Below are 144,179 nucleotides of genomic sequence, written 5' to 3'. Positions count from 1 at the left end.
ATTGCTCCCACAGTTGATTTCTTCAAACCAAGCTGCTTACCTATTGCAGATTCAGTCTTCCCAGCCTGGTGCAGGTCTACAATTTTGTTTCTGGTGTCCTTTGACAGCTCTTTGGTCTTGGCCATAGTGGAGTTTGGAGTGTGACTGTTTGAAGTTGTGGACAGGTGTCTTTTATACTGATAACAAGTTCAAACAGGTGCCATTAATACAGGTAACGAGTGGAGGACAGAGGAGCCTCTTAAAGAAGAAGTTACAGGTCTGTGAGAGCCAGAAATCTTGCTTGTTTGTAGGTGACCAAATACTTATTTTCCACCATAATTTGCAAATAAATTCATTAAAAATCCTACAATGTGATTTTCTGGATTTCTTTTCTCAATTTGTCTGTCATAGTTGACGTGTACCTATGATGAAAATTACAGGCCTCTCTCATCTTTTTAAGTGGGAGAACTTAAACAATTGGTGGCTGACTAAATAATTTTTTTCCCCACTGTAACATAACACCATCCATCATTATAACATATGCAACGTGAACAGAACACTGGCTTGAGCAGCTGGTAACAGGAATCACAGTGCATTTCCGGAATTGTCTTGTGTGTGTTTGTTGTAGTAGTACAATGCTTGTACAATTCAATTATATATACAGTGAGGGAAAAAGGTATTTGATCCCCTGCTGATTTTGTACGTTTGCCCACTGACAAAGACATGATCAGTCTATAATTTTAATGGTAGGTTTATTTGAACAGTGAGAGACAGAATAACAACAACAAGAAATCCAGAAAAAAGCATGTTATGAATTGATTTGCATTTTAATGAGGGAAATAAGTATTTGACCCCTCTGCAAAACATGACTTAGTACTTGGTGGCAAAACCCTTGTTGGCAATCACAGAGGTCAGACGTTTCTTGTAGTTGGCCATCAGGTTTGCACACATCTCAGGAGGGATTTTGTCCCACTCCTCTTTGCAGATCTTCTCCAAGTCATTAAGGTTTCGAGCCTGATGTTTAGCAACTCGAACCTTCAACTCCCTCCACAGATTTTCTATGGGATTAAGGTCTGGAGACTGGCTAGGCCACTCCAGGACCTTAATGTGCCTCTTCTTGAGCCACTCCTTTGTTGCCTTGGCCGTGTGTTTTGGGTCATTGTCATGCTGGAGTACCCATCCACGACCCATTTTCAATGCCCTGGCTGAGGGAAGGAGGTTCTCACCCAAGATTTGACGGTACATGGCGCCGTCCATCGTCCCTTTGATGCGGTGAAGTTGTCCTGTCCCCTTAGCAGAAAAACACCCCCAAAGCATAATGTTTCCACCTCCATGTTTGATGGTGGGGATGGTGTTCTTGGGGTCATAGGCAGCATTCCTCCTCCTCCAAATACGGCGAGTTGAGTTGATGGCAAAGAGCTCGATTTTGGTCTCATCTGACCACAACACTTTCACCCAGTTCTCCTCTGAATCATTCAGATGTTCATTGGCAAACTTCAGACGGGCCTGTATATGTGCTTTCTTGAGCAGGGGGACCTTGCGGGCGCTGCAGGATTTCAGTCCTTCACGGCGTAGTGTGTTACCAATTGTTTTCTTGGTGACTATGGTCGCAGCTGCCTTGAGATCATTGACAAGATCCTCCCGTGTAGTTCTGGGCTGATTCCTCACCGTTCTCATGATCATTGCAACTCCACGAGGTGAGATCTTGCATGGAGCCCCAGGCCGAGGGAGATTGACAGTTCTTTTGTGTTTCTTCCATTTGTGAATAATCGCACCAACTGTTGTCACCTTCTCACCAAGCTGCTTGGCAATGGTCTTGTAGCCCATTCCAGCCTTGTGTAGGTCTACAATCTTGTCCCTGACATCCTTGGAGAGCTCTTTGGTCTTGGCAATAGTGGAGAGTTTGGAATTTGATTGATTGATTGCTTCTGTGGACAGGTGTCTTTTATACAGGTAACAAGCTGAGATTAGGAGCACTCCCTTTAAGAGTGTGCTCCTAATCTCAGCTCGTTACCTGTATAAAAGACACCTGAGAGCCAGAAATCTTTCTGATTGAGAGGGGGGTCAAATACTTATTTCCCTAATTAAAATGCAAATCAATTTATAACGTGCTTTTTTCTGGATTTTTTTGTTGTTATTCTGTCTCTCACTGTTCAAATAAACCTACCATTAAAATTATAGACTGATCATGTCTTTGTCAGTGGGCAAACTTACAAAATCAGCAGGGGATCAAAACTTTTTTCCCCTCACTGCACAGTACCAGTCACACCTACTCATTCAAGGGTTTTTCTTTATTTGTACTATTTTCTACATTGTAGAATAATAGTGAAGACATCAAAACTATGAAATAACACATATGGAATCATGTAGTAACCAATATATTTTATAATTTAGATTCTTCAAAGTAGCCACCCTTTGCCTTGATGACAGCTTTGCACACTCTTGGCATTCTCTCAACCAGCTTCACCTGGAATGCTTTTCCAACAGTCTTAAAGGAGTTCCCACATATGCTGAGTACTTGTTGGCTAATTTTCCTTCACTCTGCGGTCCAACTCATCCCAAACCATCTCAATTGGGTTGAGGTCGGGTGATTGTGGAGACCAGGTCATCTGATGCAGCACTCCATCACTCTCCTTCTTGGTCAAATAGCCCTTACACAGCCTGGAGGTATGTTGGGTCATTGTCCTGTTGAAAAACAAATGATAGTCCCACTAAGGGCAAACAAAATGGGGTGGCGTATCACTAAAGAATGCTGTGGTAGCCATGCTGGTTAAGTGTGCCTTGAATTCTAAATAAATCACTGACAGTGTCACCATCACACCGCCTCCTCCATGCTTCACAGTGGGAATCACACATGCAAAGATCATCCGTTCACATACTCTGCGTCTCATAAAGACACGACGGTTGGAACCCAAAATCTCACATAATGTCCATTGCTCGTGTTTCTTGTCCCAAGCAAGTCTCTTTTTTTATTGGTGTCCTTTAGTAGTGGTTTCTTTGCAGCAATTTGACCATTAAGGCCTGATTCAAGCAGTCTCCTCTGAACAGTTGATGTTGAGATGTGTCTGTTACTTGAACTCTGTGAAGCATTTATTTGGGCTGCAATTTCTGAGGCTGGTAACTCTAATGAACTTATCCTCTGCAGCAGAGGTAACTCTGGGTCTTCCTTTCCTGTGGCGGTCCTCATGAGAGCCAGTTTCATCATAGTGCTTGATGGTTTTTGCGATTGCACTTGAATAAACTTTCAAAGTTCTTGACATTTTCTGGATTGACTGACCTTCATGTCTTAGAGTAATGATGGACTGTTGTTTCTCTTTGCTTATTTGAGCTGTTCTTGACATAATATGGACTTGGTCTTTTACCAAATAGGGCTATCTTCTGTATACCCCCCTACCTTGTCACAACACAACTGATTGGCTCAAACGCATTAAGGAGGAAAGAAATTCCACAAATTAACTTTTAACAAGGCACACCTGTTAACTGAAATGCATTCCAGGTGACTACCTCATGAAGCTGGTTGAGAGAATGCCAAGAGTGTGCAAAGCTGTCATCAAGGCAAAGGGTGACTACTTTGAAGAATCTCAAATATAAAAATCTATTTAGATTTGTTTAACACTTCTTTGGTTAAAACATGATTCCATATGTGTTATCTCATAGTTTTGATGTCTTCACTATTATTCTACAATGTAGAAAATAGTAAAAATAAAGAAAAACCCTGGTATGAGTAGGTGTGTCCAAACTTTTGACTGGTACTGTACGTTTTTACATTTTATTCTATCTGACAAAACCCCTGAAAGTTATTATTTGACTAAGAACCGTGGCACAACATAACCACATGGTTTAACAACAGTAACGTTTATATAACTTTAACACTAAAGGACAGTACTTGTAGGACCTAGGCTGAGAAACCCTGATGATGACTGCATGAGGTTGTGTTTCTGGGAGAGTGAGACACATTGAGGCTAGCATCCGGTGATTTCACTTGAGCTAAAAATTGCGGTTTTATAAGAGAGTAAGTGTCATCAAGCAGCCATCAAAATGGAGGGAAAAAAACAAGATGAGAAGAACTACTGTGCATCAACTTCCATAGTTATAATAGATGCTTTTCTCAAGCAATATGAAGAGATTAGCTGTCCAAACTTTATGATTTATCGGCCATCTTGCAGGTATCAAAAGCCCAGTTAAGTGGCAGATATATGGTTTAGTGGTAACACTCCCCACTCTTAACACACATGCGAATCCCCGCCGGAGACCGGGGTTCAACCTCCGAGTTGTCCCTTCCAACTTCCTCCCTTCTCCACATCCGTATACCCTTGTCATTGCTAAATGCTTGAAATAAAGCTTGAAAATAAGATACATTAAAAAGCCTGTTAACTGAGGGGTACTGAATCTATAACCTGACACCCTATGGTCGCATTCAGTATCAACATTTTGTTTTAAGTAAAAAAAAAAAAGAGAACTCTTATTTGAAAAGTCATTCTAGTAGGCTACCTTGATTTCGAAACAGTTTCTCCCATTTTGTGCCTTCATTAGGAACATGACCATAGCCGCGGGAAGCACGGGTGCTAAAGGTGCTGCAGCACTAGAGTGTCTAGTTTGAGAAACAGACGCCTCACATGTCCTCAACTGGCTGCTTCATTAGATAGTACCCGCAAAACACCAGTCTCAACGTCAACAGTGAAGAGGCGACTCCGGGATGCTGACCTTCTAGGCAGAGTTGCAAAGAAAAAGTCCAGTGTCTGTGTTCTTTTGCCCATCTTAATATTATATTTTTATTGGCCAGTCTGAGATATGGCTTTTTCTTTGCAACTCTGCCTAGGTCAGCATCCCGGTGTCGCCTCTTCACTGTTGACGTTGAGACTGGTGTTTTGCGGGTACAATTGAATGAAGCTGCCAGTTGAGGACCTGTGAGGCACCTGTTTCTCCAACTAGACACTCTAATGTATTTGTCCTCTTGCCCAGTTGTGTACTGGGACCTCCCACTCCTCTTTCTATTTTGGTTAGAGCCAGTTTGCGCTGTTCTGTGAAGGGAGCAGTACACAGCGTTGTACGCGATCTTCAGTTTCTTGGCAATTTCTCGTATGGAATACCCTTAATTTCTCAGAACAAGAACAGACAGACGAGTTTCAGAAGAAAGTTATTTGTTTCTGGCCATTTTGATCCTGTAATCAAACCCACAATTGCTGATGCTCCAGATACTCAACTAGTCTCAAGAAGGCCAGTTTTATTGCTTCTTTAAATCAGCACAACAGTTTTCAGCTGTGCTAACATAATTGCAAAAGGGTTTTCTAATGATCAATTAGCCTTTTAAAATGATAAACTTGGATTAGCAAACACAACGTGCCATTGGAACACAGGACTGATGGTTGCTGATAATGGGCCTCTGTATGCCTATGTAGATATTCCATAAAAGAAAAAAGCAGTTTCCAGCTACAATAGCCATTTACAACATTAACAATGTCTACACTGTATTTCTGATCAATTGTATGTTATTTTAATGGACAAAAAAATTGTTTTTCTTTCGAATACAAGGACATTTCTAAGTGACCCCAAACTTTTGAACGGTAGTGTATACAGTTGAAGTCGGAAGTTTACATACACCTTAGCCAACTACATTTAAACTCAGTTTTTCACAATTCCTGACATTTAATCCTAGTAAAAATTCCCTGTCTTAGGTCAGTTAGGATCACCACTTTATTTTAAGAATGTGAAATGTCAGAATAATAGTAGAGAGAATGATTTATTTCAGCTTTTATTTCTTTCATCACATTCCCAGTGGATCAGAAGTTTACATACACTCAATTAGTATTTGGTAGCATTGCCTTTAAATTGTTTAACTTGGGTCTGTCACGGTTTCGGCCGAGGCTGCCTCTCTTCCTTGCTCGGGCAGGCTTCGGCGTTCGTCGTCTCCGGAATACTAGCTGCCACCGTTGCATGTGTCTATGTTTGTTTGCTTTTGTCTGATTGTTGTTACACCTGTTATCGTTTAGTGTAATTAGTGTCCTATAAGTTCTCGTTGTGTTTGTCTAGTGTTGTGTGTTATTGTTTTCACTGTCGTGCGTATAGCTTGTGTCTATACAGTTTGCTCGGTTGAGCTGCTCTCCATTTGTATTTTTGGAGTATTTTGTCGCCAGTGGCGGCTCCTGAAAAAATTCTCAGGAGGGGCAATTTTTCTGATGATTTAGGTGACCTACACACATTTAAAAAAAGATATGTCCAGCAACAACATGAAGACAGGGGCAGCATATAAGTCAATACCAGAAGCATTTATTGACTGATCTCAAAAGTGTTGGCTTACCAGGGTTGGTGGAGCCCTCAGTTTCATCTTTGCCTCGCAAAGCTAACTCAAACACTCCGCAAAACTTCACACACTGGATTAGCCGGCTGAGGATGTGGCGGTTCTTGCTAATGTCGTAGTAAATATATTTGTTATAGTGAATATGGAATATGATATGTTGAGTAAAATGTTGTGCTAATATCTATTTAGGTCAGGAGCTGGTTATAAGTTATGTTCCTATCCAATAACAATGGACAAAAGGGTCCTATCTTGTCAGCCTTGTCAGCAGGTGGCCAAGGACAACACCCACGCCATAGGCCTCTCAGTTCTTCCAACTCACGAGTTCTTGCTCTGAGGACACACACACACACAAACACACACACACACACACATCATCACTGTTAAACACACACACACACACACATCATCACTGTTAAACACACACACACACACACACACACACACAAATCCCCTCTCTTAGGCTGAACATTTGAAGACAGAGAACCCGACTCAGAGCCAATGCAACAGTGACAGTAGCCTGGAGGGGACCTCGCCTAACTCATCAGGACCAATCAGAAGATCAGAACTACTAGATTGAACCTACTTCATTTATTGCATAAAATGTCTGCACACAATGTTTCGGGGCTCTCTTCAGATAATAATAATAATAATAATATGCCATTTAGCAGACGCTTTTATCCAAAGCGACTTACAGTCATGCGTGCATACATTTTTGTGTATGGGTGGTCCCGGGGATCGAACCCACTACCTTGGCGTTACAAGCACCATGCTCTACCAGCTGAGCTACAGAAAGTGGATACTCATGGATGCGCATTGCAATTGTAAAATGTCAACACAATTGGAGACACCACGTCATTTTTGGAGACATGTTATTGACAGTAAACTATTGTAGATGCGACTGCTAACTAAATAAAACATTTTAGCTGGCTAGCTAATCATCTTAGCTAAATGTGGGGCAAACAATTCAGTTATTTACCGTTAATTTGAGGGATTGGGGTGAAAGAAATCGAGTTACATAGTGATACTTTACGATATACTGTATTGACAATATCGCAATATTTTAGCGCTAGTTGGCTGTACCTGCACCAAAACACCATTATTGTTCCTTCATAGCTTGTTCTCAATCTTTTCACATTGGGAGCCAATTTGTTTTCAGCACTTTTATTTCCATGACTGATCAAAACTCGTTCTCATGGCTTTCTGATCCCTCTGCAACAGACATATGGTGCGCAATAAAATCACAGTATCGAATCGCAATACGTATAGAATCATGAGACTCGCAATGCTGATGCATATATCTTATCGTGAGGTTCCTGGCAATTCCCAGCCCAAGTTCATTTGCCACAACAAATCTCTTCGCTAGCAAACGCAATGTGTCTCCAGCAATGTTTACTTTTTTGACGTTCTATGGCATCTCCACTTTCCAAGCATATATGACCACATGTAATATTTTGGTAAGTGATGCAAATAGTGAACTATGTAGGGCCAGGATGTAAAATATATGTAGCTGCAGCAATTTCTCTTATCTGATATGGTAAGTAATGGGGCTTGATTTATAGCTCCCTAAGAGTTTGACGAACGGGTCCGTGAACGCGATTGCAGATATCTTTACCTCTGAATAAACTGCCTTATATTATACAATTATCCACCTTGTCCAAAAGTCTCTACTTTTTCTCCGTTCTCCAGTAAACTTGTTTTATCAACAATAGTAAGGTTCAATGACACAGAAAGCAGTTCAATGTCGGGTACAGTCGCTCTCTTACCAGGATCGCGGTCCGCTCTGACCAGGGTGAAGGTGGCCGGCTCCACCTCTCTGCCAGCAGCGTTTTCATTATTTAGTCCGTTCGTAGCGGGTATGTACACGATCAACAAGATCAGTCCAAAACCGAAGATCAGTCCAAAGCAGAATGTTTGCAGAATGTTTGTAAACTAAGTCTACAAATTAAAAACATAAAATAACGCCACACTGCAGGTCGCAACATAGACGCTGATAGCCGCCATTGTCTTAGTTACGTTCAACGTTACGTCACGTATGACGAAAGCGCGTAAGTGCATGCACACAGACACCCATAGAGAATGTATTGAAAGCTTTGAAATGTGAAAAAAATAGATTTTACATGACAGGCTATGAGAGACTTCTGGGCGATTTTCAACCTGACTGAAATCGCCCAAAAAACGGGCGGGGCCATTTGAAGCACTACTTTAGCCTGATTTGACATTTAGTGGCTGGCAGATCAGACGTGAACACTGATAACTGCTGTTGCCGTGATATAATTTTTTATAAATTTATAAAAAAAAAATATAATTTTTTTTTTATTTTTTATTTTTTATAATTGATTAGAAAAAAAATCCCTTCCTTTTCCCGTTTGGCAGTGCGTCGCCCATATCGCCCTATTGAACAAGCCGTCCCTGTTTGTCGCACGTGTTTAGTGCGCCCGTTTGATTTCGCCTGCGTGCGGAGTTTCTCGCCTCAGGGCATTTATTTTCGTGCTGTGTTTATTTGCTAAACCACTAAAGTCTTTTGACTTACTTTGTGCGTCCTGCGCCTGATTCCACCACCACACCCACCTACAGCTACACTGACAGAATAACACACCACAAGAATGGAATCAGCAGGAGCCGCAGCAGCACAGGCGACGCTGGAGGACAGGGTCCGCGAGCAGAATGACCAGATCCTGCGGATGGGGTCCGCACTGCAGGAGGTGATCACCACCATCCGAGGCTGGGAGACCCGAGGGACACCTCCACCACCATCCTCCCTGCCCGCACCATCGGCAAGTCAGCCCATTCCCGCTCCGGAACCCAGAGGAGTTCGACTCTCGCTCCCGAGGGCCTACGATGGGACCGCTGCCGGGTGTCAGGGATTCCTTCTCCAGGTGGAGCTTTACCTGGCCACCGTGCACCCGGCGCCCTCGGGACACGAGAGCGTGTCCGCCCTGATCTCCTGCCTTTCCGGTAAGGCGTTGGAATGGGCCAACGCAGAGTGGAGGAGAATAGACGCTACCACCATCACCTACGACGAGTTCTCCCGCCGCTTCAGGGCGGTGTTTGACCATCCCCCGGAGGGGAAAGCGGCGGGGGAGCATCTGTTCTGCCTCCGGCAGGGGAAGAGGAGTGCCCAGGAGTTCGCCTTAGAATTCCGTACTCTAGCGGCGGATGCAGGGTGGAATGAGCGGGCCCTCATCGATCACTACCGATGTAGTCTACGTGCGGACGTCCGTAGGGAGCTGGCCTGTAGGGACACCAGCCTCTCGTTCGACCAGTTGGTCGACATGTCCATCAGGCTGGATACCCTGCTAGCTACCCGCGGACGTCCCGAGGGGGGTCCGTCCATTTCACCCTCCAGCGCCTCCGAGCCGTGCCCCATGGAGCTCGGGGCGCTGGCGCTAGAGAGAGGAGGGGTCGGATGACGAGGGGGTCCATCTCCTGCACCAACTGTGGTCGGGAGGACACACCGCGGCTAGGTGCTGGGGATGGCCTCCTAGGGGAGAAGACGACAGGTCCCGCACTGGGAGTCCTTCCAGGTGAGTAGGCGCCCCACTCACCCAGAGCTCTCTGTTGCACACTTCTGTATACCTGTGCGTTTTCCATAGGTAGCACCTCATTCCCAGCATAAGGCGCTGGTAGATTCAGGCGCGGCTGGGAATTTTGTTGATAAGAAATTTTGTTTAGCCTTAGGGGATTCCCCTTCTCCCTGTTGACGTTCCCTTCCCCGTTCATGCCCTAGATAGCCGTCCGTTGGGTGCGGGCTTGATCAGGAGGTCACGGCGCCACTTAGGATGTGTGCGCAGGGGGTCATCAGGAGATGATCCAGCTATTTCTGATCGACTCGCCTGCGTATCCGGTGGTGCTGGGCATGCCCTGGTTGAGTACCCATAACCCATCTATTTCGTGGCAGGAGAGGGCTCTGATGGAGTGGTCTGCCCAGTGTGTGGGTCGATGTTTAGGCGTTTCCGTAGGGGCTACCTCGGTGGAGAGTCCAAACCAGGTGCCCGCATTGCACGTTCCCCCTGAGTATGGGGATTTGGCTATTGTGTTCAGTAAGTTGAGGGCGACGCAGTTGCCTCCCCATAGGCAGGGAGATTGTGCGATAGACCTCCAGGCAGGAGTTGCGCTCCCACGGAGCCATGTGTATCCTCTGTCTCAGGAGGAGAAGAGAGCTATGGAGACTTACATAGACAAATCTCTGAGACAAGGATACATATGGCCCTCCACTTCCCCTGCGTCCTCGAGTTTCTTTTTTGTGAAGAAAAAGAATGGGGGGTTACGCCCGTGCATTGACTACCGTGGTCTCAATCAGATCACGGTGAAGTACAGTTATCCACTCCCGCTGATTGCGACCATGACGGAGTCATTGCACGGGGCGCGTTTCTTCACTAAATTAGATCTCAGGAGCGCGTACAACTTGGTGCGCATTAGGGGGAACGATGAATGGAAGACAGCCTTTAGTACCACCTCGGGCCATTACGAGTATCTCGTCATGCCATACGGGTTGATGAACGCTCCTTCAGTTTTCCAATCATTCGTGGATGAGATCTTCAGGGACATGCAGGGGCAGGGGGTGGTCGTGTACATAGATGACATTCTCGTGTACTCGCCTACCCGAGTCGAGCATGTGGCCCTGGTGCGCCGAAAGTGTTGCGGAGGCTGTTGGAGCACGACCTGTATGTCAAGGCAGAGAAGTGTCTGTTCTTCCAGGAGTCGGTCTCCTTTTTGGGTTATCAGTTGTCTGCGTCAGGGGTGAAGATGGAGGTAGACCGGGTGTCAGCCGTGCGTAATTGGCAAACGCCAACCACTGAAGGAGGTGCAGCAGTTTTTGGGGTTTGCGAATTACTACCGGAGGTTTATCCGGGGTTTTGGACAGGTGGCAGCTCCCATAACGTCTCTTTTGAAGGGGGGTCCGGTGCGTCTGCAGTGGTCAGCCGAGGCGGACAGGGCGTTTGGGAGGCTGAAGGACCTGTTTACCTCGGCCCCGGTGCTGGCGCATCCGGATCCCTCTTTGCCATTTCAGGTAGAGGTGGACGCGTCAGAGGCCGGTGTAGGAGCCGTGCTTTCGCAGCGGTCCGGCGCGCCACCTAAACTCCGCCCCTGTGCTTTTATTCCAAGAAGCTCAGTCCGGCGGAGCGAAACTATGACGTAGGGGACAGGGAGCTGTTAGCCGTGGTACAGGCCCTAAAGGTGTGGAGGCACTGGCTTGAGGGGGCTCAACACCCTTTCCTCATTTTGACGGACCACCGTAACCTGGAGTACATCCGGGCAGCGAGGAGGCTGAACCCTCGCCAGGCGAGGTGGAATATGTTTTTGACCCGGTTCACATTTAAGATCACGTACATCCCTGGGTCACAGAACGGTAAGGCAGACGCGCTGTCTCGGCGGTATGACACGGAGGAGAGGTCCGTGGAGCCCACTCCCATACTGCCGGAGTCTTGTCTGGTGGCACCGGTAGTGTGGGAGGTCGATGCTGAACTCGAGCGGGCGTTACGCACCGATCCTAGTCCACCTCAATGGCCGGAGGGTCGGAAGTACGTTCCGCTCGAGGTTCGGGATCGATTGATCTATTGGGCTCACACGTCACCTTCCTCTGGACACCCTAGTATCGGCCGGACAGTGCACTGTCTTAGTGCCAAGTACTGGTGGCCCACGTTGGCGAGGGATGTGAGGGTTTATGTTTCCTCCTGCTCGGTGTGCGCCCAGTGTAAGGCGCCTAGACATCTGCCTAGGGGTAAGTTACTACCCCTGCCCGTTCCACAACGACCATGGTCTCACCTCTCGGTGGATTTCCTCACTGACCTTCCTCCTTCACAGGGGAATACCACTATACTGGTCGTTGTGGACCGGTTTTCTAAGGCCTGTCGTTTGCTCCCTATGCCGGGCCTTCCTACTGCCCTGCAAACCGCCGAAGCACTATTCACCCATGTGTTCCGGCACTACGGGTACTCGAGGATATTGTGTCTGATCGAGGTCCCCAATTTACCTCCAGAGTCTGGAGAGCTTTTATGGAGTGGTTGGGGGTCTCGGTGAGCCTCACCTCGGGTTACCACCCGGAGAGTAATGGGCAGGTGGAACGTGTGAACCAGGATGTGGGTAGGTTTCTTAGAACATACTGCCAGGACCGGCCGGAGGAGTGGGCAAGGTACGTTCCCTGGGCCGAAATGGCCCAGAATTCCCTACGCCATTCCTCCACTAACCTAACCCCTTTCCAATGTGTGTTAGGTTACCAGCCGGTTCTGGCACCTTGGCAGCAGAGCCAGATCGAGGCTCCTGCGGTGGATGAGTGGGTGCGGCGCTCGGAGGGGACATGGAACGCTGCACACGTCCATCTGCAGCGGGCCCTCCGTCGTCATAAGGCGAGCGCCGATCTCCACCGCAGTGAGGGACCGGTGTACGCACCTGGTGATCGAGTCTGGCTCTCTACCAGAAACCTGCCCCTCCGCCTGCCCTGTCGGAAACTGGGTCGGCGGTTTGTAGGGCCATTTAAAGTCCTGAGAAGGTTGAACGAGGTGTGTTCCAAATTACAACTACCTGTTGAGTATAAAAGTATTAACCCCTCGTTCCATGTGCTCTTCTCAGGCCGGTGGTAGCTGGCCCACTCCAAGAAAGTGAGATCAGGGAGACTCCTCCGCCCCCCATTGGACATCGAGGGGGCACCGGCGTACTCCGTGCGGTCCATCTTGGATTCGAGACGTCGGATGGGGGTCTCCAATATCTAGTGGAGTGGGAGGGGTACGGCCCGGAGGAACGGTGCTGGGTGCCGAGGAGAGACATTTTGGACCCGTCTCTCCTGACGGAATTCCATCGTGGGCACCCGACGCACCCTGCTCCGCGTCCTCCTGGTCGTCCCCGAGGCCGGAGTCGGCGCACGTCTGGAGCCGCGCGTCAAGGGGGGGTACTGTCACGGTTTCGGCCGAGGCTGCCTCTCTTCCTTGCTCGGGCAGGCTTCGGCGTTCGTCGTCTCCGGAATACTAGCTGCCACCGTTGCATGTGTCTATGTTCGTTTGCTTTTGTCTGATTGTTGTTACACCTGTTATCGTTTAGTGTAATTAGTGTCCTATAAGTTCTCGTTGTGTTTGTCTAGTGTTGTGTGTTATTGTTTTCACTGTCGTGCGTATAGCTTGTGTCTATACAGTTTGCTCGGTTGAGCTGCTCTCCATTTGTATTTTTGGAGTATTTTGTCGCACGTGTTTAGTGCGCCCGTTTGATTTCGCCTGCGTGTGGAGTTTCTCGCCTCAGGGCATTTATTTTCGTGCTGTGTTTATTTGCTAAACCACTAAAGTCTTTTGACTTACTTTGTGCGTCCTGCGCCTGATTCCACCACCACACCCACCTACAGCTACACTGACAGGGTCAAACGTTTCGGGTAGCCTTCCACAAGCTTCCCACAATAAGTTGGGTGAATTTTGGCCCATTACTCCCGACAGAGCTGGTGTAACTGAGTCAGGTTTGTAGGCCTCCTTGCTCGCACACGCCTTTTCAGTTCTGCCAACAAATTTTCTATAGGATTGAGGTCTGGGCATTGTGATGGCCACTCCAATACCTTTACTTTGTTTTCCTTAAGCCATTTTTCCACAACTTTGGAAGTATGCTTGGGGTCATTGTCCATTTGGAAGACCCATTTGTGACAAAGCTTTAACTTCCTGACTGATGTCTTGAGATGTTATATATATATTAGGGCTGTCAAATGATTAAAAATTTTAATCAAATTAATCAGAATTTTCAGTGGATTAATCATGATTAATCACTATTTGCAATTACACCTGAATCCTAACCATTTTTTTTCTGAAATGCATACCAAAAGATAAATAACAGGACACAGATACATAATTTTCATATTATGTCTGTTTATTAACACAGCCAAATAATGGTGTTTTAAATCAAGCTGAAACATACTACACACCATAATATTTGTCTTTGGCTGTGGCTCTTGACGGTGGCTTATAGAATGAGTCTTGAGACGCCACTTGCAAAACATCAAGGAAACCTGAGTCTTCTACAATGCTAATGGGTCTACAATCCTTTGCAATCCATTTTGCTATTGTGTTGGTCAAATTATCTGAGGTTGATTTTGTTAATTGCCTGCAAACATTCAGCGTGGTCTGGCGCAAACCACTTGCTGAATCTGACGGCCCAGCAAACGCATGTTTGGCGTTGACATGGTACTTCAAGCTTGAACAGCTCCGGTGAAATTGAAACTCCTTCTTACAAATCTTGCAAATAACCTTGTACTTGTTAACTGTACCATCATCATTCTTTTTATATTTGAATCCGTCAATAGGCCCACTTTGCTCACCTTGCTCCATCTCGCCTCTAGCTCCCAACCACTTTCCTGACCTGAATAATTTGTCACACTGCGCATGCGTGAAATGCGTTAAAAAAATTGACGTAATTAACAGCAAACAACTAATTAACGTCGTTAACGCGCTATTTTTGACAGCCCTAATATATATATATCCACATCATTTTCCTTCCTCATGATGCCATCTATTTTGTGAAGTGCACCAGTCCCTCCTGCAGCAAAGCACCCCCACAGCATGATGCTGCCATCCCCGTGCTTCACGGTTGGGATGGTTTTCTTCGGCTTGCAAGCTACCCCCCTTTTTCCTCCAAACATAGCGATGGTCATTATGGCCAAACAGTTCTAATTTTGTTTCATCAGACCAGAGGACATTTCTCCAAAAAGTACGATCTTTGTCCCCATGTGCAGTTGCAAACCGTAGTCTGGCTTTTTTATGGTGGTTTTGGAGTAGTGGCTTCTTCCTTGCTGAGCGGCCTTTCAGATTATGTCGATATAGGACTCCTTTTACTGTGGATATAGATACTTTTGTACCTGTTTCCTCCAGCATCTTCACAAGGTCCTTTGCTGTTGTTCTGGGATTGATTTGCACTTTTCACACCAAAGTATGTTCATCTCTAGGAGACAGAACGCGTCTCCTTCCTGAGCGGTATGACGGCTGCGTGGTCCCATGGTGTTTATACTTGCGTACTATTGTTTGTACAGATGAACGTGGTACCTTCAGGCGTTTGGAAATTGCTCCCAAGGATGAACCAGACTTGTGGAGGTCTACCATTTTTTTTCTGGGGTCTTGGCTGATTTCTTTTGATTTTCCCATGATGTCAAGCAAAGAGGCACTGAGTTTGAAGGTAGGCCTTGAAATACATCCACAGGTACACCTCCAATTGACTCAAATTATGTCAATTAGCCTATCAGAAGCTTCTAAAGCCATGACATCATTTTCTGGAATTATCCAAGCTGTTTAAAGGCACAGTCAACTTAGTGTATGTAAACTTCTGACCCACTGGAATTGTGATACAGTGAATTATAAGTGAAATAATATGTCTGTAAACAATTGTTTGAAGAATTACTTGTGTCATGCACAAAGTAGATGTCCTAACCGACTTGGCAAAACCATAGTTTGTTAACAAGAAATGTGTGGAGTGTTGAAAAATGAGTTTTAATGACTCCAACCTAAGTGTATGTAAACTTCCAACTTCAACTGTATATACATACATACATACATACATACATACATACATACATACATACATACATACATACATACATACATACATACATACATACATACATACATACATACATACATACATACATACATACATACATACACATAAATACACTACCGTTCAAAAGTTTGTGGTCACTTACAAATGTCATTTTTTCACGAAAGAAAAGCATTTTTTTTGTCCATTAAAATAACATGAAATTGATCAGAGATACAGTGTAGACATTGTTAATGTTGTAAATGGCTATTGTAGCTGGAAACAACTGATTTTTTATGGAATATCTACATAGGCGTACAGAGGCCCATTATCAGCAACCATCAGTCCTGTGTTCCAATGGCACGTTGTGTTTGCTAATCCAAGTTTATCATTTTAAAAGGCTAATTGATCATTAGAAAACCCTTTTGCAATTATGTTAGCACAGCTGAAAACTGTTGTGGTGATTAAAGAAGCAATAAAACTGGCCTTCTTGAGACTAGTTGAGTATCTGGCGCATCAGCAATTGTGGGTTCGATTACAGGCTCAAAATGGCCAGAAACAAATAACTTTCTTCTGAAATTCGTCTGTCTATTCTTGTTTTGAGAAATGAAGGCTATTCCATGGGAGAAATTGCCAAGAAACTGAAGATCTCGTACAACGATGTGTACTACTCCCTTCACAGAACAGCACAAACTGGCTCGAACCAGAATAGAAAGAGGAGCGAGAGGTCCCGGTGCACAACTGAGCAAGAGGACAAATACATTAGAGTGTCTAGTTTGAGAAACAGGCGTCTCACTGGTCCTCAACTGGCAGCTTCATTAAATAGTACCCGCAAAACACCAGTATCAATGTCAACAGTGAAGAGGCGACTCAGGGATGCTGACTTTCTAGGCAGAGTTGCAAAGAAAAAGCCATATCTCAGACAGCCCATCTTAATCTTTTATTTTTATTGGCCAGTCTGACATATGGCTATTTATTGAAGCTGCCAGTTGAGGACCTGTGAGGCGTCTGTTTCTCAAACTAGACACTAATGTATTAATCTTTTCTTTTTATTGGCCAGTCTGAGATATGGCTTACTTTGCAACTCTCCCTAGGTCAGCTTCCCGGAATTGCCTCTTCACAGTTACAGTGAGGGGAAAAAGTATTTGATCCCCTGCTGATTTTGTACGTTTGCCCACTGACAAAGACATGATCAGTCTATAATTTTTATGGTAGGTTTATTTGAACAGTGCGAGACAGAATAACAACAACAAAATCCAGAAAAACACATGACAAAAATGTTATAAATTGATTTGCATTTTAATGAGGGAAATAAGTATTTGACCCCTCTGCAAAACATGACTTAGTACTTGGTGGCAAAACCCTTGTTGGCAATCACAGAGGTCAGACGTTTCTTGTAGTTGGCCACCAGGTTTGCACACATCTCAGGAGGGATTTTGTCCCACTCCTCTTTGCAGATCTTCTCCAAGTCATTAAGGTTTCGAGCCTGACGTTTGGCAACTCGAACCTTCAGATCCCTCCACATATTTTCTATGGGATTAAGGTCTGGAGACTGGCTAGGCCACTCCAGGACCTTAATGTGCTTCTTCTTGAGCCACTCCTTTGTTGCCTTGGCCGTGTGTTTTGGGTCATTGTCATGCTGGAATACCCATCCACACCCATTTTCAATGCCCTGGCTGAGGGAAGGAGGTTCTCACCCAAGATTTGACGGTACATGGCCCCGTCCATCGTCCCTTAGATGAAGTTGTCCTGTCCCCTTAGCAGAAAAATACCCCCAAAGCATAATGTTTCTACCTCCATGTTTGACGGTGGGGATGGTGTTCTTGGGGTCATAAGCAGCATTCCTCCTCCTCCAAACACGGTGAGTTGAGTTGATGCCAAAGAGCTCGATTTTGGTCTCATCTGACCACAACACTTTCATCCAGTTCTCCTCTGAATCATTCAGAAGTTCATTGGCAAACATCAGATGGGCCTGTATATGTGCTTTCTTGAGCAGGGGGACCTTGCAGGTGCTGCAGGATTTCAGTCCTTCACGGCGTAGTGTGTTACCAATTGTTTTCTTGGTGACTATGGTCCCAGCTGCCTTGAGATCATTGACAAGATCCTCCCGTGTAGTTCTGGGCTGATTCCTCACCGTTCTCATGATCATTGCAACTCCACGAGGTGAGATCTTGCATGGAGCCCCAGGCCGAGGGAGATTGACAGTTCTTTTGTGTTTCTTCCATTTGCGAATAATCGCACCAACTATTGTCACCATCTCACCAAGCTGTTTGGCGATGGTCTTGTAGCCCATTCCAGCCTTGTGTAGGTCTACAATCTTGTCCCTGACATCCTTGGAGAGCTCTATGTTCTTGGCCTTGGTGGAGAGTTTGGAATCTGATTGATTGATTGCTTCTGTGGACAGGTGTCTTTTATACAGGTAACAAGCTGAGATTAGGAGCACTCCCTTTAAGAGTGTGCTCCTAATCTCAGCTCGTTACCTGTATAAAAGACACCTGGGAGCCAGAAATCTTTCTGATTGAGAGGGGGGTGAAATACTTATTTCCCTCATTAAAATGCAAATCAATTTATAACATTTTTGACATGCTTTTTTCTGGATTTTTTTGTTATTCTGTCTCTCACTGTTCAAATAAACCTACCATTAAAATTATAGACTGATCATTTCTTTGTCAGTGGGAAAACGTACAAAATCAGCAGGGAATCAAATACTTTTTTCCCCTCACTGTATTTGTTTCTGGCCATTTTGATCCTGTAATCGAACCCACAATTGCTGATGCTCCAGATAGTCAACTAGTCTCAAGAAGGCCAGTTTTATTGCTTCTTTAAATCAGCACAACAGTTTTCAGCTGTGCTAACATAATTGCAAAAGGGTTTTCTAATGATCAATTAGCCTTTTAAAATGATAAACTTGGATTAGCAAACACAACGTGCCATTGGAACACAGGACTGATGGTTGCTGATAATGGGCCTCTGTACGCCTATGTAGATATTCCATAAAAAATCAGCCGTTTCCAGCTACAATAGCCATTTACAACATTAACAATGTCTACACTGTATTTCTGATCAATTTGATGTTATTTTAATGGACAAAAATATTGCTTTTCTTTCGAATACAATGACATTTCTAAGTGACCCCAAACTTTTGAACGGCAGTGTATATAGAACGCCACCCCTTGTCTTACCAGAGGCTGCTGTCTATCCTTCCAATACAGTGTATAACCTGCCAGCTGTATGTTATTCATGTCGTCATTCCTCCACGACTCAGTGAAACATAAGATATTACATGCTTGTAGTTCGTCCACTTCATTATCAAGCGATTGTACGTTGGCCAAAGGCAGATTAGCCACTCGTCGCGGCTCATTACCAGGCAGCCCAATCTCCTTCCGCGATATCTCTGTCTCTTTCTATAATAATATAATATGCCATTTAGCAGACGCTTTTATCCAAAGCGACTTACAGTCATGCGTGCATACATTTTTTGTGTATGGGTGGTCCCGGGGATCGAACCCACTACCTTGGCGTTACTAGCGCCGTGCTCTACCAGTTTGTCTACTGCGAATGACGGGGATGAGGGCCCTGTCGGGTGTCTGGAGCAAATCCCTGTCGTCCGACTCATTACAGAAAAATTATTTGTCCAGTTCAAGGTGAGTAATCGCTGTTCTGATGTCCAGAATCTCTTTTCGGTCATAAGAGACGGTAGCAGCAACATTGTGTACAAAATAAGTTACAAACAATGCGAAAAAACTAACAAAATACCACGGTTGGTTAAGAGCCCATAAAACGATGACGGCGCCAACTCCGGCACCATTGTCAACATTCAGTTATGGGTGCTTCGCGTGATGTATTGTTGTCTCTACCTTCTTGCTTTTGTCTGTGCCCAATAATGTTTGTACCATGTTTTGTGCTGCTACCATGTTGTGCTGCTGCCATGTTGCTTCCATGTTGTTGTCATATGGTGTTGCTACCATGCTGTGTTGACATGTGTTGCTGCCATGCTATGTTGTTGTCTTAGGTCTCTCTTTATGTAGTGTTGTGGTGTCTCTCTTGTTGTGATGTGTGTTTTGTTCTATATTTAATATTTTTAATCCCAGCCCCCGTCCCCGCAGGAAGCCTTTTGCCTTTTGGTAGGCCGTCATTGTAAAAAAGAATTTGTTCTTAACTGACTTGCCTAGCTAAATAAAGGTTAAATAAATAAAATTAAATAAAAACCTTAACTTAAAAATTCAGAATGAATTAGCCTATTTAACCATACAAAAATTGACATTTATGGACAAGGGTTTGGACGTCTTATACCACAGTGAGACAGAGCTTATTGCATCAATATGACAAAATAGTATTACATGTTTTGTTTACCCCAGCTTGAGCCAATCACAACACTAGATTGATCCGCATGCAACACGGTCACAGCCACACCCACTTCTCACATCTGCCCAAGACAAGGCACAAACACAGACAGAGTCAATTAAGCATGAACAAACAATGGTTGAAGTCTAAACAATAATAATTTATTAAAGTAAAAAGGTCATTGTTTTCTTATATACCTGAGTTCAACCACCTCCTCTTCCTGCTTTACACTCCGCAATGATTCCATGTGAAAGTATGCACCTGTGCATGTGTCTGTGTGCAGGCTCCAATTGTCTTATTTTACTTGGCTCTTATTAGGTTAACTTCTCTGAAAATAGATTTGCCTATACTTTAGATAGCTGGTGTGTTTATACGTGATAACATTGCTGATGGGGCCTTCCAAATGCCCATGTCACCATATTTCGGTCATGCCTTCTACGGTTTCCAAAGTGACATTCAGAATGGACTTCAGATGCGCCATTTTGGCTCTAGCTGGGGAATTTAATTCATTATTGCATCATCGCTAATATTTAGACTATGGCATGTTTGAATACAATGTGCTGGGGGGGAGGGGATCAAAAACCAATGAAATCACATTTATGTCTAGGAGCAATGTCATGTCACAAGTGGTCACAACCACCTCCCACAAACACAGCATTCTGTAGCCTCCGTTCACCACTCTACATAACATTGAGTCAGACCTGAGATAATTTGTTAACACCTCTACACAGTTTGTCTCATTGGAAATTTCAGACGTTTTTATTTTTTACCAGAACCAATATGGTGCATAAAAGTGTTTCCCCAATCCCGGTCCTTGAGTTGAGTATCGAAACTTTACCATCCCATCCATCTCCAATCAGACATGCTCTACACCATTCAACTGGTGGGAAGTACAGATAACTGTTAAACTGAAACATCAATAGAGGGTTATTTGCTTGTGAGCAATATTGGGTCAATACCCTTGGCTTGTCAAGTCAAAGACCAGGATTGAGAAACACAGAAGTAGTTAATGGACTTTTCCCTCTGCCTATACTGTGTTCGCTTCCAGCTAACCCACAATCTCCCATTCTATATATTGTACTTGACTAATGATCACCACTGGAAATTGACGAGTTTCCACCATACTGCTTTCTGGTTCTTTCAGATCAGTGTTCATGAAGGTAAGCTGGAAGAAGGGAAAGCACACCGTTTAAGATTGTTTGGAAAAAGTTCAATGGCTAATTTCATAAAAATGATTGGCTCAAGAGCAGCTTGAGAAAGGAAACGTCCCCCAAGTAAGAAACTGGACATTAACAACATTTGTAAGTTTAACTTTTTTAACAATACAAATACAAAGAGCTCTGGGATGCCATCATCTCTCATGTATGTTTTTTTGTCATAACCTATGAAACATCTAACAAAAATAATCGATTGGGGAGTGACTGAGCACAAGAACCACAATCGCATTCTGCAGAGCAGCAATGTCCGGATGATTTGCCAATACATACTATGTGGAGGGAACCTCACCTAAACATCTCCTGATCCTGTGAGTCTATCTGAGCCTATTGGAGGAAGTGGTTGTGAGAAACTGCATGATGTCAGAGCGAATGTGAAAAGCCTCAAATACCGTGCTTGAATTGAAGATGGTGTCGTTTTATATACAATTCCTGTCAAGAAGCTTCCATAAACAATGTTAGCGTACGATACGGAGGCTGGCTATCCATGCATGTGAACCACAGCTCCTTTTCATTCTGTTTCAACTTCATTGTCTGAGGTATTTTTTTGGTTTCTGTTTTGTCATTTTCCTAGTGATACTTCTTATTAAAAAACCTATATAATATTCCTGTTTACATTAAGACAGACAAACGGCAAATTCATGGGGTGACGTTTCCACCAAGCTCTCATCTGGTCAGTTTTACTTGAACCCATTTATAGATCAAGGTTAAGATTGGGTAGAGTATAAACAGAACCCAGATCAGTGAGTTAGGGGCATCTTCCACCTGGAGCGAATAATACAAACCAGCTGAGATCAAAGTGAAGTTTCATGAAGACTGCGTCAGAAATAGGGGGCCATTTGGGACGCAACCTTACACTGCACATATGTTCAGAAAGTGTCTACCGCGGTTTGTTTTACACAGTAAAGCATCATAACAGTCAAGCTCCGACAACACAGACATTAACTTAGCAATTAAATCAAACGCTAAACAACAAACAAACAAGAATAATCATAACAACAACAAAAAACCTCAACATAATTATCTAAGTCGTGAACTAAGTTTCAAGTCGTCTTTTCTTTCCCTCCGTTTCTGGGCTTTCAGTCCTAACAGTCTCTTTTTCGAAACAAACAAAAAAACTTTATTCAGACCAATCTGTCAGACAACAGCATTTCAACCCGAATGTGTGACATCATCCAACATCCATCCATCCAGTTCACAAATATGCAGAACAACACTTATTAGTGCACAACATTTTCAGTCTTTGACTTCTCAATTTCGCCAGTTCATTTAGTCTTTTTTACATTCCTCATGACGACATATACATATTCATGTACCTGGGATTTCCTTTCCTCTATAAGTTCTCTTAAGTGCTACTTTTGGTTGGGGTTCGATTGGATGTTCAGAGGGGAGCGAGACAGCCATGTTGTGGGGAGGAAGGGGTTATGGGGAGGTTAAAGTGAGTGAGGGCAAAGCATGAGATTGTCATAACTGGGAGGGGGGAGATTGGGGCTAGTTTCCTGGACCCAGATTAAGACTAGTACTGGACTAAGAAGCATGTTCGATAGAGATTCTCCATTTAAAGAAGTGAATTTGTGTCCGGGAAGAAATGTGTTGAGTTCTAGAATGTAGACGATATTCCTGGCTTAGTAGTGTGGTTAGTTAAGGTGGTACAATAGGAACAGTGTGGAGAATGGGAGGTGGGGGTAGCGTGGAAGGACATACCTAAACTAACATTTGTCGGTTGATTGTATCCACACTGTCGTGACACGAGGATGGCAAGCGAAAGCCAGAGGATCTATCTGCTGTGCAGGTGCGATTGATCGTGTCTGAAGGAAGTGTGCTCTAACGGTGCTGGTGAGTCTGATTCTGTCTGAGATTGTCAGTAGTCTAGGGACCACTGGCTGTGTGAAAAAGCTCCCTTCTTCTACATGTTGTTAATCACGACCCCTCTGGGGAACATTTCGATGTTGTTCACAGCTAAAGCCAACCCTATTCTATACCTTTTCCAAACCAACCGTCTGGTCAAAGCCTGGCTCGTTCACAGTGATAAAGAGTTGATTATCATTATGCTGCATATCTTTTATGTATCCTTTATTTAAGCAGGAAAGTCACATTGAGATCGGCATCTCTTTTTCAAGTGAGCCATATCACATCTCTGCGCATGTGTTTAAATGACATCCTATTTTCCATACAGTTAAGAGCTTCTAGGTTCCTTTAAATCCCCTTGTGGTAATACTGAGAGTGTGTGTGTGTAGTGACAGAATGTTAGGCACCGGGCAGAAGCTAGGCATTTGGGTAACACTGCAGGAAAGGGGAGGTATTGTATTAGGAGTGGTGGTGATCTTGCTTGTATAGCAACAGAGGGCATATATATGGAAAATACAGGGGGAGACATCACTTTAGTGCAAAACAAAAACCTGTCAATGGCTTTGAAGGAGAGGGGAGGGGGACGTGTAGAGAAAGCTCAGAGCTGGCTGTGTGTAGGTTTGAATGTGCAGGGAGAACAGTCAGAGAGTCATCTCAAAGGCTTTGTGGCTGTCTGGGGCAACCATTTTTCACACTTTAGGAGAAAGGGTGTTGCTACTGTGAATGGTGCTGTAAAAAGTACATTATGTGGCATGTTGCATCGGCTAGGCCTCTCAGTCTTGTCTTGTCTCTGGACCTGCCACATTGAGAACCAGGGTATCCATCCACAGGTGAATACTGCTGAACTGAGATAGAGATTAGAGTATTTTCGTGTTTGTTTACCACAACAATGTCTACAATAACAACGCTTTGGCCTGGCCCCTGCATCGAGCTCAGTTGGCTTCCAAGGTGTACTGTCTGTCTTTTCCTCTGAAAGAAAGTTTCCTTTGAGTGTGTCATCATCAGACACAGCATCTTTATACCACCAGTGGGTTTGTTGTTTGTCCTGTCTTGAACATAGCTAGATAGGGGAATCCAGTATGAGACTTGGTCCTGTGTGATAAAAGAAAAGTGTCAAAGAAAAATAATACTATGCATGTTGATCTGCGGCCTCTCACATTTCAGGGGTTATAGAACCATACTGAACGGTGGAGTAGGGGACCAAACAGGTCCATATTGGCAAATGTGGAAGTGTATGTGTTATGCACTCAGGGGGGCAGCTGCACTGACATGAGAGGTGAGGTAGAATCTGTCGGTATGGAGGCAGGGCCTGTGGTGTAGCCCACGGCGAGGTAAGTGACCCCCCCGTCCCCCCCGTCCCCCCCCCCCCGTCCCTCAACCAATCCCATATCAGAGAGGGCGGGAGTCCTGTCTGATGGGCAGGGTAGGGCACCATAGAGGAGACACACACAGTCTGCAACCAGGAAGTGCAGTGCAGCCCAAACGGGAGATGTAGTGGAGGTTTGGGATGGGTGGAATGACACAACCTAGGTGAGGATCAACTGTCATACGAGGTAAAAGAACAGCAAACTATTGTTTTGTGTGTGTACACAAAGAGAGAGGTATGTATAGGAGAGGTACACATATACACAGGTAGACGGTTATGTTTACTGTATATACAGTATCTCACAAAAGTGAGTACACCCCTCACATTTCTGTAAATATTTGAGTATTTCTTTTCATGTGACAACACTGAAGAAATGACCCTTTGCTACAATGTAAAGTAGTGAGTGTACAGCTTGTATAACAGTGTAAATTTGCTGTCCCCTCAAAATAACTCAACACACAGCCATTAATGTCTAAACCGCTGGCAACAAAAGTGAGTACACCCCTAAGTGAAAATGTCCAAATTGGGCCCAATTAGCCATTTTCCCTCCCCGGTGTCATGTGACTCGTTAGTGTTACAAGGTCTCAGGTGTGAATTGGGAGCAGGTGTGTTAAATTTGGTGTCATCGCTCTCACACTCCCTCATACTGGTCACTGGAAGTTCAACATGGCACCTCATGGCAAAGAACTCTGAGGATCTGAAAAAAAGAATTGTTGCTCTACATAAAGATGGCCTGGGCTATAAGAAGATTGCCAAGACCCTGAAACTGAGCTGCAGCACGGTGGCCAAGACCATACAGCGGTTTAACAGGACAGGTTCCACTCAGAACAGGCCTCGCCATGGTCGACCAAAGAAGTTGAGTGCACGTGCTCAGCGTCATATCCAGAGGTTGTCTTTGGGAAATAGATGTATGAGTGCTGCCAGCATTGCTGCAGAGGTTGAAGGGGTGGGGGGTCAGCCTGTCAGTGCTCAGACCATACGCCGCACACTGCATCAAATTGGTCTGCATGGCTGTCATCCCAGAAGGAAGCCTCTTCTAAAGATGATGCACAAGAAAGCCCGCAAACAGTTTGCTGAAGACAAGCAGACTAAGGACATGGATTACTGGAACCATGTCCTGTGGTCTGATGAGACCAAGATAAACGTATTTGGTTCAGATGGTGTCAAGCGTGTGTGGCGGCAACCAGGTGAGGAGTATAAAGACAAGTGTGTCTTGCCTACAGTCAAGCATGGTGGTGGGAGTGTCATGGTCTGGGGCTGCATGAGTGCTGACGGCACTGGGGAGCTACAGTTCATTGAGGGAACCTTGAATGCCAACATGTACTGTGACATACTGAAGCAGAGCATGATCCCCTCCCTACAGAGACTGGGCCGCAGGGCATTATTCCAACATGATAACGACCCCAAACACACCTCCAAGACGACCACTGCCTTGCTAAAGAAGCTGAGGGTAAAGGTGATAGACTGGCCAAGCGTGTCCCCAGACCTAAACCCTATTGAGCATCTGTGGGGCATCCTCAAACAGAAGGTGGAGGAGTGCAAGGTCTCTAACATCCACCAGCTCCGTGATGTCGTCATGGAGGAGTGGAAGAGGACTCCAGTGGCAACCTGTGAAGCTCTGGTGAACTCCATGCCCAAGAGGGTTAAGGCAGTGGTGGAAAATGATGGTGGCCAGACAGAATATTGACACTTTGGGCCCAATTTGGACATTTTCACCTAGGGGTGTACTCACCTTTGTTGCCAGCGGTTTAGACATTAATGGCTGTGTGTTTTGATATTTTGAGGGGACAGCAAATGTACACTGTTATACAAGCTGTACACTCACTACTTTACATTGTAGCAAAGTGTCATTTCTTCAGTGTTGTCACATGAAAAGATATACTCAAATATTTACAAAAATGTGAGGGGTGTACACACTTTTGTGAGATACTGTATGTGGTTAAAGAGGTATGGCTGTATTCAGGTAGACAGGTACAGTGAGGTAAAAAAGTATTTGATCCCCTGCTGATTTTGTACGTTTGCCCACTGACAAAGAAATGATCAGTCTATAATTTTAATGGTAGGTTTATTTTAACAGTGAGAGACACTTATTTCCCTCATTAAAATGCAAATCAATTTATAACATTTTTGACATGCGTTTTTCTGGATTTTTTTGTTGTTATTCTGTCTCTCACTGTTCAAATAAACCTACCATTAAAATTATAGACTGATCATGTCTTTGTCAGTGGGCAAACGTACAAAATCAGCAGGGGATCAAATACTTTTTTCCCTCACTGTATGTATATATATATGCATATGGGATAAGAGAGGTATATATATGATGAGAAGTATATGGAGGTAAACCAGTGGGTATATATGCAGGTACAGAGGTATATGTGCATGCAGGTAGACCGGTGTACTGTATACATGCAGTAAGATAGGTATACAGTACATGTATGTATGAGGGTAAAGGGTTGTGTATATAAATGTAGGTACACTTGCACCTTTGCACAACAAATTGGATATTGTTTGTATTCATAAATAGGTATGTGTGTTTGCATTGTCTTAAAGGGAGGTATATGTGTAACTGTAAGGGAGGTATGTAAGGTATAGGGAGGTAGGTTCACGTCTTGTTAGGAGGAGTTTGGGCTGCACATCAGGGGTGGAAGGGAAGAGTCCAAAAGAGAGAAGTGTGGGGGTTCACTTGGTAACTGTCCCAGTGGAGGCTGGTGAGGAGGCCGGTGAAGAGGGGAGCAGGTGGAGAGTGGAGCCCCTGATGGAAGCTCGATTGTGGGACAAAATACAGCAGCTATCTGCCCTCCTTGAGTGATGGGCGGCTCTGAAAAGCTACGTCAGTCCATGTATGAATATGTTTGTCTATAGTAGTGTGTGTGTGTGTTATGTGAATGTAGATGTAGATGTATATCAGTGGCTGTATGTGTGAGGTTTGATTTTGTAAAGGAGTGTGATTGTCTGTAAATGTAAGTGTGTGTGTGTGTGTCTGTCAACCATCTGCCTCTCAGAGTGATTGCCCTCCACTAACACAGAGCTCCACCAGTACCAGTACTCCAAGCAGACCTCGGGGGCTTGGGTTTGCATATATGTTCACCAGGTGTACATTACAACACAGGAGCAGAACACCGCTCAGGGCTGCTAGCTTCTCTGTCAGATAGAGACGCACAGTGCTGCCATAGACCATCAACTCAGAGAGGGGCCCAGCAGCCACAAGAGCCCCAAGTGCGGCCAGGAGGGGACAGAAACAAATCATCAAAACGGCTACGCAAGAGAAAGCCTTTTTGTTTTTCTCTGTGACTTTGTTCTTGGTGACTATCCGTGCTGCTGGTGGTGGTAGTGGTGATATTGTGTTTCACAAAACAAAGAATGATGCCAATTTTTAACCCCTTTTAACCCCTCTCTCTTCTATCTCTTCCACGTCACAAGTCAGGGGTCAGTTCACACTTCCTGGTCCTCGAAGACCTCCAGGAAGAGCGGAGGGAAGAGTTCGTTGGGACACTCCACCTTCATGTGGAGGAAGCGGCTGGCGTGGCACGCCCCAATCATCCTCAGGTCTGTCACCTTCATCAGCAGCTTGGGCCAGAAGTGGGGAATGTTGTGATTGCGGTGGTTGATGTAGTGCTCGAAGGCAAGCAGGTACGTCTCCTGGCACTTCTCGATCTTATCTACTGACGTCAGGCCCGAGCGATCTGAGAGGAACGCACAAATACATACAGTTGAAGTCGGAAGTTTACATACACCTTAGCCAAATTCATTTAAACTCAGTTTTTCACAATTCCTGACATTTAATCCTAGTAAAGATTCCCTGTCTTAGGACAGTTAGGATCACCACTTTATTTTAAGAATGTTAAATGTCAGAATAATAGTAGAGAGAATGATTTCTTTCAGCTTTTATTTCTTTCATCACATTCCCAGTGGGTCAGAAGTTTACATACACTCAATTAGTATCTGGTAACATTGCTTTTAAATGGTTTAACTTGGGTCAAACATTTTGGGTAGCCTTCCACAAGCTTCCCACATTAAGTTGGGTGAATTTTGGCCCATTCCTCCTGACAGAGCTGGTGTAACTGAGTCAGGTTTGTAGGGCTTCTTGCTCGCACACGCTTTTTCAGTTCTGCCCACAAACTTTCTATAGGATTGAGGTCAGGGCTTTGTGATGGCCACTCCAATACCTTGACTTTGTTGTCCTTAAGCCATTTTGCCACAACTTTGGAAGTATGCTTGGGGTCATTGTCCATTTGGAAGACGCATTTGCGACAAAGCTTTAAACTTCCTGACTGATGTCTTGAGATGTTGCTTCAATATATCCACATAATTTTCCTTCCTCATGATGCCATCTATTTTGTGAAGTGCACCAGTCCCTCGTGCAGCAAAGCACCCGTACAGTATGATGCTGCCACCCCCGTGCTTCACGGTTGGGATGGTGTTCTTCCGCTTGCAAGCACCCCCTTTTTCCTCCAATCATAACGATGGTAATTATGGCCAAAGAGTTCTATTTTTGTTAAATCAGACCAGAGGACATTTCTCCAAAAAGTACGATCTTTGTCCCCATGTGCAGTTGCAAACCGTAGTCTGGCTTTTTTATGGCGGTTTTGGAGCAGTGGCTTCTTCCTTGCTGAGCAGCCTTTCAGGTTATGTCGATATATAGGACTCGTTTTACTGTGGATATAGATACTTTTGTACCTGTTTCCTCCAACATCTTCACAAGGTTCTTTGCTGTTGTTCTGGGATTGATTTGCACTTTTCGCACCAAAGTACGTTCATCTCTAGGAGACAGAACGCGTCTCCTTCCTGAGCGGTATGACGGCTGCGTGGTCAATGGTGTTTATACTTGCGTACTATTGTTTGCACAGATGAACGTGGTACCTTCAGGCGTTTGGAAATTGCTCCCAAGGATGAACCAGACTTGTGGACGTCTACCATCTTTTTTCTGAGGTCTTGGCTGATTTCTTTTGATTTTCCCATGATGTCAAGCAAAGAGGCACTGAGTTTGAAGGTAGGCCTTGAAATACATCCACAGGTACACCACCAATTGACTCAAATTATGTCAATTAGCCTATCAGAAGCTTCTAAAGCCATGACATCATTTTCTGGAATTTTCCAAGCTATTTAAAGGCACAGTCAACTTAGTGTATGTACACTTCTGACCCACTGGAATTGTGATACAGTGAATTATAAGTGAAATAATCAGTCTGTAAACAATTGTTGGAAAAATGACTGTGTCATGCACAAAGTAGATGTCCTAACCGACTTGCCAAAACTATAGTTTGTTAACAAGAAATGTGTGGAGTGGTTGAAAAACAAGTTTTAATGACTCCAACCTAAGTGTATGTAAACTTCCGACTAAGGGGACAGGACAACTTCACCGCATCAAAGGGACGATGGACGGGGCCATGTACCGTCAAATCCTGGGTGCAAACCTGGTGGCCAACTACAAGAAACGTCTGACCTCTGTGATTGCCAACAAGGGTTTTGCCACCAAGTACTAAGTCATGTTTTGCAGAGGGGTCAAATACTTATTTCCCTCATTAAAATGCAAATCAATTTATAACATTTTTGACATGCGTTTTTCTGGATTTTTTTGTTGTTATTCCGTCTCTCACTGTTCAAATAAACCTACCATTAAAATTATAGACTGATCATGTCTTTGTCAGTGGGCAAACGTACAAAATCAGCAGGGGATCAAATAATTTTTCCCCTCACTGTAACGTTTCACAGCCTCCTGGCTCCTCACCTGAGCTCATGAGGAGCACGGCCTGCAGCAGGGCCACCTCCGAGTCGTCCAGGTTAAACTGCGCCAGGCTCTTGCCCAAATCAAAGATGGCGTCCGACACCACGCCCAGCCCGCCATTCTTCAGCTGCTCCCTCTTCACCGCCATCTCGCCGCTCAGGGTAAGCGTCTCGCTCTCGGGGTCGTAGCGCACGGCGGCGCGCAGCGACATGATCTCCATACAGCATCCTTTCAATAGGATGATCTGGTCCTCACAAGGCAGCTGGAAGGAGGATAGGAGAGGGAAAGGTAGAGAGAGGGAGGAGGGGAGAGAGGGGAGACAGGGAGACTGTTAGTGTACACCACAAACACAATCAGGTCGTCCCATGGCAGTGAGGGGCCTGAGAGGAAACCTATAGTCTGAGGTAGAGAGCACTAAAGGGCATGACACACACACACACACACACACACACAGACAGACACACACTGCAGTCCTCACAAGGCAACTATAGGGCATAAGTACATTATACACACATACACACAGCCTGGGAACAAACTGAAAGAGTTCATGTTACTAAATATCCAGTAATTCTAGCAGCTACCATCACCACAACAGTTAGCTACATTATTCCTCTGCTGGCCAGTGAGACTGAGTTGATGTTTATTTGTAATGATCGTCCAGCTACAGATTACATAACTGGTGAATCTGTGAGTCCTGTGCACCCTAGTCTGAGTACTGTGTGTGTGTGTGTGTGTGTGTGTGTGTGTGCACGCATGTGAGAGAGTGCAGCATTATTAGAGACTCACAGGGACAAATGAGGACACAGGACAGAGACAGATACACACAGGAACTCACACACACACACACACAAACATACAGGCGCACACACACACGCACACACTACACACAGTGCTTTAAACCCACCTCTGAGAACATGGGCAGTTTTTTGGCAAAGTCGACGACGCGTGTGATGGCGGGGGTGATGATCTTGGTGAACTCGCTGAAGGCCTCCAGGTCTACCTTGTCTCCGTCTGGGGTGGGAGCCACGGGGGACTGACCTATGTCCTCAGGCTGGGGACACAAAGATGGCGTCTAATGAATAGTCCCACCGGGCAAACACAGTCAGATCAACAAACATCCACTTCTGGTTTGATATTCAATGGGTAGTCACCAGACCTGGGTTCAAATATATGCGCATTAAAGTATTTTGTATTTATATACAGTACTTATTTTCTGTGTATTTGAGTATTTTCAAATAATGTGGCCGAAACAAACTACTTCTATTTGAAGTATTTGAAACTATTTTTAAATGATTTCCTATAAACAGCCTACTATTTGAAACTACCTTCAAATACTTGTTTCCAAATACATTATTTCAAAAACCCCTAGGACCAAACAGACCTGGGTTCAAATGCATGGAATATTTAAATATTTGTACTTGAAAATAAATGTGTCTGTGTTTTTTAGTACTTTCAAATACATGTCAATACTTTCCAAGTGTATTTTCAAATATGAGTTTGTTTGTTTTGTAATTGAAATACCCTAAATAGTATTTGAACCCAGGTCTGGTTGTCATTGTCAACAAATCTGGTTAAAAGTGAGAGAAAAAATGTGTACATTGATTACTTTTTGTACAATTATAGATTTTGGCCCAGAGGTTAAAGTATTACACAATTTAACCACACAATACACTTATATTTACAATGTGGTTGTGGGTGGATACAGACAGTGCTGGACAGGGCTGGTTACGGCTGTATTCAGATCAGCTTGGACTGACGAGCTCTCTGATCAGGAGCCAGTACTGCTCTATTATCTGATCTGCTGCCAGAAGGTTTGCCAGGACATCTGTCCTATTATCTACAGTGAGGGAAAAAAGTATTTGATCCCCTGCTGATTTTGTACGTTTGCCCACTGACAAAGACATGATCAGTCTATAATTTTAATGGTAGGTTTATTTGAACAGTGAGAGACAGAATAACAACAACAAAAATCAAGAAAAACGCATGTCAAAAATGTTATAAATTGATTTGCATTTTAATGAGGGAAATAAGTAAGTACACATCTCAGGAGGGATTTTGTCCCACTCCTCTTTGCAGATCTTCTCCAAGTCATTAAGGTTTCGAGCCTGACGTTTGGCAACTCGAACCTTCAGCTCCCTCCACAGATTTTCTATGGGATTAAGATCTGGAGACTGGCTAGGCCACTCCAGGACCTTAATGTGCTTCTTCTTGAGCCACTCCTTTGTTGCCTTGGCCGTGTGTTTTGGGTCATTGTCATGCTGGAATACCCATCCACGACCCATTTTCAATGCCCTGGCTGAGGGAAGGAGGTTCTCACCCAAGATTTGACGGTACATGGCCCAGTCCATCGTCCCTTTGATGCGGTGAAGTTGTCCTATCCCCTTAGCAGAAAAACACCCCCAAAGCATAATGTTTCCACCTCCATGTTTGACGGTGGGGATGGTGTTCTTGGGGTCATAGGCAGCATTCCTCCTCCTCCAAACACGGCGAGTTGAGTTGATGCCAAATAACTCGATTTTGGTCTCATCTGACCACAACACTTTCACCCAGTTCTCCTCTGAATCATTTAGATGTTCATTGGCAAACTTCAAACGGGCCTGTATATGTGCTTTCTTGAGCAGGGGGACCTTGCGGGCGCTGCAGGATTTCAGTCCTTCACGGCGTAGTGTGTTACCAATTGTTTTCTTGGTGACTATGGTCCCAGCTGCCTTGAGATCATTGACAAGATCCTCTCGTGTAGTTCTGGGCTGATTCCTCACCGTTCTCATGATCAATGCAACTCCACGAGGTGAGATCTTGCATGGAGCCCCAGGCCGAGGGAGATTGACAGTTCTTTTGTGTTTCTTCCATTTGCGAATAATCGCAACAACTGTTGTCACCTTCTCGCCAAGCTGCTTGGCGATGGTCTTGTAGCCCATTCCAGCCTTGTGTGGGTCTACAATCTTTTCCCTGACATCCTTGGAGAGCTCTTTGGTCTTGGCCTTGGTGGAGAGTTTGGAATCTGATTGATTGATTGCGTCTGTGGACAGGTGTCTTTTATACAGGTAACAAGCTGAGATTAGGAGCACTCGTTACCTGTATAATAGACACCTGGGAGCCAGAAATCTTTCTGATTGAGAGGGGGTCAAATACTTATTTCCCTCAATAAAATGCAAATCAATTTATAACATTTTTGACATGTGTTTTTCTGGATTTTGTTGTTGTTATTCTGTCTCTCACTGTTCAAATAAATCTACCATTAAAATTATAGACTGATCATTTCTTGTCAGTGGGCAAACGTGCAAAATCAGCAGGGGATCAAATACTTTTTTCCCTCACAACAGTAATGTTAAATATTATTTACAGTTATTATGTTATCCAGGCTCCAGTGATGTATGTACAGTGAGGAAAAAAAGTATTTAGTCAGCCACCAATTGTGCAAGTTCTCCCACTTAAAAAGATGAGAGGCCTGTAATTTTCATCATAGGTACACGTCAACTATGACAGACAAATTGAGAAAATCACACTGTAGGATTTTTAATGAATTTATTTGCAAATTATGGTGGAAAATAAGTATTTGATCACCTACAAACAAGCAAGATTTCTGGCTCTCACAGACCTGTAACTTCTTCTTTAAGAGGCTCCTCTGTCCTCCACTCGTTACCTGTATTAATGGCACCTGTTTGAACTTGTTATCAATATAAAAGACACCTGTCCACAACCTCAAACAGTCACACTCCAAACTCCACTATGGCCAAGACCAAAGAGCTGTCAAAGGACACCAGAAACAAAATTGTAGACCTGCACCAGGCTGGGAAGACTGAATCTGCAATAGGTAAGCAGCTTGGTTTGAAGAAATCAACTGTGGGAGCAATTATTAGGAAATGGAAGACATACAAGACCACTGATAATCTCCCTCGATCTGGGGCTCCACGCAAGATCTCACCCCCGTGGGGTCAAAATGATCACAAGAACGGTGAGCAAAAATCCCAGAACCACACGGGGGACCTAGTGAATGACCTGCAGAGAGCTGGGACCAAAGTAACAAAGCCTACCATCAGTAACACACTACGCCGCCAGGGACTCAAATCCTGCAGTGCCAGACGTGTCCCCCTGCTTAAGCCAGTACATGTCCAGGCCCGTCTGAAGTTTGCTAGTGTGCATTTGGATGATCCAGAAGAGGATTGGGAGAATGTCATATGGTCAGATGAAACCAAAATATAACTTTTTGGTAAAAACTCAACTCGTCGTGTTTGGAGGACAAAGAATGCTGAGTTGCATCCAAAGAACACCATACCTACTGTGAAGCATGGGGGTGGAAACATCATGCTTTGGGGCTGTTTTTCTGCAAAGGGACCAGGATGACTGATCCGTGTAAAGGAAGGAATGAATGGGGCCATGTATCGTGAGATTTTGAGTGAAAACCTCCTTCCATCAGCAAGGGCATTGAAGATGAAACATGGCTGGGTCTTTCAGCATGACAATGATCCCAAACACACCGCCCGGGCAATGAAGTAGTGGCTTCGTAAGAAGCATTTCTAGGTCCTGGAGTGGCCTAGCCAGTCTCCAGATCTCAACCCCATAGAAAATCTTTGGAGGGAGTTGAAAGTCCGTGTTGCCCAGCGACAGCCCCAAAACATCACTGCTCTAGAGGAGATCTGCATGGAGGAATGGGCCAAAATACCAGCAACAGTGTATGAAAACCTTGTGAAGACTTACAGAAAACGTTTGACCTGTGTCATTTCCAACAAAGGGTATATAACAAAGTATTGAGAAACTTTTGTTATTGACCAAATACTTATTTTCCACCATAATTTGCAAATAAATTCATTAAAAATCCTACAATGTGATTTTCTGGATTTTAATTTCTCATTTTGTCTGTCATAGTTGACGTGTACCTATGATGAAAATTACAGGCCTCTCTCATCTTTTTAAGTGGGAGAACTTGCACAATTGGTGGCTGACTAAATACTTTTTTCCCCCACTGTATTCATAAGTGCAGCCTATTTTGTGTGTGTGTGGTGATGTACTGAGTGAGGTGATATCCTGAGGGATTGAGTGAGGTGATGTACTGACTGAGTGAGTGAGATGATGAACTGAGTGAGTGACTGAGTGAGGTGATGTACTGTATGAGTGAGTGAATGAGTGAGAGAGAGAGCGATTGTACCAGTACTCTGTCTGTTATGCTTGTTTTCGAGGCTGTGGTTATCAACACCTCAGATATGCACTGGATCAATCCATATCTTAGCAGATCCACATGGCAACTTTACTTTCAACAATAAAACTCTCTTCACACTGCCTCTCCATGCTGGGTCTCCTTGGCCTGGTTGCCTGGCAACAACTGTTTGGACCTCAGCGCTGAGGCAACCATCGCTACGGAGACACGTGTGTATGCAGGAAGCACTTTCCTCTCAGAGGGGGCATGAAGATTCATGAGTGCCTTTCTGACTGGCATTCCTACGGTTAGTACGGCGCTGACAGGAGGCAGCATTCCTATGTGACACGCAGTCCTCAACCGATCAGTGTAGACGAGTCGTCGCGCTATCTGACGTAAAACAACGAGTATGGAGAGGAGTTAAATTAATAATAATAATAATATGCCATTTAGCAGACGCTTTTATCCAAAGCGACTTACAGTCATGCGTGCATACATTTTTACATACATTTTACATACACGCAATTAGACTTGTGCAATTCAGTCAGTGAGTCAAACCCCCATTCACGAATTGGTGAATGGACCATTATTTTATGAAGATTTTTAATTTACTGAGTAAATCGAGTACACACACAAATCTACCTGTTGTTGATTAGCTTAACTTAGCCCTAGCCTATTCTATTTGAGCCTATCCTATTTTAGCCTATAGCCTAGCCAACTTTAGATTAGCCTAGCATCTCACCAGGAACTTGCGTTTCTGTTTCCAGTGGGAGCCCTGCGCGTTGGTGTGGCGGTGGGCCTCTGTCACATGGCGGATCAGCTCCCACTCCGAGCTGTCGGGCTCCGGACGCGTCTGCAGGGTCTTCACGATCTCGTCCTTCTTCCTCTTCTCCCGGTTCTCCTCAATCAGACGCCGCTTAGCTACCCGCTTAGAGTCGTCCAGCACCACTAAAGACACAAACAGAGTTGTTTTGTGAACCTACTGTATTTCAGTACTAAATGTAGAGGTAATGGGAGCGTAAAGCAGTGAGCAGGTAAGTGTGATATATTGTGAAATATATGGTTGACACTCATGGTTCCACACTCATGGAGTGTGTGTGTGTGACACTCACGGTCCATGGCCATGCCAACTGCGATGCACTTCCTGAAGCGACACAGTTGGCACTGGTTCCTTGTGATCTTGTCGATGATGCAGCAGCCATCGTACTTACAGGAGTAAGCCGGGTGAAGGTTCTTCTGGATAGTGCGCCTGAAGAAACCCTGTGGACATTGGTTGCATCAACTTAGTTATTTCAAAGTACGTTATCAACATCATGACGTTGTATCAACCACATTGCTAGTTTGTTAGCTTAGGCACTAAGTTCATAAAACTAAAAAATGTTCTGCAATGTTGAAAGTCCAATAACAATGTGTGTATTATTTCAATTTCAACTTATTTGAGAAGAAATAGGGAATTATTTAAGAAAAGTGCAAGGGTGACAATATACACTATATATACAAAAGTATGTGGACACCCCTTCAAATTAGTGTATTTGGCTATTTCAGCCACACCCGTTGCTGACAGGTGTATAAAATCGAACACACAGCCATGCAGTAGACAAACATTGGCAGTAGAATGGCATAACTGAAGAGCTCAGTGACTTTCAACGTGGCACCGTCATAGATAGGATGCCCCCTTTCCAACAAGTCAGTTCATCAAATTTCTGCCCTACTAGAGCTACCCCGGTCAACTGTAAGTTCTGTTATTGTGAAGTGGAAACGTCTAGGAGCAACAACGTCTCAGCAGCGAAGTGGTAGGCCACACAAGCTTATAGAACAGGACCGCCGAATTCTAGACGATTCTGTGCTTCCAACTTTGTGGCAACAGTTTGGTGAAGGCCCTTTCCTGTTTCAGCATGACAATGTCCCCGTGCACAAAGCGAGGTCCATGCAGAAATGGTTTGTCGAGATCTGTGTGGAAGAACTTGACTGGCCTGCACAGAGTCCTGACCTCAACCCCATCAAACACCTTTGGGATGAATTGGAACGCCGACTGCGAGCCAGGCCTAATCGCCCAATATTAGTGCCCGACCTCACTAATGCTCTTGTGGCTGAATGGAAGCAAGTCCCTGCAGGTGTCCACATACTTTTGGTCATGTAGTGTATTTGGCCGCAACTGAGGGAAAAAAGTATTTGATCCCCTGCTGATTTTGTACGTTTGCCCACTGACAAAAGAATGATCAGTCTATCATTTTAATGGTAGGTTTATTTGAACAGTGAGAGACAGAATAACAACAAAAAAATCCATAAAAACGCATGTCAAAAATGTTATAAATTGATTTGCATTTTAATGAGGGAAATAAGTATTTGACCCCCTCTCAATCAGAAAGATTTCTGGCTCCCAGGTGTCTTTTACTCTTAAAGGGAGTGCTCCTAATCTCAGCTTGTTACCTGTATAAAAGACACCTGTCCACAGAAGCAATCAATCAATCAGATTCCAAACTCTCCACCATGGCCAAGATCAAAGAGCTCTCCAAGGATGTCAGGGACAAGATTGTAGACCTCCACAAGGCTGGAATGGGCTACAAGACCATCGCCAAGCAGCTTGGTAAGAAGGTGACAACAGTGTGTGATTATTCGCAAATGGAAGAAACACAAAAGAACTGTCAATCTCCCTCGGCCTGGGGCTCCATGCATGATCTCACCTCGTGGAGTTGCAATGATCATGAGAACGGTGAGGAATCAGCCCAGAACTACACGGGAGGATCTTGTCAATGATCTCAAGGCAGCTGGGACCATAGTCACCAAGAAAACAATTGGTAACACACTACGCCGTGAAGGACTGAAATCCTGCAGCGCCCGCAAGGTCCCCCTGCTCAAGAAAGCACATATACAGGCCCGTCTGAAGTTTGCCAATGAACATCTGAATGATTCAGAGGAGAACTGGGTGAAAGTGTTGTGGTCAGATGAGACCAAAATGGAGCTCTTTGGCATCAACTCAACTCGCCGTGTTTGGAGGAGGAGGAATGCTGCCTATGACCCCAAGAACACCATCCCCACCGTCAAACATGGAGGTGGAAACATTATGCTTTGGGGGTGTTTTTCTGCTAAGGGGATAGGACAACTTCACCGCATCAAAGGGACGATGGACGGGGCCATGTAACGTCAAATCTTGGGTGGGAACCTCCTTCCCTCAGCCAGGGCATTGAAAATGGGTCGTGGATGGGTATTCCAGCATGACAATGACCCAAAACACAAGGCCAAGGCAACAAAGGAGTGGCTCAAGAAGAAGAACATTAAGGTCCTGGAGTGATCTAGCCAGTCTCCAGACCTTAATCCCATAGAAAATCTGTGGAGGGAGCTGAAGGTTCGAGTTGCCAAACGTCAGGCTCGAAACCTTAATGACTTAGAGAAGATCTGCAAAGGGGAGTGGGACAAAATCCCTCCTGAGATGTGTGCAAACCTGGTGGCCAACTACAAGAAACGTCTGACCTCTGTGATTGCCAACAAGGGTTTTGCCACCAAGTGCTAAGTTATGTTTTGCAGAGGGGTCAAAAATGTATTTCCCTCATTAAAATGCAAATCAATTTATAATATTTTTGACATGCGTTTTTCTGGATTTTTTTGTTATCATGTCTTTGTCAGTGGGCAAACGTAAAAAATCAGCAGGGGATCAAATACTTTTTTCCCTCACTGTATATATATTTTAAAATGTCACTAGTATAAGATATGTCAATCATGGACCATGTCTCTCACCTTGCAGCCCTCGCAGGTGATACAGCGGTAATGGTAGCCGGTGGCCTTGTCTCCACATACCACACACGGCTCATCCTTCTCCAAGTAGCTGGGGATGTAACCTGGGACAGAGAGGCTCAGTGCTGAGGGAGAGATGGAGAGGAGGAAAAGAAGAGGAGGAAAACGGAAGAGGAGGAAAGAGGAAGATGGGAGTACAGGAGAAGGAGGACGAGGAGGAGAAAGGAAGAGGAGGAAGAGGAGGAAGTAGAGGAGGAAGAGGAGGAGGGAGGAAGAGGGGGTACAGGAGGATGAGGAGGAGAGGGAGGAAAAGGAGGAGGAGGAGAGAGAAAGAAGAGGAGGAGGAGAGAGAAGAAGTGTTAACATGGGAGCAACAAAAGCACATGTACAGGAGAAGTGTGTATGCGTGTGTTTGATTAGGTCTGTGTGTATCCTGTGTGGGCACACACACATGCACACATATACACACACCCACATATACACACACACACCCACCCACCCAAACACACACCACCCTGACCTAATTGCACTCCAGGGGAAATCCTAAAGTCACTCACTACCTAAAGTCCAAAGAGTAGAGAACCACATTTACCGCATGGCGGTGCCAAGACTACACAGCTGAAACATGTTTATTCCTTACACGTCTAACTTGGAGTCCCCTCTTTTCAAATCATCTACTTAAAATAAATGGTTTCTCTCTCCAATTCATCTCCTGAAATGTGTGCCCGCGTCTTAGTCTAAAACGACACTGAAAGCAATTATTTGGCAGATACTCCACATACTGTAATACACCATATGGTTTAAGTAGAGAAAATACATATTTTTCAAATGATTTCACTGACCACTTAGGAATGCTGTCGTGTGTTTAATGCTCGCCCCTCATAAAAATGCTTTATAGAAGGGTATCCAAAGCATGTGGCTGAGTGGCTGAGAGTAAGCGCTTGGAACAGCTAAATTATTCAAAAATGTGTAAATGAGCATTGACTTGTCCTTAACTGAGGAATGGTGGCCAATGGCTTGTACACGAACTTACAAGACATGCTCTTCACTGAACATGTGCTGTTCTTTCTCTTCCTTTTCGGGCCATCGGGCCACCTGGAGAGAGGGAGAGAGATACAGAGATTTGAACTGTTTCATTCGAACATACAACCAGCACATTTCTATTAACATTCCAAAATACAAGCCACATGGTTCAATATGATCCACAGTCACTCCCTAACAACACCATTAGTTTTTGGCTCTTTCATTCAACCAGCCTCAAGGGTTCTGTGGTTATGTGGAGGGGGCCGCGCCAGGACATTCACTTATCCACGCTCGTGCACACACACGCATAGGCATCACAAGGAGACTAATTCCCTTGACACCATCATTCATCCATGTCTGACAGTTTTACAGATCAACCTCCATCAAGTATCCTCTTAAATTGTGCTTCATTTAAATGACTGGTCTATCTTTATATAACATAAAGATACAGTTGAAGTGACTGTCAGTATGATTGGTTTAGCACATTGCCTTCAATATTTTCTCCCTCTCTCCCTCTCTCCCTCCCCCCTGTGGTCAACTTGGCCTTTGCTGTCATATGCATGGATAAACACACCAACCTGTTGATGCAGTAGGGTTGCAGAATATGCATGGCTGTAGTCTGTATATCCCCCTGAGAGATCTGTATAGTATATATCCTTCCAGAGCGATCCTCTCGGTACAGTATCTGGGATGCTGTGGTGTTGGCTGGGTGCTTCAGCTCTCTCACTACTCTCTCTCACACCCTCCCTCTCTCTTTCCCTCTCCTTTTCTGGCAGGGAGTACGTAGCTTTGCTTTCACTCTCAAAACCTCTCTCCCTCTTTCCATCTGTCTCTCTATCCTTCTCTCGCTCACACTTTCATCTGTTGACCCCTCCCCCCGATGACATCCTATTAGTGATAACTATCACCTCATGTGACAGAGCTTTAGAGGAAACCGCTGTCTCGCTCTGTTCTATCATTCCCATCTCAAAATCCCTCAGTCCTCCCGCTCCTTACTTTCAGAATTACTTGATCTTCAATCCCAAATCACAGAGGCTTTGCTTATGTAATCATGGAGATTGTTGAAAACAATGGAACCCACAGCTAACATGTTGTGACATTATTATGTAACACCTGGGAAATATTCCAGCGATTGTCTTTGAATTGTGTTACAAAGGAAAATAAAATAGGTAAATGTGTTTGATTAATCAATAATATCAACATGTGTTTTGAAGTTCACTGCCGGGTTGAATTTAGAGAAACCACAAACTGAAACAAGCAGTTTTTTACATATACTGAACAAAAATATAAACATAAAATGTGACAATTTTTTAGATTTTACTGAGTTACAGTTCATATAAGGAAATCAGTCAATTTCAATAAATAAATTAGGCCCTAATCGATGGATTTTATATGACTGGGAATACAGATATGCATCTGTTGGTCACAGACACCTTTAAAAAAAGAAAGTAAGGGCATAGATCAGAAAACCAGTCAGTATCTGGTGTGACCACCATTTGCCTCATGTAGCTCGACACGTCTCGTTTGCATAGAGTTAGTTGATCAGGCTGTTGATTGTGGCCTGTGGAAGGTTGTTCCACTCCGCTTCAATGGCTGTGCGAAGTTGCTGGAAATCGGCAGGAACTAGAACACACTGTCGTACATGTCAATCCAGAGCATCCCAAACATGCTCAATGTGAGTATGCAGGCTATGGAAGAACTGGGACATTTTCAGCTTCCAGAAATTGTGTACAGATCCTTGTGATATGGGGCTGTGCATTATCACGCTGAAACATGAGGTGTGGCGGCAGATGAATGGTATGACAATGGGCCTCATGATCTCGTCACGGTATCTCTGTGCATTCAAATTGCCATCGATAAAATGCAATTGTTTTCGTTGTCCGTAGCTTATGCCTGCCCATACCATAACCCCACCGCCACCATGGGGCACTCTGTTAACAACGTTGACATCAGCAAACTGCTCGCCCATACAACACCATAAACGTGGTCTGTGGTTGTGAGGCCGGTTGGACGTACTGCCAAACTCTCTTATGGTAGAGAAATTAACATTTAATTATCTGGCAACAGCTCTGGTAGACATGCCTGCAGTCAGCATGCCAAATGCACACTCCCTTAAAACTTGAGACATCTGTGGCATTGTGTTGTGTGACAAAACTGCAAATTTTAGAGTGGCCTTTTCTTGTCCCAGCACAAGGTGCACCTGTGTCATGCTGTTTAATCAGCTTCTTGATATTCCACACCTGACAGGGGGATGGATTATCTTGGCAAAAGGGAAATGCTCACTAACAAGGATGTAAACAAATTTGTGCACAACATTAGAGAGAAATAAGCTTTTTGTGCTTATGGAACATTTCGGGGATCTTTTATTTCAGCTTATGAAACATGGGACCAACACTTTACATGTTGCATTTATATTTTTGTTTAGAAAACAAAAATATAAATGCAACTTGTAAAGTGTTGGTCCCATATATATATATATAGTACCAGTCAAAAGTTTGGACACACCTACTCATTCCAGGGTTTTTCTTTATTTTTACTATTTTCTACATTTAAATCTATTTAAATCGCACTTTGTAACGCAACGAAATGTGGAAAAAGTTCCAAGGGGTGTAGACTTTCTGTAGGCACTACGTGTCAGAGGGGCTCCTGTATGCGTTACACACAAACGCATTTTCACAATGTCTGGCTGTACATACAGTACCAGTCAAAGGTTTGGATACACCTACTCATTCCAGGGTTTTTCTTTATTTTTAATTTGTAGAATAATAGTGAAGACATGAAAACTATGAAATAACACATATGGAATCATATATTAACCAAAAAAGTGTTAAACAAATCAAAATATAAGATTCTTCAAATAGCCACCCTTTGCCTTGATGACAGCTTTGCACACTCTTGACATTCTCTCAACCAGCTTCATGAGGTAGTCACCTGGAATGCATTTCAATTAACAGGTGTGCATTGTTTAAAGTTATTTGTGGAATTTCTTTCCTTCTTAATGCGTTTGAGCCAATCATTTTGTTGTGACAAGGTAGGGGTGGTATACAGAAGATAGCCCTATTTGGTAAAATACCAAGTCCATATTAATGGCAAGAGCAGCTCCAATAAGCAAAGAGAAACAACAGTTCATCATTACTTTAAGACATGAAGGTCAGTCAATAATGAAAATGTCAAGAACTTTGAAAGTTTCTTCATGTGCAGTCGCAAAAACCATCAAGCGCTATGATGAAACTGTCTCTCATGAGGACTGCCACAGGAATGGAAGACCCAGAGTTACCTCTGCTGCAGAGGATAAGTTCATTAGAGTTACCAGCCTCAGAAATTGCAGCCCAAATAAATGGTTCACAGAGTTCAAGTAACAGACACATCTCAACATCAACTGTTCAGATGGGACTGTGTGAATCAGGCCTTCATGGTCGAATTGCTGCAAAGAAACCGCTACTAAAGGACACCAATAAGAAGAAGAGACCTGCTTGGACCAAGAAACATGAGCAATGGACATTAGACCAGTGGAAATTTGTCCTTTGGTCTGGAGTCCAAATTGGAGATTTTTGGTTCCAACTGCAGTGTCTTTGTGAAATGCGGTGTGGGTGAACGGATGATCTCCACATGTGTATTTCCCACTGTAAAGCATGGAGGAGGAGGTGTTATTTTGCTTTGCTGGTGACACTGTCTGTGATTTATTTAGAATTCAAGGCACACTTAACCAGCATGGCTACCACAGCATTCCGCAGTGATACGCCATCTAATCTGATTTGGTCTTAGTGGGACTATCATTTGTTTTTCAACTGGACAATGACCCAAAACAACTCAAGGCTGTGTAAGGGCTATTTTACCATGAAGGAGAGTGATGGAGTGCTGCATCAGATGACCTGGCCTCCACAATCCCCTAACTTCAAACCAATTGAGATGGTTTGGGATGAGTCGGACCGCAGAGTGAAGGAAAAGCAGCCAACAAGTGCTCAGCATATGTGGGAACTCCTTCAAGACTGTTGGAAAAGCATTCCAGGTGAAGCTGGTTGAGAGAATGCCGAGAGTGTGCAAAGCTGTCATCAAGGCAAAGGGTGGCTATTTGAAGAATCTCAAATATAAAATATATTTTGATTTGTTTAACACTTTTTTGTTTTCTACATGAATCCATGTGTTATTTCATAGTTGATGTCTTCACTATTATTCTACAATGTAATAAATAGTAAAAATAAAGAAAAAGCCTTGAATGAGTAGGTGTCCAAACTTTTCACTGGTAGTGTATATACAGTTGAAGTCGGATGTTTACATACACCTTAGCCAAATACATTTAAACTCAGTTTTTCACAATTCCTGACATTTAATCGTAGTAAAAATTCCCTGTCTTAGGTCAGTCAGGATCACCACTTTATTTTAAGAATGTGAAATGTCAGAATAATAGTAGAGAGAATGATTTATTTCAGCTTTTATTTCTTTCATCACATTCCCAGTGGGTCAGAAGTTTACATACACTCAAATAGTATTTGGTAGCATTGCCTTTAAATTGTTTAACTTGGGTCAAACATTTCGGGTAGCCTTCCACAAGCTTCACACAATAAGTTGGGTGAATTTTGGCCCATTCCTCTAGACAGAGCTGGTGTAACTGAGTCAGGTTTGTAGGCCTCCTTGCTCGCACACGCTTTTTCAGTGCTGCCCACACATTTTCTATAGGATTGAGGTCAGTGCTTTGTGATGGCCACTCCAATACCTTGACTTTGTTGTCCTTAAACCATTTTGCCACAACTTTGGAAGTATGCTTGGGGTCATTGTCCATTTGGAAGACCCCCTTTTTCCTTCAAACATAACGATGGGCATTTTGGCCAAACAGTTCTATTTTTGTTTCATCAGACCAGAGGACATTTCTCCAAAAAGTACGATCTTTGTCCCCATGTGCAGTTGCAAACTGTAGTCTGGCTTTTTTATGGCGGTTTTGGAGCAGTGGCTTCTTCCTTGCTGAGCGGCCTTTCAGGTTATGTCGATATAGGACTCATTTTACTGTGGATATAGATACTTTTGTACCTGTTTCCTCCAGCATCTTCACAAGGTCCTTTGCTGTTGTTCTGGGATTGATTTGCACTTTTCGCACCAAAGTACGTTCATCTCTAGGAGACAGAACGTGTCTCCTTCCTGAGCGGTATGACGGCTACGTGGTCCCATGGTGTTTATACTTGCGTACTTTGTTTGTACAGATGAACGTGGTACCTTCAGGTGTTTGGAAATTGCTCCCAAGGATGAACCAGACTTGTGGAAGTCTACAATTATTTTTCTGAGGTCTTGGCTGATTTTTTTTCCCATGTCGTCTGAGTTTGAAGTTAGGCCTTGAAATACATCCACAGGTACACCTCCAATTGACTCAAATGCCAATTAAAGCCATGACATCATTTTCTGGAATTTTCCAAGCTGTTTAAAGGCACAGTCAACTTAGTGTATGTAAACTTCTGACCCACTGGAATTGTGATACAGTGAATTATAAGTGAAATAATCTGTCTGTAAACAATTGTTGGAAAAATTACTTGTGTCATGCACAAAGTAGATGTCCTAACCGACTTGCCAAAACTATAGTTTTTTGACAAGAAATGTGTGGAGTGGTTGAAAAACAAGTTTTAATGACTCCAACCTAAGTGTAGTATTGGCAAGTCGGTTAGGACATCTACTTATATATATATATATATATATATATATATATATATATATATATATATATATATATATATACTGTGATGTCACGAGAGGCTGTGTCCTGGAGGGACGTTACATCCCCCTGAGGTGGCTGCAAACCCAGACAGCTATGGCTCCATCTGCTGGTATGGTCGGGATCTCCACCCCTCTATGGCCAATCTTCCCACGCAGCTGAAACAAATGAGGAGCTGAAGGTTTGGGAAGGGAAGAGACACAGTCTCCAACCTGGGCTCTCTGGAGGACAAGAGTGCTGCACGTCCACTTCCATGAGGAATATAAGGATTTGGAGATACTTACCTTTGGGAAATACTCACCTTTGGATATATGCACCTGTGGAAATACGTGAGAGACATTTGGAAGGACTTTTTGCTGGGTTGGCCACTAGCTGCAACGTGGACTACAGTAAGGCTGGGGAAAAGTTATCTGAGCGAGTGAGAATTATGATTTTGGATGTGGAAGAGACATCCCTGAACTGTTAACCCTTAAAGAGCCACAAGTGAACAGAATTTTGTTATATTTTCGTTAATTTCCCAAGACCTATAATAAAATCCTTGTTTTGTTTGAACCTTGTCTCCTTGCACTACTTGAGCAATCCCGCTGAAAGCTGTGTAGCCTCTCGTGACGTCACAATACACAGTGGGGAGAACACGTATTTGATACACTGCCGATTTTGCAAGTTTTCCTACTTACAAAGCATGTAGAGGTCTGTAATATTTATCATAGGTACACTTCAACTGTGAGAGACGGAATCCAGAAAATCACATTGTATGATTTTTAAGTAATTAATTTGCATTTTATTGCATGACATAAGTATTTGATCACCTACCAACCAGTAAGAATTCCGGCTCTCACAGACCTGTTAGTTTTTCTTTAAGAAGCACTCCTGTTCTCCACTCATTACCTGTATTAACTGCACCTGTTTGAACTCGTTACCTGTATAAAAGACACCCGTCCACACACTCAATCAAACGGACTCCAACCTCTCCACAATGGCCAAGACCAGAGAGCTGTGTAAGGACATCAGGGATAAAATTGTAGACCTGCACAAGGCTGGGATGGGCTACAGGACAATAGGCAAGCAGCTTGGTGAGAAGGCAACAACTGTTGGCGCAATTATTAGAAAATGGAAGAAGTTCAAGATGATGGTCAATCACCCTCGGTCTGGGGCTCCATGCAAGATCTCACCTCGTGGGGAATCAATGATCATGAGGAAGGTAAGGGATCAGCCCAGAACTACACGGCAGGACCTGGTCAATGACCTGAAGAGAGCTGGGACCACAGTCTCAAAGAAAACCATTAGTAACACACTACACCGTCATGGATTAAAATCCTGCAGCGCACGCAAGGTCCCCCTGCTCAAGCCAGCGCATGTCCAGCCCGTCTGAAGTTTGCCAATGACCATCTGGATGATCCAGAGGAGGAATGGGAGAAGGTAATGTGGTCTGATGAGACAAAAATAGAGCTTTTTGGTCTAAACTTCACTCGCCGTGTTTGGAGGAAGAAGAAGGATGAGTACAACCCCAAGAACACCATCCCAACCGTGAAGCATGGAGGTGGAAACATCATTCTTTGGGGATGCTTTTCTGCAAAGGGGAGAGGACGACTGCACCATATTGAGGGGAGGATGGATGGGGCCATGTATCGCGAGATCTTGGCCAACAACCTCCTTCCCTCAGTAAGAGCATTGAAGATGGGTCGTGGCTGGGTCTTCCAGCATGACAACGACCTGAAACACACAGCCAGGGCAACTAAGGAGTGGCTCCGTAAGAAGCATCTCAAGGTCCTGGAGTGGCCTAGCCAGTCTCCAGACCTGAACCCAATAGAAAATCTTTGGAGGGAGCTGATAGTCCGTATTGCCCAGTGACAGCCCCGAAACCTGAAGGATCTGGAGAAGGTCTGTATGGAGGAGTGGGCCAAAATCCCTGCTGCAGTGTGTGCAAACCTGGTCAAGACCTACAGGAAACGTATGATCTCTGTAATTGCAAACAAAGGTTTCTGTACCAAATATTAAGTTCTGCTTTTCTGATGTATCAAATACTTATGTCATGCAATAAAATGCAAATTAATTACTTAAAAATCATACAATGTGATTTTCTGGATTTTTGTTTTAGATTCCGTCTCTCACAGTTGAAGTGTACCTATGATAAAAAATTACAGACCTCTACATGCTTTGTAAGTAGGAAAACCTGCAAAATCGGCAGTGCATCAAATACTTGTTCTCCCCACTGTATATATATATATACACAGCGGGGAAAAAAAGTATTTAGTCAGCCACCAATTGTGCAAGTTCTCCCACTTAAAAAGATGAGAGAGGCCTGTAATTTTTATCATAGGTACACGTCGACTATGACAGACAAAATGAGAAGAAAAAAAATCCAGAAAATCACATTGTAGGATTTTTACTGAATTTATTTGCAAATTATGGTGGAAAATAAGTATTTGGTCATTAACAAAAGTTTCTCAATACTTTGTTATATACCCTTTGTTGGCAATGACACAGGTCAAATGTTTTCTGTAAGTTTTCACAAGGTTTTCACACACTGTTGCTGGTATTTTGGCCCATTCCTCCATGCAGATCTCCTCTAGAGCAGTGATGTTTTGGGGCTGTCGCTGGGCAACACGGACTTTCAACTCCCTCCAAAGATTTTCTATGGGGTTGAGATCTGGAGACTGGCTAGGCCACTCCAGGACCTTGAAATGCTTCTTACAAAGCCACTCCTTCGTTGCCTGGGCGGTGTGTTTGGGATCATTGTCATGCTGAAAGACCCAGCCACGTTTCATCTTCAATGCCCTTGCTGATGGAAGGAGGTTTTCACTTAAAATCTCATGATACATGGCCCCATTCATTCTTTCCTTTACACGGATCAGTCGTCCTGGTCCCTTTGCAGAAAAACAGCCCCAAAGCATGATGTTTCCACCCCCCATGCTTCACAGTAGGTATGGTGTTCTTTGGATGCAACTCAGCATTCTTTGTCCTCCAAACACGACGAGTTGAGTTTTTACAAAAAGTTATATTTTGGTTTCATCTGACCATATGACATTCTCCCAATCCTCTTCTGGATCATCCAAATGCACTCTAGCAAACTTCAGACGGGCCTGGACATGTACTGGCTTAAGCAGGGGGACACGTCTGGCACTGCAGGATTTGAGTTCCTGGCGGCGTAGTGTGTTACTGATGGTAGGCTTTTTTACTTTGGTCCCAGCTCTCTGCAGGTCATTCACTAGGTCCCCCCGTGTGGTTCTGGGATTTTTGCTCACCCTTCTTGTGATCATTTTGACCCCACGGGGTGAGATCTTGCGTGGAGCCCCAGATCGAGGGAGATTATCAGTGGTCTTGTATGTCTTCCATTTCCTAATAATTGCTCCCACAGTTGATTTCTTCAAACCAAGCTGCTTACCTATTGCAGATTCAGTCTTCCCAGCCTGGTGCAGGTCTACAATTTTGTTTCTGGTGTCCTTTGACAGCTCTTTGGTCTTGGCCATAGTGGAGTTTGGAGTGTGACTGTTTGAGGTTGTGGACAGGTGTCTTTTATACTGATAACAAGTTCAAACAGGTGCCATTAATACAGGTAACGAGTGGAGGACAGAGGAGCCTCTTAAAGAAGAAGTTACAGGTCTGTGAGAGCCAGAAATCTTGCTTGTTTGTAGGTGACCAAATACTTATTTTCCACCATAATTTGCAAATAAATTCATTAAAAATCCTACAATGTGATTTTCTGGATTTTCTTTTCTCAATTTGTCTGTCATAGTTGACGTGTACCTATGATGAAAATTACAGGCCTCTCTCATCTTTTTAAGTGGGAGAACTTGCACAATTGGTGGCTGACTAAATACTTTTTTTCCCCACTGTATATACATACACACACAGTATATAAACACATACATACACACACACAGTGAATTCAGAAAGTATTCATTCCCCTTGACTTATTCCACATTTTGTGTTACAGCCTGAATTGAAAATGGTTGAAGTTGATTTTTTTTCCCTCACCCATTTACACACAATACCCCATAATGACAAACTGAAAACATGTTTTTAGAAATGTTTGCAAATGTAATGAAAATGAAATACAGAAATATCGAATTTACATAAGCATTCACACCCCTGAGTCAATACTTTGTAGAAGCACATTTGGCAGCGATTGTAGCTGTGAGTCTTTCTGTGTAAGTCTAAGAGCTTTCACACCTGGATTTTGCAACATTTGCCGATTATTCTTTTCAAAATTCTTCAAGCTCTGTCAAATTGGATGTTGATCATTGCTAGACAACAATTTTCAGATCTTGCCATAGATTTTCAAGTAGATTTAAGTCAAAACTGTAACTCGGCCAGTCAGGGCCATTCACTGTCTTCTTGGTAAGCAACTCCAGTGTAGATTTGGCCATGGATTTTAGGTTATTGTCTTGTTGAAAGGTGAATTCATGTCCCAGTGTCTGGTGGAAAGCAGACTGAACCAGGTTTTTCCTCTAGGATTTTGCCTGTGTTTAGCTTCATTCAGTTTCATTTTTATCCTGAAAAACTCCCCAGTCCTTAAAGATTACAAGCATACCCATAACATGATGCAGCCACCCCTATGCTTTAAAAAGTTTATTGCTTTGCCACATTTTTTGCAGTATTACTTTAGTGCCTTGTTGCATGTTTTGGAATATTTTCATTTTGTACAGGCTTCCTTCTTTTCACTGTCAATTAGGTTAGTATTGTGGATTAACTACAATGTTGTTGAGCCAACCTCAGTTTTCTCCTATCCCAGCCAATAAATTCTGAAACTGTTTTAAAGTCACCATTGGCCTCATGGTGAAATCCCTGAGCGGTTTCCTTCCTCACCGGCAACTGAGTTAGAAAGGATGCCTGTATCTTTGTAGTGACTGAGTGTATTGATACACCATCCAAAGTGTAATTAATAACTTCACCATGCTCAAGGGGATATTCAATGTCTGCTTTTTTTTAAATCTACCAATAGGTGCCCTTCTCTGCGAGGCATTGTAAAAAGTCCTGGTCTTTGTGGTTGAATCTGTGTCTGAAATTCACTGCTCGACTGAGAGACTGTACATATAATTGTATGTGTGGGTTACAGCAATGAAGTAGTCATTCAGAAATCACGTTAAACACTAATATTGCACACAGATTGAGTCCATGCAACTTATTATGTGACTTGTTAGGCAAACTTTTACACTTGAACTTATTTATGCTTGCCATAACGAAGGGGTTGAACACTTGACATTTCAGCTTTTCATATTTCATTAATTAGTAAAAATTAGAAAACATAATTCCACTTTTACATTATGGGGTACTGTGTTTAGGCCAGTCAAAAAAAATCTACATTTTTTAATTCAGGCTGTAGCACAACAAAATGTGGAAAAAGTAATGGATTCGGCTATTTCAGCCACACCTGTTGCTGACAGGTGTATAAAATCGAGCACACAGCCATGCAATCTCCATAGACAAACATTTGCAGTAGAATGGCCTTACTGAAGAGCTCAGTAACTTTCAACGTGGCACCGTCATAGGATGCCACCTTTCCAACAAGTCAGTTCATCAAATTTCCGCGAAGTGGTAGGCCACACAAACTCACAGAACGGGACAGCTGAGTGCTGAAGCACGTAGCTCGTAAAAATGATCTGTCCCCAGTTGCAACACTCACTACCGAGTTCCAAACTGCCTCTAGAAGCAACGTCAGCACAATAACTGTTTCTTCGGGAGCTTCATGAAATGGGGTTTCCATGGCCTAAGGCTGCACACAAGCCTAGGATCACCGTGCGCAATGACAAGCATCGGCTGGAGTGGTGTAAAGCTCGCCGCCATTGGACTCTGGAGCAATGGAAACTCATTCTCTGGGGTGATGAATCACGCTTCACCATCTGGTAGTCCGACGGACAAATCTGGGTTTGGCGGATGCCAGGAGAACGCTACCTGCCCGAATGCAGTGCCAACTGTAAAGTTTGGTGGATGAGGAATAATGGTCTGGGGCTGTTTTTCATGGTTCGGGCTAGGCCACTTAGTTCTAGTGAAGGGAAAGATTAACGCTACAGTATATATACAATTACATTCTAGATGATTCTGTGCTTCCAGCTTTGCGGCAACAGTTTGGCGAAGGCCCTTTCCTGTTTCAGCATGACAATGCCCCCGTGCACAAAGCGAGGTCCATACAGAAATGGTTTGTCGAGATCAGTGTGGAAGAACTTGACTGGCCTGCACAGAGCCCTAACCTCAACCCCCCATGAACACCTTTGGGATGAATTGGAACGCTGACTGCAAGCCAGGCCTAATTGCCCAATATCAGTGACCGACCTCACTAATGCTCTTGTGGCTGAATGGAAGCAAGTCCCCGCAGCAATGTTCCAACATCTAGTGGAAAGCCTTCCCAGAAGAGTGGAGGCTGTTATAGCAGCAAAGGGGGGACCAACTCCATATTAAAGCCCATGATTTTGAAATGAGATGTTCGACGAGCAGGTGGTCATGTAGTGTATACTGTATATAAACCACATCAGGGAACAGTACATCATTTTTAAGGTCTTCCAGTTGCTTGACCGGCCTAACAATTGTATTTATTTATGGAACCTTTCATTACATTTAGGTCAGGTTAATGGTCTGCTGGCTGGTCTCTTTTCACAGATCCTCTTTACCTCAGGAGGTCTTCTATATCTGGTCCTGTCCCTGAACTGCCTATTCACTCAGCAGTCAGGTGTGTGTGTGTGTGTGTGTGTGTGTGCCTGCCTATCAACTTGGCTGGGTTCTTGGACTGCATAGCTTTCAGTAATCAAGTCTGTGATGTCACACACTGTCATCACTGATATGACTAGTAGCTGTTGTCACTATAGCTGTTGTCACTATCTGGCCGTGATTAGTAGTACTGTGATTTGCGATAACAAATGTGATTTTACAGTTTTTACTTTTAACCATCTAGTAAACTAACATGCGTAAACATTACAATACTCTCAGTCACTGAGCAGCCCATCAGGTCAAATATTCATCAATAAATGCACACGCACGTTGCCACATGCACGTGTATACGCGCACACACACGGTACTAGGACGTCATCCATGCAGGAAAAAGCTTGTGAATAATAAAACAGGCTTGTTGTTACAAGACAGGACAGGCCATAGTGTATGTGAGGACAGAGTCTGGTGCTAACACAACCTGGTCTCAGAGCATTTTGTATTATTCTGTATGTAAATCCGTATACTCCATTTAGTATGATATGTTACATTTGGCGTGGTTACATAAGACAGATGGTTACTTAAGGCAAAAACTAAAGTAGGGTGGCTGGTCGGGCGTATAACGCGAAAGTCAAGCAACCCAAAGGTAGCAACTTTGAAATTACTTACTACTTTTTAGCTACTTTGAAACTACTTACCATGTTAGCTAACCCTTCCCCTAACCCTAACCTTAACCCTTTAACCTAACTCCTAAACATAACCCTTACCCCTAGCCTAGCCACCTAGCTAGAATTCGTAACATATCATACGTTTTGCATATTCATAACATATAACAAGTTTTTAAAATTCTTAACATAATGTATAACACAAATTGTAATTCGTAACATATCATACAAAATGGGTCATGGACATCCACAAATTAATACATACCATATGAAAAGTAACATATCATACTAAATGGAGTTTCTCAGATTTACGTACAGAATAATACAAAATGCTCTGAGATCAGGTTGGGGAACAACATACATATAGAGAAATGTTGTTAAATCTTATCTACAGTCATCTCTGGGGACATGCTGTATGAGTACACACGTTCTGTGCATCAAGTTAAACACTGCCCCCATTTTACAGAACACGTAAGGTCACAGTTTAGGAAGGCACATAGAGTACAGAGAAATGTAATTATTTTACTTCACTTATCTAGATAATGTATTATCGAATATTCATATGTATTATCTAAAGCAGGGCTCTCCAACCCTGTTCCTGGAAAGCTAACGTCCTACAGGTTTTAGCTCCAACCCTAATCTAGCGCACCTGATTATAATAATTACCCGGTTGATAAACTGAAATCAGGTTATTTACAACTGAGGTTGGAGCGAAAACGTACAGGAGGGTAGCTCTCCAGGAACAAGGTTGGCGATCCCTGATCTAAAGTGATACTGTAAGAGTATATTGATCAATACATTAAGTTACTGTAGATACCAACCCTAAAATCAATGTCCACTTGTACCTGAAGTTAATGAATAACAAAGGTTTGAATTTGAAACAGCTTGAGGACTCTCTTTGGTTCCGCTGTTGATCTTCAGAGTGGATAAGCAAAGCCCCTGAATTGACTTGTATTCATAAACGCTTCCTCCTTTTTCACACTCCTTATTCAATTAAAGCTGGTAAGTAAATTGATGTGGTGGGCACCAAACCTCCCTGAGAATGTTTAGATGCTGCTCTCTAGAGTTAATCCTAATGCGCACACACACACACACACACACACACGCATAAACACACGGATGCACGCACGGAAGCACACACGCATGCGCACACACAGTAGCGGTGTCACTGTGATTGCCCCAGGGCTGTGTATGTGTGTGCGCGTGTATGTGTGTGAGACCAAAGAGCTGAGTGACTCAGAGATCACAGGGAGGGGAGGGGAGGGGGAGGGGGGCATGCATGAGGCAGCTCCCACAAGGACACGTGCATGTGCACAGACATCCTCCGCACACAAACAGCGACATACACACACACACAGGACATACACACGCATGCACACAGGCGCACACATAGCAACAAACACACACAGCGACACACACACACACACACAGAGACATAAATAGCGACACACCAGAGACAATCCCCTGCTGGCGTCACATATTGAGTTGTCCTCTGCTTTCCTGCTGTTCCGTCTGCCCCCCCCCTCTCCTTCCCCTCCTCCTAATCCTACACTCTTGTTCTGTTAATCCCTGCACAGTGCACACACACATGCATGCACACACACATGAACGCATGCACACACAAACATACACACACACCATACACCTCCACCACATCCTTTGCAGTATAGGCCTATAACCCATACATCCCTTCACTAACATATAAAATACAGTACATTCGACACAGGTTTTAAATCTAACGTGTGTATTTCTCCACAGCTGCCTGTGCTCATTTAAAAATGTGACTCCAATTTGCTGCACATTTAATGAGAAGGAAGGCGCTGCGCATGTGAGCACACGTGTTGGGAAGGAGGCAGTGATTCTCTACAACTCCCTCAACATTCCTCCCCTCATTTTTACATTGTGTTTACTGTTGATGGCGTGTGTGTGCGTGCGTGTGTAAAACCTCTCTTACCAACAACAATGGTGAGACATTTGCTTTGTCTCATCTCTAGATTTATATATGAAATTGCATTATATAACTTCTAACTCTTCCTCTCTACATCTGACATACTGCTATGCAATCCCCAAAAGCAGCATAAAAAAATATTTTTGGATGAACTAAGTGCTGTATTGTGTATCTGAAATGTTATGGACGTTGTTGTTACAAACCCACAGACAGACACACACAGAAATTCCCCTTGTACACAACATGGAACAGGGAGGAACATGGACTGACCGTTTCTCATCTCCCTCTGATGAGTTGGGGTCCTCGACATTGGAAATGGGCTCCATTCACCTCAATTCCATCCAGCAGCCAATGAACAGAGACTGAGGGCGGGCCCCAACCTCACCAGCCTGCTCAGCATTCGCAGTTGGCCCCGTCAAACGACGGCCATCAATGGAGTTCTAGAGGCGTGATGTGCTGAGAAGAGGAGACCAAGCTTGAACCTGTGAGGGGACAAACAGAGAAATTAGAAAAGGTTGGAACCATGTTGAAGATTAGCAGAGACAAACAGACACATAAACATACATACATACATACAACACATAGTAGTGCATAAATGCATTATGACACCACTGGTAACCTTTATGAAATTATAATAGCTGTTACATCTAAAAGGTTTATTAATAGCTGTTGATGAATTCTACTGAAATCATTAACCTCTTAAGTGTGGTCCTCTGTAGCTCAGCTGGTAGAGCACGGCGCTTGTAACGCCAAGGTAGTGGGTTCGATCCCCGGGACCACCCATACACAAAAATGTATGCACGCATGACTGTAAGTCGCTTTGGATAAAAGCGTCTGCTAAATGGCATATTTATTTATTTATTTAAGGATCGGACCATTTACATTTTTATTTTTATTTTTATTTTTTACAATTTTCGCCTAAAATGACATACCCAAATCTAGCTGCCTGTAGCTCATGTATTATTGATACCATTTGAAGGAAACACTTTGAAGATTGTGGAAATTTGAAATGAATGTAGGCAAATATCAAATCAAATCAAATTTTATTGGTCACATGCGCCGAATACAACAGGTGCAGACATTACAGTGAAATGCTTACTTACAGCCCTTAACCAACAGTGCATTTATTTTTAACAAAAAAAGTAAAAATAAAACAACAACAAAAAAAGTGTTGAGAAAAAAAAGAGCAGAAGTAAAATAAAGTAACAGTAGGGAGGCTATATATGCAGGGGGGTACCGTTGCAGAGTCAATGTGCGGGGGCACCGGCTAGTTGAGGTAGTTGAGGTAATATGTACATGTGGGTAGAGTTAAAGTGACTATGCATAAATAATTAACAGAGTAGCAGCAGCGTAAAAAGGATGGGGTGGGGGGGCAGTGCAAATAGTCCGGGTAGCCATGATTAGCTGTTCAGGAGTCTTATGGCTTGGGGGTAGAAGCTGTTGAGAAGTCTTTTGGACCTAGACTTGGCACTCCGGTACCGCTTGCCGTGCGGTAGCAGAGAGAACAGTCTATGACTAGGGTGGCTGGAGTCTTTGACAATTTTGAGGGCCTTCCTCTGACACCGCCTGGTATAGAGGTCCTGGATGGCAGGAAGCTTGGCCCCAGTGATGTACTGGGCCGTACGCACTACCCTCTGTAGTGCCTTGCGGTCGGCACATTAGATCTGGTAAAAGATAATACAAATAAAAAAACATGCGTTTTCTATTTATTTTTTTGTTCCATCATCTTTGAAATGCAAGAGAAAGGCCACAATAATATTGCAGTTTAGGCGCAATTTAGATGTTGGCCACTAGATGGCAGCAGTGTGTGTGCAAAGTTTCAGATTGATCCACTGAAGCATTGCAATACTGGACTATTTTGTATCAAGTCTGCCCAAATGTGCCAAATTGGTCAATTGATACATTTTCAAGTACATAACTATAGAGAACATACAAAAATGATATGGTAATACAAAATGTAAGTTTACACACTCCCAGGAATGTCATACATGATGGTTCACTAGCTTATACACCAACTTTCACACATCTAGATGGCCGGGTGGGGTGGGTGTGGAGCCAGAGACAGCAGGGGTTCAAACTGTAGAACCGTTCCTACATTTGAATATAAAAATGGATTTGATCAAAACACAACTATGGTACATTTTATCTCTGGGACCCTTAGGATGACAAATCAGAGCAAGATTACTGAATGTAAGTACATTATTTACCTTCAGAGGTGAACGTATCAAACCAGTTGCCGTGATACGTTTTTTGTTGTTGTGCACTCTCCTCAAACAATAGCATGGTCTTTTTTCACTGTAATAGCTACTGTAAATTGGACAGTGCAGTTAGATTAACAAGAATTTAAGCTTTCTGCCCATAAGACATGTCTATGTCCTGGAAGGTTTGCTGTTACTTACAACAGTCATGCTAATCACATTAGCACACGTTAGCTCAACCATCCCGTATACGGGACACACCGATCGAGTAGACGTTAAACTGAAAGTATGGCCTTTAAATGTTTTGGAGAGCAATAAATAATTAATGACAGTTTTATTGTTATTGTCCCCTCTAGTTAAATATAATGAACAAAAATATAAACGCAACATGTAAAGTTTTGGTCCCATGTTTCATGAGCTGAAATAAAAGATCCCAGAATTTCTCTCAAATTTTGTGCACAAAGTTGTTCACATCCTTGTTAGAGAACATTTCTCCTTTGCCAAGATAATCCATCCACCTGATAGGTGTGGAATATCAAGAAGCTGATTAAACAGCATGATCATTATTACACAAGTGCACCTTGTGCTGGGAACAAAAAAAGGCCACTAAAATGTGTAGTTTTGTCACACAACACAATGTCTCAAGTTTTGAGGGAACGTGCAATTGGAATGCTGACTGCAGGAATGTCCCCCAGAGCTGTTGCCAGATAATTTAATGTTAATTTCTCTACCATAACCATCTCTCCAATGTCGTTTTAGAGAATTTGGCAGTACGTCCAACCGGCCTCACAACCACAGACCACGTGTAATGCTTATCCTCAAAAAGCCACAAATCTGAGTTTGTGTTGCAGCCCAACGGCAGTCCCTCTGCTTGGTTTACATTCATAGATGGAGCTATGGATGCAAGGACTGATAGCCCATGAGATCAATATGATAATTCAAATATTTTAAACCTATACATTGTTTCTACACAAACTCAAATGACAAAAAAAAACATGGAGTAAAACAAGCTTATATTTTGGATAGGATAAGACAGTTGAACTAAGCTCATGAGGCTTTTATAAGTTATATTCTTCAAGAATCAATGGGTTTGTATCTTCAACTGAAATGACCATTGAGCAGCAGTAAATATCCCAGATTGCCCCTTTAACCTATGTTAAGTGCGTGTCCTGGCCTGTGTTGTGTGTGTAACCTGGTTAGCCTGCATTCAGAGCCACGGTCAGAGTTATGTCATCTAGGATCAAGGGGAAGAATGAAGGTATTGTGCAACATCACACGTCGACACAATATCCAATGGATCCATCGCTCATCAATGCATTAGTCAAACACTGAACGGAGTCTCTGAACAAGCTAATGTTTAGTGACCTATATCTCATTTAATCAATGCCTTGCCATAGATGAAGCATCTGGAATGGAAAAAGGGGGGTGACAAGACAGGTTCATTGAGTAAACGGTATACTGGACCAAACATATATATAAATACATAGAATAGAGTAGATCTTTACTGTATCACTGTTGCAATGAGAGTACTGGTCAGGACAGCCTGTACAGTTCTACTAAACATAGAGAGAGAAAACAGACTGTTTCTCCAGTAATCACTTCACTTCTGTTGCTTTGACAGTAGATGGCGCTTGTGTGATTTCAGGTCAGACCTTGCTCACACTCTATAGCACTATGTAAAGCACTGCCGGGACACACACATGCACTGCCGGGACACACACACACACGCCGGGACAGACACACGCCGGGACACACACACACACACACACACACACACCAGGGTTTTCCGGCGCCGGACTACATGACCAGGAAGATTTGAATTGACCGTTCAATTGAGAAATTTACCGGACCCATATTCGTTAGGTGCGTAACCCATTAGGGCGTCCACCCCGGTGCTCAGAATGACATAGAATCACATTTAGATTATGGTCATTCATCTTAACCGAAAATGCAACTCCTGTAATGAAGCAGCCAATAAAACAGAATTTTCTAACATTTGCCAAAATGCAATTCATGGGAAAACATCATTCTAAACAGCTCACCTGATGTGAGCGGTTCCATTTGTGACAGAGATGAAAATCTCCATTAGAAACTTAGAAAGAGGAGGAATCTAAAGATGCAACAACTAGAATGGGTTACTAATATGAATAGGATTTTGACTTTGGATTCTGAACAATGAAAGAAAGTTGATATGAAAACCAATAGAACAGGAGAGAAATGCTGGTTTCAATGGCATTGATATGAGTCTTTATTAAATAATTGCCTCCACGATTCTGTGTGTTTTGCCTATACAGTGCATTCGGAAAGTATTCAGACCCCTTGACTTTTTCCACATTTTGTTACGTTACAGCCTTATTCTAAAAAGCATTACATTGTTTTTCCCCCCTCATCAATCCACACACAATACCCCATAATGACAAAGCAAAAACTGGTTTTAATTTAAAAAAAAAAAAAAAAAAAAAGGAAATATCACATTTACATAAGTATTCAGACCCTTTACTCAGTACTTTGTTGAAGCACCTTTGGTAGCGATTACAGACTCGAGTCTTCTTGGGTATGATGCTACAAGCTTGGCACATCTGTATTTGGGGAGTTTCTCCCATTCTTTTCTGCAGATCCTCTCAAGCTCTGTCAGGTTGGATGGGGAGCGTCACTGCACAGCTATTTTCAGGTCTCTCCAGAGATGTTCGATCGGGTTCAAGTCTGGGCTCTGGCTGGGCCACTCAAGGACATTCAGAGACTTGTCCCGAAGCCACTCCTGCGTTGTCTTGGCTTTGTGCTTAGGGTTGTTGTCCTGTTGGAAGGTGAACCTTCACCCCAGTCTGAGGTCCTGAGCGTTCTGGAGCAGGTTTTCATCAAGGATCTCTCTGTACTTTGCTTCGTACATTTTTTCCTCGATCCTGACTAGTCTCCCAGTCCCTGCCGCTGAAAAACAGCCCCACGGCATGATGCTGCCACCACCATGCTACACCGTAGGGATCTGGTTCTGGACCATCTGGTTCTTGGTCACCTCTCTGACCAAGGCCCTTCTCCCCCGATTGCTCAGTTTGGCTGGGCGGCCAGCTCTAGGAAGAGTTTTGGTGGTTTCAAACTTCTTCCACTTAAGAAAGATGGAGGCCACGGTGTTCTTGGGGACCTTCAATGCTGCAGACATTTTTTGGTACCCTTTCCCAGATCTATGCCTCGACACAATCCTGTCTCGGAGCTCTACGGACAATTCCTTCGACCTCATGGCTTGGTTTTTGCTCTTGCATGCACTGTCAACTGTGTGACCTTATATAGACAGGTGTGTGCCTTTCCAAATCATGTCCAATCAAGTGAATTGACCACAGGTGGACTCCAATCAAGTTGTAGAAACAACTCAAGGATGATCAATGGAAACAGGATGCACCTGAGCTTAATTTCGAGTCTCATAGCAAAGGGTCTGAATACTTATGTAAATAATAAGTATTTCTGTTAAATTTTTTTGAAAAAATTTCTAAAAACCCATTTTCACTTTTATCATTATGGTGTATCGTGTGTAGATTGACAAGGCCATTTTTTAATTTAATCCATTTTAGAATAAGGCTGTAACGTAACAAAATGTGGAAAAAGTCAAGGTCTGAATACTTTCCGAATGCACTGTACATTGAAGCAAGGTAAGGCATGCCTCATAATATGAAGTAAAATGTTCAGGTTTCAAACAATTAGGTATATGTTTTTAAAATGCATACCTACTGCCTTCAGCTCATATTGCAAAGTGGTGGGAGACGCGCTGATAGCATGCCTACCGTTGCCTATGCACCTACAGTATATGGCAAATGGGAGGCGTGCTTCAATTACCAGTTGAGAAATAAATTCACTCTAGCAGCAATGAGCTGAGGAGCTGCAGCAGTGTCTGAGGTGATATTCTGCTCAAAATAGGCTCGGTCTGTATGTTGAGCATGTGTGATAAATAAGATACATGAAGAGTAATGAAAATACACAAGCGCCAATTTAATTCCACTAAATTATACAAATTAACCAATAGACCGATAAGCATGACCGTCAAATGTATTCCATCGACTGGTATTTCCATGAGTTAATAAAAAGTATTATTTTGTAATGGGACTATTTTTTTCTCCCAATCACTTTGGACGGCAACAATTTTTGTTTATCGGCTTTTCATATTTTGTTTTCTGGCCAAAATCTGGCATTTACTGACTAACGGAAACCCTGACACACACACTAGCGATGCACGGGTTGACTCATAATGTCCACGGGGCGGGCGGGTTTAAGGTCATGAAATATTGTGTGGATGAAGGACGGGTGGGTGGTGGGCGGGTTGAATAAAAAGAAACAATGCATAAAAAATCCATAAACATATAAGTCTTGTGTAATTCATATCTATAGGCTACATTGAGGTTTTTCTTTCATTATTTTTTGTGCGTAGCCTAAGCTTTAGGCCCTAACTGTAGCACGCCAAATACATGTCAATTGCCAAATGCTTTTGGGAACTTCAATCAAAAAAAGACAATACAAAAAGTTGTGTCTAGTAAAATTTTAATGCCGAGTGCCAGGTCTCTCTCCATTTAGAGACATCAGTATCAAGCCCGTCTGTCATTCTGGACTTCATCACATCATCTTGCAAGTCTCCAAGTGCTGCCTCCATAGATTCATCTGTGAACACATACACAGTCACTGTTCTATTACAAATGGCAGTTAGGATAGGTGATATCTGACAAACAAACAGTTTGAACAGGTCAGACTAAACCTACCTAATTCTGGTCTCCCCATCGACGACTGTTGGTGAACGAGCAAGAGGTGAGGCTGGTGGTAAGGTCTTTGCCAGCGCCCCATTGATGGGCATGGCAGCGTAGATCAACTCCTGGCCCTTCATCAAAGATACTGGTTGGTCACACACAAACACAGAGCACTGATTGCATTATCAATGGTGGTTATGATTAGCATGGTGGAACTAACCTGATCACTGCATTCACCTTTCTATTTCACTTCAGATATCATGATAGAATGGTAAACAGTGCGATCAGGCTGCTTCCACCAGGCTAGGTTATGAAGGTGAATTGGGACAAAACATGCAAGGGTCCCCATGCTTGTCTTCTCTATGTTGCATGTTCAGCTGCAAACTGGACATTTCATTTCTGTTTTAAAGCTCATTATCTGCAATTCTCCATCATTTCACATGGCTTAGCCCCATGACCAGGGTGGAATAAAAAATAAAAAAATTCACAGACCGGATGTATTAAGGACTTTTAAAGTTGAATACTCACAAAAAAATTGACCACTTGGTTTGAAGGTACTTTGAAATTATTTAGGCATGAACTTTTGAGTATGCTAACTGCGGGACATTGAATTATATTGTTTTTTTGGTTAGAAAATGCTAATATTAACAGTTCATGGCAGTGGCTAACCATAGGATGGATTGCAGTCTCTTCTTGTCCATAAGAAACAAACACGTAAATATATAATTCATTTGGGTGAACTATCCCTTTAAAATAGGACCGTAAAAAATCCTGCTGTTGCCCAAATCCTGTGGTTTGAATATGTTAATGTGATTTTTGATTTCTACAAATTAATCCACATTTCTAATGAACATCAATCTTTAGGAGGTTGAGGTAAGCCTTCTTACTCATCTTCTTACTCTACATAGGCAAGATCTTTTGCATGTACACTACCGGTCAAAAGTTTTAGAACACCTACTCATTCAAGGGTTTGTCTTTATTTTTACTATTTTCTACATTGTAGAATAATAGTGAAGATATCAAAACTATGAAATAACATATGGAATCACGTAGTAACCAAAAAAGTGTTAAACAAATCAAAATATATTTTATATTTGAGATTCTTCAAACAGCCACCCTTTGCCTTGATGGCAGCTTTGCACACTCTTGGCATTCTCTCAACCAGCTTCACCTTGAATGCTTTTACAACAGTCTTGAAGGAGTTCCCACATATGCTGAGTACTTGTTGGCTGCTTTTCCTTCACTCTGCGGTCCGACTCATCCAAAACCATCTCAATTTGGTTGAGGTCGGGGGATTGTGGAGGCCAGGTCATCTGATGCAGCACTCCATCACTCTCCTTCATGGTAAAATAGCCCTTACACAGCTTTAAAGTGGGAAATACACATGCTGAGATCATCCGTTCACCCACACCGCGTCTCACATAGACACGGCGGTTGGAACCAAAATCTCAAATTCGGACTCCAGACCAAAGGACACCGGTCGAATGTCCATTGCTCGTGTTACTTGGCCCAAGCAAATCTCTTCTTACTATTGGTGTCCTTTAGTAGTGGTTTCCTTGCAGCAATTCGACCATGAAGGCCTGATTCACGCAGTCTCCTCTGAACAGTTGATGTTGAGATGTGTCTGTTACTTGAACTCTGTGAAGCATTTATTTGGGTTGCAATCTGAGGTGCAGTTAACCCTAATGAACTTATCCTCTGCAGCAGAGGTAACTCTGGGTCTTACTTTCCTGTGGTGGTCCTCATGGGAGCCAGTTTCATCATAGCGCTTGTTTGTTTTTGTGATTGCACTTGAAGAAACTTTCAAAGATCTTGAAATGTTGTGGATTGACTGACCATGTCTTAAAGAAATGATGGACTGTCATTTCTCTTTGCTTATTTGAGCTGTTCTTGCCATAATATGGACTTTGTCTTTTACCAAATAGGGCTATCTTCTGTATACCACCCCTACCTTGTCACAACACAACTGATTCGCTCAAACGCATTAAGGAAAGAAATTCCACAAATTAACTTTTAACAAGGCACACCTGTTAACTGAAATGCATTCCAGGTGACTACCTCATGAAGCTGGTTGAGAGAATGCCAAGAGTGTGCAAAGCTGTCATCAAGGCAAAGGGTGGCTACTTTGAAGAATCTAAAATATATTTTTTCATTACACTTTTTTGGTTACTACATGATTTCATATGTGTGATTTCATAGTTTTGACATCTTCACTATTATTCTACAGTGTAGAAAATAGTAAAAAAAATAAAGAAAAACCCTGGAATGAGTAGGTGTGTCCACTTTTGTCTGGTGCTGTATTTTTGCCCATTGTAGGGGATGGGAATTGTTCTAATGATTTACATCAGCTATTGTGAAAGACCAAATAAATTAAACAGATAATAAAATCTGAAGACCTAAATCTGGACCTACATCCAACCCAAATTATCTTTCAATGTATTGTCCCCCCACTAAAATCAGTTACACATTTGGGTTCAAAATCTGTTTGGGCAAAATCATGTTCATAGTTCGACAAATAAGGTCACCCTACCAAAATTCCTGCTGAACGCTGCCTTTTCGATATTACAGCCTAATGAACCTAGTGCTAAATTGCCAATGACTAAACGAGGTGTATAATGTAGCCTATGGATCTGGGCTCGTGCATGTGGTGGATTCAATCACTAGTATCACATGCTGACTAAAGGAAGCATTCTGTGACATAGACAGGAGTGATAGCAAATTATTTTGTACAAAACAGCTCTAGAAGTTGCCGTGCTGCTATTTTGAAAATGTTGTTCAACAGAGAACGAACGTGCCTGCCCAGTCTGCCTACTACATTCTAATCGTGAGGGGCGTTTCTTTGCAAACGCGCATCCAATCGCCTTGGTCCCGGACACTTACTAAACCAATAACAAGCTTCAAATCTGCCGCGGTTCACAGTGCAGTGGCAGGAAAATTATGGATATCCCGGTTACAATGCTTGTGATGTAGAATTGCAGGCGCATATGCTCAGATTTCAAAACGATTTGGAGGCACAGTTGAAAAGTTAACGCACTGGATTAATTAGAAAATAAAAGCAGTACTTTTTTTCAATGCGTGATAAATAAGAGGTGTAGCTTATGAACGTGAGAAGAGGGTCAAATTGCATGTGTCTCACGCCCAATGTGTGAGAGTTGACAGCACCGCCTCTGTCATCAGGGCAGTAACTCGGGCCAAGCTAATTTTACATACCACAGCCACAAAGTCATACAGGGCGCCTACAATTCACTTTTAAACCTTAACCCTAACCTTAACCGCACTACTAACCTTTAACCTTATGCCTAACCTTAAATTAAGACCAAAAAGCTCCTTTTTGTTTTCATGAATGTTTACGATATAGCCACTTTGTGGGTGTGGTAACTAGTGGAAACCCTAATTCTATGCGTTACAGATGTAGACTGACTAGCTCCAGATTGGATTAGATTCAGGCCGGTGACGCCGTTACGGTTTGTTGCTCCTAGTTCACTGTATTAGTCAGACTCAAACATTAGTTAACTGCCACCATAGCTGCATCCATAAACTCGTATAAGCTAGAAACTAACTTGCAAATCCAACTTGTAGGCTAACGTCAGCTATCTAGGCAACATTAGCTAGTCTACCTCGCTAGCATTATCAAATGATAACATTACTTAACCAGCAGTATCTAGACAATACACAATAAACTTGTATGAGCTACAACCTAACTAAGTTGTAATGAGGTAGCTAGCTAGCTAGTTATCTAGCTAGCTATGCTGTTAGCTAAAATGTTAGCTAGCTTGCATCGCTAGCTAACGTTAGCTAGCCTGTAAATGGGACAATATTTTTATGTTGCACATCTTATAGTTGCCTCATTATCCTCATCCTATATGTTTTATATACTGATTTCTACACTTTCTAGTTGGTTTGAGGTTTTTAAGTAATAGAAATTGAGCTATTGACCTTTTAAAATATTGTCCCATGTACATTGTGTAATACTGATTGTCCCTAACTAGCCCCATAGGTATCGAATGTCAAACCAAATTGGATCTGGTCACATGCAGCTGCACTCCGAATAGATGATTACTTGGGAGCTGCCAGCTGTGGGCAGGATTAAAATAAACCCAAGCCACAGAAAACTGTTGCTGTACTCTTCATTCTGTGACATAAAACATTTTCCTATCATCTCGCAATTTTCAGTTTTCGACGAGACTGACTTTATGACTCTCAAAATAATCAATACTGTGCGTGGTTCTCCCTTTATTGCAACTTTTTGACAAATGTACTGCCTGATAAGGAATTCTGTAAAATATTAAAAATATGCAATACAAACAAAGTGTGTGAGTAGTAGATGTCTATTTGCAATTTGAACCCCCAATTTGAACTACTTCTGTAGAATGACCCAGATAATTATGTTGCAGCTAGCTTGCTAGCCGGCTTTGGCTTTGTGTAGGTCTACTAGCATTAGCATAACAGATAGCTTTGGCTGTGTGTAGGTCTACTAGCATTAGCATAACAGATAGTTTAGCTCTGTGTAGGTCTACTAGCATTAGCATAACAGATAGATGTGGCTGTGTATAGGTATACTAGCATTAGCATAACAGATAGCTTTGGCTGTGTGTAGGTCTACTAGCATTAGCATTACAGATAGCTTTGTATAAGCTAGCTGCACAAAGCCAATGGACTATGGAGTACTTCTGCTATACTGGATGAGTGCCCCATTGTGTCTTGGACCTTAACTCCTTCTTTCCCCTTTCTTTCACCTCCTCAATCTCTCCTTTACTCTCTCTTTTTGCACGCTTTCCTTCCACTACCATTTATGTTCCTACACTAGCCTTTCTGGCTATTGTTTGTTTATCTAAATTCTTTCATTTTCTTTTCATTAATCACTAGCCTTTACATTTCTCTCTTCTGTGCACATTTCTTGCTCCTCTCAATTACGATTTATTGGGGAGACAATTACTATTCTTTCTGTGTACATGCCTCGGGGCAGGGAATTAGCCTACTAAGTATTACTTAGGCAGAAATGTCATACATTTTCTGTCTGCTTATCTTTCGGACTTTATTAATTACTGACTTTTTTCTCTTTTCTCTCCTGCTTAATTGCATTCTCTCTCTGTGTCTAACTGTACAGCTCTCTCCCTCCCTCTCTCTGTAGCATTGGTCTGTCTCTTGATTGAGTAGCTCTATATTTCTCTCCCTCTCTCCAATAGTGTACTCTGTATTCTGTCTGACCATGTAGCTCTCGCTCTCTCTCTTTGGTTATTGCTTAATGGAATGGCCTTTGAACAGGGCACCTAAGCCACCCTCTAATACACACGGGTCATTCTCACAAAACTGACATTTGACCCCAAAGTTCTCAAGTGTCATTTTTCAAGAAATGTCCTCTTGGATCACTGAGATTAGGATCTGTACATACCTATTTCATAATAATTATTATTTTATTAGATATTATGCAAAGAAAATGTATTTAGCAATTGCTCATTACCGTAACACAACCTTTTAATGTATTTTTGTCATAACCACTTGTGTATACATGCTATTATTATTATTATTATTATTTTGTACACACATTTTGATAAATAGTTCATGAGCTAGACCCCCAAATCTGTCCGTCAGGCTCACTTGGGCCGACAATGTCTCATAGCGATTTTCTTGAAGGTCTGTGTCCCTAGAGTTGGTAAATGTGTGATAGCAGTACAGCTACCTGTTATCACTCTTTCATCCCTCCATCCCATTCAGTTTCCCCATAGGGATTTTACCCTATGACAAACAATGTCAGTTACAAGTTATTCCTCACATATACCCTTTAATATATCAATGGAAAGCTTACATTCACAGCTAGCCATCAGATATTTTTGGAATGTTCAGGTCAACAGAACCTTGACCTTTAACCTCTAGGGTAGACATACGAATTGCCTGTATAAATCGCTTAAAAAAGGAAAGCCTGATACATGAATCTTTGTTTGACAAGTGGTTCTGAAAGGTCATGAAATTACCTTTCAAATTATATATAATATAACCAACTTTGAAAGCACCAGCTACAACTATTGTTTAAAAATAGCCCATATTGTGCCATTGACATTAGAATGCTTGAAGCTTAGCCACAGAATTCCATGTAGTGGGGAAGATATGTTTTTGGATTGTAACTTTGGTGAGAGAGGCACCACGTTTCACACACACAGATAGAACAGGCTTTTAAAAAGATTTGTAGATACAGGGCTATCACAGGATTCACGTAAGGATTCAGGATTCTTTTTCCAATATGGCCGCCAAACAACTCAATAGGGTAGAATGGTAATGTAAAGCTTTATGTGGTGCAGCCAAAATCTGCTCATGGTGGGAAGTCTGTGGCTTAAGCACCAGCTATCTATATAATAACGGTCTCATGTTACATCTACTGTACATCGCGTGTAGGGGGTGTTTTTGGCTCTGTGTTTTGCTGGCCTGCCTGAAAACATGTGCTCGATTCAATCGAAATCATAGAACATAAAGACCTACCTACTACTACCAGGTGCTTCTGCTGCCCTTACAGGTACACGCCTGCTTCCAGTTTTCAGAATGACAAGTGTGTGGGATTGTATGTGTGTTGTGTGTGCATACCTGCATGCACTTGCATGCGTGCGTGTGTTGAGCCACAAGTGGGAAGTCTAGTTTTAATGCTGATGGAGCATACTCATCACAAAGCTCCTCTACTCCGGAACAGGAGCAATGACTCCCAGGCAGCTGCCCTGGCCAAGGGGTTGGTTTGGCGGCTAGTCAGTCCACTCAGCCTGCATGCTTTTATGAATGGGGCATGCCCAAAACCCCTGCCTGGCTGTGTCACCACCCAAACACACAGCACAGGGAATCCTCTTCCCCTAGCTGCAACCGGAGTGTGTGTGTATGTGTGTTTGAGAGAGAGTGTGACAGAAGTGGGGGGCCTGAGCCACAAGCACTTGGGTAAGAGTAGGGCCCAAGGTGAGAGTGCTACACACAGATGCGTACGCACACTTCCCTTTGCAGTGAGGCTGACAGAATTTGCATTCGTGTTCACAGTCCACCATCAAACATTAGAACATTCCATATACACCAACCAGAGATTGAGATCAATGGTGCTGCTGAGAGGGGAAATAAAACCTCCCCCCTCCCAATCTCGTGAAAAAGGAAGCTTGACTGTTGAACGTGCTGTGAATCACATAAGATACGGTTGTTACTGTAATGAATGTTAAGATATGTTTTTTACTGTAATGAATGCATCAGAAAGACCAGTGTTAAAACAGCAATACAGAGCATACTGGGTTCGATCCCCGGGACCACCCATACACAAAAATATATGCACGCATGACTGTAAGTCGCTTTGGATAAAAGCGTCTGCTAAATGGCATATTATTATTATTATTATTACGTAGGGGAAGTGACAGATGGGGTCTGCGTCCCAAATGGCACCCTATTCCCTTTATAGTGCACTTCTTTTGATCAGGGCCCATAGGGCTTCAGTCAAAAGTAGTGCACTATATAGTTAATTGGGTGCCATTTGGGATGCAGACAGGGTTTACAGTAGATACCTCTATTGTTCTCCAGCGGGAGGTGACTGGGAGAGGAGGGGCAGAGGTGGAGTGGTGGAGGGTCTCTGGTTTCCTTATAGACATAATCTTGCATGACTGCGAACAATGTACTTCAAAAGGCGAGGCAGCACTGGCCTTTTATAGGGCCCCTGTAAAACCGAGCCCCCCTACACAATCAATGGACATGAAAGACCCTAAGTGTACACGGTGATTGCAAAGGCAATAATGGCAGGAATATGGTGAAAGCACACCAAACCTCGGAGCAAGAACAGAGAGAGCAGAATAGAGGTCTACACGGGTCCACCCGGACCTCTAACACCCAATACCCCGCCCCAGTCAAGTTCTAAATTATAATAAAATAATATGCCATTTAGCAGATGCTTTTATCCAAAGCGACTTACAGTCATGTGTGCATACATTTTTACGTATGGGTGGTCCCAGGGATCGAACCCAATACCCTGGCGTTACAAGCGCCATGCTCTACCAATTGAGCTACAGAGGACCACAACACTTCAGTGTTGACATGTGAGCCTAACCATGTCTAAGATTCTTTACTGCCCTTTGTCTGTCTTCCACATTTCATTTGCACAGATAGGCAGAGGTGGAATGTGTGTGTGTTTGTAAGGGAGTACTCAACAACTTGTTGTGTTTGTTTATTAAGGTTGAGGCATTCCAAATGGGTTGAAGTTGAAGACCCAGACTTCAGGTTGGCATCACGCCTCCAGCCGTCAGTTTGTCGGCACAGTAACAAGCTGTAATCAGTTGGCCAAGGCAGTGTTCCCAACCAGAGGATCACTGCTATTCATTGGGAGGAAGATGGGGTAATCCTTACAGAGAACAGACAATATATTAATGTCTACCAGTATTTATTAGTGAGAATTAAGGACAGGTTAGTAGACAGGCCTTTGTATCTTTATCAATCAATCCAACTTTATTTATAAAGCTGAGACATTACTAGGGGCATTTAAAGCTGAGGTAAAAAAGCGCCTCTGGTCGCCCCAGGTGCATTGGTTATTGTTTTTGTAATGTTTTTGAAAAGGAGATTAGCATCCAGCGACATAAAAAAAAAAATATCGTAGTAAATACGCTGCTGTTCTATTGTGCGTGCAATGATGTACAATGATGTCAGAGGGAATAAAACAGTGTTTGTTGATTAGCTTAAATTAATGTCTTTGATGTTGTAATATGGCAGTTTCACCACAACGGATTCCGATTTAAAGGCATTGTCAATGTTGTACGTGTTGGGGGGGTTCTGCATGTCATTACAATTGTGGAAAACTTCTAAGTCTGTGGACACGTCAACAACTGGACATCAACTGCAGACTTCCTAACTTGAAACGATGGGTATGGAACTGGGGCTTGGAGGGAATAGAAGCCAGACCCGTTGGCTGGTGCTAGGCAGACCAGGCCTGCTATTAAAATATGGTCTGGGCTGCTTTCAGACTTGATATAGTGTGTGGGTATGAATTCTTGTTCGCCATGCATCCATCCATCTGTCTGACAAGTCGACAGAGCCTTGAAGCCTGGCACGTGAGGCTAACGTTTGCTGGACTTTATGGCTCCTTAAAGGGTTAGTTCACTACAGAATCAAAGTTCTTTCAGACTTTTTAGGATCTCAAATATGGTCAAATGTCGAGATGAGTCCCACACCATCTGTTGTGTATATCCAGCTATAAGCCTCAATCCCAAATACATGGGAAATATAGGCACCATCCGAAATGATGACATAAGACATACAGCTACATCTACACAACAGATGGCATGGGTCATGAACTCATCTCGAACATTTGGCCACTTTCAGGGCCTCAGCAACAACATCAACAACAACATTTCATTTTGGAGTGAACTGTTCCTTTAAATCCGGAATCGGACAGACTACAGGCCAAAGGTCGTGATGGAGCATGAAGGTATACTTTAACTATACTGGCTGGGCCTGTCAGTATTATTCCAGAGCAGTGGTGTGGTGGGCGAAATGTTCCGCAGGGTTCCAGAGTGTGTCTGGCCTGGAACTCCCCAGCAGCAGCAGCAGCAGCAGCAGCAGAGCAGAGCAGTAGGCCCCAGGTGGGATTTATGAAGTGTCGAGAATGTTTTGCTCTCAAAACCCGATGCAGGACTGGCCATCTGGGAGCAGTCTACACCTCGCTGGCGCCTCCATGATGCCTCGCCCTCCATCACTCCCTCCATCCACCCAGAAAACACTCGGTGTATCTAAAGCACAGGGAGGGAGCCTGGGTAAGGTAGGAGCCACAAGGCCCCCACAACCCCAATAACAATCTCCATCTGGCCCCAGGCAGGCTGTCACATTCATTCCCCAGAACACCCTACCCAACTCTACCCAATAGGGACTGGGATGTTACATTCGGTACTTCTGTCAAATGTGTCTCAAGTGATTGAGAGGATCAAGTCTGTATCAGCGTAGCCCCTTTATAGCGTGAAGAGCAAAGCCTGATCCACTTACTCATTCATTGCTAGAGCTGTCTGGGCTGCATTCGCTTCCCAGTCCCCATGCATGCTGCACATACGTTTACACACTTGAATAATGCAGCACAGAATATAGAAATGTTGAGACTTTGCGTACAGTAATGAACAACAATGTCCATACAGGCTAGAACACTTGTACAATGCAAGACGATACCGGTAGCATCCAGCTTTAATTGTAGGCTAACTTTCCTTGCTAGCTTAACCACCCTAGTACTTTGCTTGTGATAATATGCAAATCATAACGCAAAACATGCTGATTTCAAAGCTGACTGTTTTAATTCACTGAGTCTCCCTCACCACCAAAAACGAATTTTAACTTCTTCGTCTTCCTTTGCTTCCCACTAGATTCCATAGCCACAAAGTCAGATTCCACAGCCACATTCTGCCTGGCCAACAGGGCACACTTGGAAAAAATAGATTGATTATTCTATGCAAATGTTGTTACGCAGTACAATAAAATAAATGTTCTCTTAAAAGTCCTAAATGGAAGGGATTGTTTGTCATTTGTAGCCCCATGAAATCAGCTAAAACAAGCTCAATAAAAATCAATGCATGCACACACTCCTATTGAATAATATGCATTGAGCTGTATTGTGAAGTCTTGTGAATAGGCCTAGGCTACATCTTGATTTACTCAGTTTATCAATAGAGACTTACCATTCAAATCAATTATTACCATGATGCTATTTGGTAGTTAGATTGGTAAAATCAAAGTAACATGTATTGTATAATTGATTCAATTAATGCATACATGGCTGTCTCAAAATAATTGACATATAACATTTCAAATGTAATGCTAGAGCAGTAGCTGAGTTTATCTGTCTGGATCAGGTGCCATTCTGTGACTTTGGCTAATGCGCCTTCTTTTTTGTGTGGTATCGTTTTGGTATTGAGTATTGTGATACTAAACCTAGTATCGGTATCCAAGTCAAAATTCTGGTATCGTGACAACACTAGTTATAGGGCTATAGGCAAGCATCAGATTCTCCAGCTGACCTGCGTGTCGTCTCTGACTGGTAACATATTGATCTGTATGATGAAAGCATCTACCTTCAACTCTGTAGTCTGGAGACACATTGAGCTTCAGCAGGCGCGCGCACACACACACACACACACACACACACACACACACACACACACACACACAACGGCTTTGACGATACCAGTATCACAATATTTTTTATATGGCAAAAATGTAAACACGAAGCAGACCAAACTCTTTGGTCCTTTAAAACCTGCTGCCTGTAAAATAGTGTTCTATAGCTTGGAAAATAAATAAAATGTGACACTTGACAACATAATGACGTTTGTTTCCAACATTAGGGCTGTTTTCCTAAAGAACTTAAATCTGCTTTGTGTTTTGTTTCCTTGCCATGATACTAACAAGTAGGTGTGAACACACACATAGCTTTCCACAAGTTCCATAAGGTGAGCTTTAAGTAGGCGTTTTCTCCAGTCACAGCCCCCACGGCAGGAGCCTCTCTGATTGGTCGACCTGGGGTTCTGGTTTCTATACATCAACCTGTTGCTCAGCTATTCCCGTGCAGCAGGTGCAGGGGAAGGGAGGACATTACCATGGCAACACAAAGTGCAGGAACAGGGAATGTGTTATGGCGCTAGTATGATGCGTGAGACGATTATCAATAGAAGTTATTACAAGTGACATTTTCACAGCAGAGGGAGGGAGTAGGGAATGCTGAGAGATATAAAGTGAGATCCCTGAGGACAGGGGTCAAAGAAACTAGCGTTTTGTCACACGATGACGAATATGGAAATGCATTGTTCATGTCAAATAAAGAATGGAGGCATGGGTGCGGCAGGTAGCCTAGGGGGAGTGGGATATGCAACGAACACACTTGTTACACACCTGTACATTTTTGAAACAGGCCAAATATAAGCACTTTTGGTATTGAGCTACGTTCCTAACCCAGAATCCCATTGAAACACAGGGAGTGATTCTATCATGACTTTACCCCTCAGGCATCATAACAGAATACATTAGATCAAAGGGGACATGAGATCAAATCAAATTGTATTTGCCACATGCGCCGAATACAACAAGTGTAGACATTACAGTGAAATGCTTACAAGCCCATAACCAACGATGCAGTTTAAGAAAAAAATAATTAAAGAGCAGCAGTAAAATAAAATAACAGTAGGGAGGTTATATACAGGGGGTACCGGTACAGAGTCAATGTGCAGGGGCACCGGTTAGTCGAGGTAATATGTACATGTGGGTAGAGTTAAAGTGACTATGCATAAATAATAAACAGAGTAGCAGCAGCGTAAAAGAGGGTGTTGCGGTGGTGTGGGGTGGGGGGGCAATGCAAATAGTATGGGTAGCCATGATTAGCTGTTCAGGAGTCTTATGGCTTGGGGGTAGAAGCTGTTAAGAAGCCTTTTGGACCTAGACTTGGCGCTCCAGTACCGCTTGCCGTGCGGTAGCAGAGAGAACAGTCTATGACTAGGGTGGCTGGAGTCTTTGATAATTTTTAGGGCCTTCCACTGACACCGCCTGGTATAGAGGTCCTGGATGGCAGGAAGCTTGGCCCCAGTGATGTACTGGGCCGTACGCACTACCCTCTGAAGTGCCTTGTGGTCGGAGGCCGAGCAGTTGCCATACCAGGCCATGATGCAACCAGTCAGGATGCTCTCGATGGTGCAGCTGTATAACTTTTTGAGGATCTGAGGACCCATGTCAAATCTTTTCAGTCTCCTGAGGGGGAATAGGCTTTGTCGTGCCCTCTTCACGACTGTCTTGGTGTGTTTGGACCATGATAGTTTGTTGGTGATGTGGACACCAAGGAACTTGAAGCTCTCAACCTGTTCCACTACAGCCCCGTCGATGATCCAGACTTATTTGAGCTAAACACACAGGGAGGGAGACCCTTGTCTTAGACTATTACGCACAACAGTCAAACATCAACCCTGAGGTGTGTCCACACCAAATGTGCCAAATTGGTGTAAGCAGTGGGATATAGCCATAGCCCCACAGTCAAACAATCTGGAGTGCACTAGCACAGTCGTGTTAAAAGACATACAGGAAAGGGCTCGGACCAAGGACCAGGTCCTGTATTCATAAAGAGCGCTGATCTAGGATCAGTTTAACCTTTTAGATCATAATGAATAGGATTATTTGGAAAAGGAGGACCTGATCCTCCATCAGCACTCCTACTCCGAGACGCTTTTTGAACATGGGCCCTGTTCAGTTGGATCAGTCACTTCGATCTCTGACACAGTCTCTACTTTGACTCTCTCTCCCAGAAACCCTCAGGCCACCCGGCGGGTCACGGAGGATTAGCCAATCAAAAGGTCAGAGGTACACGGAGCTTCCAGTGGATTAACGCCACAGCCAGACAACACACAAGAGGCAGTGGACTGGGTTACTCAGGTTACTCATGTTGGGAAATAAGTTAGTTGACCGCGTTTAGAACAACTCCTCGACTCAAGAGCACCTAAAGAGCACCCTAAATCTATACCTTAAGCCTTGAGATAACCTTGCCCCTCCTTCTCAAATTCAATGTGCAGATATGGATATAAAAGAGCTGAAGCTCTGAGCTATCCAACCAGGCCCCATTCTTACTACTCCTGTTGTTTCACCCACTGCATCATAAGGTGGAGAGAAGGGGCCAAGTGGGAAGGAACCAGACAACTCACCTGTGGATTGTTCTTCTCACCCTCGCTCTGCTGGTTCTTACTGTTCTTCTTACAGCCCTTGCCTCCTAGCGGTCTATTATCGGCCGATGATGCCGCACAGGCTCCCCTTTCAGCCCCTAAGGCAGCGCGCTCCTTTCAGGGTCCCAAAACCATTCAGGCCTGCCGCTATGCTGTTTAATGTAAGTGACTGATCCCCAAGCACTCAGCTTTCTGGTTTTGACTGCCTCCCAGGCGTGCCATTTTCCTGGGTCTGATGATGTGATGCTGCCCCCTAGGCAAACTGTTCAGGCTCTCTCCGCTAGCTCGGTTAGCCCTGGGTCTCAAAGCCTCAGACGTGCACCACTGCTCTGTCCTTGTCTACCTCCTAAAAGGTGCTCTCCAGTGGATCAGTCTGCCTGCACCTGTAAGACACACACACAGAACAGAAGGGTTCGACATAAACACAGAGAAGCTGACTACAGGGTAGATTATCAGAGGACTGGTTTCCGGAACACAGAATAACTCAAATGACTTCGATTCAGATACAGTGCAAGTAGGAAATAGCCTATTCAATTTCCGGCCCAATGCAAGTCGGCTAAAGCTCGACTGACTTAGTACGTGCACTTAACAGTTCAAATGTAAAACCTTGAATAGATGTAGTCCCAAACATGAGTGAATCTATTCTCTCACCCTGTTAGAGCAAGGAGAGCAACTGGCCTTTATTAATCACTGTTCGAAAGGGTGCCGTTTTTGTTTATAATGGCTAGACAACAGGAGGTGAAAAACGTGAAGTTAATGTTTATAATCCAATACCTGTCTGCTCTAGCAGCCACTAACACCTGCATGACAGGTTTGAAATAGAGAAATTAATAGTTGTTGTTCAAATTAACACACATTACCACGCACCCACGTATGCACGCACACACATCCCCCCACACACTGGCCTATACTGCACATATATACAGTACCAGTCAAAAGTTTGGACACACCTACAGTGGGGAGAACAAGTATTTGATACACTGCCGATTTTGCAGGTTTTCCTACTTACAAAGCATGTAGAGGTCTGTAATTTTTTATCATAGGTACACTTCAACTGTGAGAGACGGAATCTAAAACAAAAATCCAGAAAATCACATTGTATGATTTTTAAGTAATTAATTTGCATTTTATTGCATGACATAAGTATTTGATCACCTACCAACCAGTAAGAATTCCGGCTCTCACAGACCTGTTAGTTTTTCTTTAAGAAGCCCTCCTGTTCTCCACTCATTACCTGTATTAACTGCACCTGTTTGAACTCGTTACCTGTATAAAAGACACCTGTCCACACACTCAATCAAACAGACTCCAACCTCTCCACAATGGCCAAGACCAGAGAGCTGTGTAAGGACATTAGGGATACAATTGTAGACCTGCACAAGGCTGGGATGGGCTACAGGACAATAGGCAAGCAGCTTGGTGAGAAGGCAACAACTGTTGGCGCAATTATTAGAAAATGGAAGAGTTCAAGATGACGGTCAATCACCCTCGGTCTGGGGCTCCATGCAAGATCTCACCTCGTGGGGCATCAATGATCATGAGGAAGGTGAGGGATCAGCCCAGAACTTCACGGCAGGACCTGGTCAATGACCTGAAGAGAGCTGGGACCACAGTCTCAAAGAAAACCATTAGTAACACACTACGCCGTCATGGATTAAAATCCTGCAGCGCACGCAAGGTCCCCCTGCTCAAGCCAGCGCATGTCCAGGCCCGTCTGAAGTTTGCCAATGACCATCTGGATGATCCAGAGGAGGAATGGGAGAAGGTCATGTGGTCTGATGAGACAAAAATAGAGCTTTTTGGTCTAAACTCCACTCGACGTGTTTGGAGGAAGAAGAAGGATGAGTACAACCCCAAGAACACCATCCCAACCGTGAAGCATGGAGGTGGAAACATCATTCTTTGGGGATGCTTTTCTGCAAAGGGGACAGGACGACTGCACCGTATTGAGGGGAGGATGGATGGGGCCATGTATCGTGAGATCTTGGCCAACAACCTCCTTCCCTCAGTAAGAGCACTGAAGATGGGTCGTGGCTGGGTCTTCCAGCATGACAACGACCCGAAACACACAGTCAGGGCAACTAAGGAGTGGCTCCGTAAGAAGCATCTCAAGGTCCTGGAGTGGCCTAGCCAGTCTCCAGACCTGAACCCAATAGAAAATCTTTTGAGGGAGCTGAAAGTCCGTATTGCCCAGCGACAGCCCCGAAACCTGAAGGATCTGGAGAAGGTCTGTATGGAGGAGTGGACCAAAATCCCTGCTGCAGTGTGTGCAAACCTGGTCAAGACCTACAGGAAACGTATGATCTCTGTAATTGCAAACAAAGGTTTCTGTACCAAATATTAAGTTCTGCTTTTCTGATGTATCAAATACTTATGTCATGCAATAAAATGCAAATTAATTACTTAAAAATCATACAATGTGATTTTCTGGATTTTTGTTTTAGAACTCTCACAGTTGAAGTGTACCTATGATACAAATTACAGACCTCTACATGCTTTGTAAGTAGGAAAACCTGCAAAATCGGCAGTGTATCAAATACTTGTTCTCCCCACTGTACGCATTCAAGGGTTTTTCTTAATTTTTAAAATGTTGTACATTGTAGAATAATAGTGAAGACATCAAAACTATGAAATAACACATATGGAATTATGGAGTAACCAAAAAAGTGATAAACAAATCCAAATATATTTTATATTTGAGATTCTTCAAATAGCCACTCTTTGCCTTGATGACAGCTTTGCACACTCTTGGCATTCTCTCAACCAGCTTCATGAGGTAGTCACCAGGAATGCATTTCAATTAACAGGTGTGCCTTCTTAAAAGTTAATTTGTCTAATTTCTTTCCTTCTTAATGCGTTTGATCCAATCAGTTGTGTTGTGACAAGGTAAGGGGGTAAGATCGTCCCATTTGGTAAATGACCAAGTCCATGCAAGAACAGCTCAAATAAGCAAAGAGAAATGATAGTCCATCATTACTTTAGGACATGAAGGTCAGTCAATACGGAACATTTCAAGAACTTTGAACGTTTCTTCAAGTGCAGTCACAAAAACCATCAAAAGCTATGATGAAACTGGCTCTCATGAGGACCGCCACAGGAATGGAAGACCCAAAGTTACCTCTGCTGCAGAGGATAAGTTCATTAGAGTTACCAGCCTCAGAAATTACAGCCCAAATAAATGCTTCACAGAGTTCAAGTAACAGACACATCTCAACATCAACTGTTCAGAGACTGTGTGAATCAGGCCTTCATGGTCGAATTTCTGCAAAGAAACCACTACTAAAGGACACCAACAAGAAGAAGAGACTTGCTTGGGCAAGAAACACGAGCAATGGACATTAGACCGGTGGACATTTTGTCCTTTGGTCTGGAGTCCAAATTGGAGATTTTTGTTTCCGACCGCCGTGTCTTATGAGACGCGTTGTGGGTGAACGGACGATCTCCGCATGTGTATTTCCCACAAAAGCATGGAGGAGGTGGTGTTATGGTATGGGGGTGCTTTGCTGGTGACACTGTATCTGATTTATTTAGAATTCAAGGCACACTTAACCAGCATGGCTACCACAGCATTCTGCAGCGGTACGCCATCCCATCTGATTTGGGCTTAGTGGGACTATCATTTGGTTTTCAACAGGGCAATCACCCAACACACCTCCAGGCTGTGTAAGGGCTATTTTATCAAGAAGGAGAGTGATGGAGTGCTGCATCAGATGACCTGGTCTCCACAATCCCCCGACCTCAACCCAATTGAGATGGTTTGGGATGAGTCGGACCGCAGAGTGAAGGAAAAGCAGCCAACAAGTGCTCAGTACATGTGCCCACAAGCTGTCATCAAGGCAAAGGGTGGCTATTTGAAGAATCTCAAATAGAAAATATATTTTGATTTGTTTAACACATTTTTGGTTACTACATGATTCCATATGTGTTATTTCATAATTTTGATGTCTTCACTATTATTCTACAATGTAGAAAATAGTACAAATAAAGAAAAACCCTGGAATGAGTAGGTGTCCAAACTTTTCACTGGTACTGTATGTACAGCCAGACATTGTGAAAATGCGGGTGTGTGTTTGTGTGTAACGCAGGAGTACAGTACACAGTACTGTACAGGAGCCCCTCTGACACGTAGTACGTAAAGAAAGTCTACACCACTTGGAACTTTTTCCACATTTCATTGCGTTACAAAGTGGGATTTAAATAGATTTAATTGAAATGTTTTGTCATTGATCATGTCAGTGAAAAGAAAATTCAACTAATGTTTACAAATTAAACAACTAAAATAAAGTCGTTGCATAAGTATTCACCCATTTTGTTTAGGCAAGCCTAAATTAGTTCAGAAGTAAAATTTGGCTTAACAAATCACATAATTGGGTATATGGAGACTGTGTGAAATAATAGGGGTTGGCATGATTTTTTTATGACTACCCCTTCCCCCGTCCCCTATACATACACTACCGTTCAAAAGTTTGGGGTCACTTATAAATGTCTTTGTTTTCGAAAGAAAAGCAATTTTTTGTCCAATAAAATAATATCAAATTGATCAGAAATACAGTGTAGACATTGTTAATGTTGTAAATGGCTATTGTAGCTGGAAACGGCTGATTTGTAATGGAATATCTACCTAGGCGTACAAAGTCCCATTATCAGCAACCATCAGTCCTGTGTTCCAATGGCACGTTGTGTTTGCTAATCCAAGTTTATCATTTTAAAAGGCAAATTGATCATTAGATTACCCTTTTGCAATTATGTTAGCACAGCTGAAAACTGTTGTGCTGATTAAAGAAGCAATAAAACTGGCCTTCTTGAGACTAGTTGAGTATCTGGAGCGTCAGCAATTGTGTGTTCGATTACAGGCTCAAAATGGCCAGAAACAAATAACTTTCTTCTGAAACTCGTCAGTCTATTCTTGTTCTGAGAAATGATGGCTATTCCATGCGAGAAATTGCCAAGAAACTGAAGATCTCGTACAACGCTTTGTACTACTCCCTTCACAGAACAGCGTAAACTGGCTCTAACCAGAATAGAAAGAGGAGTGGGAGGCCCCGCTGCACAACTGAGCAAGAGGTCAAATACATTAGAGTGTCTTGTTTGAGAAACAGATGCCTCACAGGTCCTCAACTGGCAGCTTCATTTAATAGTACCCGCAAAACACCAGTCTCAACGTCAACAGTGAAGAGGCGACTCCGGGATGCTGACCTTCTAGGCAGAGTTGCCATTTAATAAACATTAACAATGTCTACACTGTATTTCTGATCAATTTGATGTTATTTTAATTGACAAAAAAATTGCTTTTCTTTCGAAAACAAGGACATTTCTAAGTGACACCAACCTTTTGAACGGTAGTGTACATCTGTAAGGTTCCATTAGTCAATTATTACATTTAAAGCACAGATTCAACTACAAAGACCAGGGAGCTTTTCAAAAGCCTCATAAAGAAGAGCAGTGATTGGTAGATGGGTAACAATAACAAATCAGACATTGCATTCGGAAAGTATTCAGACCCCTTCCTTTTTTCCACATTCTTTTTACGTTACAGCCTTATTCAAAAATGGATGAAATAAAAACGTTCCTCATCAATCTACACACAATACCCCATAATGGCAAAGCAAAAACAGGTTTTTAGACATTTTTGCAAATGTAAAAAACAGAAAAAACCTTATTTACATAAGTATTCAGACCCTTTGCTATGAGACGTGAAATCGAGCTCAGGTGCATCCTGTTTCCATTGATCATCCTTGAGATGTTTCTACAACTTGATTGGAGTCCACCTGTTGTAAATTCAATTGATTGGATATGATTTGGAAAGGCACACACCTGTCTATATAAGGTCCCACCGTTGACAACGCATGTCAGAGCAAAAACCAAGCCTTGAGGTCGAAGGAATTGTCCATAGAGCTCAGAAACAGGATTGTGTCGAGGCACAGATTTGGGGAAGGGTACCAAAAAATGTCTGCAGCATTGAAGGTCCGCAAGAACACAATGGCCTCCATCATTCTAAAATGGAAGAAGTTTGGAACTACCAAGACATTTCCTAGAGCTGGCCGCCTGGCCAAACTGAGCAATAGGGGAGAAGGGCCTTGGTCAGGGAGGTGACCAAGAACCCAACGGTCACTCTAACAGAGCTCTGGAGTTCCTCTGTGGAGATGGGAGAACCTTCCAGAAGGACAACCATCTCTGCAGCACTCCACCAATCAGGCCTTTATGGTAGAGTGGCCAGACGGAAGGCACATGACAGACGCTTGGAGTATGCCAAATGGCACTTAAAGGACTCTCAGACCATAAGTAACAAGATTCTCCGGTCTGATGAAACCAAGATTTTACTCTTTGGCTGGAATGCCGAGCATCACGTCTGGAGGAAACCTGGCACCATCCCTACAGTGAAGCATGATGGTGGCAGCATCATGCTGTGGGGATGTTTTTCAACAGCAGGGACTGGGAGACTTGTCAGGATCGAGGGAAAGATGTACGGAGCAAAGTACAGCGAGATCCTTGATGAAAACCTGCTCCAGAGAACTCAGGACCTCAGACTGGGGCGAAGGTTCACCTTCCAACAGGACAACGACCCTAAGCACACAGCCAAGACAACGCAGGAGTGGCTTCGGGATAAGTCTCTGAATGTCCTTGAGTGGCCCAGTCAGAGCCCGAACTTGACCCTATTGAACATATCTGGAGAGACCTGAAAATAGCTGTGCAGCGACGCTTCCCATCCAACCTGGCAGAGCTTGAGAGGATCTGCAGAGAAGAATGGGAAAAACTCCCCAAATACAGGTGTGCCAAGCTAGTAGCGTCATACCAAAGAAGACTTGAGGCTGTAATCGCTGCCAAAGGTACTTCAACAAAATACTGAGTAAAGGGTCTGAATACTTATGTAAATGTGATATGTTTTTTTTTATCTTTAATACATTTACAAAAAAAAAAAAAAAAAAATTTGCTTTGTCATTATGTGGTATTGTGTGTAGATTGATGAGGGGGGGGGGAAAAAACGATTTCATCCATTTTAGAGTAAGGCTGTAACGTAACAAAATGTAGAAAAAGTCAAGGGGTCTGAATACTTTCCGAATGCACTGTATCTTTAAGCATGGTCAAGTTAATAGTTATGTTGTGGATGATGTATTAAACCACCCAGACACATCAAAGATGCAGTCATCCTTCTGAACTGAGCTGCAGGATAGGAAGGAAACTGGCTTAGGGATGTCACCATGAGGCCATTGGTGATTTTAAAACAGCTAGAGTTCAATGGCTGTGATGGGAGAAAACTGAAGATGGGATCAACAACATTGTAGTGACTCCACAATAATGACCTAAATGACAGAGTGAAAAGAAGAATACATGGGCAATTATTGAAGAATACAGGTGTGCAAAGCTCTTAGGAGACTTATCCAAGAAGACTACCAGCTATAAATCGCTGCCAAAGGTGTTTCTAACATGTATTGACTCAGGGGGGTGAATTATTATCTAATCAAGGTACACAGTATATTTGTGTTTTATTTTTCATTAATTGTAATTTTTTTACAGATTTTTTCTTGTAGAGTATTTTGTCGATCGTCGATAGAAAATGACAATGAAATCCATTTGAATCCCACTTTGTAACACAATAAGATGTGAAGAAATCCAAGGAGGGTGTAGACTTTCTATAGGCACTGTAAGTAGTGGCCACTGGCAGAGCGAACACTTCTACTGTGGAATTGAGTATACAGCAATCATATTTTTTTTTACAAAAAGCCAAAAAATAAGTACTCTGGGGGGGAAATGTGCCATTCAAGACCACTTCATGCTCTATCATTATTTGTGAATTACAGGCCTCCAGTTCCAGCTAGCTAGTGTCAAACCCACTGTACCCATCTCCTCTGTGAGACATTATGAACAGCATGAACACATTTCCACTACTCATGGAAGGCCTAGTCAAAACTGTTTCATACAGTCATGATGGGCAAGGCAAGTACACTCCTGAGTGGCGCAGTGGTCTAAGGCACTGCATCGCAGTGCTAACTGTGCCACTAGAGATCCTGGTTCGAATCCAGGCTCTGTCGCAGCCGGCCGCGACCGGGAGACTCATGGGCGGCGCACAATTGGCCCAGCGTCGTCCAGGGTAGGGGAGGGAATGGCCGGCAGGGATGTAGCTCAGTTGATAGAGCATGGCATTTGCAATGCCAGGGTTGTGGGTTCGATTCCCACGGGGCCAGTATAAAAAATACAAAAAAATATGTATTCACCAACTGTAAGTCGCTCTGGATAAGAGCGTCTGCTAAATGACGTAAATGTAAAGTACAGTGGGGGAAAAAAGTATTTAGTCAGCCACCAATTGTGCAAGTTCTCCCACTTAAAAAGATGAGAGAGGCCTGTAATTTTCATCATAGGTACACGTCAACTATGACAGACAAAATGATGAAAAAAAATCCAGAAAATCACATTGTAGGATTTTTTATGAATTGATTTGCAAATTATGGTGGAAAATAAGTATTTGGTCAATAACAAAAGTTTCCCAATACTTTGTTATATACCCTTTGTTGGCAATGACACAGGTCAAACGTTTTCTGTAAGTCTTCACAAGGTTTTCACACACTGTTGCTAGTATTTTGGCCCATTCCTCTATGCAAATCTCCTCTAGAGCAGTGATGTTTTGGGGCTGTCGCTGGGCAACACGGACTTTCATCTCCCTCCAAAGATTTTCTATGGGGTTGAGATCTGGAGACTGGCTAGGCCACTCCAGGACCTTGAAATGCTTCTTACAAAGCCACTCCTTCGTTGCCCGGGCGGTGTGTTTGGGATCATTGTCATGCTGAAAGACCCAGCCACGTTTCATCTTCAATGCCCTTGCTGATGGAAGGAGGTTTTCACTCAAAATCTGACGATACATGGCCCCATTCATTCTTTCCTTTACACGGATCAGTCGTCCTGGTCCCTTTGCAGAAAAACAGCCCCAAAGCATGATGTTTCCACCCCCATGCTTCACAGTAGGTATGGTGTTCTTTGGATGCAACTCAGCATTCTTTGTCCTCCAAACACGACGAGTTGAGTTTTTACCAAAAAGTTCTATTTTGGTTTCATCTGACCAAATTACAGGCCTCTCTCATCTTTTTAAGTGGGAGAACTTGCACAATTTTTTCCCCCACTGTACATATTTTCCCCGCGTTACTTTGATAACGGACTTGTGATTTTTAGCCATTGAACAAACAAGGAGAGGGTGACTCAGACTGACTCCCTGGCGGCGTGCGCCGTGGAATGAATTAACTTATAATAAACAAAACATCAATTAGTTAGTCACTGATTGCTAACATTTTAATTAAATTAATTAAAAAGTAACTTTCTGCCAAGGACACACTGACAAGGAGGAATTAAGATGCCATGTGTTTTCTGTCAGATAGTGCCTTCACCCCTTTACTTTTTCCACATTTTGTTGTGTTACAGCCTGAATTTAAAATTGATTACATTTAGATTTTGTGTCACTGATCTACACACCCATAATGTCAAAGTGGAATTTTGTTTGTAGACATTTTCAAAATTAATAACAAATGTAAAGCTGAAATGTCTTGAGTCAAAAAGTATTCAAACTATTTCTTATGCCAAGCCTAAAAATGGCCTTAACAAGTCACATAATAAGTTGCATGGACTCATTCTGTGTTCAATAATAGTGGTTAACATGATTTTTTAATAATTACCCCATCTCTGTATCCCACACATACAATTATCTGTAAGGTCCCTCAATCGAGTAGTGAATTTCAAGCACAGATTCAACCACAAAGACCAGCAAGGTTTTTCAATGCCTCGCAAAGGGCACCGATTGGCAGATGCTGAATATCCCTTTGAGTATGGTGAAGTTATTAATTAGGCTTTGGATGGTGTATCGATCCAACCAGTCACTACAAATATACAGGCGTCCTTCCTAACTCAGTTGCCGGAGAGGAAGGAAACTGTTCAGGGATTTCACTATTACAGAGTTGAATGGTTGTGATATGAGAAAACTGAGGCTGGATCAACATTGTAGTTACTCCACAATAATAACCTAAATGACAGAGTGAAAAGGAAGCCTATACAGAATAAAAATATTCAAATAAATGCATCCTGTTTGCAACAAGGCACTTAAGTAATACTGCAAATGTGGCAAATAAATTTACTTTTTGATCTGAATACAAAGGGTTATGTTTGGGGCTAATCCATTTCAACACTTTACTGAGTACCACTCATCATATTTACAAGCGTAGTGGAGGGTGCATCATGTTATGGGTATGCTTGTAATCGTTAAGGACTAGGGAGTTTTTCAGGATAAAAGATAAACAGAATGGCGCTAAACACAGGCAAAATCCTAGAGGGAAACCTGGTTCAGTCTGAATTCCAACAGACACTGGGAGACAACAGCTTTCAGCAGGACAATAACCTAAACACAAGGCCAAATCTACACTGGAGTTGCTTACCAAGACGACATTGAATGTTCTTGAGTGGCCCAGTTACTGTTTTGACTTAAATCTGTTTGAAAATCTAATGGAAGACTTGAAAATGGCTGTCTAGCAATGATCAACAATCAATTTGACAGAGCTTGAATAATTTATTTAAGAATAATGAGCAAATATTGTACAATCCAGGTGTGCAAATTCCTAGAGACATACCCAAAAAGACTCACAGCTGTAATCGCCAGCAAAGGTGCTTCTACGAAGTATTGACTCAGGGGTGTGAATACTTATGTAATGAGATATTTCTCTATTTCATTTTCAATACATTTGCTAACATTTCTAAAAACATTTTTTTACTTTGTCACTATGGGGTATTCTGTGTAGATGGGTGAGAAGAAATACATATTTAATCAATTTTGAATTCAGGCTGTAACAACAAAATGTGGAATAAGTCAAGAGGTAAGAATACTTTCTGAAGGCACTGTATGTCATGTCTTTTATCATGTTAAATGAAGAGTCCCTTACGGATGTTAGGAGGGAACGTCATTTGGTGGGAGGCACACACACTCACGCACGTTCCCTGAAAACACGTGTAAATATTGTTCTATAATTTGTGCCTTCCTGTATTATACTTATGCTAAAATTATTATTCTATCCAACTGAGCCATTTACGTATTCTTATCTTTTTATTATTTCTTATTGTTGTTGTATTGTTGAGAAGGAACCTGCAAGTAAGCATTTCGTTGGACAGTGTATACTATGTGTATCCTGTACATACTACTAGTGAAACACACTTCACACACACAGACTAGAGTGTGACACAGCTGTCATTGTAACCTCTATGCTGTAAAACAGATGCACCTCTTTACTAGACAATATGAGCCTTGGTGACCTAGTGTTTGTGCTTTTGATAAGCTTTAGCAGAGATTGGACGCTGTTTTCTTCTGTATTGTCTTGTGCTTTACTTTTAACATAAAAAATACACAAAATTAGTTTAACTTTACTTAATGATACTGTAATACAATTGTAATGGATTCCTCTTTAAAGACTGATAAAAATAAGACAGTATATACAGTGGTGTGAAAAAGTGTTTGCCCCCTTCCTGATTTGTTATTTGTTTGCATGTTTGTCACACTTAAATGTTTCAGATCATCAAACAAATTTAAATATTAGTCAAAGATAACACAACTAAACACAAAATGCAGTTTTGAAATGAAGGTTGTTATTTTTAAGGGAAAACAAAATCCAAACCTACATGGCCCTGTGTGAAGAAGTGTTTGCCCCCCCCCTGTTATAACACAACTCAACTGTGGTTTATCACACCTGAGTTCAATTCCTCTAGCCACACCCAGGCCTGATTACTGCCACAGCTGTTCTCAATCAAGGAATCACTTAAATAGGACCTGCCTGACAAAGTGAAGTAGACCAAAAGATCCTCAAAAGCTAGACATCATGCAGAGATCCAAATAAATTCAGGAACAAATGAGAAAGAAAGTAATTGAGATCCAGTCTGGAAACGGTTATAAAGGACATTTCTAAAGCTTTGGGACTCCAGCGAACCACAGTGAGAGCCATTATCCACAAATGGCGAAAACATGGAACAGTGGTGAACCTTCCCAGGAGTGGCCGGCCAACCAAAATTACCCCAAGAGCGCAGCAACGACTCATCCAAGAGGTCACAAAAGACCGCTGCAGGCCTCACTTGCCTCAGTTAAGGTCAGTGTTCATGACTCCACCATAAGAAAGAGACTGGGCAAAAATGGCCTGCATGGCAGAGTTCCAAGACGAAAACCACTGCTGAGCAAAAAGAACATTAAGACTCGTCTCATTTTTGCCAGAAAAAAAAAAAAACTCTGTGGACTGACGAGGCAAAAGTTGAACTTTTTGGAAGGTGTGTGTCCCATTACATCTGGCGTAAAAGTAACACCGCATTTCAGAAAAAGAACATCATACCAACAGTAAAATATGGTGGTGGTAGTGTGATGGTCTGGGCCTGTTTTGCTGCTTCAGGACCTGGAAGACTTGCTGTGATAAATGGAACCATGAATTCTGCTGTCTACCAAAAAAATCCTGAAGGAGAATGTCTGGCCATCTGTTCGTGACCTCAAGCTGAAGCGAACTTGGGTTCTACAGCAGGACAATGATCCAAAACACACCAGCAAGTCCACCTCTGAATGGCTGAAGAAAAACACAATGAAGACTTTGGAGTGGTCTAGTCAAAGTGCTGACCTGAATTCTATTGAGATGCTGTGGCATGACCTTAAAATGGCAGTTCATGCTCGAAAACCCTCCAATGTGGCTGAATTACAACAATTCTGAAAGCTGAGTGGGCCAAAATTTCTCCACAGCGCTGTAAAAGACTCATTGCAAGTTATCGCAAACGCTTGATTGCAGTTGTTGCTGCTAAGGGTGGCCCAACCAGTTATTAGGTTGTAGGGGGCAATCACTTTTTCACACAGGGCCATGTGGGTTTGGATTTTGTTTTCCCTTAATAATAACAACCTTCATTTCAAAACTGCATTTTGTGTTTACTTGTGTTATCTTTGACTAGTATTTAAATTTGTTTGATGATCTGAAACATTTAAGTGTGACAAACATGCAAACAAATAAGAAATCAGGAAGGGGGCAAACACTTTTTCACACCACTGTATATACCTAAAGGGTAAATTAGGCATTTTATAAGCAATTGCTTCGCGATGATGAAATAAAAATGTTCAGTGTAAAATGGCCTCCGCCCTGTAGTGATCTGTTCTCTAAGGGCTGGATGAAGTATTTAGGAATATCTGATTCTCCCTCAGAGAGAGAGAGAGAGAGAGAGAGAGAGAGAGTGAGTGGCAATAGATACCCATCTGTGAGAAGGCTCTACACTAACAACACCTCTTCTGGGCCGCTGTGTGTGTGTGTGTGTGTGTGTGAGTGAGAGAGAGAGAGAGATGTAATGACTCCGGGGCCTATTAATAACTATGATCAATCTGTGGTGTGGAAGTCGAGTCAGTCTGGAACCAGACACAATACAACAATAGTAGCGACTATAGTCTTTATCTGGTGGGTTGGTTCCATATGAAGTGAAAACGTAAACATGTCTTAAAGCGGCAATCAGCATTTGAAACAATGACAAAGCGTAATCCCTGCCCCTGTTTCAGTAAAATGCTGAGGGATGGGGCTGGAGAAATTTAACCACTCTCAAATTCATAGACAGCGCTACGGATGCAAGGACTGACTATCCATGATTTAAAAATTATAGTTTTAACCATGTTTTGAAGCTATATTGTGTATGTTTACATATACAATCATAGGAGTAAACAAGCTTATATTCTGGGTTCTGAATATAAGTACAACAGTTGAACTAAGCTCATAAGACATTTATGAAGTTATATCCCCAACAAACAAACCCTTTAGCCATGAGTATATCTACACAGTGTACAAAACATTAAGAACACCTTCCTAATATTGAGTGGCACCCCCTTTTCCCCTCAGAACAGCCTTAATTCCTCGGGGCATGGACTATACAGGGTGCCGAAAGCGTTTCACAGGGATGTAAACTTGTTGAGAATGAAACACAAAACTATCTATTTTACATAAGTAATCACACCCCTGAGTCAATACTTGGTAGAAGCACCTTTGACAGCGATTACAGCTGTGAGTCTTTCTGAGTAAGTCTCCAAGAGCTTTCCACACCTGGATTGTGTACTAAATATGTTTACCCATCTACCAATAGGTGGCCTTATTTGTAAGGCATTGAAAAACCTCCCTGGTCTTTGTGGTTGAATCTGTGTTTGAAATTCACTGCTCGACTGAGGGACCTGACAGATAATTGTATGGGGTACAGAGATGAGGTAGTCATCAAAAATCATGTTAAACACTATTATTGCACACAGAGTGAGTCCATGCAACTTATGTGACTTGTTAAGGACATTATTACTCCTGAACTTATTTAGGCTTGCCATATCAAGACATTTCAGCTTTTCATTTATTATTATTTGATAAACATTTCGAAAAACATAATTCCACTTTGACATTATGGGGTATAGTGTGTATTCCAGTGACCAAAAAAATCAAAATTTAATCCATTTTAAATTCAGCTGTAACACAACAAAATGTGGAAAAAGTCAAGGGGTGTGAATACTTTCTGAAGGCACTGTTTATGCATTGCAAAATAATGAGTCTGTAGGCTGATGGGCATATTGACCAATGACAATCCCCATGGTAACGATGGGTTCATCCACAGGCCATGAGGTGACATTGCATGTGTGCCCTTGGACTCATCTGTGTCTCACTATTTGGCGAGCGGAGATGGTATGAGTTCAGAGTAAGTGAGTATATTCTGTGCCCTTCTGTTGATCTCCCTTTTTGGCAAACAGGTAGTGTAGTAGGAGTTGCAGCTGTCATCACACACACACCTCTCTATTCTTCTCCCCTCCCTACCCCCTCTCTTTATTTTTCTACCCACCTCGCTCTCTCAGCAGATTATAATAATAATAATAATAATAATAATAATAATAATAATAATAAACGATACAGCAATGTAAACAGGGCAGAAAAGTGACTGGTAGCAGGAATATATAAATACTTGTGGTAATATACTAATGGTAATACAGTGCATTCAGAAAGTATTCAGACCCCTTTGTTACGTTACAGCCTTATTCTAAAATAGATTAAGTAAATACAAATTATAATCCATCTACACACAATACACCATAATGACGAAGCACACATATCTTTTAGACATTTTTGCAAGTGTATTAAAAATAAAAAACAGATACCTTATTTACATAAGCATTCAGACCCTTTGCTATGAGACTCGAAATTGAGCTCAGGTGCATCCTGTTTCCATTGATCATCCTTGAGATGTTTCTACAACTTGATTGGAGTCCACCTGTGGTATATTCAATTGATTGGACATGATTTGTACAGGCACACACCTGTCTATATTAGGTCCCACAGTTGACAGTGCATGTCAGAGCAAAAACCATGCCATGACATCGAAGGAATTGTCCGTAGAGCTCAGAGACAGGATTGTGTTGAGGCACAGATATGGGGAAGGGTACCAAAAGATGTCTGCAGCATTGAAGGTCCCCAAGAACACAGTGGCCTTCATCATTCTTCAATGGAAGAGGTTTGGAACCACCAAGAATCTTCCTAGAGCTGGGCGCCCAGCCAAACTGAGCAATCAGGGGAGAAGGACCTTGGTCAGGGAGGTGACAAAGAACCCAACGGTCACTCTGACAGAGCTCCAGAGTTCCTCTGTGGAGATGAGAGAACCTTCCAGAAGGACAACCATCTCTGCAGCACTCCACCAATCAGGCCTTTATGGTACAGTGGCCAGACGGAAGTCACTCAGTAAAATGCACGACAGCCCGCTTGGAGTTTGCCAAAAGGCACCTAAATGACTCTCAGACCATGAGAAACAAGATTCTCTGGTCTGATGAAACCAAGATTGAACTCTTTGGCCTGAATGCCAAGCATCACCTCTGGAAGAAACCTGGCACCATCCATACAGTGAAGCATGGTGGTGGCAGCATCATGCTGTGGGGATGTTTTTCAGCGGCAGGGACTGGGAGACTAGTCAGAATTGAGGAAAAGATTAATGGAGCAAAGTACAGAGAGATCCTTGTTGAAAACCTGCTCCAGACAACTCAGGACCTCAGACTGGGGTGAAAGTTCACCTTCCAACAGGACAATGACCCTAAGCACACAGCCAAGACAATGCAGGAGTGGCTTCGGGACAAGTCCCTGAATGTCCTTGAGAGGCCCAGACAGAGCCCGGACTTGAACCCGATGTAACATCTCTGGAGAGACCAGAAAATAGCCTTGCAGCGACGCTCCCCATCCAACCTGACAGAGCTTGAGAAGATTTGCAGAGAAGAATGGGAGAAATTCCCCAAATACAGGTGTACCAAGCTTGTACACAAGAAGATTTGCGGCAGTAATCGCTGGAAAAGGTGCTTCAACAGCATAATCATTACACAGGCCAGAGAGTGTGGGTGGATTTTTCACCTGGTAAGTCTGTTTTTTTCACCTTACAATATTGCTCCATTATTTAAATTTTTGTTGATGGGCCCATTTGATTGTGGCTATAAGTAACTATCACAGCTGGTGCATTGATTGTGTAACCTAGAGATTAGTGATACAGGTTTAAACTCAACAGCCACATGTAAAGTGGAGTCGCAATTCAACGGCTCAGACACGAAGTCGGAAGTTTACTACACTTATTTTGGAGTCATTAAAACTAGCTTTTCAACCACATACATTTCTTGTTAACAAACTATAGTTTCGGCAAGTCGGTTAGGACATCTACTTTGTGCATGACACAAGTCATTTTTCCAACAATTATTTACAGACAGATTGTTTCACTTACAATTTACTGTATCACAATTCCAGTGGGTCAGAAGTTTACATACACTAAGTTGACTGTGCCTTTAAACAGCTTGGAAAATTCCAGAAAATGATGTCATGGCTTTAGAAGCGAGTCAATTGGAGATGTACCTGTGGATGTATTTTAAGGCCTACCTTCAAACTCAGTGCCTCTTTGCTTGACATCATGGGAATATCAAAAGAAATCAGCCAAGACCTCAGAAAATAAATTGTAGACCTCCACAAGTCTGGTTCATCCTTGGGAGCAATTTCCAAACGCCTGAAGGTACCACGTTCATCTGTACAAACAATAGTACGCAAGTATAAACACCATGGGACCACGCAGCCGTCATACCGCTCAGGAAGGAGAAGCGTTCTGTCTCCTAGAGATGAATGTACCTTGGTGAGAAAAGTGCAAATCAATCCCAGAACAACAGCAAAGGACCTTCTGAAGATGCTGGAGGAAACAGGTACAAAAGTATCTATATCCACAGTAACACAAGTCCTATATCGACATAACCTGAAAGGCCGCTCAGCAAGGAAGAAGCCACTGCTCCAAAACCGCCATAAAAAAGCCAGACTACGGTTTTCAACTGCACATGGGGACAAAGATCGTACTTTTTGGAGAAATGTCCTCTGATCTGATGAAACAAAAATATAACTGTTCGGTCATAATGACCATCGCTATGTTTGGACGAAAAAGGGGGTGGCTTGCAGGCCGAAGAACGCCATCCCAATCGTGAAGCACGGGGGTGGCAGCATCATGCTGTGGGGGTGCTTTGCTGTAGGAGGGACTGGTGCACTTCACAAAATAGATGGCATCATGAGGAAGGAAGATTATGTGGATATATTGAAGCAACATCTCAAGACATCAGTCAGGAAGTTAAAGGTTGGTTGGGTCTTCCAAATGGACAATGACCACAAGCATACTTCCAAAGCAAAATGGCTTAAGGACAACAAAGTCAATGTATTGGAGTGGCCATCACAAAGCCCTGACCTCAATCCTATAGAAAATGTGTGGGCAGAACTGAAAAAGCGTGTGCGAGCAAGGAGGCCTACAAACCTGGCTCAGTTACACCAGCTCTGTCAGGAGGAATGGGCCAAAATTCACCCAATTTATTGTGGGAAGCTTGTGGAAGGCTACCTGAAACATTTGACTCAAATTAAACAATTTAAAGGCAATGCTACCAAATACTAATTGAGTGTATGTAAACTTCTGACCCACTGGGAATGTGATGAAAGAAATAAAAGCTGAAATAAATCATTCTCTCTACTATTATTCTGACATTTCACATTCTTAAAATAAAGTGGTGATCCTAACTGACCTAAGACAGGGGATTTAAACTAGGATTAAATGTCAGGAATTGTGAAAAACTGAGTTTAAATGTATTTGGCTAAGGTGTATGTAAACATCCAACTTCAACTGTATGTGGCAAGGTCTACAGACAATCACGGACTACAAAAGGAAAACCAGCCACGTCGCCGACACGACGTCTCGCTTCCAGACAAGCTAAACACCTTCTTCGCCCGCTTTGAGGATAACACAGTGCCACCGACGAGGCCCACTACCAAGGACTGTGGCCTCTCCTTCTCCGTGGCCGACGTGAGTAAGACATTTAAGCATGTTAACCCCCGCAAGGCTGCCGGCCCAGACGGCATCCCTAGCTGCATCCTCAGAGCATGCGCAGACCAGCTGGCTGGTGTGTTTGTGGCCATATTCAATCTTTCCCTTTCCCAGTCTTCTGTTCCCACATGCTTCAAGATGGTCACCATTGTTCCTGTACTTAAATCCAAGATGGCGTAGCAGTGCGGTCGTGTACTCTGTAGTGTGTCCGTGTAAATAGCCTGTTTTTTGTTTTTTGTCTCTTTCGTATACATTTCTCAATCACACTTTTCATCCTTCAACTAAATATAATTTCCTGCAACCCGCCTCACCCAATGTGGAACGGATTCTATTATTTATTTTACCTTTTTATCCAGAACCTCCAGTTGAAATTAGCCAGCTAGCCAGCTTACTAGCTACTTGCTATTAGCCACCGTTTAGCGGTTTTCACCATTGTCCATGGTCTGCACTACCTACCAGCCAGCTCTAGCATGGACTATTATCGGCCAGTCTGCACAGCGCACTATCGACCAAGAACATATCGGATTTTCTGCCGGAATCACTGAATCACTGGACCTTAACACCGGATCATCGCAACTAGCTAGCTGCAACCGAATGGATGTTATTGGCTAATCACCACCGCCCCCGAATCAAGCACCAGATAGCCTTGAGCTAGCCTCAAGCCAGGCCCATCACCCGGCTATCTACCTCTCTGTCAACCGGACGGGACCTCCTAGTGTCGACACGGAGCCCCGCCGATCCATCACGACTGGTCTGCCGACGTAATCGTCTGATGTGGTCTCAACAGGCTTCCCGTTGCGACGACCACGAAGATCCATCTGCTAGCCCCGGCCCGCTAGCACACGCAATCAACAGCCGTGCTTCCTGCTCGCCTGTGCTGTAGCAGCCATTCGAACTGCTCCCGGTCTCACCTACTGCTGTTCACTGGACCTTATGATCACTCAGCTGCACAGCTGATGCCTGATGGACTGTTCCTTTACACGGTACCCCCATCCTGTTTATCTGTCCTGTTTATCTGTTTAGCCTCAGCCCAAACTTTCATCGCCATTACCAGTTGTTGTCTTAGCGCTCTCGAATAACACCTGTGATTGCTTTATGCCTCTCTCCCCCATGTCAATATGCCTTGCCTATTGCTGTTCCGGTTAGTCCTTATTATACAATTTCACTGTAGACCCCCCAGTCCCGCTCAACCAGCCTCAGAGAGCTCCTTTGTCCCACCCCCCATTCACGCGGAGACCGGCTCAATCGGTGCCTCCAGTGATGCTACCTCTTTCATCGTTACCCAACGCTTAGGTTTACCTCCACTGTACTCTTATCGTCCCATATCCTTGTCTGCACATAAAGCCCTGAATCTATTCTACAACACCCGGAAATCTGCCTCTTTTATTCTCTGTACCCAACGCACTAGAAGACCAGTTCTTAAAGGCCTTTAGCCATATCCTTATTCTACTCTTCCTCTGGTGATGTAGAGGTTAACCCAGGCCCTGTAGCCCCCAGTATCACTCCTACTCCCCAGGCGCTATCATTTGTTGACTTCTGTAACCGTAAAAGCCTTGGTTTTTTGCATGTTAACATCAGAAGCCTCCTCCCTAAGTTTGAGTTACTCACTGCGTTAGCACACTCCGCCAACCCTGATGTTCTAGCAGTTTCTGAATCCTGGCTTAGGAAGACCACCAAAAACTCTGAAATGTCCATCCCCAACTACAACATTTTCCATCTAGATAGAACTACCAAAGGGGGCGGAGTTGCAATCTACTGTAGAGATAGCCTGCAGAGCTCTATCATACTATCCAGGTCTGTGCCCAAACAGTTTGAGCTTCTACTTCTAAAAATCCACCTCTCCAGAAATAAGTATATCACTGTTGCCGCTTGCTACAGACCCCCCTCAGTCCCCAGCTGTGCCCTGGACACCAAATGTGAATTGATTGCCCCCCATCTATCCTCAGAGTTCGTACTGCTTGGTGACCTAAACTGGGATATGCTTAACACCCCGGCCGTCCTACAATCTAAACTAGATGCCCTCAATCTCACACAAATTATCAAGGAACCTACCAGGTACAACCCTAAATCCGTAAACATGGGCACCCTCATAGATATCATCCTGACTAATTTACCCTCTAAATACACCTCCGCTGTCTTCAACCAGGATCTCAGCGATCACTGCCTCATTGCCTGCGTCCGTAATGGGTCCGCGGTCAAACGACCACCCCCCATCACTGTCAAACGCTCCCTAAAACACTTCAGCGAGCAAGCCTTTCTAATTGACCTGGCCCGGGTATCCTGGATGGATATTGACCTCATTCTGTCAGTAGAGGATGCCTGGTTGTTCTTTAAAAGTGCTTTCCTCTCCATAAGCATGCCCCATTCAAAAAATTCAGAACTAAGAACAGATATAGCCCCTGGTTCACCCCAGACTTGACTGCCCTTGACCAGCACAAAAACATCCTGTGGCGTACTGCATTAGCATCGAACAATCCCCGCGATATGCAACTTTTCAGGGAAGTCAGGAACCAATATACACAATCAGTTAGGAAAGCAAAGGCTAGCTTTTTCAAACAGAAATTTGCATCCTGTAGCACTAACTCCAAAAAGTTTAGGGACACTGTAAAGTCCATGGAGAATAAGAGCACCTCCTCCCAGCTGCCCACTGCACTGAGGCTAGGAAACACTGTCACCACCGATAAATCTACGATAATCGAGAATTTCAATAAGCATTTTGCTACGGCTGGCCATGCTTTCCACCTGGCTACCTCTACCCCGGCCACCAGCTCTGCTTCTTTCTAGAATTAGCAGCCGAAATTGTAGCAACCCCTATTACTAGCCTGTTCAACCTCTCTTTCGTATAATCTGAGATCCCCAGAGATTGGAAAGCTGCCGCGGTCATCCCCCTCTTCAAAGGGGGTGACACTCTAGATCCAAACTGTTACAGACCTATATCCATCCTGCCCTGCGTTTCGAAAGTATTTGAAAGCCAAGTTAATAAACAGATCACCGTCCATTTCGAATCCCACCGTACCTTCTCCGCTATGCAATCTGGTTTCCGAGCTGGTCATGGGTGCACCTCAGCCACGCTAAAGGTCCTAAACGATATTATAACCGCGATCGATAAAAGACAGTACTGTGCAGCCTTCTTCATCGACCTGGCCAAGGCTTTCGACTCTGTCAATCACTGCATTCCTATCGGCAGACTAAATAGCCTTGGTTTCTCAAATGACTGCCTCGCCTGGTTCACCAACTACTTCTCAGATAGAGTTGAATGTGTCAAATCGGAGGGCCTGTTGTCTGGACCTCTGGCAATCTCTATGGGGGTGACACAGAGTTCAATTCTCGGGCCGACTCTATTCTCTGTGTATGTCAATGATGTCGCTCTTGCTGCTGGTGACTCTCAGATCCACCTCTACGCAGACGACACCATTTTGTATATATCTGGCCCTTCATTGGACACTGTGTTAACAAACCTCCAAACAAGCTTCAATGCCATACAACACTCCTTCCGTAGCCTCCAACTGCTCTTAAACGCTAGTAAAACTAAATGCATGCTCTGCTTGCACCCGTCTGCCCGACTAGAATCACTACTCTCGGCGGGTCTGACTTAGAATATGTGGACAACTACAAATACCTAGGTGTCTGGTTAGACCATAAACTCTCCTTCCAGATTCACATTAAGCATCTCCAATCCAAAGTTAAATCTAGAATCGGCTTCCTATTTCACTCATGCTGCCAAACATGCCCTCGTAAAACTGACTATCCTACCGATCCTTGACTTCGGCGATATCATTTACAAAATAGCCTCCAACACTCTACTCAGCAAATTGGATTTAGTCTATCACAGTGCCATCCGTTTTGTCACCAAAGCCCCATATACTACCCACCATTTTGACCTGTACGTTCTCGTTGGCTGGCCCTCACTACATATTCGTCGCCAAACCCACTGGCTCCTGGTCATCTATAAATCACTGCTAGGCAAATCCCTGCCTTATCTTAGCTCATTGGTCACCATAGCAACACCCACCTGTAGTATGCGCTCCAGCAGGTATATCTCACTGGTCATCCCCAAAGCCAACACCTCCTTTGGCCGCCATTCCTTCCAGTTCTCTGCTGCTAATGACTGGAACGAATTGCAAAAATCTCTGAAGCTGGAGACTCTTATCTCCCTCACTAACTTTAAGCATCAGTTGTCAGAGCAGCTTACCGATCACTGCACCTGTACACAGCCCATCTGTAATTAGCCCACCCAACTACCTCATTCCCATATTGTTATTTATTTTGTTCATTTGCACCCCAGTATCTCTATTTGCACATCATCTTCTGCACATCTATCACTCCAGAGTTAATACTAAATTGTAATTATTTTGCACTATGGCCTATTTATTGCCTTCCCTCCATAACTTACTACATTTGCACACACTGTATATAGATTTTCTATTGTGTTATTGGCTGTATGTTTAGTTTTATCCCATGTGTAACTCTGTGTTGTTGTTTTTAATCGCACTGCTTTGCTTTATCTTGGCCAGGTCGCAGTTGTAAATGAGAACTTGTTCTCAACTGGCTTACCTGGTTAAATAAAGGTTAAATAAATAAAAATACCCAAGAAAGCAAAGATAACTGAACTAAATGACTATCGCCCCGTTGCAACTCACCTCTGTCATCATGAAGTGCTTTGAGAGACTAGTCAAGGATCATATCACCTCTGCCTTACCTGTCACCCTAGACCCACTTCAATTTGCTTACCATCCCAATAGATCCACAGACGATGCAATCGCCATCACACTGCACACTGCCCTATCCCATCTGGAGGAATATAGCTCAGCATTCAACACCATAGGACCCTTCAAGCTCATCATTAAGCTCAAGGCCCTGGGTCTGAACCCTGCCCTGTGCAACTGGATCCTGGCCTTCCTGACAGGCCGCCCCCAGGTGGTGAAGGTAGGAAACAACATCTCCAATTCGCTGATCCTCAACACTGGGGCCCCACAAGGGTGCGTGCTCAGCCCCCTCCTGTACTCCCTGTTCACCCATGACTGCGTGGCCAAGTCAATCATCAAGTTTGCAGACGACACAACATTAGTAGGCTTGATTACCAACAATGACGAGACCGCCTACAGGGAGGAGGTGAGGGCTCTGGGAGTGTGGTGCCAGGAAAATAACTTCTCACTCAACGTCAACAAAACAAAGAAGATGATCTTGGACTTCAGGAAACAGTAGAGGGTGCACCCCTCTATCCACATCGACGGGACCGCAGTGGAGAAGGTGGAAAGCTTCAAGTTCCTTGGCGTACACATCACTGACAAACTGAAATGGTCCACCCACGCAGACAGTGTAGTGAAGAAGGCGCAACAGAGCCTCTTCAACCTCAGGAGGTTGAACAAATTTGGCTTGACACCTAAAACCCTCACAAACTTTTACAGATGCACAATTGAGAGCATTCTGTCGGGCTGTATCACCGCCTGGTACGGCAACTGCACCGCCCACATCCGCAGGGCTCTTCAGAGGTTGGTGCGGTCTGCCTAACGCATTACCGGGGGCAAACTACCTGCCCTCCAAGACACCTACAACACCCGATGTCACAGGAAGGCCAAAAAGATCATCAAGGACATCAACCACCCGAGCCACTGCATGTTCACCCCGCTATCATCCAGAAGGTGAGGTCAGTACAGGTACATCAAAGCTGGGACCGAGAGAATGAAAAACAGCTTCTATCTCAAGGCCATCAGACTGTTAAATAGCCATCACTAGCACATTAGAGGCTGCTGCTGCCTATTGAAATCACTGGCCACTTTAAGAAATGGAACACTAGTCACTTTAATAATGTTTACATATCTTGCACTACTCATCTCATATGTATATACTGTATTCTATTCTATAATATTCTACTGTATTTTAGTCCATGCCGCTCTGTCATTGCTTGTCCATATACAGTGGGGGGAAAAAGTATTTAGTCAGCCACCAATTGGGCAAGTTCTCCCACTTAAAAATATGAGAGAGGCCTGTAATTTTCCTCATAGGTACGCGTCAACTATGACAGACAAAATGAGAAAAAAAATTCCAGAAAATCACATTGTAGGATTTGTAATGAATTTATTTGCAAATTATGGTGGAACATTTGGTCAATAACAAAAGTTTCTCAATACTTTGTTATATACCCTTTGTTGGCAATGACACAGGTCAAACGTTTTCTGTAAGTCTTCACAAGGTTTTCACACCTTGTTGCTGGTATTTTGGCCCATTCCTCCATGCAGATCTCCTCTAGAGCAGTGATGTTTTGGGTCTGTCGCTGGGCAACACAGACTTTCAACTCCCTCCAAAGATTTTCTATGGGGTTGAGATCTGGAGACTGGCTAGGCCACTCCAGGACCTTGAAATGCTTCTTACGAAGCCACTCCTTCGTTGCCCGGGCGGTGTGTTTGGGATCATTGTCATGCTGAAAGACCCAGCCACGTTTCATCTTCAATGCCCTTGCTGATGGAAGGAGGTTTTCACTCAAAAATCTCACGATACATGGCCCCATTCATTCTTTCCTTTACACCGATCAGTCGTCCTGGTCCCTTTGCAGAAAAACAGCCCCAAAGCATGATGTTTCCACCCCCATGCTTCACAGTAGGTATGGTGTACTTTGGATGCAACTCAGCATTCTTTGTCCTCCAAACACGAAGTTGAGTTTTTACCAAAAAGTTCTATTTTGGTTTCATCTGACCATATGACATTCTCCCAATCCTCTTCTGGATCATCCAAATGTACTCTAGCAAACTTCAGACAGGCCTGGACATGTACTGGCTTAAGCAGGGGGACACGTCTGGCACTGCAGGATTTGAGTCCCTGGCGGCGTAGTGTGTTACTGTTGGTAGGCTTTGTTACTTTGGTCCCAGCTCTCTGCAGGTCATTCACTAGGTCCCCCCGTGTGGTTCTGGGATTTTAGCTCACTGTTCTTGTGATCATTTTGACCCCACTGGGTGAGATCTTGCGTGGAGCCCCAGATCGAGGGAGATTATCAGTGGTCTTGTATGTCTTCCATTTCCTAATAATTGCTCCCACAGTTGATTTCTTCAAACCAAGCTGCTTACCTATTGCAGATTCAGTCTTCCCAACCTGGTGCAGGTCTACAATTTTGTTTCTGGTGTCCTTTGACAGCGCTTTGGTCTTGGCCATAGTGGAGTTTGGAGTGTGACTGTTTGAGGTTGTGGACAGGTGTCTTTTAGACTGATAACAAGTTCAAACAGGTGCCATTAATACAGGTAACGAGTGGAGGACAGAGGAGCCTCTTAAAGAAGAAGTTACAGGTCTGTGAGAGCCAGAAATCTTGCTTGTTTGTAGGTGACCAAATACTTATTTTCCACCATAATTTGCAAATAAATTCATAAAAAATCCTACAATGTGATTTTCTGGAGAAAAAAAATCTCAATTTGTCTGTCATAGTTGACGTCAACCTATGATGAAAATTACAGGCCTCTCTCATCTTTTTAAGTGGGAGAACTTGCACAATTGGGGGCTGACTAAATACTTTTTTCCCCCACTGTATGTGTATATTCTTAAATTCCATTCCTTACTAGATTTGTGTGTATTGGGTATATGTTGTGAAATTGTTAGATATTACTTGTTAGATATGACTGCACTGTCGGAGCTAGAAGCACAAGCATTTCGCTACACCCGCAATTACATCTGCTAAACACGTGTATGTGACAAATAAAATGTGATTTGATTAAATACTGACCAAATGTAGCCTAGTAGCAAAAGAACAGCACGTCCACTCTACATGCCCCAACCTGACACAACTGCTAAGCATAACGCTGCTGGGAGGAAATAGAAGTATGCTACTGGTTGCTGTGATGTCACATCAGATATGGGTCAGTAGTTACTGACCGCTTCCTTTACCTCAGAAAAAAAGAAAGAAAGAAAGAAAGAAAGAAAGAAAGAAAGAAAGAAAGAAAGAAAGAAAGAAAGAAAGAAAGAAAGAAAGAAAGAAAGAAAGAAAGAAAGAAAGAAAGAAAGAAAGAAAGAAAGAAAGAAAGAAAGAAAGAAGAAGAAAGAAAGAAAGAAAGAAAGAAAGAAAGAAAGAAAGAAAAAAGAAAGAAAGAAAGAAAGAAAGAAAGAAAAAAGAAAGAAAGAAAGAAAGAAAGAAAGAAAGAAAGAAAGAAAGAAAGAAAGAAAGAAAGAAAGAAAGAAAGAAAGAAAGAAAGAAAGAAAGAAAGAAAGAAAGAAAGAAAGAAAGAAAGAAAGAAAGAAAGAAAGAAAGAAAGAAAGAAAGAAAGAAAGAAAGAAAGAAAGAAAGAAAGAAAGAAAGAAAGAAAGAAAGAAAGAAAGAAAGAAAGAAAGAAAGAAAGAAAGAAAGAAAGAAAGAAAGAAAGAAAGAAAGAAAGAAAGAAAGAAAGAAAGAAAGAAAGAAAGAAAGAAAGAAAGAAAGAAAGAAAGAAAGAAAGAAAGAAAGAAAGAAAGAAAGAAAAAGAAAGAAAGAAAGAAAGAAAGAAAGAAAGAAAGAAAGAAAGAAAGAAAGAAAGAAAGAAAGAAAGAAAGAAAGAAAGAAAGAAAGAAAGAAAGAAGGAAAGAAAGAAAGAAAGAAAGAAAGAAAGAAAGAAAGAAAGAAAGAAAGAAAGAAAGAAAGAAAGAAAGAAAAGAAAGAAAGAAAGAAAGAAAGAAAGAAAGAAAGAAAGAGAAAGAAAGAAAAGAAAGAAAGAAAGAGAAAGAAAGAAAGAAAGAGAAGAAAGAAAGAAAGAAAGAAAGAAAGAAAGAAAGAAAGAAAGAAAGAAAGAAAGAAAGAAAGAAAGAAAGAAAGAAAGAAAGAAAGAAAGAAAGAAGAAAGAAAGAAAGAAAGAAGAAAGAAAGAAAGAAAGAAAGAAAGAAAGAAAGAAAGAAAGAAAGAAAGAAAGAAAGAAAGAAAGAAAGAAAGAAAGAAAGAAAGAAAGAAAGAAAGAAAGAAAGAAAGAAAGAAAGAAAGAAAGAAAGAAAGAAAGAAAGAAAGAAAGAAAGAAAAGAAAGAAAGAAAGAAAAAGAAAGAAAGAAAGAAAGAAAGAAAGAAAGAAAGAAAGGAAAGAAAGAAAGAAAGAAAGAAAGAAAGAAAGAAAAGAAAGAAAGAAAGAAAGAAAGAAAGAAAAGAAAGAAAGAAAGAAAGAAAGAAAGAAAGAAAGAAAGAAAGAAAGAAAGAAAGAAGAAAGAAAGAAAGAAAGAGAAAGAAAGAAAGAAAGAAAGAAAGAAAGAAAGAAAGAAAGAAAGAAAGAAAGAAAGAAAGAAAGAAAGAAAGAAAGAAAGAAAGAAAGAGAAAAAGAGAGAGAATGAGAAAGAACGAGAGAGAAAGAAAGAAAAAAGATAAAAACAAAAAACAAAAACGGAAGAAAGAAAGAAAGAGCGAGAAAGAAAGGAGTGAGAGAGGAAGAGGGGGAGGAAGAGAAAGGCGAATGACATGAGAAATTGAAAATAGATTAGTTGAAGAGAGAAATAGCAGGAACATACAGAAACCAACAGAGAGAGAGAAGTGTGAGAGAATTTGAGAGGAAGAGAAAGTGAGTGTGAGAAAGTAAAAGAAAGAGAAAGTGTAAGAGGCTGAGAGAGAGGAGGAGAAAGGAAGCGAGAGGTAGCCTATGGCAGAGTGAGTGACTATGCATTCTGTGCAGCAGCACCCCTGAGGGGCCCCTTGCTGTATGGGTTAGCTGAGGGTATTTGAGGAAAGGAGAGATCAGTCCTAAACCTAACCCAGTCAGCCAGTCAAAGCACAGAGACCTGCCTGAGCAACAACTAGGGTGGAACTCTGCAAATAACCTACAAGGTATACATCTTCCCTCTCGACCCCCGTCTCTCCCTCCCTCCATCTCCCTTCCCCACCCTCCGTCTAAAAAGGCACTCTCTCTATACATAACTTATATTATACCCCCCCTCCCCCATCTACAACTGATAAGGTGGCCAACAATAAGGTGGGAGAGGGGAGGCTTGAGGATGGCGAGGGTCTGCTCCTGGCCTGATTTAGGTCCCTTGGAATGTGTCCAAACATTCCTGAGAGGGGAACATAGTGAGCAGAACTGATGGACAAAAGAACCTGTCAAGCCAGCAGAGCAGAACAGAGACAGCAGAGCAGTACTAGAGCTGAGTAGAGTAGAGGAGAGCATACTGTAGGGAGCTGAGCAGAGTAGAGCAGAGCAGAGAGAGCGGAGTAGAGTACTACTAGAGCAGAGTAGAGTAGTACAAGAGCAGAGAAGAGCAGAACAGAACAGAGGTCTACATGGGTCCACCCGAACCTGAATACACAAGACCCAAAATTAACTTTTCCCTTGAGTCGGGTACTGTTTGATTGTCATCGGGACTATGTAACTACAGCTGAGAGAACCAAGTGGAACCGACCACGGCGCTGCATAGCCTATTGCATATTTATTTCATGCTAATAAGGTGCATTTATTGAAGACCTCTAGAGCAGAACAGAGCAGACCTGGGTTCAAATACTATTGGACATTTTTCAAATACTTTAAGCGTTTGCTATAACCTGCCTGGGGTGCTGTCTGGGCGGGGTTTGCAGTTTTACGACTATTCTATTGGTTCCATTGCACCATACAAGCTCATACCATAACCGCTAACCGCTACACACAGCCTACATCGTTGCCACCATATTAGCTAACGTCATAGTCAACATAACTAATAGAACTAACACATTAGTGAACCCGCTACATCATGCAGCAGTGTACAGCAAGCAGTTTAGCAGTAACATCGGTGTGCCCCTAGCTCTCTCTCTTGATTCTCCTTCATTTTTGAAGAAATTAACTATTGTCTTTCTCATTGAGTCAACTACTCACCACATTTTATGCACTGCAGCGCTTGCTAGCTGTAGCTTATGCTTTCAGTACTAGATTCATACTCTGATCCTTAGATTGGGTGGACAACATGTTAGTACATGCTGCAAGAGCTCTGATAGGTTGGAGGATGTCCTCCGGAAGTTGTCATAATTACTGTGTAAGTCTATGGAAGGGGGCTCCTAGGTTTTGTATTGAAGTCAATGTACACAGAGGAGGATGGAAACTATCTGTCCTCCGGCTACACCATGGTGATACCCCAGAGAGTGCTGTTGATGCTACTGTAGACTTTCATTGCAAAACAGTGTGTTTTAATAAATTATTATGTGAATATATTTGTATCTAAATTTATCAATATTTACATTTTTATTACATTTACTGAGGAGGATGGTCCTCCCCTTCCTCCTCTGAGGAGCCTCCACTGTATGCAGAATATTAGCAGCACTGGGTGCGCAGAGCAGCGAGGGTTCTGTTCTCTAGCAGTGGGATGGACGCACCACACCCGGCACACGCAGCCTACATAAGCTGGTGAGCTGCGAGGGAGCAAGCAATGATCATAGGCTACACATAGCAAATGCAATGCTCTTGCTTCCCCGTAACTACCAGTCACCAGCCTACTATTTAGCTTTGCCTGGTTAATAAACACAAAAACTGCTTTACGAAATTGAAAACAATACTAGAATTGAGTTTAATAGTAAAACAACAGTCAAGCTATGTCTCCTTCTCCCCCTGAGTACAGGAAAGTAGCCTGTCTGTCATCTCGCTCTGCCCTCCCACTTTCCCCCCTGCATCCCATAGCCAAGTCTCCATTTAGTTTTCACACTGCAATAAAAAAAACTACACAAAAATCAGTGGCCGATTACAAAAAAGTAGTGATGGGAGAAGAAAAAGTTAAATATCGGGATATTATTTTTGACTATATATATTGTATAGTTTTGACAATGTCGCAATTTTATTTTAGTGACTCAACTACAACACTGCCATATACACTGAGTGTACAAAACATTAGGAACACCTTCGTAATATTGAGTGGCAGCCCATTTTGCAAACTGGTGCGCCTGGCACCTAATACCATACTCCCTTCAAAGGCACTTAACTATTTTGGCCATTCTGCCTCTGAATGGCACACATACACAATTCATGTCTCAATTGTCTCAAGACTTAAAAATCATTTTTTAACTGGTCTCCTCCCCTTCATCTGATTGAAGTGGATTTAACAAGTGAGATCAATAAGGGGCCATAGCCTGATTCACCTGGGGTTCAACAGGGTTTTTTTCTCGATCAAATAGGGCCTTGTGTGGCTTAGGGCGTGGCAAGGGGTGTGGCAGGGAGCGTGGTAAGGTGCATGGTTTGCATGGCTGAATTTTTGAGAACGTGGAGCCTACATTTTGGGGCCCATCTTGTTTTTGTTAAGTTTTTTTGTGTGCAACTTTTGCAGTTTTAAAGTACGTTTCTTGCAATTCTACATATTTTGCCATGGAGCTTAGAGAAAATGTTGCAGTTTTAAAGCAAATTTACAGGGATATTCTGCCATGTAGCTGAAAAAACATTTAGCTGTTTTAAAGATAGTTTCCTGCAATTATATGCATTTGACCATGGCTAATGCTGTGTGATTTTGCTCAAACCTAATAACAAAATCAATACTGTTAATTCATTGTTTTTGGAATTTTCAATTCCCCTGACTGTTCAGCTTTTATTTAGGTGATTGTTAGTTCTCAAAGATTATATTATTTAAAAATATTATTGGTCCATTATCTTTTCTACATACTTTATATTTGGTTTTAGTCCTTTAAATTTATACTGAAGGTGTTTTTCCATCCCGTAAATGTATAATCAAAATAATTAAATTGTTTGGACTTAGGTGTCCCGAAAAAATGCTTAGGCAGCACGCCCAAGGGTTTCTATGTCAGAAAAATCCCTGCTATAGCCTTGAACTGGAGAGGAGCCAGTCGTACACACACAGAGAGAGAGACAGAGAGAGACAGAGCGAGAGAGAGAGAGATGGTTCGTCGAGTCCCGCTCCTTGAAAGCGGCAGCTCTACCCTTTTGCTCAGTTCGGATGTTGCCTGTAATCCATGGCTTCTGGTTGGGCTATGTACGTACGGTCACTGTGGGGATGACGTCATCGATGCACTTATTGATGAAGCCAGTGACTGATGTGGTGTACTCGTCAATGCTATCGGAAGAATCCTGGAACATATTCCAGTCTGTGCTAGAAAAACAGTCCAGTAGCTTAGCATCTGCGTCATCTGACCACATCCTTATTAACCGAGTCACTTCCTGCTTTAGTTTTTGCTTATAAGCAGGAATCAGAAGGATAGAGTTATGGTAAGACTTGCCAAATGAAGGGCGAGGGAGAGCTTTGTACGCGTCTCTGTGTGTGGAGTAAAGGTGGTCTAGAGTTTTTTTTCCTCTGGTTGCACATTTAACATGCTGGTAGAAATCAGGTAGAACGGATTTAAACATTTCCCTGCATTAAAGTCCCCGGCCACTAGGAGCGCTGCCTCTGGATGAGCGTTTTCCTGTTTACTGCTGTAAAGCCACCATGCCGCCATCTTGACACTGCCTCACCATTTTTTTTAACCTATAGAAATGCATTTATTAATGTACATTAGTTTTTGCCACATTTACTCTATTACAGACACCTTAATGCAGGGTTACCCAACTGGCGGCCCGCGGGTGGTTTTATTTGGCCCCCCAAGTTTTCTGAACAACTGTATTTATTATTGTTGGCCATAATAGACTGTAAAAGCACCAGCTGCAAATTATTTTAAGTTTGGAAATACTTGGGAACAGATTGCCTAACATAATAGAGAGACACGTGATCGTATACAAATGTAAGCACGGTTTGAAATGATTATGTTTTAGTCAAATATTACATCTGTTTGGGCTTCTTGCAGTCAATTTGCGGACTACAAATTATTTGTAATTATGTTCCGGCCCCCTGACCATCAATCCGCTCAATAATAAAATTGGCCTGCGGCTGAATGTAGTTGATGATCCCTGCCTTCATAGATATATATATATATATTTTTTTTTAACATTTTCCTTAGAGTCATTTTTTGAGATGACTAAATGTTACTGTCCCCACCACAACAAAACAAATACTTGTAATTTTGTCCTTGAAACATTTAATTGAAATACTGTAGAATTCCACTCATTCTTATGGAGGACTGCCAATATGGCCAATCGGTGGCTTCAAAGCCTCTCAATGGTCAATACATAGCATCAGCACACACACACACACACACACACACACACACACACACACACACACACACTACACACGGACGCAGAGACATACCGTACACACACGTCGCCCCAGGTGGCACAGAGGGGCCCGGTACATCTGATTAACCTTGGCTGCCGTGGCGATAGTCCAAGTGGGTGCCGGGAAAAATCAACCAGAGGAGGGAGGGCTGTTGTCATTTTCGGCTACCCTTTAGTTACGCAATACTGGTAACTAAGCATAGCCAAAAGCACAGCTGAGGACAAGAAAAAGGAGGAGGAGTAGGAGAAGGAGCATGTGTGTGAGTGTGTGTTCATGCGTGTGTCAAAATGTGTGTGTCTGTGTCCGTGTGTGTGTGTTAGTGATACACAGGTATATCCGTGGGGCGGGCGGGTTTATTGTGTGGATGAAGGGCAGGTGGGTGGCGGGTGGATTGAATAGAGAGAAAACAGTGCATAAAACAATCCCCAAAAGTATAATTCTTGTGCAATTCTATAGGCTACACTAAGGTTCTTTTTCATTATTTTTATTTGGTGCTAGGCTCTAAAGCTTAGGCTACGCACTAACTGCAGCGTGCCAAATACATGCCAATTGCTAAATGCTTTTGGGAACTTGGGTAGAAAAAGTTAACGTCGATCCACTGAGGCAAAAAGGACAATGTCGGAGTTTAATTAAATAAGAGAAAATCTGCGAAATGGAGAGTTGAAAATAAATAGAAGGGAGGGCCAAAACAGTCATCTAATGTTTGGAAAATATTTGGTGAAGTGGTAAAAGAGGATGATAGCAGTGCCGGCTATGTTATGTGTGATAATTGTGAGGCACTATACAAATTCGACAGTCACAAGACGGGGACTTCAAAATGGCACGTCAAGGGAACTGTACTGTTCCGATGGGTTAAATGGAAATCTGGTCTGTAGGTCTATAACCTCTCACATAGCGTAATATAATATTGACTCCTGCAGAATTAAGCATTTCTTGCAGTAAAATGATACACCAAATGTACATTTTGACTCAGGAACAGGAGTAGAGAAATATGATTTCTTTCTTTCAGCATCTTGAGAGAATGAATGCGCGGTGCTGGTTCCATCTTTATCAGCATCCTAAAAGCTGATCGTATTTCAACCACATAAAACATGCATCCAAGCTGAACTGAAATCTTAAAACATGTTGGGTCATTTTAACAGATTTAAAATTTCCTTAAAACTGGTGAAACTTATGTTATTTGGTGATTTTACACGGAAAATCATTCCCTTTTTTTTGTTGACTTATTGCATTTTCTCCCTGGTCCCTAAACGTCTTCACTGCATGAGAGAAGCAGAGATGAAAGAGGAAAGACAAAAAACAAACTTTACCGATGTCACCCAGATTGAAGCATTCATTCTATCGATTTATGACATTCTGGTGAGCAAGGGATTATTTAGTATTCTAGGGCAACAAGTAATGACAGAGAATCTGCATGTATCTAATTATAGACAGATTGACTAACAAATAGCTACCAAAATGTTAAATTATAAGCAGAAACATAAGCATATCTAAAAAGGCCTATTAAAAAAAAAAATCTGCCATATTTGACTGTACAGCTCATTTTCTATATTTGTGGGTTAGGGTCAGGTGCGGGCCTCAGATTTACAATTTATCACATTTTGTCGGGCAGTTGTAGATGGGTTATTACAATCGCGGGTGGAACAAACAGCTGACCCACGCATCACTAGTGAGTGTGTCCGCATGCATGTTTATATTGTGTATCCGTGTCCATTTGCATGGTATGTGTGTGTATGTGTATGTATCGACGATACATCTTCAATGTTATCCGGAATCTTTAATCCTTAAGAGTCTATCCCGTGTGTCAATCCAAGTAACATAATCAAACATCCCCATCAAAATCCATCAGTTTAAGCTAGAGATATGTCAGCCTTCCACATCTGCGGTGGAAACTCTCACGAACACGACGGTGTTCTCCGTTTTGCTCTACGACGCCCCACAAGTGTCACGGGACTTGTCTGCGAATGGAAGTATGGAGGTAGTTTTGTGCCAACAAAAATAAGGGGTTAAATAGGTCTCCAAAAAAACAAACATCTAAATGATCCATGGTATGATCATCTTAAAACAATTCCATATGTCAGCTTTGTACACCCCCGCACCAGCTTAGACTTTTAGAGGTTAACTGTTTTTATAGACCACCTTCTCATTAATCATGCTCTGCTATGTCACACATTCTACATTTGTTCTGGCAGAAGATGGATTTAGGCTAGTAGTAGGCACAGATCTAAAATCAGATTACCCTCACTGAGTTCCTCACCTTATCCCTCGGGGGGAGAAGAACTGAGCTTAGATCACCTAAGGGCTACTTCAGCCTACTCCTAAAAGTAATGTAGGTTAGCCTAGGTCCTGCAACTTACTGTGCAATGTGCACTATACATTTTAATGTTACCCTGGCATGCCTGTACAGACTGTTCTATAAGCATCCAAATCCGATGGCAAAGAGAAATCATAACCATCGTATTATAACCTAATGATAAGGTTTATGATCAGGACAACTCTTCTCTCACAGATTCACTGAGACTCTCTTACCATTGAACCTAACTGACCCCTGTTGCTCAACTTTCAATTGAAAAGTAATAGAGAAACCGCAACAAAGTAGATTTCATAGCAATATACATAACATTTTCACATACATTTAAATCGTACGGGCCAGACATAACGAGCTGTCTGACTCTTCCTTACCTTTGACGCTGGCATCTGCAGTACAGTAGGTTGTTGAGGAAAGTTACAGATGGCTTGATCTCCACGGTAAAAATACCCTTTTGACCTTTAACCTGTGATCTAACGCAGCACTCATCTCTTAAGTGGAGGTCATCTGCCTCCAGATCACAATAAACCGTTCAGGAAACATTCCCAGAACCCAAAAAAAAAACATTCCTAGAACGTTCTGGGAACCAAAACATGTTAACTGGGCTCCAGTCCCTTTCGCCACAGCTCACACACTGACTGACTAGTAACTAAGAACAACATTCCTGCTTGGTGTCCTTAATTGAAATAAACATGCGCAAAAAGAGGAAGACAGCCTATAGACCTAGCGTGACTCGTCGAATCATCCATGACAGAAATTATAAAGTATTTTGCTGAGGTGGCATGACTCTGTTTCCATGGTCAGGGCCGGTTCCAGGCATAAGAGACATACAGTCTTCAGAAAGTATTCACACCCCTTTACTTTTTCCACACTTTGTTGTATTACAGACTGAATTAAAAGGGATTAAACTGAGATTTGGTGTCACTGGCCTACACACTATACCCCATAATGTCAAAGCCAAAATCTTTCTTTAGATTTTTTACAATTATTTTTATGAAAAGCTGAAATGTCTTGAGTCAATAAGTATTCAAACCCTTTGTTATGGCAAATAAGTTCAGGAGTAAAAATGTGCTTAACAAGTCACATAATACGTTACATGGATTCTGTGTGCAATAAGTGTTTAATTGTATGTGTATGTACCCACACATACAATTACAGTGCCTTCAGAAAGTATTCATACCCCTTGACGTATTACACATGTTGTTGTGTTATTGCCTTAACTCAAAATTGATTAAATAGATTTTTTCCCCCTCACCAACCTACACACATTAACCCATAATGACAAAGTGAAAACATGTTTTAGAAATCTTTGTAAATGTATTGAAAATGAAATACAGAAATCTCATTACATAAGTATTCACACCCCTGAATCAATACTTTGTAGAAGCACCTTTGGCAGCAATTACAGCTGTGAGTCTTTCTGGGTAAGCCTCTAAGCACTTTCCACACCTGGATTGTGCAACATTTGCAAATTGGTTGTTGATCATTGCTAGACAACAATTTTCAGATCTTGCCATAGATTTTCAAGTAGATTTAAGTCAAAACTAACTCGGCCACTTAGGAACATTCACAGTCTTCTTGGTAAGCAACTCCAGTGTAGATTTGGCCTTATGTTTTAGGTTATTGTCCTGCTTGAAAGGTGAATTCCTTTCCCAGTGTCTGGTGGAAAGAAGACTGAACCAGGTTTTCCTCTAGGATTTTGCCTGTGCATATCTCATTCCGTTTTTTTTTTATCCTGAAAAACTCCACAGTCCTTAACGATTACAAGCATAACCATAACATGATGCAGCCACCACTATGCTTAAAATTATGGAGAGTGGTACTCCTTAATGTGTTGTATTGGATTTGTCACAAATATAACACTGTGTAGTCAGGACAAAAAGTGAATTGCTTTGCCACATTTTGCATTAGCAGTCACTTAATTAGACAATTTTTTTTAGATTGATAAATTAGTCTAGCAGCCAGCTATCTACAGTAAAGTAGTAAGCATGGTCGAATTACCGACTGGGGTGAGGCCCATTGATCACCAGTTATCATATTAAAACCTGGTAATATCAGGATGTTGGATGGGACATGAACCTATCAACTTCAATAAAACCTTTTTTTTTTTCTACATAGGATGAAGAAACAATACTCAGAGCCGCAGCTCCATACTACTTGTCAGTCATAGAGAACTGATAATATATACTCGTTGTTGGGGTGGGATTGACGTGGGGTGTCCGTGGGTGGATTTTTACAATTTCTAGTCTAACTCATTGTTAGAAAAAAAGTTTAGTCCAAATTGGATATTAGGTACTATATTTTTTGAATATTATATGAATCCTATAAATGTAAATGGCCAATTTGGGTGCAATCTTAATCTACATTTCCCAGAGATTAAATTATATTTCAACAATGTTGCAGGAATGCTAATGTTATCGGTTTCTAACACAAACGATTTTAGAACAATCAGATAGTGGGTGTCGAAATCCTCTTTCTTGTACATTTTGAGGTAGAAAGACCCAGAGACAAGGAAATCAACTGTAACATGGAGACAAGATTTCATTGAGACAGGACAGCACATTATCTATCTATTGAAGGTCAGTTCCGAGGTACTGCAATTCATTTTTTCCTCAAAGATCTGCCCTGCTCAGAGTTAGCCTAGTTCAGGACACACTAACTTACTTAAACCCATTTAACATGTGAGGAGCATAGGTCCTCCACAAAGGATCTCCACACTGTTAGTCTACTTCACAAATGGCACAATATTCCCTACATAGTGAGGATTACCTTTGACCAGAGCCCTATAGTGCACTATATAGGCAATCGGGTGCCATTTGGGACGCAACCTTGGTCAGTGTTGAACGGAAACACACTCTAGGGACTTGGAGGGAGTGGGAACGCACCTTTAATGACTGTGGAGGGAGTTAAGAGGTTTGTCCTGGTTAAGAGATCAGTCAACACGTCTGATTGGGTTCATGTCCTTATGGGATTAAATAAGGTATTTACCTGCTCCCCAGGGAGCAACATGGAGGGATGAAATAGACCAGTGATGGTGAGGGAGACGAGATCAAGAGTAAGCCTACTTGATAAAAAAGCTAATGCTAATGCGAAAGCACTGTGCCTGCTCCACTTAGCCTGTATTGGGTGTCTGAGCTGCATCATGTTAGCTCCCCACTCATGCGGCACAGAAGTTAACATACTTGAATAATGCGACACGGTATGTAGAAACTGTTCATTACTGTTTGCAAAACAATGTCCATATAGGCTAGAACACTTTACAATGCAAGAAGACACCGGTAGATTCCAGCTTTGTAGGCTAACTTTCCTTGGTAGCTTACATCTAAAACTAACATCAATTCACTACACTAGTACTTTGTTTGTGATAACCAACCATAACGTAAAATATGCTGATATACATTTACATTATAGCTATTTAGTAGACACTCTAATCAAGTGACTTTTTTATTATAACTTTTTTTATCCAGAGTGATTTACAGGCGCAATTAGGGTTAAGTGCTTTGCTCAAGGGCAGAGGCAGATATTTTACCTAGTCAGCTCATTGTTCGAACCAGCAACCTTTTTAGTTACTGGCCCAATGCTCTTAACTGCTAGGCTGCTTGCAACCCGCAAGTTTTCAAAGCAGATTCCCACCAAAACTTTATCCATTCACTTAAAATTGGTATCTCTCTCACGTCTCTCCCAAAGATTGTCTATTGCCTCAGCGAACTGACAGTCTGTAAATAATGCTTTGACGGGCCGCCCCCCTATTGCCTCTTGAATGACGTCATTACTGGGTATCGTGATGGTATCGAGAATCGTGATACTAAACCTGGTATCGAAGTTAAAGTTCTGGTATAGTGACAACATTACAACACGCTCTGCTGACCGTTCATACCGGATATATACCTCAGTGCTGCTGTAGCACTGACTGTCTCTCTCTGCACTATACCCGCAGGTTTGAGCAATACTTTTGAAATAAACCTTAAAAGGGCACATGCACGCTGACGTCGGTCGCCAGCTGTATACGGGGTTTCCTCCGACACATTGGTGTGGCTGGTTTCCAGGTCAAGAAGCAGTGCGGCTTGGCGGGGTCGTGTTTCGGCGGGAAGAATAGGGTGCAATTAGAGCCTTACGTTGACTTACTACCAGCCACTTCTCCCCCAGCCTGCCCTCCTCTCTCCCCCCAACACACCCTGCATGGCTCTACCTCCTCCTCCCAGATGATGCTGGGGGAGATCGGGGGCGCAGGACAGTTTGCGGCTGTATTCAGCCCTCATTATATACAGCAGAACAGTGATCATCATTGAAAAGGTAAATGTGCAACACGCATACCATGGTGAACGAGTGTTGCGCCTTTACCTTTTCAATAAACCCATGTATTTGTCTCTGCCTGCACATCGTCCTGCTCCTAAAAGTTAGGCTATATCCTAAATGCAAAACGTAGCTCAAGAGAAAGTGCAAGTGTCCGCTCTCATCATTCTTACGGCTTTAAGTTCAGTAGCCATACCTCTCCTCTCCTAGTTGAGCGTGCGAGATCAGGTGCGCATGTGATCTCAATTAAATAGAGTAGGCTATAGCTATGCATGCGGAGAAGAACAGGGCAGTTATCTTTTCAATTAAATTAACTTCCTAAATATGATTAGGCTATAGACTACATTGCATAGAAATAAATATTGATCACCCATATTTGTCTCCGTCTGAAAGTCGTCACACTCCTTAAAGGTAGGCTATATGCTAAACGTAGCTCAAGAGAAAGTGCAAGTGTCCGTCCACTCTCTCTCCAAATGTGCTCTCTTCAAACTACTGTATGTCTAGCCTATTGCCTGATATAGTCCTGTAATACTGATATAGCCAAGCCTAATATAATGGGCCACTTAATAATCTTTGGTAATTGAACCTATTTCTAAGGTTATTTTCGCGCATTTTGATTTTGCATATAGGGTGCAAAATTGCTGGGACCATGGCTGGCAAGTGAGCTGTGTCACATACGCCTAAAATAACATTGCGGGACTGCGGTTGGATTCGGGACCAGTTCTTGCAGGAGCAGGTGGGAGTCGGACAGAAAGCAAGCGGGAGCGGTATGAAAAGCTGAGGGTGCGGGCGGGAGTGGGATGAAGAAATCAGTCTCAAACCAGATGCCTTAGATACATTAAAACCCATGTCAAATTCATATGGACACTGCATGACACTGCCTGGCATCGGAGTCTAAAGACGTGTTTGTGAATGTTCAAGGTACGAATGTGTTTCAGGTTAGATTTAGGCCATATCCATTGGTAACTGAACAGTGTAAAACATTGGTATAGTTGTTCCAAAAGGCAGTGCCACAAACCAAACCTGAGCTGTACATTTGAGTCGGTTTGACGTGTCTCACGAGCGTGAACTGGACAAAAAAGCACAAAGTCAAAAACACTTATCTACACACACAGCCTGCAACGACAAATAGCATAACCTACCAACTTTCTGTCACCCAACTACATGGAGCACCATTTTACTAACCCCATCACACTGACCAGATAACTGTATATGATAAACACCACATGCCTCCATAATGACAAATTACTTCTGGCCAGAAGAAGAAAATACAGTTAAATTAAGTGCATAAGACTTGATTACGTCCCAAATAACAAAGTGTGCCTGAAAGCATACAGTGCTATGAAAAAGTATTTGCCCCCTTTCTAATTATCTCTACTTTTGCATATTTGTGATACTGAATGTTATCAGATATTCAACCAAAACCTAATATTAGATAAAGGGAACATAAGTGAACAGATAACACACAATTACATATTTATTTCATAAACAAAGTTATGCAACACCCAATTCCCCTGTGTGAAAAAGTAATTGCCCACTTACACTCAATAACTGGGTGTGCCACCTTTAGCTGCAATGACTTCAACCAAATGCTTCCTGTAGTTGTTGATCAGTCTCTCACGTCGCTGTGAAGACATTTTGCCCACTCTTCCATGCAGAACTGCTTTAACTCAGTGACGTGTGGGTTTTCAAACATGAACTGCTCGTTTCAAGTCCTGCCACAACATCTCAATTGGGATTAGGTCTGGACTTTGACTAGGCCATTCCAAAACTTCCAATTTGTTGCTTTTTAGCAATTTTCATGTAGACTTGATTGTGTGTTTTGGATCATTGTCTTGCTGTATGACCCAGCTGCGCTTCAGCTTCAGCTCACAGACGGATGGTCTGACATTCTCCTGTAGAATTCTCTGATACAGAGCAGAATTCATGGTTCCTTCTATTAAGGCAAGTCGTCCAGGTCCTGAGGCAGCAAAGCATCCCCAAACCATCACACCACCACCACGCTTGACCTTTGGTATGATGGTCTTACTGTGGAATGCAGAGTTTGGTTTTACATGAAAATTGCTAAAAAGTAACAAATTGGAAGTTTTGGAATGGCCTAGTCAAAGTCCAGACCTAATCCCAATTGAGATGTTGTGGCAGGACTTGAAACGAGCAGTTCATGCTTGAAAACCCACACGTCACTGAGTTAAAGCAGTTCTGCATGGAAGAGTGGGCCAACATTTCTTCACAGCGACGTGAGACTGATCAACAACTACAGGAAGCATTTGGTTAGAGTAATTTCAGCTAAAGGTGACACATCCAGTTATTGAGTGTATGGGGGCAATTACTTTTTCACACAGGGGAATTGGGTGTTGCATAACTTTGTTTATGAAATAAATATGTAATTGTTGTGTTATTTGTTCACTTATGTTCCCTTTATCTAATATTAGGTTTTGGTTGAATATCTGATAACATTCAGTATCACAAACATGCAAAAGTAGAGATAATTAGAAAGGGGGCAAATACTTTTTCATAGCACTGTAGATCAGAATAGCCCCTTGCTGCTTGGACTATCTCCAGATGGCCCGACCACGATTTGTTTGTGATTAGCTTCCACAAAACGTTATTGTATTTAAAATCCCCTTATGATCTATGATACGTTTTAGCTTCACAAAGAGTAATGTCTCATCTCCTCTAGCCCGAGGGAAGAAGGGGGGAGGAGGAGGTTAGTTCACCAGGATATTGCAGTATTTGTCTGTTCTTTGTGTGTAGGCAGGGGGACATGCGGATCCAATTTTGGCTGCCATTGCCGGGAGGGAAGGGAAGAGAGAGAGGAAGCATTTTCAACAGAGAGATACATCGTTTTGCAGAAACATGTCACGTCGTCAACTATCATTTAATTTCTGGTAATTTGCAAAACTTTCCAGAAAATACTATGGAACATCTTATTCAGAACAAAATGCACAAAAGCGGCTCATGCAGCAGATTCGTCAACTGACTGCTCAACTCGTGTTCTCAAAACCAGACTGAGGTTTTCATCAAGGATCTCTCTGTACTTTGCTCTGTTCATCTTTTCCTCGATCCTGACTAGTCTCCCAGTCCCTGCCCTTGAAAAACATCCCCACAGCATGATGCTGCCACAACAATGCTTCACCGTAGGGATGGTGCCAGGTTTCCTCCAGACGTGAGGCTTTGCATTCAGGCCTAAGAGTTCAATCTTGGTTTCATCAGATCAGAGAATCTTGTTTCTCATGGTCTGAGAGTCCTTTAGGTGCCTTTTGGCAAACTCCAAGCGGGCTGTCATGTGCCTTTTACTGAGGAGTGGCTTCCGTCTGGCCACTCTACAATAAAGGCCTGTTGGTGGAGTGCTGCAGAGATGGTTGTCCTTCTTGAAGGTTCACCCATTTCCACAGAGGAACTCTGGAGCTCTATCAGAGTGACCATTGGGTTCTTGGTCACCTCCCAGACCAAAGGCCCTTCTCCCCCGATTGCTCAGTCTTGGTGGTTCCAAACTTGGAGGCCACTGTGTTCTTGGGGACTTTCAATGCTGCAGACTGTATTGTACTGATCAACAACAATTGCATAGAAGTAGCTTATTTGATAAAAAATGTGCGCTCTCTTTAACCAGTAATGACATCAAGCAAGAGGGGGCGGCCTGTCGGACGGTCAAAGCCCTATTTCCTCACACAGTCAGTTCGCTGAGGCAACAGATAATCTTTGGAAGAGACGAGAGACAGATTAAGTAAATGAATAAAGTTTTGGTGGCAATCAGCTTTGAAATCGGCATATTTTGCATTATGGTTTGCATATTAATCACAAACAAAGTACTAGGGTAGTGAATTGATGTTCGCTTCAGCTGTAAGCTAGCAAGGGAAGTTAACCTACAAAGCTGGAAGCTACCAGTATCTTCTTGCATTGTAAAGTGTTTTAGCCGATACGTACATTATTTTGCAAACAGTAGTTAACGGTTTCAACATTTCTACATGCCATGTCGCATTATTCAAGTGTGTTAACTTCTGTGCAGAATGAGTGTGGAGCTAACATGATGCAGCTCAAACTCCCAGGGCAGGCTGAGTGGAACAGGCATGGTGCGCGCCTCGCGCTATAAGGGGGACATCAGCAGCGCTGATTGACAGACGATCTGCGAGACACATTTGACAAAAGTAAGGTAAAGTAACACAAATTATAGTACCGAACTGTTTTGGTATACCGTGCAACACTATATGAGCATGTCAAATTGGGTGTCAAATGAAAGCTAAGAGTCAATATTGTTTTAGAAATTAAGGCATATACACATTAGGAATAAGCAAAGGCTTTAATTCCTGGTAAAACAGATGTTGAATTAAAGACCCCTGCCAACTAATATTGACATTTAGTTTTGGAGAAATTATTTGCCTTCTGTAAGTTTAAGATATTTTTTAATTAAGGATAATGAAAGTTCACAGAAGTAACAAGTAAAGGTAGACCTACCAATTAGTTAGTGTTTTTACTGATATCAAGTTTGTTTATGAATTATGAAGTGATTAAAACTCATAATTCTGTTACCAAACCGGTAACGGAATTACTACAGTTGAATTGGCTAAAATGGGAAATCATAGTAGTCAAACCCACAGTTGGGTCACCTGCTACTGTCCTCCCTTCCACTGGCCTACTGTTATGTTCAGCTCAACTGCTGGACAACCCCTCCCTCTCACTGCTGCTCCCTCTTCTCTCTCTCTCTCCAGTTAATGTCACATCTCCCAGCTCTTACTGACACCTACCATCTACTGTCTTTCCATTTACTGTAACAAGCATCCTCACCCACTGAGCACCGACCGACACTGGACGTCCATGGAAGTTGACAAGTAGTTTAAATTTGGTCAGTCCGCCCTAGCCGGACAAAATCTGAACCAACCATAGGCATCTATGTTTCACGAGTTAGGACAGCACAGTACAGTAGAAAACAGTAGAGAACAATACAGTAAAGAAAAGTACGTAAGGCATGGATAATCAACGAGGGGCTATGTGTTCTATGGAAAATAATGAACAACGTGGGTGTTTTCCATGACGTGCTAGCGGAGTGGAACTGACCTTCCACGGAGTTGCATTATTTTCCAGAGAACGCATACAGCCCCTAGTTGATTATCCCTTTTATACCATAGTTATAATTCAACACATTTGCCACTAGAAATTGGTAGAAATGTGTTCAACATCCAATTAAGTACCTAGCAAGTTTACTAGAGCTACAGAAGTTGCCGTGGTAACAAACAAACAGACTTGCTAGTTTAGCTAACAAAACCATTAGCTCTAGCTTGCCATTATGAAAATCGAATTCAACAACGCCAATGTTTTCAATTCGACTTTTGCTTTCAAAAGCAGCTCAAACTAAACATGTAAAAATGAACTATAGCCATTGAATTCTACCGTGCTGATATACCGTGCGTTACTTAAGTGATAATGAAAAAATAATAATGTATGCACTCACTAACTGTAAGTCGCTCTGGATAAGAGCGTCTGCTAAATGTAATAATGCTGGAGAAGCTAGTGTTTGGAGGATATATTGGCACGGGTGTTAACAGGAGCTAGCCAACAACACAATCACTTCAAACTGAAGCTGGAAAGACTGCAAACCTGCTGCACTTAGTTTCGTTTTTAGCTTTTTTCAATTTACATTTCTTTGTATATATCCATAAAAATGATGCCAGCGGATTCATGATTTCGACTGGGTGAGAAATGCTGCCTGTCTCGTCCCAACACGTTCATTACTATGGGACAGCTGGAGATCGAATTTGAATATTGAAACAATGTTGCAAAAGTCGGAGAGACAGACAGCAAGGTTCATACAAATCTCCGCTGTTGAAAACTAAATGTTAGTCTAAAAGAAATGTGAGATAAGGTCTAGATCCTTTTTATAGTGGAGATCAAGTTTATACAATTGCCTGGCTGGGCTGATGGATTGCGCAGTCAGATGGAAGAGAGTAAAATAGGCATTTTAACATAATAAATTTAGCCGGTGGTAACTTGTGGAATAGACACCGGCTGGAATGCGGTTTTAACCAATCAGCATTCAGGATTAGACCCACCCGTTGTATAAAAGGGAAATAATGCATGTTTTAGATTGCCCTTCAAACCAATCAGAAACAAGTATTCAACAATGCCATGGCATAAAGTACAGTAGAGTTCAGTAAAGTACAGTAGAGCGACTAAGGTTAATGAAGCTACAGCAGCCAAGGTGATAATGGCTGGAGTAATTTTTGCTTGTTTTTTCTGTTCTCCAAATAGCATTTTTAAACCTTTTAAATTGTGTAGAATGCAGTATATCAGCTTTCAAAAAATTCCTATGGAGGGGAGAAAAAAATGTATTGGAGAGGGAGTTACCACTGAACATGTACAGTGAGGGAAAAAAGTATTTGATCCCCTGCTGATTTTGTACGTTTGCCCACTGACAAAGACATGATCAGTCTATAATTTTAATGGTAGGTTTATTTGAACAGTGAGAGACAGAATAACAACAAAAACATCCAGAAAAACGCATGTCAAAAATGTTATAAATTGATTTGCATTTTAATAAGGGAAATAAGTATTTAACCCCTCTGCAAAACATGACTTAGTACTTGGTGGCAAAACCCTTGTTGGCAATCACAGAGGTCAGACGTTTCTTGTAGTTGGCCACCAGGTTTGCACACATCTCAGGAAGGAATTTGTCCCACTCCTCTTTGCAGATCTTCTCCAAGTCATTAAGGTTTCGAGGCTGACGTTTGGCAACTCGAACACTCCCTTTAAGAGTGTGCTACTAATCTCTGCTCGTTACCTGTATAAAAGACAACTGGGAGCCAGAAATCTTTCTGATTGAGAGGGGGTCAACTCACCGTGTTTGGAGGAGGAGGAATGCTGCCTATGACCCCAAGAACACCATCCCCACCGTCAAACATGGAGGTGGATACATTATGCTTTGGGAGTGTTTTTCTGCTAAGGGGACAGGACATCTTCACCGCATCAAAGGGACGATGGACTGGGCCATGTACCGTCAAATCTTGGGTGAGAACCTCCTTCCCTCAGCCAGGGCATTGAAAGTGGGTCGTGGATGGGTATTCCAGCATGACAATGATTCAAAACACGCGGCCAAGGCAACAAAGGAGTGGCTCAAGAAGAAGCACATTAAGGTCCTGGAGTGGCCTAGCCAGTCTCCAGACCTTAATCCCATAGAAAATATGTGGAGGGAGCTGAAGGTTGGAGAAGATCTGCAAAGAGGAGTGGGACAAAATCCCTCCTGAGATGTGTGCAAACCTGGTAGCCCAAGATCCCATAATGACAAAGTGAAAACATGTTTAGAACTTTTTGCAAATGTATTGAAAATGAAATACAGAATATCTATTTTTGACTGGTACTGTATGTATGTATGTATGTATGTATGTATGTATGTATGTATGTATGTATGTATGTATGTATGTATGTATGTATGTATGTATGTATGTATGTATGTATGTATGTATGTATGTATGTATGTATGTAGTAGGTATATATATATATATATATATATATATATATATATATATATATATATATATACAGTGGGGAGAACAAGTATTTGATACACTGCTGATTTTGCAGGTTTTCCTACTTACAAAGCATGTAGAGGTCTGTAATTTTGATCATAGGTACACTTCAACTGTGAGAGACGGAATCTAAAACAAAAATCCCGAAAATCACATAGTATGATTTTTAAGTAATTAATTTTTTCATTTTATTGCATGACATAAGTATTTCATACATCAGAAAAGCAGAACTTAATATTTGGTACATAAACCTGTTTGCAATTACAGAGATCACATGTTTCCTGTAGGTCTTGACCAGGTTTGCACACACTGCAGCAGGGATTTTGGCCCACTCCTCCATACAGACCTTCTCCAGATCCTTCAGGTTTCGGGGCTGTCGCTGGGCAATACGGACTATCAGCTCCCTCCAAAGATTTTCTATTGGGTTCAGGTCTGGAGACTGGCTAGGCCACTCCAGGACCTTGAGGTGCTTCTTACGGAGCCACTCCTTAGTTGCCCTGGCTGTGTGTTCCGGGTCGTTGTCATGCTGGAAGACCCAGCCACGACCCATCTTCAATGCTCTTACTGAGGGAAGGAGGTTGTTGGCCAAGAGCTCGCGATACATGGCCCCATCCATCCTCCCCTCAATACGGTGCAGTCGTCCTGTCCCCTTTGCAGAAAAGCATCCCCAAAGAATGATGTTTCCACCTCCATGCTTCACGGTTGGGATGGTGTTCTTGGGGTTGTACTCATCCTTCTTCTTCCTCCAAACACGGCGAGTGGAGTTTAGACCATAAAGCTCTATTTTTGTCTCATCAGACCACATGACCTTCTCCCATTCCTCCTCTGGATCATCCAGATGGTCATTGGCAAACTTCAGACGGGCCTGGACATGCGCTGGCTTGAGCAGGGGGGACCTTGCGTGCGCTGCAGGATTTTAATCCATGACGGCGTAGTGTGTTACTAATGGTTTTCTTTGAGACTGTGGTTCCAGCTCTCTTCAGGTCATTGACCAGGTCCTGCCGTGTAGTTCTGGGCTGATCCCTCACCTTCCTCATGATCATTGATGCCCCACGAGGTGAGATCTTGCATGGAGCCCCAGACCGAGGGTGATTGACCGTCATCTTGAACTTCTTCCATTTTCTAATAATTGCGCCAACAGTTGTTGCCTTCTCACCAAGCTGCTTGCCTATTGTCCTGTAACCCATCCCAGCCTTGTGCAGGTCTACAATTTTATCCCTGATGTCCTTACACAGCTCTCTGGTCTTGGCCATTGTGGAGAGGTTGGAGTCTGTTTGATTGAGTGTGTGGACAGGTGTCTTTTATACAGGTAATGAGTTCAAATAGGTGCAGTTAATACAGGTATTGAGTGGAGAACAGGAGGGCTTCTTAAAGAAAAACAAACAGGTCTGTGAGAGCCGGAATTCTTACTGGTTGGTAGGTGATCAAATAATTATGTCACGCAATAAAATGCAAATTAATTACTTAAAAATCATACAATGTGAATTTCTGGATTTTTGTTTTAGATTCCGTCTCTCACAGTTGAAGTGTACCTATGATACAAATTACAGACCTCTACATGCTTTGTAAGTAGGAAAACCTGCAAAATCGGCAGTGTATCTAATACTTGTTCTCCCCACTGTGTGTATATATATATGTATATATATATATATATATATATATATATATGTATGTACAGTGGGGGGGAAAAGTATTTAGTCAGCCACCAATTGTGCAAGTTCTCCCACTTAAAAAGATGAAAGAGGCCTGTAATTTTCATCATAGGTACACGTCAACTATGACAGACAAATTGAGGAAAAAAAATCCAGAAAATCACATTGTAGGATTTTTAATGAATTTATTTGCAAATTATGGTGGAAAATAAGTATTTGGTCACCTACAAACAAGCAAGATTTCTGGCTCTCACAGACCTGTAACTTCTTCTTTAAGAGGCTCCTCTGTCCTCCACTCGTTACCTGTATTAATGGCACCTGTTTGAACTTGTTATCAGTATAAAAGACACCTGTCCACAACCTCAAACAGTCACACTCCAAACTCCACTATGGCCAAGACCAAAGAGCTGTCAAAGGACACCAGAAACAAAATTGTAGACCTGCACCAGGCTGGGAAGACTGAATCTGCAATAGGTAAGCAGCTTGGTTTGAAGAAATCAACTGTGGGAGCAATTATTAGGAAATGGAAGACATACAAGACCACTGATAATCTCCCTCGATCTGGGGCTCCACGCAAGATCTCACCCCGTGGGGTCAAAATGATCACAAGAACAGTGAGCAAAAATCCCAGAACCACACGGGGGACCTAGTGAATGACCTGCAGAGAGCTGGGACCAAAGTAACAAAGCCTACCATCAGTAACACACTACGCCGCCAGGGACTCAAATCCTGCAGTGCCAGACGTGTCCCCCTGCTTAAGCCAGTACATGTCCAGGCCCGTCTGAAGTTTGCTAGAGTGCATTTGGATGATGCAGAAGAGGATTGGGAGAATGTCATATGGTCAGATGAAACCAAAATATAACTTTTTGGTAAAAACTCAACTCGTCGTGTTTGGAGGACAAAGAATGCTGAGTTGCATCCAAAGAACACCATACCTACTGTGAAGCATGGGGTGGAAACATCATGCTTTGGGGCTGTTGTTCTGCAAAGGGACCAGGACGACTGATCGGTGTAAAGGAAAGAATGAATGGGGCCATGTATCGTGAGATTTTGAGTGAAAACCTCCTTCCATCAGCAAGGGCATTGAAGATGAAACGTGGCTGGGTCTTTCAGCATGACAATGATCCCAAACACACCGCCTGGTCAACGAAGGAGTGGCTTCGTAAGAAGCATTTCAAGGTCCTGGAGTGGCCTAGCCAGTCTCCAGATCTCAACCCCATAGAAAATCTTTGGAGGGAGTTGAAAGTCCGTGTTGCCCAGCGACAGCCCCAAAACATCACTGCTCTAGAGGAGATCTGCATGGAGGAATGGGCCAAAATACCAGCAACAGTGTGTGAAAACCTTGTGAAGACTTACAGAAAACGTTTGACCTGTGTCATTGCCAACAAAGGGTATATAACAAAGTGTTGAGAAACTTTTGTTATTGACCAAATACTTATTTTCCACCATAATTTGCAAATAAATTCATTAAAAATCCTACAATGTGATTTTCTGGAAAAAAAATTCTCATTTTGTCTGTCATAGTTGACGTCTACCTATGATGAAAATTACAGGCCTCTCTCATCTTTTTAAGTGGGAGAACTTGCACAATTGGTGGCTGACTAAATACTTTTTTCCCCCCACTGTATGTATACACTACCGTTCAAAAGTTTGGGGTCACTTAGAAATGTCCTTGTTTTCAAAAGAAAAGCAATTTTTGTCCGATTATGTTCGATTACAGGATCAAAATGGCCAGAAACAAATAACTTTCTTCTGAAACTCGTTTTGATCCTGTAATCGAACCCACAATTGCTGATGCTCCAGATACTCAACTAGTCTCAAGAAGGCCAGTTTTATTGCTTCTTTAATCAGCACAACAGCTTTCAGCTGTGCTAACATAATTGCAAATGGGTTTTCTAATGATCAATTAGCCTTTTAAAATGATAAACTTGGATTAGCAAACACAATGTGCCATTGGAACACAGGACTGATGGTTGCTGATAATGGGCCTCTGTACGCGTATGTAGATATTCCATTAAACATCAGCCGTTTTCAGCTACAATAGCCATTTACAACATTAACAATGTCTACACTGTATTTCTGATCAATTTGATGTTATTTTAAATGGACAAAAAAAATGCTTTTCTTTATAAAACAAGGACATTTCTAAGTGACCCCAAACTTTTGAACGGTAGTGTATATGGCCAAAATATCATATCACAGTATTTCAAACAAATTGGACAGTACTTATGTTTTTTAATAATAAAAGTTCAAAATAATATTTGCTTTATGAGTAGTGCGTGACCCTAGGGTGGCAACACAGACATTCTAAGTGATTTCAATGGGTCTTTCTCCATTCTGATTGTTTTATACTGTTCAATTCAACCCAAAATAATTTTCAGCATTTTCATCAATTTCTGCATTTCATGCACTCATTTGAGATCACACACACCACGCCGCGTAGGGCAAACAATCTAGGCCTTATTTTTTACCAAATGTTGCAATTGGACTTGTGATTTCGAGCAAAACACTTGGGTGAATTGTTGGAATCATGGCAATAAAATGATTATTCTAATTCTATAGTTAGAATATAATAGTGGGCACTTTGAATATAGTGTTTGACATGACAACAAATGAAAATGCCATGGAGGAGTTATTGTGACTGGGTAGGAACCAAAGTGTTGACAAGTGTTTCCTAGTGTACCCTATAATCTTTGGCTACATTGAATGTTCTCTTAGCTATTTCATGAAGCCAACATATTCCTGCTTCTCGTGTTAGTCTTTGATTTAGAAGATACTGTTGCACAAAAAACATGCAGATGTCTGTGTGGAAAGCGGCATGGAGAGAGAGAGAGAGCGGAGAAAGATGACTCAAGTAGCGAAGTAAGCTATAGAAATGGACGTTACACACAGTGTATCACATTTAACAAACCAAACATTGAAATACCGTTATAGAAGGTAAAGTAAAAACCCAAACCGGTCCGTGCATCAATACCGGTATATCGTAAAATACGGTATACCGCCCACCGAACTATGGATTACAGTTTCCCCTGGCCCATAGACTACTTTCAGGGTGAGGAACCATCTAACATCAAGTTGTAAAATAGTGAACTACTCCTTTAACTCTGATGACCGGCTTAAATCTATATAAGCAGGGCAAGCTGAGCAGAGCGGGGAAAACAAGGTTTACCCAATGCAGAGAGGGGAAAACAGGGTTTACCCAATGCAGATAGGGGAAAACAGGGTTTACCCAATCAAGAGATTTATTCCACTCCAATTACTCTCCATGCAAAACAACAGATTTGGGATCAGTTGTCCCTGTCTTCACCCTGTACATGAGAAGCTGGACAGCATTGGATCTGTGTAAGCATAAGCTAATGGGAGTTTCTTTTCACCATGCTTCTTTCACCAGCCATTCCATTTTAACTCCATGAGGAGGAGTAGCGTGATCAAGTGTATCCTTCAGGGGAGAACATACTGTATACTACATACTTAATGAGTATATACTACATAATATATACTATTAGTTCATTGTAGTATACTGTAAACGAACGGTATCCTTTCAGTTGAGCAACCTATTACTAACTTGTTGGCATAACAAATTACTAGCTAGACATTTTACGACTTGGGGTGTGTTATTAAATTAAATCTGGAATGTCAGTGTGCGCTCTGGGCGTTCGTAAATTCAGAGCGTTGTCAGATTGTCCGTTTGTAAATTCAGAGCGCACACTGGACGATTTGGCCGATGAGTAGGGTTGATCCGAGCATTCTGACCTCACAACGGCAGTCAAGCACCCAAGCTAACTGGCTAACTTGCTAGCTACTTCCAGACACAAATGAGAGAACACCTCACTGACCATTTTACTCGCCTTAGCAGAGCTGGTTAGGCTGTTTCCATGTTATCCAGAGCATTGGTGACTGTAACTGTGCTGCTGGCAACAATTTAATTACACTTTTTTACCGACGTTTACTGACACAGGCCATATTCAACGGGTGTTGAGCGTTCGTAAATTCAACAGTTATTCTGCGCTCTGGCATAGATACACTCAGACGAGAGCGCTCTGAAATCGGAGTAGATAGCCAGAGCAAAATTCCGAACGCACCCGAATGTCCATTGAGAACACACGACTATACCACTTAGCTAAACTAAAAATGGCGGGAATAATCAAGTCAATAAACGTTGGGTAGTTAATTAGATAGCATATAGTTAATACACTGGCAAGTTCGATGTATTAGTAGCCAACCAACGTTAGGTAGCTAGCTAACATACCGGTACATACTGATGTAATGATATGCGGATCGTAAGGACAGCGTAGCTAACAAATTGTCAGCCAACATAACGTGTAAGGTAACGTATTTGAAAAGTAATTACTTTATTACATTGCTCAACATTTTCTTAATGCAATGAATTTGTATCCGCTCTCATTGGACTTCGGCTGCATATTATCCGCCATTTTCTTCAAATCTGAAAACGTTGTGAAGCCACACCCATTTTCTGAAGAATTGCATTATGGGCAAATAGTGTCCACTGCTTGTATACTTCGTATTTTGGCGAATGTAGTACGACATCTGGGAACTTTTGGCATACTAACTATATCCATACTATGGCCAATAAGCATACTATACACTAAATTTACATCACAAATAGTACGGTTAGTATGAGTATTCGAACACAGCTCTGGTCTAAAAATGGGGGCATTCCCTTTAAAAACTGCCAGAAAGGATTATTTATGAGATCCTATATTCACCATAGGTCGATGTCCCTTTTTAGGGTCTGGTGTATACGATGATTTAACTGTCAATCTCTCCCAAATGGACGACTATGAGAAACAAAAAATTATTGTAATTTTAAAATAGATTTGAAACCAATACTATTTATAACATAGGCACTACACTATATAATGAAGCCATTACCGTTTATTAAACCTTGTTCCCTGTCTATAGCGGCTATACCATGCATATAAACTGAGAAGGGTGTAACTGCGGCCTGCAATTCGGGGCGTTCCTGCATGTGGGAAATTTATACTTCTATTGGTCAATTTTTAAGCTAGGGACTCCAGTACACAGGCGGGAGGCAGGGGTACTCCAGTACAGTAGGTGGCGGTAAATGCACCATAACGTTGGATGCCAACCGCCAATAAATCCCACAAAAAGAAGATGCGTGGGCGACAACGGTAGCTAGCTGGCTAGGACACCGGTAGACAGTGTCTTTCGCCCCCGCCTGCTGGGCACTGCTTTCCCGCAGTTCTGTTAACGACGGCGAGAGCAGGTGTTCGGCAGGCGGGAACAAAGGACACTGTGTTAGCTAGCTAGCTAGGACTCTGGTACACAGCAGGCGGGATAGCTAGCTAGCTAGGACTCTGGTACACAGCAGGCGGGATAGCTAGCTAGCTAGGACACTGTCCTCCTTCCCGAAAAACTCCGATAATACTTTTATTTCCCTTTTGACACACATTTTAACCATATAAACAATTGTTTTTATTTTTTTATTTAACCTTTATTTAACCAGGTAAGCCAGTTGAGAACAAGTTCTCATTTACAACTGCGACCTGGCCAAGATAAAGCAAATCAGTGCGATAAAAACAACAACACAGAGTTACATATGGGGTAAACAAAAATACAAACAGAAAATATATATATACAGTGTGTGCGAATGTAGTAAGTTAGAGGTAAGGCAATAAATAGGCCATAGTGCAAAATAGTTACAATTTCGTATTAACACTGGAAAGATAGATGTGCTAAAGATGATGTGCAAATAGAGATACTGGGGTGCAAATTAGCAAAATAAATAACAATATGGGGATGAGGTAGTTGGGTGGGCTAATTTCAGAATGGCTGTGTACATGTGCAGTGATCGGTAAGCTGCTCTGACAACTGACGCTTAAAGTTAGTGAGGGAGATAAGAGTCTCCAGCTTCAGAGATTTTTGCAGTTCGTTCCAGTCATTGGCAGCAGAGAACTGGAAGGAATGGCGGCCAAAGGAGGTGTTGGCTTTGGGAATGACCAGTGAGATATACCTGCTGGAGCGCAGACTACGGGTGGGTGTTGCTATGGTGACCAGTGAGCTAAAAGGTAAGATGGGGATTTGCCTAGCAGTGATTTATAAATGACCTGCAGCCAGTGGGTTTGGCGACTAATATGTAGTGAGGGCCAGCCAACAAGAGCGTACAGGTCACAATGGTGGGTAGTATATGGGGATTTGGTGATCCGTTAGACTACATCCAATTTGCTGAGTAGAGTGTTGGAGGCTATTTTGTAAATGACATCGCCAAAGTCAAGGATCGGTAGGATAGTCAGTTTTACGAGGGCATGTTTGGCAGCATGGGTGAAGGAGGCTTTGTTGCAAAATAGGAAGCCGATTCTAGATCTAACTTTGGATTGGAGATGCTTAATGTGAGTCTGGAAGGAGAGTTTACAGTCTAACCAGACACCTAGGTATTTGTAGTTGTCCACATACTCTAGGTCAGACCCGCCGAGAGTAGCGATTCTAGTCGGGTGGGCGGGTGCAAGCAGCGTTCGGTTGAAGAGCATGCATTTAGTTTTACTAGTGTTCAAGAGCAGTTGGAGGCTACGGAAGGAGTGTTGTATGGCGTTGAAGCTTGTTTGGAGGTTTGTTAACACAGTGTCCAATGAAGGGCCAGATATATACAAAATGGTGTCGTCTGCGTAGAGGTGGATCTGAGAGTCACCAGCAGCAAGAGCGACATCATTGATATACACAGAGAATAGAGTCGGCCCGAGAATTGAACCCTGTGGCACCCCCATAGACGGCCAGAGGTCCAGACAACAGGCCCTCCGATTTGACACATTGAACTCTATCTGAGAAGTAGTTGGTGAACCAGGTGAGGCAGTCATTAGAGAAACCAAGGCTATTTAGTCTGCCAATAAGAATGCGGTGGTTGACAGAGCCGAAAGCCTTGGCCAGGTCGATGAAGACGGCTGCGCAGTACTGTCTTTTATCGATCGCGGTTATAATATCGTTTAGGACCTTGAGCGTGGCTGAGGTGCACCCATGACCAGCTCGGAAAGGTACGGTGGGATTCGAAATGGTCGGTGATCTGTTTGTTAAATTGGCTTTCAAATACTTTCGAAAGGCAGGGCAGGATGGATATAGGTCTGTAACAGTTTGGATCTAGAGTGTCACCCCCTTTGAAGAGGGGGATGACCGCGGCAGCTTTCCAATCTCTGGGGATCTCAGATGTTACGAAAGAGAGGTTGAACAGGATAGAAATAGGGGTTGCGACAATTTCGGCAGCTAATTTTAGAAAGAAAGGGTCCAGATTGTCTAGCCCAGCTGATTTGTAGGGGTCCAGATTTTTCAGCTCTTTCAGAACATCAGCTGTCTGAATTTGTGTGAAGGAGAAGCGGGGGGGGCATGGGCAAGTTGCAGCGGAGGGGGCAGAGCTGGTGGCCTGGGTAGTGGTAGCCAGGTGGAAAGCATGGCCAGCCGTAGCAAAACACTTGTTGAAATTCTCGATTATCGTAGATTTATCGGTGGTGACAGTGTTTCCTAGCCTCAGTGCAGTGGGCAGTTGGGAGGAGGTGCTCTTATTTTCCATGGACTTTACAGTATCCCAAAACTTTTTGGAGTTACTGCTACAGGATGCAAATTTCTGTTTAAAAAAGCTAGCATTTGCTTTCCTAACTGCTTGTGTATATTGGTTCCTGACTTCCCTGAAAAGTTGCATATCGCGGGGGCTGTTCGATGCTAATGCAGTACGCCACAGGATGTTTTTGTGTTGGTCAAGGGCAGTCAAGTCTGAGGAGAACCAGGGGCTATATCTGTTCTTAGTTCTGAATTTTTTGAATGGGGCATGCTTATTTAAGATTGAGAGGAAAGCACTTTTAAAGAACAACCAGGCATCCTCTACTGACGGAATGAGGTCAATATCCATCCAGGATACCCGGGCCAGGTCAATTAGAAAGGCCTGCTCGCTAAAGTGTTTTAGGGAGCGTTTGACAGTGATGAGGGGTGATCGTTTGACCGCGGACCCATTACGGACGCAGGCAATAAGGCAGTGATCGCTGAGATCCTGGTTGAAGACAGCGGGCCGTAAACATAAACAGTCAGGGGAAATCCAGAATATGTCACACAAGCATGAAGATTGCGTGCTCGGGGGCTTACGAATTGTGGGCCGCAATCCCACACTATTGTATAAACTATTTTTTTCTTTCTCCGTTCATTGCTCTGCATGATAAACTGCCATGCCCGGCTGTGCGCGACATATCGGGCTAAATCTATGTATTGGTGGTGCAGTGTTGACCTCAGCAGACAGGGTTAACCAGCTGCCTTGTAGCTTCTGACATAACCGATGCAATGAATTCAGATTATTGGGACATCAACTGAACACTTTCATTTCCCACCCCATTTGCCCTTCTCTCACTCACTGCTCACTGGTTTTAAGATAGCCCATTAAAAACAAAAACTCATTCATTTAAATAATAGGCTACTCATTCAAAGTCATATTCTTTCAATTCAGAGAGCAAATCATTTTCATTAATTGTTTTACTATAAGAGTAGGATATAACATTTTATCAGATTATTTCTAATGATAGTAGGCCTATATAGGCTACTTCGAAAAGTTCCAATAGACAGTTATTCCTTAGATGTTTTATAAGCTGTTCCAACTATAACCCTACCAGATGAATTATAGCCTTACCCATTGGCAGTGTCATTTACCTTTGAACAGTAGCATAGATGTGTTTATGCAGATTTACAACAGTGGGCTGGCTATTCAGTGTTTGGGGAACTAGCACAGAAACCAGTGGCGGTCGGTGCAATGAGGGAGGATGATTTATTTTTTAATGATCATGGCCTTATTTCTATTACAGAATATTGGATGACTGTAATTCATATTCCATTCACCCAGCTCAATGTAACATCGATAGGTATAGGCTACTGCATGATATTAGAATTTTCCCTGTACCCGTCATGAGGTTGCTACAACCTAGCCTATGAATGAAAGTTTACAACGTTAGTCAAACAGTTGCAAATTAGACTTTCCATTGGACAAATTCAGGTATGTTTATCCCAGTTTCATTCCATTTGCTTCCGTTTAAGAAACGTTTTTCAACAGAATCGGCGGAATGAATTCACACACACCACTGATCACACATAAACACAGTTCACTTTCATAGCAGCCATATAAACATAGCATCATCACTTTGCTCCTTCTAGCAACTATCTTTGCGCTCTCCTCCTCTCACCTTTTCCCTTTGCTTGTGGACTTCAGTGCACAACACATCAGCTAGTAAAAACCTTTCCAAGCCAAACCATATCATGACTGCTAACCGCACAGCTTACATCGTGGTCACCTCATAGTCAACATAGCTACTGGAACTAACACATTAGTGAACCCGCTACAATCACGCAGAACATTGTACAGTCAGAACGCAGTTTAGCAGTTACACTGGCAGGCCCCAGTGGCAATAAATTAATAAACCAAAAGCTTACCTTGACTTGGAAGAGTTCCAGTGTTTGATAGCCATAGCCAGCTAGCTAACATAACATCCCTCTCTGTTTGAGCCGGGTGTTTGAGTAGGCTAAACTAGCTAGTTGCAGTCAGCTAGCTAAGTGAAAGTTTTTTTTTAAATACAACCAAATATAGCTCTCTCTCACTCTCGCTTCTCCTTAATTTTGGAAGATTGGCGGACGTCCTCCGGAAGTTGTCACAAATACTGGATAAGTCTATGGAAGGGGGTGAGAACCAAGAGCTTCCTATTTTTGTATTGAAGTCAATGTACCCAGAGGAGGGCAGAACCTAGCTGTCCTCTGGCTACACCATGGTGCTACCCTACAGAGTGCTGCTGAGGCTACTTCATTGCAAAACAGTGTGTTTTAACCTCTACGGGATCGGTGTCCCGTATACGGGACGGTTGAGCTAACATGCGCTAATGTGATTAGCATGAATGTTGTAAGTAACAGCAAACCTTCCAGGACATAGACATGTCTTATATGGGCAGAAAGCTTAAATTCTTGTTAATCTAACTGCACTGTCCAATTTGCAGCAGCTATTACAGTGAAAAAAATACCATGCTATTGTTTGAGGAGAGTGCACAACAAAAAACGTATCACGGCAACTGGTTTGATACCTTCACCTCTGAAGGTAAATAATGTACTTACAGTTGAAGTCGGAAGTTACATACACCTTAGCCAAATACATTTAAACTCAGTTTTTTACAATTCCTGACATGTAATCCTAGTAAAAATTCCCCGTCTTAGGTCAGTTAGGATCACCACTTTATTTTAAGAAATGTGAAAATGTCAGAATAATAGTAGAGAGAATGATTTATTTCAGGTTTTATTTCTTTCATCACATTCCCAGTGGGTCAGAAGTTTACATACACTCAATTAGTATTTGGTACCATTGCCTTTAAATTGTTTAACTTGGGTCAAACATTTCAGGTAGCCTTCCACAAGCTTCCCAAAATAAGTTGGGTGAATTTTGGCCCATTCCTCCTGACAGAGCTGGTGTAACTGAGTCAGGTTTGTACGCACATGCTTTTTCATTTCTGCCCACAAATGTTCTATAGGATTGAGGTCAGGGCTTTGTGATGGCCACTCCAATACCTTGACATTGTTGTCCTTAAGCCATTTTGGCACAACTTTGGAAGTATGCTTGGGGTCATTGTCCATTTGGAAGACCCATTTGCAACCAAGCTTTAACTTCCTGACTGATGTCTTGAGATGTTGCTTCAATATATCCACATAATTTTCCTTCCTCATGATGCCATCTATTTTGTGAAGTGCACCAGTCCCTCCTGCAGCAAAGCACCCCCACAGCATGATGCTGCCACCCCCGCGCTTCATGGTTGGGATGTTGTTCTTCGGCTTGCAAGCAACCCCATTTTTCCTCCAAACATAACGATGGTCATTATGGCCAAACAGTTCTATTTTTGTTTCATCAGACCAGAGGACATTTCTCCAAAAAGTACGATCTTTGTCCCCATGTGCATTTGCAAACCGTAGTCTGGCTTTTTTTATAGCGGTTTTGGAGCAGTGGCTTCTTCCTTGCTGAGCGGCCTTTCAGGTTATGTCGATATAGGACTTGTTTTACTGTGGATATAGATACTTTTGTACCTGTTTCCTCCAGCATCTTCACAAGGTCCTTTGCTGTTCTTCTGGGGTTGATTTGCACTTTTCGCACCAAAGTATGTTCATCTCTAGGAGACAGAACGCGTCTCCTTCCTGAGCGGTATGACGGCTGCGTCGTCCCATGGTGTTTATACTTGCGTACTATTGTTTGTACAGATGAACGTGGTACCTTCAGGCGTTTGGAAATTGCTCCCAAGGATGAACCAGACTTGTGGAGGTCTACCATTTTTTATCTGAGGTCTTGGCTGATTTCTTTTGATTTTCCCATGATGTCAAACAAAGAGGCACTGAGTTTGAAGGTGGGCCTTGAAATACATCCACAGGTACACCTCCAATTGACTCAAATGATGTAAATTAGCCAATCAGAAGCTTCTAAAGCCATGACATCATTTTCTGGAATTTTCCAAGCTGTTGAAAGGCACAGTCAACTTAGTGTATGTAAACTTCTGACCCACTGGAATTGTGATACAGTGAATTATAAGTGAAATAATCTATCTGTAAACAATTGTTGGAAAAATTACTTGCATCATGCACAAAGTAGATGTCCTAACCGACTTTCCAAAACTATAGTTTGTTAACAAGAAGTTTGTGGAGTGGTTGTTAACGAGTTTTTCCGACTTCAACTGTACATTCTTGCTCTGATTTGTCATCCTAAGGGTCCCAGAGATAAAATGTAGCATAGTTTTGTTTGATAAAATCCATTTTTATATTCAAATGTAGGAACTGGGTTCTACAGTTTGAACCCCTGCTGTCTCTGGCTCCACACCCACCCCACCCGGCCATCTAGATGTGTGAAAGTTAGTGTATAAGTAATAATCCATCATGTATGACATTCCTGAGTGTGTAAACTTACATTTTGTATTACCATATCATTTTTGTATGTTCTCTATAGTTATGTACTTGAAAATGTATCAATTGACCAATTCGGCACATTTGGGCAGACTTGATACAAAATAGTCCAGTATTGCAATGCTTCACTGAAACAATCTGAAACTTTGCACACACACTACTACCATCTAGTGGCCGAAATCTAAATTGCGCCTAAACTGCAATATTATTGTGGCCTTTCTCTTGCATTTCAAAGATGACGGAACAAAAAAAATTGAAAACGCATGTTTTTTTGTTTGTATTATCTTTTACCAGATCTAATGTGTTATATTTGCCTACATTCATTTCAAATTTCCACAAACTTCAAAGTGTTGCCTTTCAAATGGTATCAAGAATATGCATATCCTTGCTTTGGGTCCAGAGCTACAGGTAGTTAGATTTGGGTAAGTCATTTTAGGCGAAAATTGAAAAAAAGAGTCCAATCCTTAAGAGGTTAATCAATAGGTGACATGAATATATTTGGTGTAGTTTTAAATGTTCCAATATTTTTATATTGGGGGGGGGGGGGGAATAGGGACGCCAGTTCATGTAGGCTAACATTATCCTTCTATAAGTATCTAGGGCTTTCCACGTTCACAACAACCCCAATGGCAAGGCTATGGATGTCATTCCAAAGGAATGTTTACTTTGACCGCGCAAACCAGAAACACATTTCACTGGGAAGACATTAATATGAAAGGCACTGCATCAAAAATAACTAGGCTACTAATGTTCTCATTACGGCTATGGCAGGATCACACGCCCCCTGTGACAAAACAGTTTCACAAGATTACAGTAGCCACGCAAGTTGCCTAGCCACCCCGTGACAAAACAGTTTCACAATGTTACAGTAGCCACGCAAATTGCCTAGCCACCAAGTGATTAAGCGCTCTTTTCACGTCTACAAAACGAGGCCAAACTGTGGTAGCAAAGTGTTGCCTCGCATTCCAGATTATGTCTGACTGCACAGACTGACCTTGCTGCTAAGAATTGGGACATTAGTAATGAACGGACACCATTCGTATGGGCTTTACAGCTCGAGTTGACATGAGGACAGCAGCACTCACCTTGCCGCAGACGAATAGGTGCCTTCTCGGTGACAGTCACCGACGGATACAAGTGTCAAATCCAACCAGCTTCCCTGGCTACCAGTGGTAGTCATACGATAGCTCGCGGTCAGGAATTTAACCCACAGCGCAGTTTAGAATTTATCAGACGTCAAATGTTAACCATCTGTAAGCATGCTGCGTTGAGCAGACTATTTCAGAAACTGTTTAAATGAGCGCTTAATACTCGGGTTTTCCACTGTCGAAATATTAGCACCGTTCACGTTCCGCTGCCACGACCGGGAAACGTAACATACAGCAATACTACATAGGCCCCTCCCCCTTTACTGTATGGGTGCGTGCAGTGTGCAACCAAGAGTTTTATCAAAATGTTTACTGCTCTCTACAGGGCAATGTTAAAGCTGCAGTTCAACCCCATAGCTATAGCACAACCCTATTGAGTACAACTGCTTGTTGAATTATGTACAGTGACACTAAATGTTTTTATCTCAATATCAAATCCTTTCTGGGTAACAATTAAGTACGTTACTGTAATACTTTTTTATTAAACTGGTCAACAAGAAACAAAAATAGCATCTTAGCAAAGAGCAATTTTTCAAGCAAAACATTTGCTAGGACTGGTGTAAAGCAGACACTGGGAGACGAGACGCAAGTACAGAGTGAGGGTTCAATAATAAATAAACATAGAACAAAACAAGAACAGCGTCTGGCCATGAGAAACATAACATCAATGCTGACTGGGGAATGAACCTGAAGGAGTGACAGATATAGGGGAGGTAATCAATGATGTGATGGAGTCCAGGTGAGTCCCATAATTAAGTGCAGGTGCGCGTAACTATGGGTGAACTGGTGACCTCGAGCACCGGAGAGGGGGAGCAGGAGTAGACCTGACACTTGGGAGTGGTCTGAGTGGGGAGGGGGAAACTGAAAATTAGCTGTTATTGGCAGAGAGATGGATCTCTCTTTCTTATTGGTGTATTAACTAATCCATCGCCTGGTGATGTCAGCAGAGTGGGCCAAAACTCCATCCCACCAAAACAGGCTGCAATTTTCAGGTGGTCTTTTCAAACAGCTTTTACACTAAAAGGGTATTATCATCATTTTCACAATTGTGGAAATATATTGTGATGTCACGAGAGGCTGTGTCCTGGAGGGACGTTACATCCCCCTGAGGTGGCTGCAAACCCAGACAGCTATGGCTCCATCTGCTGGTATGGTCGGGAACTCCACCCCTCTATGGCCAATCTTCCCACGCAGCTGAAACAAATGAGGAGCTGATGAGCTGAAGGTTTGGGAAGGGAAGAGACACAGTCTCCAACCTGGGCTCTCTGGAGGACAAGAGTGCTGCACATCCACTTCCATGAGGAATATAAGGATTTGGAGATACTTACCTTTGGGAAATACTCACCTTTGGATATATGCACCTGTGGAAATACGTGAGAGACATTTGGAAGGACTTTTTGCTGGGTTGGCCACTAGCTGCAACGTGGACTACAGTAAGGCTGGGGAAAAGTTATCTGAGCGAGTGAGAATTATGATTTTGGATGTGGAAGAGACATCCCTGAACTGTTAACCCTTAAAGAGCCACAAGAGAACAGAATTTTGTTATATTTTCGTTAATTTCCCAAGACCTATAATAAAATCCTTGTTTTGTTTGAACCTTGTCTCCTTGCACTACTTGAGCAATCCCGCTGAAAGCTGTGTAGCCTCTCGTGACGTCACAGATGGTGGAGAATACAGGCACGCTCAAGCGTTAATAGTGCATGTCAGAGGAGGATACCGAAGGTTTGATCACCCAGTTTTCCAAGTTGGCCGTAGGCTCCCCGCCGACTGAAATGGAGGACATATTGAAAGCCCTTGTTGCTGGCCAGCAAGCCCAGATGCAAGCAAACGTGGCTCTCTTGGAGGAGCAAAGAAAGCCAACCTTCTGAAGGCAGAGGAATTGCAGTTGCAGAGACAGAGGGTGGTCCAAAATACCCGCCCAATAAAGGCAAGTCACTTTATATCTAAGATGGGAGCTACCGATGACATTGAGGCATACCTGCATGCATTTGAGGCCACGGCCACTAGGGAAGCCTGGCCCAAGCAACAGTGGGTTGGTCTGTTAGCCCCCTTTCTAACCGGGGAATCGCTGAATGCTGTCCGGGACCTGGGCCCTGACCAGGTTACTGACTATGATGCCCTGAAGTCTGAGATCCTCAGCAGATATGGACTCACAAAGTTTGGTATGGCCCAGCGCTTTCACAGCTGGACCTTCCAACCAGACCAACCTCCTCGGGCGCAGATGCATGAACTTGTCCGAATCGCAAGGAAATGGCTGGATCCGCAGAGGAATACAGCAGCGGCGGTGGTGGAGGCCGTTGTGGTGGATCGTTACCTACGCGCCCTGCCTTATGAGGCAAAACGGTTCATCAGTCAACAGGCCTTGACCACGGCTGATCTGACCGTGGGAAGCTGTGGAAAAGTACCAGGCCACAGCGGAGATGCTGAATGCTTCCCGAAAAGACCCCAGGAGTGCGGCCCCACCACAAATGGGAAGAACCCGTCCAAAGGACCCTAAGGTCTCGAACCCAGCCACGTCAGGACTTATCCCGGCTCAGGGGGAGCCAGAAACCAGGCGGGTCCAAGAAGAGTACACCAGGAGGGGGAAACTCGACAGTGTTACCGGTGTGGGGAGATGGGACATATCTCCTGGCAGTGTGGGAAACCAGCCGATGAACCTATGCCCACTGCGGAGTCCTCCAGCTCAGCACCCACACACCGTTTTGCCTCGCTCTTGGGAGTCGAGATGGCGGCCCAGATCGACCCCCCCACCTGCCCGGTAACTGTGAATCACCATGATGTGGAGGCCTTACTGGATTCTGGTAGCCGGGCCACCCTGGTGCGTAAGGATTTGGTGGGCCCAACGTGTCTGACCCCCGGGGAAAGTCCTCCCAGTTTCCTGTGTCCATGGGGACACCAGAGAATACCCCATTACTGAACTTACAATGACCAGCACACGGGGAACCATACACACGACGGCGGGGGTGGTTGATTCCCTCCCCGTCCCTGTCCTAATTGGACGAGACTGCCCAGCCTTTTACCCACTCTGGAGAGAGTCTCAGGAGAGGATAACCCGAGTACCTCGGAAACGGAGAGGCAAGACTCATCCTGGGAAGGCTCCGGTGCAATCCTCCGAGTTACTCACTCCCGCCCGGGCTCTGATAGGGATGGCAGGTGCCCAGACCGACACCGAGACTGGTCCGGATACGGGAGAAGAGAACGCAGCCCAGGAAAGTGCTCCGTTCTCCAGTGAAGAAGACGTCCCAGGCACCCAAGAGCTTCCCCCTCTCACAGGCCAGTATGGTACGGCTCAATTACAAGATCCTACTCTTGCAAATGCCTTAAGAAATGTGCAGGTATTAGAAGGTGTAGTGTTAGGTGATAAGACAAACCCTACTTACCCCCATTTCGCAGTAAACCGGGGGTTAGTATATCAGATAGTCAAGAAAAATGATGAAGTGCATGAACAGCTCCTCGTGCCACAGCCCTATCGGGCCACAGTACTCAACCTAGCACACACACACCCGCTAGGGGCCCACTTGGGGGTAGAGAAGACGAAGGAAAGAATCATGCAACGTTTCTTTTGGCCAGGAGTACACAAAGAGATAGAGAACTACTGCCGTAGTTGCCCTGAGTGTCAGCAGGTTGCGCCAAAGCCCACATATAGAAACCCGCTCATTCCCTTGCCCATTATCGAAACTCCTTTTGAGAGGATTGGATTAGACATAGTCGGGCCCTTACCGAAAAGTTCCAGGGGACATCAATACATTCTGGTCATTCTGGACTATGCATCCCGGTACCCGGAGGCCATTCCGCTGAGGAAGGCTACATCCAGACAAATCGCCAAGGAGCTGTTCCGTCTCTCAACTAGTCTGGGAATCCCAAAAGAGATATTGACGGACCAAGGGACTCCATTCATGTCCAGGGTGATGAAAGAACTCTGTGCTTTACTGAAAATCAAACAGCTGAGAACCTCGGTCTACCACCCCCAGACAGATGGCCTAGTCGAACGTTTTAACAAAACACTAAAATCCATGCTGCGGAAAGCGGTAGGGGAAGATGGGCGCAACTGGGATCAGCTGTTACCCTACATATTATTTGCGGTGAGAGAGGTACCTCAGTCTTCTACTGGTTTTTCACCCTTTGAGCTCTTGCTTTCCTACAGACCCAGAGGACTGCTCGACATCGCCAAGGAGGCCTGGGAGGAGCAGCCATGCCAACAGCGGACACTGATCGACCATGTCGGGGCTATGAGGGAGAGAATGAAGGCCATCTATCCCATGATGCGGGAACACCTGGAGGCCAGTCAGCGGCAACAGCAAGCCTCCTACAACAGATCTGCTCAACCCAGGGAGTTTAAGCCGGGGGACAGAGTGCTGGTCCTGGTGCCAACCGTTGAGTGTAAATTCCTGGCAACCTGGCAAGGACCATATGAGGTCATTGAACGCATGGGAGAAGTAAACTACAAGGTGAGGCAACCAGATAAAAGAAAAACTGAGCAGATTTATCATGTTAACCTTTTAAAGAAGTGGCACGCCAGAGAGGCGCTGTTCAGCTGTCTACCCCCCACAGAGACCAAGGAACCGGCGCGAGAAGAGGTTCAGCTGGGTCCAAATCTGTCCCCACATCAACGACAGATGGCCCTGGAACTCGTGGAGCAGAACCAGGATGTCTTCTCCTCCCTTCCCGGTCACACAGAGGTGGTCCAACATGAGATCCGCACCATGCCTGGCCGAACGGTAAACCAGCGCCCGCACCGCGTGCCAGAGGCTCGTAAAGTGGTTATACAGAAGGAGGTAAGGAAGATGCGGGAGTTGGGAGTAATCGAAGAGTCCCACAGTGCCTGGGCAAGTCCCATCGTACTAGTTCCCAAGCCAGACGGTTCAGTACGATTTTGTAATGACTATCGAAAGTTGAATGAAGTGTCTGAATTTGATGCATACCCAATGCCTCGTGTCGATGATTTAATAGACTCCTTGGGGCATGCTCGTTTCCTAACCACTCTTGATCTCACAAAAGGCTACTGGCAGGTGCCCCTGACCCCGGCGTCTAAGGAGAAGACAGCCTTTGCCACCCGGGAGGGGCTCTACCAGTATACCCGACTTCCGTTTGGTCTCCACGGGGCACCTGCCACGTTCCAACGCCTGATGGATCGAGTCCTTGCGCCCCACAAGAGGTACGCAGCGGCTTATTTGGATGATGTTGTTATACAAAGTCCGGATTGGGCCAGCCACATACCCCGGGTACAAGCGGTGCTGGATTCGCTCAGGAAGCAGGGCTCACGGCAAACCCGAAGAAGTGCAAGCTGGCCTTCAGTGAGACAAACTACCTGGGGTACACCATTGGGCGGGGGTTGGTCAAACCACAGGAAGCCAAACTGCGGGCCATACAGGACTGGCCGCAGCCCATCACCAAGAAGCAAGTAAGGTCATTTTTGGGCCTCGCTGGCTACTATAGACGCTTTATTGCAGATTTTGCTACCATAGCTGCACCGTTGACGGAGCTGACGACCAAACGCCACTCACGAATGGTGAAGTGGAACCCTGCGGCGGAGGCGGCTTTCCTCAACCTGAAGCGAGCACTCTGCTCCAGTCCGATCCTGGTGGCACCAGACTTCAAGAAGGAATTCATTGTCCAAGCGGATGCTTCGGAGGTGGGTCTGGGTGCTGTCCTCACCCAGGCACATGACGGTGAAGAACATCCCATTCTCTACCTAAGCAGAAAGTTACTTCCAAGAGAGAAGAACTATTCAACGGTGGAGAAAGAATGTCTGGCTGTAGTCTGGGCCCTGGAGTCCCTTCGGTTCTATCTCCTGGGCCGACGTTTCATGGTGGTATCTGATCACGCCCCTCTGCAGTGGATGGCCAAGAACAAGGAATCAAACAGTAGAGTAACCAGATGGTTTTTGAGCTTGCAACCGTTTAACTTTTCTGTTGTCCACAGGGCTGGCAAGCACCACGGCAATGCGGATGCCCTCTCCCGGCGTGATGCCTTCTTCGCTGCCTTTACCCGACGAGGACGTCGGTCCCGAGGAGGGGGATGTGTGATGTCACGAGAGGCTGTGTCCTGGAGGGACGTTACATCCCCCTGAGGTGGCTGCAAACCCAGACAGCTATGGCTCCATCTGCTGGTATGGTCGGGAACTCCACCCCTCTATGGCCAATCTTCCCACGCAGCTGAAACAAATGAGGAGCTGATGAGCTGAAGGTTTGGGAAGGGAAGAGACACAGTCTCCAACCTGGGCTCTCTGGAGGACAAGAGTGCTGCACGTCCACTTCCATGAGGAATATAAGGATTTGGAGATACTTACCTTTGGGAAATACTCACCTTTGGATATATGCACCTGTGGAAATACGTGAGAGACATTTGGAAGGACTTTTTGCTGGGTTGGCCACTAGCTGCAACGTGGACTACAGTAAGGCTGGGGAAAAGTTATCTGAGCGAGTGAGAATTATGATTTTGGATGTGGAAGAGACATCCCTGAACTGTTAACCCTTAAAGAGCCACAAGAGAACAGAATTTTGTTATATTTTCGTTAATTTCCCAAGACCTATAATAAAATCCTTGTTTTGTTTGAACCTTGTCTCCTTGCACTACTTGAGCAATCCCGCTGAAAGCTGTGTAGCCTCTCGTGACGTCACAATATATAAAACACAGGACAATCATGTTTTTGACTGCCTTTAAACAATAGTATGATAGGGTAGGAAACAAAAAGTTGGTCAGTGTTTCCAAAGGGACCCTTATTAGTGGGGTGCATTTAAAATTGAATAAAATCATGCCCTAGCAGTTTACACCTTTCCAGATTAGCGCTTTGTCCCTGAAGGTCATGTGTAGGCTAAACTGTGCTGTGAAAGTTTGGGGGTGTGGTCCACTGTTTGTTTATTTGTGTCAGTCCTTTGTTTAAATTTGACAATATCCAAATGTTTGTATAATCTCATTACAGATATTGGGAAGAGATTACCTTTACACAAACATTTCGGACAATGTATAGTGTACAGTACAACAATTTAAAAACATTGTAACAATCGACTGCTGGTTGTTGACAATGTGGTTTCTAAAGGCAATTTCAGATTGAGCTGACATATGCAGCGTGAATGAGACCCCCCTGCGAACGCGGGAACATTGCCTTTAAAAGCTGCATTGTCGACAACCTGCTGTCGGATTGAATCTCGGCCTAGGTCTTGACTTCAACTGTATCCTCTCTTACAAATTATCAATGTTGCTGAATGTGGAACTCATTGGAATGTATGG

The 144,179-nt window shown here is 43.1% G+C and overlaps 1 protein-coding gene across 1 annotated transcript; it reads right to left on the bottom strand.

Moving 5' to 3' along the window:
• Positions 1–26,818: 26,818 nt before the first annotated feature.
• Positions 26,819–137,162, bottom strand: LOC121569764 (thyroid hormone receptor alpha). Its single transcript, XM_041880943.1, has 10 exons — positions 136,887–137,162; positions 75,689–76,089; positions 55,382–55,593; positions 40,169–40,230; positions 39,139–39,260; positions 36,516–36,663; positions 36,146–36,351; positions 31,174–31,320; positions 30,273–30,531; positions 26,819–28,227 (listed from the first exon to the last, which is right to left on the bottom strand). Exons 3-10 carry the CDS (start codon positions 55,435–55,437, stop codon positions 27,977–27,979), a joined length of 1,251 nt encoding a protein of 416 aa, XP_041736877.1. The 5' UTR covers positions 55,438–55,593; positions 75,689–76,089; positions 136,887–137,162; the 3' UTR covers positions 26,819–27,976.
• Positions 137,163–144,179: the final 7,017 nt, after the last annotated feature.

The sequence above is a fragment of the Coregonus clupeaformis genome, chromosome 7 (assembly GCF_020615455.1).
Source record: "Coregonus clupeaformis isolate EN_2021a chromosome 7, ASM2061545v1, whole genome shotgun sequence".
Classification (NCBI taxonomy): domain Eukaryota; kingdom Metazoa; phylum Chordata; class Actinopteri; order Salmoniformes; family Salmonidae; genus Coregonus; species Coregonus clupeaformis.
The sequence above is the reverse complement of the archived record's forward strand: the minus strand, read 5'-3'. Positions and strand labels throughout refer to the sequence as shown.

Excerpts from the sequence above, each read along its gene's own strand:
- LOC121569764 (XM_041880943.1), bottom strand. The coding sequence starts at position 55,437 with ATGGAGCCCATTTCCAATGTCGAGGACCCCAACTCATCAGAGGGAGAT. Across the intron at positions 39,261-40,168 it reads TTCAGTGAAGAGCATGTCTT|CACTGAGCCTCTCTGTCCCA; the intron begins GTAAGTTCGTGT and ends TCTCTCCCTCAG. Across the intron at positions 28,228-30,272 it reads CGTGCTCCTCATGAGCTCAG|ATCGCTCGGGCCTGACGTCA; the intron begins GTGAGGAGCCAG and ends CGTTCCTCTCAG.